General features: G+C 41.9%; 5 protein-coding genes and 1 non-coding gene across 7 annotated transcripts; 3 read left to right on the top strand and 3 right to left on the bottom strand.

The window, feature by feature from the left end:
* Window positions 1-6,505: 6,505 nt before the first annotated feature.
* LOC119658043 (mRNA-capping enzyme) lies at window positions 6,506-13,534 on the bottom strand. The gene is made up of 11 exons (XM_038065284.1): window positions 13,156-13,534; window positions 12,854-13,079; window positions 12,608-12,790; window positions 12,314-12,549; window positions 8,213-8,367; window positions 7,688-7,823; window positions 7,473-7,608; window positions 7,243-7,415; window positions 7,062-7,162; window positions 6,803-6,993; window positions 6,506-6,735 (listed from the first exon to the last, which is right to left on the bottom strand). The coding sequence occupies exons 1-11, from the start codon at window positions 13,339-13,341 to the stop codon at window positions 6,617-6,619; spliced, it is 1,842 nt and encodes a 613-aa protein (XP_037921212.1). The 5' UTR covers window positions 13,342-13,534; the 3' UTR covers window positions 6,506-6,616.
* Window positions 13,535-19,693: 6,159 nt separating this feature from the next.
* LOC119657286 lies at window positions 19,694-50,778 on the top strand. The gene is made up of 3 exons (XM_038064132.1): window positions 19,694-20,004; window positions 42,318-42,512; window positions 50,099-50,778. Exons 1-3 carry the CDS (start codon window positions 19,927-19,929, stop codon window positions 50,528-50,530), a joined length of 705 nt encoding a protein of 234 aa, XP_037920060.1. The 5' UTR covers window positions 19,694-19,926; the 3' UTR covers window positions 50,531-50,778.
* A 10,943-nt stretch (window positions 50,779-61,721) lies between these two features.
* LOC119656909 (39S ribosomal protein L3, mitochondrial) lies at window positions 61,722-63,521 on the top strand. The gene is made up of 5 exons (XM_038063599.1): window positions 61,722-61,879; window positions 61,937-62,024; window positions 62,297-62,551; window positions 62,684-62,973; window positions 63,035-63,521. Exons 1-5 carry the CDS (start codon window positions 61,815-61,817, stop codon window positions 63,462-63,464), a joined length of 1,128 nt encoding a protein of 375 aa, XP_037919527.1. The 5' UTR covers window positions 61,722-61,814; the 3' UTR covers window positions 63,465-63,521.
* A 4,015-nt stretch (window positions 63,522-67,536) lies between these two features.
* On the bottom strand, window positions 67,537-78,651 carry LOC119658044 (beta-lactamase-like protein 2 homolog). 2 transcript variants are annotated; one of them, XM_038065286.1, is made up of 6 exons: window positions 78,459-78,651; window positions 70,988-71,151; window positions 70,720-70,932; window positions 67,993-68,102; window positions 67,635-67,930; window positions 67,537-67,555 (listed from the first exon to the last, which is right to left on the bottom strand). In XM_038065286.1, exons 1-5 carry the CDS (start codon window positions 78,590-78,592, stop codon window positions 67,658-67,660), a joined length of 894 nt encoding a protein of 297 aa, XP_037921214.1. In that variant the 5' UTR covers window positions 78,593-78,651; the 3' UTR covers window positions 67,537-67,555; window positions 67,635-67,657. The 2 variants fall into 2 exon arrangements, with proteins under 2 accessions (XP_037921214.1, XP_037921213.1); XM_038065285.1 differs by lacking the exon at window positions 67,537-67,555 and having other exon boundaries at window positions 67,565-67,930.
* Window positions 74,227-74,329, top strand: LOC119658532. Its single transcript, XR_005250244.1, has one exon. It is a non-coding gene; the product is annotated as a U6 spliceosomal RNA (small nuclear RNA).
* Window positions 78,652-78,707: 56 nt separating the features above from the next.
* Window positions 78,708-79,235, bottom strand: LOC119658045. Its single transcript, XM_038065287.1, has one exon. The coding sequence runs from the start codon at window positions 79,166-79,168 to the stop codon at window positions 78,803-78,805; it is 366 nt and encodes a 121-aa protein (XP_037921215.1). The 5' UTR covers window positions 79,169-79,235; the 3' UTR covers window positions 78,708-78,802.
* Between the last annotated feature and the right edge of the window lie 47,536 nt (window positions 79,236-126,771).

Raw genomic sequence — 126,771 nt, 5'->3', positions numbered from 1 at the left:
ATTCCTATTCTGAACATATGCCCAGCTAGTGAATTATGGCCTGTCAGAATGACCACAATACACCTGCAAGTCCTTCTACTTTTCGACAGAATAAACTGTGCGGTACGCATGTTCGGTTCTGGCAGGAGAAGTTTGGTGTGTCGAGCAGCATTTAGGCTCTGCCACCTGTTATTATGGCAAGCTTTTTCCCAGTTTTCGAAAACAGACTTAGCCAATGCTACTGATACTCCTATTGCTGGCTCTGGTCCCGGCATAGGGGAGATTGACCCCTCATCCGAGATTTCGTTTCCCTCTACGCCACAGTGACCAGGTACCCAGAGTAGTTACACCGCATTGAATCTAGAGATAGAGTTTAGATCAAAGGACTACTCAATGCCCTCAATTCAGCTATAGATTGCGATGCGCCTGCCCTTCAACCGCTTGTCAATCACTCAGTTTGCCGCCCTTAGGATCGCATAAACCGTTGCATATTGTCCCAAAGGAAAAGTCCACTTCTCGTTTTTATTCGAGAGGTAGACTCCGGCTCCAGAACCCTCTTCTGTTTTTGAGCCTTCGGTGTAGAAGACTTCCGTATATCCCGCCACGCATTCCTCTGGGTCTTCCCAGTCCTCTCTACGCTTCAGGGTAACTTCATATCTTCTACCAAATAGATGTATGGAGACACGAGAATCGGAAGGCATTGTAAGAACTGGAGTCCTCCCAGTAGCTCTTCCAATTCCCACATGCGTTGTTTCCCCATAGGTCTAATCGAATTAGTCTATGAGCTGCTCTCATTTCAGTGCTTTGGATAAATATATCCAGGGGCTGCAAATTCAGAGCTGCGCCGGATGTTGTGCTCATGGCACCAGTGATACCCAGACACACAGTTGTTTGCAGTGCGGCTAGTTTACGGTGAAAACCTTTTTGTCTCACCTTAACCCACCACACTACGGATGCATATACGAACATCGACCTAATGATGGCAACATATATCCACATTACCACATGGGGCCTGAGTCCCCATGTCGAGGCAAAGGTCCGTCTGCACAGCCCATGAGTTGTGAGAGTTCGTTTCATCTTTACCTCTACATGTGTGTTCCAAAAAAGTTTTTTTATCTAGAGTGTCTCCCAGATATTTCACTTCTTCGGAGAGTTGAAGGGTAGTACCCCTCATTTCAGGGAGGCAAAGTCCATCCAGTTTTCTCCTTTTTGTGAATAAAACCATTGTGGTTTTATTTGGATTAACTGAGAGACCATATTCGTTTTGAGAAGCTCTGGCCAAGCTCTGGTCAATAAGGCGGATTTGCGCTCAATATAATTCGTAGGCATGTCGTGTTCTACGAATTATATAAAGTAGCACTTAACATCTATGAGCCGCTACGGTCACACTGCTCCCAGGGCAGAAGTGAGGCAGCGTCTGACGATTTGCCTCTGCCCTGGTAAGAAACCGTAAAGCCGTCATCGCTTGACTTTTTTGAGAGACCATGTCTGAGGCACCAGCTGTCTATCAAATCAACGGCACGTTGTATATTCCTACACACTGTTCCAAGATCCCGATCAACAGCAAGCACAGCCACGTAATCAGCATAAGCTTGAGCGTGTATTGGCAAATTTTGCAGTTCGCATAGCAGTGAGTCGATCAGCATACCCCACAGAACTGGCGAAAGCACACCTCCTTGGGGGCAGCCCTTCGTTGCTTCTGCAGTCAGGTAGCGATCGACACCCACCTCAGCGCACAGTAATCTCTGCGTTAGCACAGCATAGATCCACTTAATTAAAGCATCATCAACACCATGCGCTCTGGCGGCATCACAAAGTTTTTGAAAAGGCGCACAGTCAAAAGCCCCTTCAATATCCACGAACACCCCCATCACGTACTCACCATTCAGAGTTGCATCCTCTATCTTTGTGACCAGAGAATGAAGAGCAGACTCACAGGACTTTCCACGTTGGTAAGCATGTTGGTTTTCACTAAGTGGGTGCGACCTAAGTGCATTTCCACGAATGAATGAAGTCAAGCTGATCTGTCTGAAGTTCTTTGGATGAGAATAGTCACCTTTCAAAGATTTCGGTATGAAGACTACCTTAACGTGTTGCCAAGAGGAAGGCACGTAGCCCAAAGCAAGACATCCTCGGAAAATATTTCTTAGAGGTCGCTCTAAATGCTCCATACCCTCCTTTAGCATTGCCGGATAGATGCCATCCATGCCAGGTACTTTGAAATGCTCAAAGGACAGTATGGCAGCTCTTACCTTTTCATGGGTGACAACCGCTTTCGCAGTGTTCCCGTTCCCCTTGCAGCACTTGCGTGTTAAAGGAGTTGTAAGAACCGTCAACTCTCCTCCTGTCACTTCTCTCACGCGTTCTCCCGAGTGGTGTCCTTCCAAGAGGGTCTGTACTGAATCCAGTCTGGAGCTCGTGAAAGTACCGTCGGATTTTCTAAGAGAATCCAACTTGGCCGACTCATCCCTTTTGAGGACTCTGCACAGCTTTGAAGTCTCTCTTTCGCCTTCCAGTTCCTCACAGTACACTCTAAAGGAGTCTCGTTTCGAACACCTAACGAGCCTCTTATATTCACGCTGCGAGTTCCTGAAATTTAACCAGTCTCCTGGTTGATTTCCTGAGTTTTTGCAATTCTCGGTTCTACCAAGAAACCGCGTTTTACCGCTTTGACCTCGGGGAAATGGGACACGGCTTAATATAAATTAAAGAAATACTTCGAACAACCTGCACTGCGCCGAAGTTTTCTAGGTATGACTACTCCGACTGTTTAATTTATATGACTGCCTTTTGTAGAAAATAGCCCATCAACCACCAAATCGTTCCCGAGTACTGACCATGTATTTTAGTTCGCGAGAACCCAAATTATCGATGGGCTTTTCCTTTCTCTAGGCCGGCAGGAGTGGTATACAGAATGTCCTGTAGAAGATGATAGAAATTTTAATGGTGGCATCATTTGTTTGAGGAAATTCACCGTTATTTCGAAGATATAACTGTTCAAGCTTTAAGTAAATTTCAAAATTGATTTTTCATCTAAATTTCAAAACGTAATATTGCAACGATGCTCTAAACTTACAAACTTTCAAAGTTGACAGAGATCGACTCGTTATGTTAGATTTCAAATGACATGTAAAAATCATGGGCTTATCTATGTGAAATTTACCAATATAGCACATCAAATTGGAGAAAACGTCTTGATTTGGGGCAAATTGACTTACTGTAGATAGATATGGTAGTTTATATCAGTTCAATTGATTATCTCAAATAAAAAGCGTTTTTAAGTCCTAGCTTTAATTCGACGTTTATTCCAATATTCTAGTTATCGCAGTTTTTAGGTTATTATGATTTTAGCGGTGTAGAGGTAGCGCCTGGCGTCCAGCAGTTTTGAAACACCCTGTATATGGTTGCCGTTCACCCTTGGGGTATAGCGCGTCAACCACCACCTACGCCACATCGTTTGCGATTCACTGATATATACTTCACTTCCCCCTGGACTTCCTGACATGCCAGCACTCCTCTATTGTTCTGCGCCAAGTGGCTTTGGGGCGATTTTGTAGTGTGGATTGCACTACATGACGTAGCCAGCATCGCAATTGTCGCCCTTCCTTAATGTGTGACCTATCCACTGCCCCTTCCACCTTCCGATCACATCCCTTACGGTTTTCTGGCGCCGACCAAGTTCTTTGTTTGAAATAGTATGGGGCCTGTGTGCTCACAAAGGCTTAGGGCTTTCGAGTGACACTGATGGTCACATTCCATGTGCTACGCTCATATAGCACCACCGAAGAAACATTAACAGAGAACAGTCTCAACTTGATCTTGGGATAACTACATTTCCCGATTTTAGACAGGGCAGCGAAAGCGGATCTGGCACTGTTGTCGCGTCAGGCAACATTCATTTCGGTACCATCGTCGGCGGCACGCTTCCTAAATACACAAATTGATCGAAGCCTTAGATGTTCTGCCCATCAACGCAGATTGGGTGGGTGCGATGACCCGTTAGATTGAGCACCTTGGTTTTGTTGGTGATTATCTTCAGTCCATTTTTCTAGCCTCTCTTTCCGGTGAGAGAGCAAACAGATGTCCTCAGCGTAGTGGAGGTGTTTGAGAAAAGAAGTCTAGGTTCATTGAACTATTCCACATCCTACGGACAAGCCAGCAGGAAGAAGGCCACCGATAGCAAGAATAAATAATATCGGTGATACGATGCAACCCTGGCGGACTCCGCTTTGGTCCTCAAAATCCTCTGAGATTTTACGGTGTAGCATGTGACATTTTGCGTCATCCTATGTCGCCCTGATAATAGCAACTAGTTTCTCCGGAATGTCCCTCTTGCATAGAGCACTCGAAATAGACTCCCTGTTCACGCTATCGAAAGCCTTCTCGAAATTAATGAGGCGGAACGGAAATTTGAACTTCGCGTGCTGTTCCAAAGTGATCCGTAAAATGTTGATGCAGGAGGATCAAGCCTACTTGCAGTCGTTCAAACTTTCGAGGTGTTCTTTGATACGTTCCAGGATTGTTGTAGCTATTATTTTTTCAACAGCAAGGAGCATCCAGATACCCCTCCAATTGTTACACTCAAAACGGTTGCTCTTCGTTAGAATATCAACGATCATCCCCTCCTTCCACTCTCTGAGAGAGATCTCAGATTCCCAACATTTGGACGCAGCAGATCTGTAGTAACTCCAAGTGCAGTGATAAATGATAGTGCGGAGACACCGTCAAACCCAGCGGCTTTACTTCATTTTATTGCATCGATTTCCGAAATGATTTTTCTTCTGATTGGAAGAGCAGTCAGGTTAAAAGTTGGCATTTGCTTCCTTATATTAATTCAAAAACACGACATATGTATGAATTATAATGAAAACAAAAACCGCCTTGTAAAATTCCTAAGCCTAAGCCGGCCGATGCTAAACTAGAGTTTTTTTTTAGAATCGAGTGAATCCTAAGTCTGCCATCCGCTTAATGACAAATCGAAGGGAGCAAATGCCAACTTGTAATCAACCCGGCAGAGGTGAGGCAGCGCCTGATGAGTTGCATTTGCCCTGGACGAAACCGCAAGTCATATTGTATTCGGAAGCTACGGTAAACATATTGCCCACTCATGGTGTTTTCGCGAATTAATATAAGTGAATCAGTTCGGCTACGCGACAAAGGAGAGTCAGTGTCTGTTGAAACCGTAGTCGTCTGTATTTTTTTAAACTAACTAAAAATAAGAGCCCATGGTCCAGAAAAATGGGAGCAAGTCTTTCTCCAATTCGTCCGGTCTGCCATCAAGTGGATGACGGACTCAGGGCTTCCTTAATTCGCAACAATAGCCATGACTAACGCATTATTTGCAACCGAACTTGTAAATCTACACTTCTACTCATACTTGCAGTTTTTTCTTAACACCATTCGATATTTCTATTAGATAATCAACTCTCTCAGGTTTTTCAATACATGCTTTCCCATAAATGTACCCCTCCATTCAGTAGTAACACAGCTAAAAACGATAGGATTGATGCGAACATTAGAACACACATCTAATGACAAATTATTCTCCACAGTAGAGAAACCTTTCTCTTGTCTTCATTGTAATCATCAATAATGCGATCCTATATTGATCATGTTACACGTTTCCGACCTGATCTGACTCTATTCTCCAGCGTCCCATATATTTTTTTTTGTGTAATAATGTTATATACGATGTGCCGTGAGATTTCGTGTCCTTGTGCTAGCTCCTAAGGTGTAATCCCCATTTGGAACTTCGTTACAACCATAGAACTTATCTTGATGCTTAGTTCTCTGGGTTTCACAATTTTTAATTTACCTTACAAAAGAACTTTTTATAAAATGTGGCTCAATGATGATTATCAATTCACCAACTGCAAAACGTTTGCTGCCACTCACTACTCATTTGACAACACTATGTTCGAATAATTGTGGCCCATATTGAAATAATTTTGTCACCCATTCAAAACGCTAGAAAGACAAGCAGGGTAATTACTACTTTTACAGTTATTCAGTAATCGTTTCTAATATTCATCGTGATATGAAAAAAGCCCGCTTTCAAAAATTTAACTGGAACATCAAAACATCAGTTTCGAAGTTAAAATTTGTGAAAAAATCCCGATGTTGAAATAATCATGTCCGCCTGTGTAGTTATATAGTTGCGTAGACAAATTTACAATAAATATAAATAAATAAAAAAATCAAATACGCAAATTCAACTTATACGGGTATCGCTTGGACCCAGCTATCTTAGAAATCCGGGGTATTACTGTACTTTCAGTAAGAAGCGAAAATCCCTACAGGAAAACGAAACTAACATTGTGCTGCAGGTCAGCGAATCGAGAAGGACGGACATAAAACACGCAAGAGGACAAGGCCCAACCTAGATGTAACACCATTGAAGATAGGGAACGAAATTGTTGTTGAAATCCAGGTAGACGAAGAATTTACTGGTGACAAACAAATGATAAGTAGCTCTAGTTGGGAAGTTATGAATCCCTCTTAACGTCTACCCCTCAAATAAAACTGCTTTTTACATGCCACTTCATTCAACCTTTATTTTAAATTACGTCTATTAGGTTTTCATATCTTTTAAAAATTGATTTATATTGGCTCACATATACACACAACATGTTTGTTCTTATCGTCTTTGTGGCGGAGGTGGTGGCATCATTTCAGAATCATCTGGAAATCGATACCTATCTATATAGTCTAGGAGAATTTCCGTCGTAACGGGGTGCTTTATACTATTGCAAACAGCTGCGAGTAGAACAACAAAATGCGGTCACCAAAATGTGGGAGAAAACACATACAAGCTTATACTTACACACTGCCGTATTATAACTATTTGGGTACGATTTATCCGTACGCTGTCGCATGAACACCCATCGGTTATTTTCAAATTTACATTCTATGATTTGATTATTCAGGTCTTTCATGGCCTTAGTGTAAGGCATCAGGGCAAAGGGCAATTCCAGACCCCCAACGAACAATTGACAAATTTTTCTCTTTAATACTCTGTAATGGAGTTTGAGAGAACAACGGTCAAAGTTATAGATTCCTTGAAATGGAGTCAATCTACTTACCCCTGTCCACTTTCTTCTGCCAATCTTAGCTTAAAATCGACCGAGTTCAGAGTGAGTGGTTTCCATTTAAGTACATGTGGAGATTGGCCTGCCGTGTAGGGCTGGAAAAAGAGGAAATATATTGTGGATGAAGTTTAGACCAACATGTAAATGGAAGATCTTTGTTTTTAAAAATATTTACCTCAATTGCTGGTTGGAAAATTAATCCATCCGGTTCGTGACTCAAATTTTGTGCAAATTTAGGGCCCAGAAGCGCACGCGCCTGGGTTATATGCCAGAAATCTTTCAAACGCACTCCAAATGGTTCCAATTCTCGCCTTATCAATCCGCATTTTATTGCCTCATGTCTTGGAGCTACAATGAAATGTTAAATGGCTTTCTGAAGTTTTAAATAGGATTGTTCCCTCTTACCTATTATTCGATTCTTTATATAATCTAAACGTTTAGTGAAAGGCATTTTGCCGATATCCTCATTTTCATATTTGATTATGTCATAAATAAGGTAACGAGGAATGTTATGACCGTTGACTTTATCAATTACCATTTCCTGCAATTGATAACATTGTTGTATGTATTTGTGCTGGTAAATTAATGGAGCTAAGAGTTTTGTTCGAGATAACACTTACACCGTCCAGAAGAGTATTTTCCAAATGTTGATGAAGATTTTCTCGGCGAAGGAAGTGAATGCGATCGACTTTAAAGCAGGAGTTATCACGATCAAAGAAATAGACTTCGTTTTCTTTGTCGATTAACATCATATATCTAGAAAACGAGATTTGTATTGCTTACATCTACCCAAAACTATTTAATAATAATAATAATCGTTGGCGTAACAATTCATATTGGAACAGGGCCTTGAAGTGTGTTAGAGCACTTCATTCAAGACCACAACGGTGCACTACAGGATAACAGTACCCTGTAGGAGGCAATGTGGCCAGCATTGTACTCGTCCAAGATTATTACCCTGATTTCGCCCAGGTACTGATTCCCAGCTGAGTTGACTGGTATCCGACGCCAAATCACGATACAAATCCCATTGCCACCAGTGAGATTTGAACCGCGACCTTCCGTACGAACGCCTTGTGCTCTAACCATTCAGCTATCCGCACACTCTAAAACTATTTACAATCCCGAATATGTGCAATTATTACCTTGTGCCGTCCGCTTTCCAAGAGACGCGATATGGCTGATTGTGTAGATTTTCAATATTTTTCAAATCCATTGATACTGGCTGTGAACCTGGAAAACCTGAGGACTCCCATTCGCACATATCTTGCACTTTTTGTTGAAGTGTTCCAAGTCTGGGCTATTAAACAAAAATAGATGAATTAGTTATAAAAGTGATATACATTTGTATTTTTTACTTAATATATTACTATGATTAAGGAACAACTGAGCAGATCGAGCGGTTCGTTGATGATTATTTAGCGAATTATGTCAGAATGGTGCAGAAATCGAGGAACAGCTGTGGCAGAGCGATACTTGGCATGCGCTTCATATCCTTAACTGCCCCGAACAATGGGCGGACCCGGTCGACACGCCGCATGCAGCCTTAGTTGCATGGGCTCCTTGTTTTGGGCTTACACACAAACTTGAATTTTTTTTAAAAAGACGACTACAGGTTCGTTTGATGAGTTGCTTCTGCTGTGGACGAAACTGTAGTCGTCTTTTTGAAATTGTTAACTTTGGATGTTAGCCCAAAGCGAGGAGCTCATGGACCAGAAAAGTGAGAGGCATCAAGTGGATGCCGAATTCAGTGCTCCCTCCATTCCGAACCAGAAATATTTCAGTTTCGGATAACTTTTGGCCGGAAATACTAGGCGGTTTTTCCTCTGGACATAATTCTCAGTCGTGACGTGTTTGCGAATTAATAAAAGGGGGCGAACTAAATCGGTCGTGCTGCTCCCAGGGCAGAGGCACAAGCAGCGTCCAATAAGTTGCCTATGCCGTTTTTCCATTATTTTGTTGCTCTTCTCAAATTTGATATGTGTAAAATCATCATTACTTATAGATTGGTTCTGAAGCAAATGACTTAAATCTTGAAGCCACACTATTCCCATCATTATTCTCGCTTTCTTTCCATGTCGCTCCCAATGAATAGACAAGAGAGCTATCAACTAATTTAACTTCTAAATCGAATACTCCATCAATTAGCATGTGACCGGCATACGATCACTGTTACTTGATTTAGAGATAAACAAACTTACCATATGACGGTTCACAAGTGTTATATCAAACGCATATCATCATACAATATTTACTTGCCATTGCCGCTCTTTCTTAATGTGCGACCTATTCACTGCCCTTACTTCTTCTCAAAAACACGTTCACCGGCATCTAGCCCCTACGTCGGCGAGATTCTTCATTTGCTCTTGTCTCAGGGCAGAATACCCTGCAGATATGACAATATTGAAGATTTCTTTTCACATTCCATCTAACGCCAACCGACATCACTTTAAATTATTTCAAATTGAATTCTGCATCCCCTACTATTTCATATGAATCTAGAATTAGACCATTCTTGTCCAGATGCCCAAATACTTCTGGATTGATGAAAACAGTGCTAAGAATCTTCTCACAATACCCATCATCACTCATCACAAACATGTTCTTTCAAGACTCTTGGTTTTCTCATCTGACTAGACAGGATAAGGTAGCAGATTATTTCAACTCTTCATCTAAAATGTGAAGCATAAAAGTGCCTCCGAAGCAGCATCTGTATACACCCATATAGTTCACATGTGTTTGATGTTCTCTTCATTTCCGACGATGCTGAATTGTTTTGCAATTGCTTCTCAAGTTCATACTGGCATACGCCAAGGAACTTCGAAACAAGATGGTTGCGTATTTATGCGGGTTTTTTTTTTGCCAATTGCCTGCGGAGAACTTCATTTCATTAAACATTGTTTGGAGTTAAATTTAAACCTCAGTTACTTTTGTGTGTCGTGTAACCAATTAGATCATCGGCGAAAGTTACGATTCAGGTCGACAAGGATCATCGTATTGGGACGATACCACAGCCATGTTGGATTGAAGGTTACACATTTCTGCAATGATGACATCTTGTTCAGTATCGTATTTAACTTTTTTAAATGTGATATCATTTTTGAAGCGATAGCCACTCCTCCAAAACCATTTTTCCCCATTTTGTGTGGCAGGCAATAGCCTATTAGTAGTTTGGATACCGGATTGAAATGAATGGAAAATATTTCTTGGAGTGTTATAATGTCTATTTCCTTTGTATTGTAAAAATGAATAGCATCATCTTCAGGTCAGTTTCTTAGGGTACCTTGGAGGAGACACGTCCCTTAAGTCAAAACGATCCAGTCATACCTGCAGCCAACCAACGAGAAGCAACCTAGAGCATTCTTGAGTATATTTTTACAGAAGGTTCACACACAGAGGCGGCAGTACAGGCGTCACTCAGCGAGATTCTTTACGGCAAAGTTCAAGGAAATTCACCAATCAACTGGACCAGCGAACCTACCGCAGCTTTTAAAGCTTCCAAAACCGCACTGGAACAGGCAAACAAGACAAAAAAATGAGTGTTCACCACGTCAATTTTGCCATCTAGATTATATTGGACAGTTTACCACCGTTGTTCAGCACGTATCCTATTGCGATAACGTTGTGGGGGACGCATTATCGGGCATTGAGGAATTGAAATCAATTACGCAAAGCTTGCAGCGTGTCAGTCCGCGGACAAAGAACTCAAAATGCTACAACAAGGAAACACAGGGCTTCGACTAAAACAATTCCAGGTTTTGGGGTTCAGCTGCAAGCTTTGACGAATTTTTTGACTTACAGTCCAGCAACGAGCAAGTACCCACGTCTAATTTCGCCAACGGGTTGAGACCGCGTTTCCAAATGTACGTGCGTGATCAGTAAAACGGATAACGTCTTTAAAGCTGAAGTGGCCGGACGTATGATTACAGTATACATTGATCGGTTCAAGCCTGCTTACGCGATGACTGACGATATCGAATAGAACGCGAACTCGGACCAACAACAGGAAGCCTCCGTGGCAATACCCAGTTCCGAGACAGACATTCGAAAAATCGTTCAAGTTCCTGTGCAACAACCTAAAGTGGCAAACTCAACAAAATCTGGTTAAATTTCCTGACCCTTACCAGGCAGGCCTTCTATAATTTAACAATAACAAGACCACATATTCACAGCTGGCGTCACTATACGACTAGCTGAACCATGGCAATTTCCTTGCATTCAATCATTGGCAGGGGAGTACTGTGCCGGTGTCAATTACTTCTGGACACTTGTCTGGAATTAGAACTTTTTTTTCAGCAAATATTGTCATGTGGGGGTATCAAATGAAAGGTTTCGGTTGGTACTTTCCTAAGCTGGTGTTAGCTTTGACATATGTTAGAAAGGCGGGGAGTTCGGGGGGTCGAAAGTGATTACTTATTTAACGGGGGCCATTCTTAGAAACTGCCCAACCGAAAAATCTGAAAACAAAATCAAGAGGCTGCCACCATATGGTGCCGTGGTTCCGAAATACCTTCCACACCGATACCCCTTCAAATAAAGTTAATATAATTTATATATAATTTTCAGTAATTGGCTGCAGGGCCCCTCTTAAGATGAACTAGCATCACGAAATTGCAGCAATGTAGGCTATAATATAGAGCTTGATCTTACCAAGTTTGGTGGAAATCGCACAATGACTAACAAAGTTATAATAGGTCAAAGTTATCGCTTCTTTGAAATTCAAGATTTTGAATGTCAATACCACCCAAAAGTGAATATTTTCACATAATATATGCGTATATTACGTGTAGGTACTAATGGGAAAAATTCCCATTCAAATGTCTTTATAAAAATACACAAAACCTTTCATACCTGAAGCGTCTAGCTTCCGATTTTCAGACTGTTTTTTTAAAGGACCTTGCGGAATGTATGTTGCCCACAATGAATTCAATTCTTGCCGCGCCACTGATCGTAGGCACGCTGTACTATGAACATATATAATTCGCACTCAATAACACGATGATTATACAGATATTTTGAAAAATTCTTTTCGGCTTTTGAATCCTTACTTCACTTGAAGCTTGTATGATATGATGTTGTCATTTTATTGTACAGAATTAGTTTAGAAAGAGTAATGAATGGAATACGCGTGTATAAAAGTAACAAATAACAAGGAGCAAAGGTTTTGCACAATTAAAACAACATTAAAAGTCCTAAAAATTGCGTTAGCTGTCTTGGCAAACATTTCTGAATATTTTCGAACTTACCTGGTCAAGTATCAACTTAACACCAGAAACTCCAGGCATAAATGTTGCATCTTTCTTGACCAACTCACGTCGCTTTTTCTTTTTGGGGTTGCGTTCAGATTGTCCGGCATCATTTGGGTCTTTAATCACATCATTTTCATCGTCTTCGCCCTCATTGTCGTGATTGCTGGAAGTGGGAGTAGGACTCTCCAACTGACGTTTGGCCGGTACTGATGTGTCCACCCTATCATCGTACTCTGCGAACAGCAAGTGCTTAGTTTAACGATGGATTTATGAATTTCATTTTTAACTCACCAAAGCACCAATCTGGCATTTCAGGAGGTGGCGGAGCGTCTTCTTCGTCATCGTACCTGCGATATAGCTCCCTGATATAGTCCTCTTTGTAAATACCCGGAGGACGAGCTGCGGCAAACGCACTGAGCGCAGCCTCGACTGAGCAATCTAATTTCTCCACCATGTAGCTGACAATTAAGAACCCTGCAAGACGGGAATTTTAGCTTTATATTCCAGAAGACAAACTGAGAATTTCAAGCGACTCACCAGTTCTATTAAAGCCATGTGTGCAATGAACCCCAATCAAGTCGATCGGCCGTTCGTTTATAAAATCATCCACAATGTCTATGAACGATCGGGTTTGCTCTGGCGAGGGGGTCTCTCCGTGGCCCCGACACTGCAGCTTCACATAACGGCAATCCTTGCCCTCGATTTCTTCCCGATTGTAGAATCGTTTTGTGTTAGTTAAATCTATCCAAAGCCCCAATTTCACCTTAAAACGGAGACAAACAAAATTTAGGATTAGACCTGACAACCACAAGCCCCTGAAAACTGCTTTCGTGGCTCACCTTCAGCATCTTCATGTATGAAAATATCATTTCGGGTGGAAAAATACAATCGAGCGTCATTTGATCATTGTAACGTTCGTCCAGCGGAGTCTTGAAAGCCACGAATTTATCTGCAATAAGTGAATCGGACTTGCGAGGGCAATGAAGCCATCTGTTCGGAATAGGCCCGGGACCGCGATTCGCCATTTCGTAGACAAAATTTCACTGTTTTGGTCAAATTAATGGCACAGCCTACCGTGAACTTCGATTAGCTGCCCGTTCACGGTCTGCACGCGGAGAAGAGGTTCGTTATTTGACGTGATCAACACAACACGGCAAGCATATAATGGCAATCGCTACGCTGACAGCTGGCCATTGACCACGGTTGTCAGCTTTGACAGCAAATCGCATTTTTCCCAAAACGTAGTGGTTTGACGCGAAACTGTCCTTTTGTCGTTAGATGGCGCAGGGAGATACGGTTCGGTTTCCGAAATGTTCCATCATTTGAAATTAAACAAATTTAAATGAAGAAAAGGAAAATATTATTGTACAGATAATTTATAAATTTCACAAATTGGTAAGGAGTGCGCATTTCGTTTAGACGCATTGTAATATTTGTTCTCAAAATGTTCTGATTCCCAGAAATATAAACTGATATTACCGCCACTTTCACATGGTATTTTTATAGTATTACTGCATCCTGTTGTTTTCCGTAGCTGTTTCGCAGTATTGCAGTTTGCTTCAGTGTTTTTTTCAATTTTTGAATTGGTTACAGGACACTTTGAAAACCTCAGTACTATCCCGTGCGTTACTGTATCTTTGCGCGTATCTAACGTGGCCGCTGTTTTGTCTTTCCAATTTTTGTAATCATACAAGTTTTTATTTTAATTCATTAAAGAAGCATGTGCAATTTTAAATCGTCAGCTTTTATAGTTTCTTTCATTATAACGTTTTTAAAAAGGTACCCTGTTTTACTCGTTTAACACTACAGCGTCTCAAATAATTATACCTTAGTAAAATCGGTTGTCTATCTGTCTATCTGTCACACGGATTTTTCTTTTCTTAGAAACGGTGATACTGATTGACGTCAAGAATGGTAGGAAAATGGGAGCTGTGAACGTTCACGCATACATTATATCGTTCTACATGGAAATTAAGGGAGAGGAGTCTCTAAAAGTGGATTGTATCTTTCGCCAAATATAGTCATGTGGAGTATCAGATGAAAAATCTAGATGTTTTTTCTGGTCATTATCCTCTCATTGCTGCAATCAAAAAACGAATTGATAAGGAAACCGATAATTCTTGGTATAGTATTAACTATAAAAAACTAAGAAAAATTGCAAATAAAAGCGAATGGAATGAATTTCTGCTTTGCGATCCCAATATATCGATTGAATTATTAATAAATGAAATTAAATGTTGCATTTTCAATTCCAAATACAAAAAGGCTGATATTAAAAATAATTCTAAGAATACACATAGAAAATTATCATCATCATCATTAACGACGCGACAACCGGTATCCGGTCTAGTCCTGCCTTAATAAAGTGCTCCAGACATCCCGGTTTTGCGTCGATGTTCACCAATTCTATATCCCTAAAAGCTGTCTGGCATCCTGACCTACGCCATCGCTCAATCTCAGGCAGGGTCTGCCTCGTCTTCTTTTCCTACCATAGATATTGTTCTTATAGACTTTCCGGACTGAATCATCCTCCGGATTAAGTGATCCGCCACAGTAACCTATTGAGCCGGCTTTTATCCACAACCGGACGGTCATGGTATCGCTCATAGATTTCGTCGTTGTGTAGGCTACGGAATCGTCCATCCTCATGTAGGGGACCAAAAATTCTTCGGAGGATTCTTCTCTTAAACGTGGCCAAGAGTTCGCAATTTTTCTTGCTAAGAATCCAAGTTTCCGAGGAATACATGAGGACTGACAAGATCATTGTCTTGTACAGTAAGAGCTTTGAGCCTGTGGCAAGATGTTTCGAGCGGAACACTTTTTGTAAGCTGAAATAGGCTCTGTTGGCTGACAACAACCGTGCGCGGATTTCATAATCGTAACTGTTATCGGTTGTGATTTTCGACCCTAAATAGGAGAAATTATCAACAGTCTCAAAGTTGTAATCTCCGATCTTTATTCTTGTCGTTTGACCAGTGCGGTTTGCTGGTGTTGATCTGTTGCTGATTTGCCTGGAGTGAAGCCTCTTTGGTATGGACCAATAATGTTCTGGGCGTATGGGGCGATCCGGCCTAGCAAGATAGCGGAGAATATCTTATAGATGGTATTCAGCAATGTGATACATCTATAATTGCTGCACTGTGTGATATCTCCCTTTTTATGTATGAGAGAAATAATGCCTCGTTGCCAATCCTCCGGCATTGATTCACTGTCCCACACCTTGAGCACAAGTTGATGAACCACTTGGTGTAACTGGTCGCCTCCATATTTAATCAATTCGGCTGTAATTCCTTCGGTTCCTGGCGACTTATGATTTTTTAGCCGATGAGTTACACGGATTCTTTCTTCGATACTTGGTGGTGGCAGTATTTGTCCGTCGTCTTCAATTGGCGGGACCTCCAACTCGCCGATGTTCTGGTTGTTCAGTAATTCATCAAAGTACTCAACCCATCGCTCCAATATGCCCATTCTGTCGGAAATCAGGTGCAAGGTGTGTAAGGCTTCATCCTGCTGACTTGTTGGTAAAACTTGCGCCTGGTGCGGTTGCTCCTTGTACTTTTCTAGTTCATACACCTGTTTGTTCGCCCAGGCTTCCTTTTTTCGTCTGTGAAGTCGCCTCTCCGCTCGCTGGAGTCCGTGATAAGTCTCCGCGCGTGCCCGCGTTCTTTGAGAATGCGGCATTATTCAGTATGCAGCATTCTTCCGTTCGGTTGCTAGCTTATATTCATGGTCAAACCATCCGACTTTTTTTGCGACTGGGGCCAAGTATGTTTGTGGCCGTATTTATGATAACGCTCTTCAGGTGATTGTGAAGATCATTTTTTGATGCTTCATCTCCAGGATCTCTGTTGACTGCGGTTATTGCGGCACCCATTTCCCTCTTATAGGTGTTGCGGAGGGCTGTATTGTGGATGGCTTCAGTGTTAACTCTCACCTGATTGTCAGAGGGGATTCTGGGTGGTGTTGTTATTCGAGCTCGGAACACCATGCCAACGAGATAGTGATCCAAGTCTATTTGACATTCATCAAGACTGAGAGATGGCGCCGTTCAATCAACACGTGGTCAACTTCGTTGAAAGTGGTCCCATCTGGAGAGACCCACGATTGTTTCTGGATTGCTTTCCGCGCAAACCAGTACTTCCAGCAACCATTTCGTGTGATACTGCTAATTGAATAATCTGCAGTCAGTTATCATTTGTATTTTGATGTAAGCTATAGGAGCCAACGTATCGCCTGACTACGGGCTCCTTCCCTACTTGGCTGTTAAAATCTTCAAGTATGATTTTGATATCATATCTTGGACAGACTTCGAGGGTTCGTTCTACTGCCTCGTAGAAGGTATCCTTCTCCGACTCTGCAGTCTCCTCTGTAGGGGCGTGAACGTTATGAGGCTTATGTTTCTAAACTTGCCTCGCAAGTGCAGAGTGCATAGCCGTTCGCATATGCTTTCAAAACCGATAACAGCAGGTTTAATTTTTTGGCTGACAAAGAAACCTACTCCGAGCACATGGTTTACTGGATGGCCACTATATCATATGGTGTAGCAACTCTTCTCCAGGAAACCGGTCCCTGTCCAACGCATCTCCTGCAATGCTGCTACATCAGCCCTATATTGGGACAGGGTATCGGCTAGCTGCTCAGCAGCTTCATTTCTGTACAGGGAGCGCACGTTCCATGAGAAAATGCGCAAATCGTTTTCCCTTTGTCGTTGCCGGGTTCGTCGTTGTGTAATTCGTCCAGTCCAAGGCTACTGTTGTGGCTTCGTAACAAGTTGTTTTCCGTATAGGGTTGTCAGCTCTACCCAACCCCCAACCTGGAGGACCAGTTGGTACAGTTTATCCCGTTTTTAGGCGCGGGAGACTCCCCTTCATCCTTCTCCGTCTGTTAAGAAAGAGCTCTCAGCAGTCACCACGTGGGCCCTTCATGCGGAAAGTTGCAGTTTAAATCTCAGTGGTGGCAGTGGAATTTGTATTGTGATTTAACGTCGGATGGCAGTCGACTTAGCTGTGATGAGTACGTGAGTCATCAAATCAGGGTCATAATCTCGGACGAGCGCAATGCTGACCACATTGTCTCCTACAGGGAACTGTAATCCTGTAGTGTACCGTTACAGTCTTGACTGAAGTGCTCTAAAACACTCCAAGGCCCTGATCCAATTGGATTGTTGCGCCAACGATTATAAATATTAAAATATTTTTATATAAGAAATACACAAAACTGTCCACACCGGAGAGGTTTGGTTTCCCTATTTGTTTGTTATTTAATTAATTATTCCGTTGGTAATTGGTAAAATAGTAAAATCATTGAAATACAAATTAACTCGTCCAACTTTAAAAAAAATAACGGTGCTTAGGAACATGCAATCGCAGTGTTTTCGTGGTTCAGTGCGAAATAATTATACCGGACCGGAAGGGTAAATATTGAATAAAAAAATAATATTTTTAGTAGGAAATGCTAAAAAGATTTTTCTATGTTTCAAGAACTCCTACTATTAAACAACCTATTTTCGCAATAAAAAGCATTTTAGAAAAAAAAAAACACTTCCAATGCTGCGAAGTGCATTGCTAAGTGTGGATAAACAACCGAAATTTTTATTATTCAAGATTGAAATCATATTGTATTCGCCACATTGCAATAGCAGCTAAACGAATTAAGAGCATTCTTAGCATTTCTTAAAAAATTCGAAAGATTATGAAAAAAATCGACCAATGACAATAAGACGTATTCGTCAAATTTCGAGCAAGAAGGAATACATCAAATATCAGAAAAAGTGGCCCGAACTTCATCTTTTACTCCGTCAAAAAGTGGCCAGATTGAGCCTCACCCAATAATACGAATTTTGGGATACCAAGTCAGAATCCGTCGTGCTGCCAAGAAGTTGATTGAACGATGTTCATTCCGTTTTCGTAGGTTCCGTTCGCATTTAATAAGCAAATTGAATTCTAAGCATCGTTGGTCTGAATAAAACAGATTTTTTGACAAGCGTCCCCAATGAAATAGGCACTATTACTGTCAGTGGCAGCGACCTGCCAAGAACTGGGCGATTTACATATCTCAGATCAATGCTACCAGCTAATGGTGAACTGCATTATAAAATTATTTCACGCATCAGCGCCAATAAGAGAGCCTCGGGACTCCATCCAGATCAGATATATGACGGTGCAAAGTGGCGGTACTGATCAATACGAGTTGACTCCGCTTCTGAAAGGGGGAGAAAAGCTAAAGAAGAAGGAGACACAAATTGAATTACAATAGTTCGCCTTCGTTCGTACATGCAAAAGGGGGGTGTAAATTAGCATTCACCCGGGATATTTAAATCGCTTACTTCTGGGCAGTTACTGTCATTGACAGAACTGAGCGATTTAAATATCTCGAGTCAATGCTATCAGCCACTGGAGAACTGCGTTATGCGCCTCACATAGAGAAACACAAAACCTTTTATATCTGAAGCGCCAAGCTTCCGGACTCCCGACTTGTTTTATATATATTATAGAAATAGATCGAATAATTGAGACCAAATATAGGAATATAATAGTAAACATGCAACTCTTAGGATATCAATCGGAAAATATAATTTCAAACACATTGAACTTTCCTCATACATATTTGATTTTTGAAAAAATATGGAAACGACTTCAAAGACATTTTATTTACCTGGATCTGTTTTCATTTCAGTTGAGTCTTCAAAACACTCTGTCAGAAAGATATTTTTAACAGGTCTTGATGAATCCATCATATCTTTAAGAAAACAAATATGGATGGTAATCGCTTCTGAAAAATCATACTCTTCGCTTCTTCGATACCATATTGCTGAGAATCCAATGACCTGAAAGCAATTCTTAAAAATTCTGCCTCCATTCAGCCGATGCACTACGAGCATGGCGATCTCATTATTATGGGCTGTTCTGCTTTTCATCCTCTTGTTTAGAGGAAGTTCCTTCCAATTTATTATTTACTATTACTTAAATGTAGACCAAACAACATGTGTCTGTTCCTGGACTCAGATGGACGCCGATGTCGACGATGATGAAGCGATGATCTGTCTTGTCAATCAAGTCGATTCTCGTTATTTATGACCGAATATTCCGGGATGTGTTAATATTCTTTCACCATATAAACTGGACAATATATGGCGCAGAAGTAGTCGTAAATTCAGCAAATTTCCAAAACTATCCGAAATCAGAGTGCCTGTAAACGCGAGCTTGAGAATTCCCACTAGCCACCAAGTTGAGGTGGATGAAAGTCAGTGGAATTTATGTCTGCTCATATATTGACTAGATACCGAACTGTGTATGCCGCGAACTATAATTAAAATGTACAGATCCACATGCATAAAATTGATGTAAACACAAAGTTGTATATTCGAATTAGGAAATTAAACTTTCTATGATCAGTTGTACAGATTAATCGGTGCGTTACGGATGTATTTTGCGCATCCTTTCCACTTTTTGAGTTATTTGGTGTAACGGTTATTTTTTTAAATAAGCTTTTATCATACAATCGGATGGCTATCCTGACTTTGTATATACAATAACAAGTGCGGATCCAAGTTCTACAAGTGTCCTAGTTCCTCCAACAGTGTCGGGTCAAACCCTACCTCAGAATTTAATATGGCAAAAACAAATACGCCGTCGGAAATAATAACCATTGAAGATGAATTCTTAGCGGAGAGTCTGAAAAATTCTCGGGTATGAACATCTTTTTTACTGTAATTTCTAATTTTTAATTCTAGATAAAGTGCCAAAACAAGAATTCATTAAAACTTCTACATTTTTATCCGAAATTCGTTAGTCATATCGAGAGCTCTTCGGGACAACTTCTGTTGTTTTACTATTGCCTTCACTCCTTAAAAAACTGGGATATTGGTAAACGGGGCCTACACGATATGCAGGTATCCTGAAATCTTATACTGACGGAAGTATCCTAACCAATTTCACTATCGAAAAGGGCACTGAGTCTCGGATTTTTAAAATCATGTGAAATGCAATCGCTTGTTTTTGGAATATGTGTCGAATTGCACGTTTCAAACTGTGATGAAGCTGGTTTGATTTAAGAATAAATTAAGATTTAGTATTTTCTCTAGAGCATAATGTAATATGAAGATTCTTGAAAACACACAAAACATAATCTTAAAAGGCAAATGGAGGAATCTTTAGGAAGCTCTGATCACAATGTAAGGGGCAGAGATTTCTGTGAGCCAGTTTCTGCTTGGTACCTAAATTTAAATGAGATTAATGGCAGAATAAACCAAGATGACTTTGAGAGTTAATAATCGATGTCTTGAAAATTCTGTCGAGTTTATAGAAAGGAAGAAGAAAATCAAATTGGCGCATAATAGTAATTATAGGCTCTTTTGACAGATTTTGATATAGAAAACCTTTTCAAAGGTATCCTTCCTAAAAAATCTAATGGGATTAACCGGGCCTTCATCCCTTCCAGAAAAATTGAAATTGTCCGCATATGTGTCAGCAAAGCTGAGCTTAGCTGAGAGCAAGAGTAAAACCAAGTTCCTCAATTTCCCCCGTGTTAGTAGCTTACCATTGGCGCAGCGAAACTATCCCCCCCTGGTTTTTCTTCAACTATGCAAGCACCATCTCATCAAATATGAAAATATGAAGAAATGATTCCTGTATCTTCTTCCTTTTCTTTAGCCTTTTTTCTATTCACAAGCGAAGTCGGCTCTTCGTGATCGGTTGCTCCACTTTGTTCTATCAGAGGCTTAATCTGGATACCGTCACAGGGCTATCAAATCCCCGTTCAGCGTTGTTTTGGTAGGTCTCTTGGCCGCTTACTATCGACTTCGATGTTCTTATCAAGTGAATTCTGATTAGCGTGAATTACGTGACCATACCATGCAAGATGCCTTTCTCGTAAGTTTTCCACCATCGGCGCAACTCCATACCAATTGCGGATATCCTCATTTCCGATGTGATCAAAGTGTGTCACGCTGTTAGTCCAACGTAACATCTTCGTTTCCATTACCGCATGACGCCTGACATTCATTGTCTTTTATAGTCGGCCAAAACTCAGACCATACAACTAAACTATCACCTAGGGAAGCTAGGGATATCTACGGACACTGCCTGCAGGATTTGTGCGGATTGTGAGGAAACCTCTGTATACGTGCTGGGACAGTCCGGCACTTGTGCAAAGTAGGTCGAGGCATCTGGGAGAACACTTAATACCACATGCAAAGTTGAAAGCTCTGAAAGTAGGGAACATACTAAAGTTCCTGCTGGTTATAGGCTTGCTGGAGATACTATGAATAATAGGTACACTATAACCAATAAAAGGGGCACAATAGTTCTTTAAGGACGCGGTGCGACTTTACCTTAACAGAATAATAGGTTAGTCCGAAAACTGAGGCTTTTTGTTGCAAAATCGCAAGTACCGGTAAAGATGCGTCTCTGGGAGTCGTCTAGGAGCATGTCCCGATTATCGAGTGTCACAATTGAAAGGTTGCATCTGTATATTCAGTTTTCATCCCCCGTAATGATTCGATACAAAAACACTTTCTTCCATCCTGTAGAAACAGAATTTGAGAAGTAGTTTTTCGTTTTTTTCTATTTGTCTTTTCTTCAAATCATGTGCCACTCATTTTCCATCTTTTCGAATCCTTCCCATTGCTTTTAAACTGTCAGAAAAAGAAACTTTTGATATTTCTGCGTTTTTTAGTTTCTGAAGCATTTTCATTCAATAATGATTGCAATTAGGCATTTTCAAATTTGCTCTGTCCTCCTGAACATTGATTATCTTTCACATTGAAGTCAACACTTTTGAATTGTTTATTTCACGTTTGACATATTCTAATTGATAGAGTATCCTGACCATAGACTTTTACAAAAAATTGACTTTGGACTAATTTTTTCTTTTGATTATTCAAAAAAAAGGTAGGTATACCACATTTGCCATTTTGGAGAGATTCGAAAGCCAGTATTTCAAGTTACGAAATAAAAAGTAATTTACTGAACTAATACGGTATTCCGGGAATCAGTCTTCCTCTCCTTCAGTGCTCTTCTTCTAGTTTAGTTGATTATATATGGTAGGTAGGTAGGTATCAGTGGTCGCTCCGAGGAGCCCAGCTTTTGTGCGCCGTTTTGATGCCACAAACTCCTAAGACCGTGACTGTTGTTATGGAAGCAGGGAAGCAGAGTCCAGCCGGCTCGGATCTTCAGAGCCAGCCCGTAGCATTCACGAAGGAAACAAGCTCTCCGACCCTGCAGCTAGCAGTGTCCGCAGCCTGACTCTAACCAGAGCTGGGCAATCGCAGAGAAAGTGCATCAGGGTTTCCCTTCCTTCTCCGCAGCTTCGGCAATGCGAGTTGTAGGGTAAGCCGAGCCTGGCGGCATGGTCCCCTATGAGCCAGTGCCTCGTGCAGACCGCCGTAATCTTGAATCATCTCAATGGGACATAGTGCAACCAATACGCCCACAAGACTTCTTTGCCGTTTCGATTAAATGCGCTTTAGCTCTCTCCATGTTTTCCTAAGAACGCTACACTCTTCCTTTAATCTCCAGCGCAAATATGCTTTTAGGGCGACCTACTTTTCGGCCATTCTGTGATTGCGGATTCCATTTACTGACACCTGGCTCATACGACGACTCAGATCATCCTTCGAGATTTTCTTGGGCCAGAGTACACTTATGATATAGCGGAGACAGATGAACAACTTCAACTTGATACATTTTGCAATTTTAGACAAAACAGCGAAGGCACATCTAGTCCTGTTAATGCGCCGGATGACATTAAGATCGACGTTCTCAATATTTGAAAGAAAGCCTTGCTCTCGTTGGTGTTCATCTTCTTGCCTCTCTTTCCAAATCCATAGGCATTTGGCCATTTGTCCATAGCTCGGAGAGGGAGCAGGCATGGAAGTTCCCATCTCATCCGAACAAAGCAACACAGAGAACGTCACCGATAACAAGAAGGAATAGTATCGATGATGGAATGCAGCCTCATCGGACTCCACTATGAACTTAAAATTCCTCGGCAATTTTACCTAGGAGCAACATGTAACATTTGGCGCCATTATATGTTGCTCTGATAAAATTTCTCTGTAATGCCACCCCTGCATAGACCATACCAGACATACTTTCTGTTGACGTTGTCGAAAACCTCTCGAGATCGATGAAGAGCTGGTGAGGCACTGGAAGATAGAAGAAGCAGCTCTGCAAGAGCTGGGATGAACGCTTTCGCAGGGAAACCGTCATTCCAGAAGGCTTGCCCACTTGAGCGCATTAATTACTCAGATAATTGCGCTTCTGCTTGGGGGAGTAGTTTATATCCGCATGCCACGGTGACGAGACATTTCGCTCACAATAAATGAAATTTCACCACCTGTTATACGGTTGAGAACGGTAATGAAATTTTCCGTCCACCTTTTAAGCTGCTCGTCGTCGTGCATATGAATCCGTTAATGTCACTCACAGAATCGAGCGGAAGGGTTGCAGGAAGGGTACGTCCAGAAGGCGGAGGCGGGAGGGATGGTCCATACGAGGAAATTTTTTCTTAAAGACCTCTTCTTGGTGGTGAATGGGTGAATTTACGTTGCGCTTGTTCAAGGGTTTTTTTGAGTTACGGGATGGTGACCAGATCACAGAGCGGTACTCAAGGGTATTTCTCTCGAAACAGTTGAAGAGAGTTAGGGAAGGTTGGATGGAGTCAAAATCAGAGGAGAACTGAAATCCCGACTGCTCCGTTGGTCATGGGTGGACTTCTGATATGATAAGGAATCTCCGTAAGCGAGTAGTACGTAGAGGGACATTTTCTGTCATTGAGCGCTAAACCATTGGCAGTGCGTCAGTGACCCAGAGTGTCTAGGTTTGATTTAAGGGCGTGAGATGTTGTGAAATGAGGAGCCCAATCCTGATATACACTTCTTCCATGAGCAAAGGGAAAGAGTTATATATGAGTGAAATAACGGGGGCTGAAACATATTGCCAGAAATCTCAACGACGTGGTTGATGCGCGATGTACCCAGAGTAACGGTATATATACGAGTACATATGTGCATATATTTGGTGCTAAGCAGCAAGAAAGAAATGTCTGAAATTCCACACTATAGCAGATCTAGACCGGATAACAGTTGCTACGTCGTTGTTGATGATGATGATGTATAAGCTAGCCGACTCTGTATGTTGTTAAAAAAAATAGCTAGGAGCATTATCTACGCGTTGGTCGTTTGAAGCTCCGGGCGCTATGAACTCCTTATAGAGACCAATAGTGGAACTACGTCCTGCTGTTAAGAGAAAAATCTTCGCCTTTCTGGCTAAGTTGGTCACATACTAAGCCGGTTGATTCAACAACAAGAAAAACTAAAAGCGCGACTAACAGTTTCTCCGCTATTCAGGCGAAAATTATGGGGTATAAAAACCATTCCATTCCATTGAGGCCGTCGGTAAAACCAACTGTTTAACCGGGTAAAGAAGACATCTACCGAATTTTGTAGGCGCTGAGATATCGAGGAAGGATAGGTATTCCAATGATCCTGCGTAACTTTCATGTGAGCAAAAAAGGTAGTATCAAAGGAGGATGCTATCGCCGGGATCTTCAATCTTTCAATCTTTAGTGTCGCGTTTTTTTCATATCGATCCGCATTTTTTATATTACAATCGGGGGTTCTAAGCCCTATCCTTGGTATCTCGTTGTCTATCTAAGATGAAATACGCCTTTTACACGTGTCAGTTCTACTGTGAGTTAGAAATAGAAAAAAGGAGAGCAGATTTAGTTTAGTTCATTATACTTTTAATGCTTTAATAAAACTTCTCAATTGACCGGAAACTATTCATGTGAAATCGCACGACAGAGCTTACATTTTCTAGAACTTCTCTTCGCCGGTGCTTAATAAAAAAGCCATTGCTTTTCATTAGATGATTTAAGAATTTATGCAATAGAATATTCTAAATTAAATCTGAAAAATTAAGGGACTTAATCAAATCCTAATTTCATAGATAGATAGTTCGAATTGCATGTAATACTATCGAACTTTTCCAGTAGGACATCAATTTCTTGGGAAAGAGGTGGAAGATATTTTTCCTCGTCAACTGTGTTCTTCGTGTTTGCTGATTTTATCGATGCCCCTTACCTGATCTATAATAATATAGCCCGCATTTAATCCATTACAATTTTAGTAGCTTTGGGATACGTCATACTTTTAACACCCCGCAACAAACAAAAAAAACGAAAACAAAAAATGGCATCAATTTGAATCTCCATCTTCAGTTTCTCGCTTACCATACTGGTAAAGTTGCCTAAACTTACTTCAAAGAAGCTTACCTCAACGCAGCTGTATTGCTCGATATTTACACCACTAATGATTGCAGAGGACACCACTACTGTTTTCCAAATTGCAAATGACTAGCTGTCACTACTCATCATCATCATCATCAACGGCGCAACAACCGGTATCCGGTCTAGGCCTGCCTTAATAAGGAACTCCAGACATCCCGGTTTTGCGCGGAGGTCCACCAATTCGATATCCCTAAAAGCTGTCTGGCGTCCTGGCCCACGCCATCGCTCCATCTTAGGCAGGGTCTGCCTCGTCTTCTTTTCCTACCATAGATATTGCCCTTATAGACTTTCCGAGCTGAATCATCTTCATCCATACGGATTAAGTGACCCGCCCACCGTAACCTATTGAGCCGGATTTTATCCACAACCGGACGGTCATGGTATCGCTCATAGATTTCGTCATTGTGTAGGCTACGGAATCGTCCATCCTCATGTAGGGGGCTAAAAATTCTTCGGAGGATTCTTCTCTCGAACGCGGCCAAGAGTTCGCAATTTTTCTTGCTAAGAACCCAAGTTTCCGAGGAATACATGAGGACTGGCAAGATCATAGTCTTGTACAGTAAGAGCTTTGACCCTATGGTGAGACGTTTCGAGCGGAACAGTCTTTGTAAGCTGAAATAGCCTCTGTTGGCTGACAACAACCGTGCGCGGATTTCATCATCGTAGTTGTTATCGGTTGTGATTTTCGACCCTAGATAGGAGAAATTGTCAACGGTCTCAAAGTTGTATTACCCTATCCTTATTCTTGTTCGTGTTTGTGTTTGACCAGTGCGCCCACGTTTGATGTTGTTGGTTGATTCGTCTTCGATGCTGACGTTGCCACCATATATTTTGTCTTGCTTTCATTGATGTGCAGCCCAAGATCTCGCGCCGCCTGCTCGATCTGGATAAAGGCAGTTTGTACGTCTCGGGTGGTTCTTCCCATGATGTCGATATCGTCAGCATAGGCCACTAGTTGGGTGGACTTGAAGAGGAGCGTACCTCTTGCATTCACCTCAGCATCACGGATCACTTTCTCGCGGGCCAGGTTAAAGAGGACGCATGACAGCGCATCCCCTTGTCGTAGACCGTTGTTGATGTCGAATGGTCTTGAGAGTGATCCTGCTGCTTTTATCTGGCCTCGCACATTGGTCAGGGTCAGCCTAGTCAGTCTTATTAATTTCGTCGGGATACCGAATTCTCTCATGGCCGTGTACAGTTTTACCCTGGCCATGCTATCTGTCACTACTAAGCAACACAATTCGATACCCCTGAAAGCTGTCTAGCGTCGTGACCTATGCCATCGCTCCATCTTTTTTTCTACCATACATAACGCCCTTGTAAGAATACGTGACCCACCCACCGCAGCCTATTGAGCCGGATTTTGTCCACAACCAGACGATCCTGGTATCGCTCATAAATTTTCTCTCTATATATATAGGCTACAGAATCGTCTATCCTAATTTAGGGGGCCAAACATTCTTGGAAGGATCCTTCTCTCGAACGCGGCCAAGAGATGGCAATTTTTTTTGGAAGGACTTGAAGGATAATACCTCTAACATTAACACTGGCATCGCGGATCATTTTTTCCTGGGCCAGGTTAAAGAGGATGCATGATAGAGTCTCCCCTTGTCTTAGACTGTTATTGATGCTGAATGGTCTCGAGAGTGATCCTGCTGCGTTTATCTGCTCTCGCACATTGCTCAGGGTCAGCCTAGTCAGTCCTATCAATTTCGTTGGGATACCGAATTCTCTTATGGCCGTGTACAGTTTTACCCTGGCTATGCTGTTATAGGCGGCTTTAAAGTTTATGAAAAGATGGTGCAACTAACGTCCATATTCCAACAGTTTTTCCATCGCTTGTCGCACAGAGAAAATCTGATCTGTTGCTGATTTGCCAGGAGTGAAGCCTGAGTGAAGTATGGGCTAATGATGTTCTGATCCGGCCTAGCAAGATAGCGGAGAATATTTTGTAGATGGTACTCAGCAACGTGATACATCTATAATTGCTGCACTGTTTTATATCTTGCTTTTTATGTATGAGATAGATAACGCCTCTTTGCCAGTCGTCAGGCATTGATTCGCTGTCCCACACTTGAGCATCAGTTGATGAACAACTTGGTTTAATTGGTCGCCTCCATATATAACTAATTCGACTGTAATTCCATCGGCTCTTGGCGACTTATGATTTTTAAATCGATGAATTAAACGGAGAGTTTGTTCCATATTTGTTGCTGGCAGCATTCGTCCGACATCTTCAGTCGGAGGGACCTCCAAATCGCCGATATTTTGATTTTTGAGCAGTTCATCAAAGTACTCAACCTATCGCTTCAAAATGCCCATAGATTTTCCTCATTGTCTCGGCAGGATGAGTATCGACATGTATAAGACTTCATCTGTCTGACTTGTTATTAAATCTTCCGTGCCTGAGACGGCGAGTTCACAGATTTGTTGGTTCTTTACTCGATAGAATTCGTGATAGAGGTGTGTCCACGATCTTAAAGATTGTAACATTATATTCATCGTCGATCCAGTCGTTCCGACTTTTTTTGCGGATGGTGCAAAGTGTATCAATGATATAGATGATAACGTTGTTCAGATGGTTGCGAAGGTCATTTTTCGGTGCTTCATCTCCAGGAGCTCTATTAACTACGATTGCTGCCGCATCCATTTCCCCCTTTTAGGTGTTACGGAGGGATTTTTTGTGAATGGCTTCAGTTCTGATAATCATCGAGACTGGGAAGTGACGGCGTTCAATCATCACGTGGTCAATTTGGTCGAAAACGTCCCCCTCTGGAAAGGCCCTCGTTTGTTTAGAAACCGCTTTCCGCGGAAAACAATTACTTCCAACAACCATCGCTCTGACACTGCTAGCTGAATAATCTGTAGTCCGTTTTCAATAATGTTTTTATGTTAACTATAGGAGCTGACGTATCGCTTGAATACGGGCTTCGTCCCTACTTGGCTGGAAAAGTCTCAATTACGATTTTGATATCATACTTGGGGTAGGTTTCGAGGGTTCGCTCTACTGCCTCGTAGAAGGTATCCTGTGTACTCTCGTCTGTAAGGGCGTGAACGTTAATGAGGCTTACATTTCGAAATGTGTCTCGAAAACGCATAATGCATGGCTTATCGCTTATGTCGATAAGTGTAGTGGTTTTTGACCAGGAAAGTGATCCCTATCCAACGTATTCCTTGCAAACCTGTTACATGGTATCGGCTACCTGCTGAGCAGAATTGGGTTTGTACAGGGTGCGTACGTTTCATTAGAAAATGCACAAATCGTTCGTCCATTTTCGTTGCTAGGACTGTCGTAGTAAAATCCGTCCAGTTCGAGGCTCCTTTCGTAGTCCGATATTCTGTCTAGGGTGGTTCGCCTTACCCAGCCACTAACCTGGAGGACCATTGGATACAATTTGTCCCGTTTTCAGGTGCGAGAGACTCGACTTCATCCTTATCTGTCTCCAGTGTTTCATTCAAAAAGAAGAATTGAAAACGCAATATTATTCCATTACTGAAAGTAAAGAGAGAAGTTAACATATGTAGTTGTTTCTAACACATATAACGATCCTTGAGGGAATCACTTTACTCCAGAACGCAACAGTAATTTAATCATTCAGACACCCATTTTTACAGAACATATTGAACGCAGAAAATAAATCGGCAGTATTCTACAATCCAGAACGCACATCATTAGGTCAATAAAAACTTTTCACAAAAGCTAAACAAGATTACGCCAACAAGGATGATTCAAAGCACCTACCTTCAAAAGTGATCATCGAAGGACACCTGGGAGGAGCAAATAAATGACGATTCAAGAGAAATCGTTAATTAATCGAATTCATTTATACTTGTTGTTCCTGCTGGTATCGTAGGCGCTGCCAGCTTGTCTCACTTAGACACCGTGAACCGAGCTAAAAACCAAACGAAAAAAAGGAAAATTACAAGATACGACTAATTTTAAAGCCCCTAACTGAATGATGCTCCGCTGGAAATGCAGCAGTATAATTTTCCTATTTGGATATAACCACCTCCTACACAAGTCATACCTTCAAGCAGAAGCCTCCTATAAGTTTCTAGAAATCTTAGTTTCTTAGGATTTCAGATTTGTATACACATACATATGTATACGCGAATGTTGAAACTACTCAGTTCGAATATCTAGAAATAATGTTCTTAATATATGGGTTCCCGGTTCATTTCTTCGTGGAGTATAGCACATTCACCTATTTGTCCCTTTAATGATTTTGGAGCGTGTACGGCTAATTCATAAGATAACATTTCTATTTTATGTTCCGATTGAGATTAGGGTAATAGAGTAAGTAGTAAGGAAATAAGGCGTGCTCCTTATATGAAGTGACTTTGTTACCTCCATAGTGCCGCGCTTGCGGAACAAATGTGGTTATATTTGACTGAAAAGTTCAGCTAGGTACATTCCCATGGGGAGCAAATGACCATTGCCTTTAATAAAATTAACAAATTCCATTCGCCAAGAGTATTTTCCAAGGAAAAAAACACCTCCAGGCTCCATTAATATACAATACCTTCCGAATCGTGAATGGATTTGCATAAGTTCTTTCAACGCCAAGCTACTCCTTTAATTGAGCACTGATTAAATTTCAAACAAAACCCAGAAATAGCCATTAATTATTGATCATTTTTGACATACTAATCCGAAATTTGGGGAATTTTCCTTTTACTTCTTATTTCACATTTTCCAGTTGGCAGATGTGTATGCGAATTTATGGATATGTGCATGTAAATAAAATGTCTATAAAATAAACAGCCACGTCACAGTATTTGCTTACTTAAGCTGGAAAACAAATGATCCGACTCCGTTTTCTCGGTGGGATACCTTATTTCTAATAAATTGTCACGATGACTAATGTTCTCAGAATAGATGTTCAACAGAATATGAACACAGGTACAGTTAATGTTGAAGTTGTAAAATATGTGTATGCATCCATGATGCTATAATTATGTTCAATTTTTTATTGGCTCGCAGAAAGTTTCTAGCAAACAAATTTGCTATTTTTATTGTACACGTAACCACCGGATGATAGCGATAATACGATTAATTTCTGAGAAATTACGATGGAAAGTACGGTAGCAACCTGCTATATAGCCATGTCCAGTCATAGAAAGTAAGAGTTGCAATTTTTGTTGAGTCATTGAGAGGATTCTAAGTCCACATCTACTTGATAGACCAGACTAATTGGAGAGAAACATTATCCCAACATATTCTTTAGGGAAAATTTGCTAAAGTCAGCTTGATCATCATCAACGGCGCAACAAGCGGTATCCGGTCTAGGCCTGCCTTAATAAGGAACTCCAGACATCCCGGTTTTGCGCCGAGATCCACCAATTCGATATCTCTAAAAGCTGCCTGGCGTCGTGGGCTACGCCATCATTCCATCTCAGGTAGGATCTGCCTCGTCTTCTTTTTCTGCCATCGATATTGTCCTTATAGACTTTTCGGGCTGGATCATCCTCATCCATACGGATTAAGTGACCCGCCCAGCGTAATCTATTGAGCCGGATTTTATCCACAACCTAATGATGATAGATCATAGATTTCATTGTTATGTAGGCTACGGAATCGTCCATCCTCATGTAGAGGGCCAAAAATTCTTCGGAGGATTCTTCTCTCGAACGCGACGAAGAGTTTCCAATTTTTCTTGCTAAAAACCCAAGTCTCCGAGAAATACATGAGGACTGGCAAGATCATTGTCTTGTACAGTAAGAGCTTTGACCCTATGGTGAGACGTTTTGAGCAAAACAGTTTTGGCAAGCTGAAATAGGCTCTGTTGGCTGACAACAACCGTGCATCGATTTCATCGTCGTACTCTAGATAGGAGAAATTATCAATGGTCTTAAAATTGTAGTCTCCTATCTGTATTCTTCCCGTTTGACTAGTGTGGTTTGATGTTCTTGGTTGGTTGGTTTTTGGTGCTAACGTTGCCACCATATATTTTGTCTTGCCTTCATTGATGTGCAGCTCAAGATCTCGCGCCGCCTGCTCGATCTGGATGAAGGCAGTTTGTACGTCTCGGGTCGTTCTCCCCATGATGTCGGTATCATTAGTATAGGCCAGTAGTTGGGTGGACTTAAAGAGGATCGTACCCCTCGCATTTACCTCGGCCTCACGGAGCACTTTCTCCAGGGCCAGGTTCAGCATCCCCATGTCGTAGACCATTGTTGATGTCGAATGGTCTTGAGAGTTATCCTGCTGCTTTTATCTGGCTTCGCACATTGGTCAGGATCAGCCTAGTCAGTCTTATCAATTTTGTCGGGACACCGAATTCTCTCATGGCCGTGTACAGTTTTACCCTGGCTAGGCTATCAAAGGCGGCTTTAACGTCGATGAAAAGATGGTACAATGATGATGTGTGTGCCAATGATGTTCTGGGCGTATGGGGATATACGACCTAGCAAGATAGCGGAAAATATCTTATAGATGGTACTCAGCAACGTGATACCTCTATAATTGCTGCACTGTGTGATATCTCCCTTTTCATTTATGGGACAGATAATGCCTCGTTACCAGTCGTCAGCCATTGATTCGTTGTCCTACACCTTGAGCACAAGTTGAGGAACCACTTGGTGTAATTGGTCGCCTCCATATTTAACCAATTAGGCTGTAATTCCAGCAGCTCCTGGCGACTTATGATTTTTAAGTAGATGAATTGCACGGAATGTTTCTTCTATACTTGGTCGTGGCATTATTTGTCCGTCGTCTTTAGTTGGCCGGGACCTCCAATTCGCCGATGTTCTGGTTGTTCAGTAGTTCATCAAAGTACTCAACCCATCGTTCCAATATGCCCATTCTGTCGGAAATTAGATTTCCCTCTTTGTCTCGGCAGGATGAGCATGCCAGTGTGTAAGGCTTCATCCTGCTGACTTGTTAGTAAAACTTGCGCGCCTGGTGCGGTTGCTCCCTGTACTTTTCGAGTTCACAGACTTGTTGGTTCTCCCAGACTTACTTTTTCCGTCTGTGAAGTTGCCTCCGCTCGTCGGAGTTCGCGATAAGTTTCCGCGCGTGCCCGCGTCGTTTGAGAATGCAACATTACTCGGTATGCAGCATTCTTCCGTTCCGTTGCTAGCTTACATTCATCGTTAAACCAGCCGTTCCGACTTTTTTTGCGACTGGGGCCAAGTATGCTTGTGGCCGTACTTACTTACTTCAGGTGATTGTGAACATCATTTGTTGATGCTTCATCTCCAAGATCTCTGTTGACTGCAGTTATTGTGGCATCCATTTCCCTCTTATAGGTGTTGCTGAGGGCTGTGTTGTGGATGGCTTCAGTGGTAACTCTCACCTTATTGTCAGAGGGGATTCTGGGTGGTGTTGTTAATCAAGCTCGAGATAGTGATCAGGGTCTGTATTGGCCCCCCTATTTGTTCTGACATTCATTAAGGCTGAGAGGTGGTGGCGTTCGATCAGCACGTGGTCAATTTGGCTGAAAGTGGTCCCGCTTGGAGAGGCCCACATTTGTTTTTGGACTGCTTTCCGCACAAACCAGGTACTTCCAACAACCACTTCGTGTGACACTGCTAATTGAATAATCTGCAGTCCATTATCATTTGTATTTTGATGTAAGCTATGGGAGCCAACGTATCGCCTGAATACGGGCTCCTTCCCTACTTGGCTGTTAAAATCTTCAAGTATGATTTTGATATCATATCTTGGACAAGCTTCGAGGGTTCGTTCTATTGCCTCGTAGAAGGTATTCTTCTTCGACTCTGCAGCGTCCTCTGTAGGGGCGTGAACGTTATGAGGCTTATGTTTCTAAACTTGCCTCGCAAGCGCAGAGTGCATAACCGTTCGCTTATGTTTTCAAAGCCGATAATAGCAGGTTTCATTTTTTGGCTGACGAAAACCTTTACTCCGAGCACATGGTTTACTGGATGGCCGCTATAATATATGGTGTAGCGACTCTTCTCCAGGAAACCGGTCCCTGTCCAACGCATCTTCTGTAATGCTGTTACGTTTGCCTTATATTGGGACAGGGTATCGGCTACTGCTTGGCAGCTCCATCTCTGCACAGGGAGCGCATGTTCCACGAGAAAATCAAATGTTCTTCCATAAAAATTACAGAAGACCTTTCACATTTGAAGAGCCTAACTTTTGCTTTTGTTAGGTTCCATTCAAATATTGATGTGAATGCTTCGGACATCAATAAAATCATGGTTTAAAAATCATGATATTAGAATTCTTGAGTGACCCCGACAGTCTCCAGACTTCAGGTTGGAGGAACGAGAAGTAAGGAAGAGCCATGGCAAGACATTCTCGGAATGATAGTATGCCAGGAAGAGGTAAAGCCGCGCAAGACGCAAAATCTCATACAGAAGGAATTGATGTCACAAAACCGATCACGCTAGTTTTTGGCAATTTTATTTAATTTTTTATCTCTAGGTGATAATAAAAATGAAGTGGAGTTTATAATTATTTTTAAAGAAATAAATAAATAAAACTAATGTCCCAAAAACCTGTATGGAAAAAATAATTCCTGTCAATGTTGCATAAATAAAGCGTGGTTGGTATTACATCAAATTGTATGCCAGAGACGAGAATCAACTTCACCCTTTGCTGGACATTACCATCTAGTTCAACATGAAAACAATTGTTCGAGGAAAAACATTGTCAATGAGGGTTACAGTCAAAATAACATCCAAATTGAGGGCGTGTATTCAGACAACGTCTATGAATACCTTGGCATATTGGAAGTAGCAGCACCTACTGTGACAATATTTAAATCTAAGTTGCTGAGAGATTTTGAACGGCGACTGAATCTTGCCCTGAAAACAGAGCTGCTTGAGGAAATATAATTGTCAGTGCAGCGCTTTTTAACCACGCCTTAACAGCACTGATTGCTTTGCATGAGTTTAACTCAGCATCCTCAAGATGCTTTGCAACCATAGCTAATGTTGTGCTGTTGGCCTCCTCGGACAATGGAGGATTAAGTGCACATTGTATTCGATGGTCAGCAGCACTAAAACCAGTTAGCACCTGTGTGAGATATGTGGAGGGATGCCGTACTTGTTATCCAGAGTCTTTTTCTGCTAAGTAGCGGTTGGCAATGTAAATGAGTTAGCTGAGAATAGCGAATGTCGCAGAGATTTTCGTATTAGATTCTAGTTCAGGTTAGTGCCATTGCTAGAACTGAGCGATTTAAATATCTCGAGTCAAATCTATCAGCCAATGGAGAACAGTGTAATGAAATTGCTTCACCCATTAATGCAACCTGGATGAAGTGGCATTCCACAACTGGTATTCTTTGTGATCGACGTATCAGCGCACGTCTCAAATCTAAAATTTACTGCAATGTCGTCCGTCTGCCGCTCTCTATAGTTCTGAGTGTAGGCCGACTATAAAAGACAACCAACGGCATCTTGCGGTAATGGAGGCGAAGATGTTGCATTGCACTGATGGCGTGACACGTTTTGATAACGTCTAAGATGAGAATATCCGCGATCAATATGAGTTTGCACCAATCGTGGAAAAACTGCGAGTAAGGTCTTTTCGATGGTGAAGTCACGTGATTCACACTGACGGAAATTCACTTACCAATATTGGTGTGCACATCGAAGTCAGTAAGAAGAAGTAAGCAGCCAAAAAGCCGGCCGAAACAACGGTGGCTTGATACGCTTGATGGGGATTTAAAGGCCTCGCGATTACATCCTGAACAGGCATTTGATAAAATAAAATGGCGAAACCGATCACGACGAGTCGACCCCGCTTGTGAACGGGACAAAGGCTAAAGAAAAAGATGTGGGGAGCGACGAGTGCACGACAGCTCCGTGTCACATAGCTCAAAATTCCATTGCCCTCTATTTTTTGAGAAAGCGATTTGAATAAATCATTTGATGGAAAGCCCTGTATTGATAATAGTCAACCTCATACGCTTTACACTCTGAGTTTAATATTATTAGCAAATGCCAAGAATTTAACCAACATCACATATAAACAACTCGGGAAACCGAAAGCTGGGCGCTTCAGGTATGCAAGGTTTTGTTTGCTTCTTGTGTGAGTATATTTGAGTGTAGAACTATCCCATTTGTACGTAGCCCGTTAAGAATATGCATTTAGCATGTCAGATTTAGTACTTCGGGTTGTAAATTTACACGGTAAAAACAACTTTGAGCTACTGTAACTTTGTTACTAATAGTATGATTTTGATCAAACTTGGACTCATATTATGTTTCATACTACTACCAACTATTATAATTCTGCGGTAAACTTAAGGAGGGGTTTTACTCGAATTTTTCCAAAAATATGGTCATATACTATTATTAACTTAATTTGAACAGATATCGATATGGAGAGTATGTGGAGGCCTGGGCACCATATAGAGGCAGCTTCATGAATTTTTTCAGATTTTTCGGTTGAGTAGTTTCTGAGAATGGGTCCGCTAAAGAAATCATCACTTTCCACCCCTCCCACTCCCTGCCTTTTTAACAAATCTCAAAACTAAGGCCGACTTCGAAAAGTACTAATTAAGATCTTCCATTTGATACCCCACATGACTATATTTGGTGAAAAAAATTTTTACACTCCCCTTTTACATGTATGGGGACGCCCCTAAATCTCAACGTAGAAGGATATCAATCACTGCATGTCGGGGGGTCCACAGGTCCCACTTTCTCACTATATTTCGTGTCAATCGGTACAGCCGTTTCTGAGAAAAGTGCCTATGACAGACAGACGGACAGACAGACATTGAACCGATTTTGATAAGGTTTTGTTTTAGAAACAAAACATCAGCATCTTATTTGTATGTTGCTAATTCGCACGAAATTGATTAGTTTGAGCTGCTATAACTTTGACACTAATAGTTGGCATGTGTATGCACGAAGCTGTCCTCTATGCCGATGCAGTTAATTCGCGCGAAGTCGCTAAGTTTGAACTGCTATAACTTTGGCGTTAATGGCCAGATTTCAATGAGTGCTGATTTAGCACGTGTATACAAAATATTGTTCTCTATGCTGGTACAAAATTCGGAAGTCCTAGGATGAATTTAAAGGGGGTTTTTCAGTAAATTTCTAAAAGTTAGTAATATACTATTAGTAAGATTATTTGAGCAGATATCGGAATGGGACATAACTATACACAGGAGGTGAACCTCCAAATAAAAAGCAGGACAAAAAATGAATCATCCGATTTAAGGTCGAGTCAAGATTGTAGTGCACTCTGAGCATCTGTTAATGTATTGTATGTCGTGTTTCTGTAGAACTTCGGTGTGGGCGAATCCATGTAACCAAGCAACTAGTTACAGATAACCAATAGTTAGTGATATTGCGACATTATTCGGACGGCCGTCTTCTACGTTTGGTTTTGGCAGCGAGCTTTTCTATAAAAAATGCAGCGCGTGCACAAACCTGAAAATTCCCGATCAACGGACGCTATCTTTTTCATCCTGGAAAAATTCAAGTCTTACATAGGAAGTTTCACCTCCTGTGTACAATCTTCCTGAATAGGATCTTACTATATTTTGAACATTTACTGAGAATCTCAGCCCATTCTAGAAGTACTGAAATGCCATACCATCTATAATACGAAGCATGATATTGTAAAGTTTGGTGGAAAACCTACACCCTGCACTCTAATGTATCTTTAAAAAGGCCTTCCCAATAAAATCGGCAGAAGGTTTTCATTTTACTTACTTAATCCTAACTTCAGATACTTAAAATTACTATGTACAATCGCATATTACAGTAATTTGTTTTTATTCTCTATGTAACCCTACCAGGCCAGGAGTGTCAAAGAGCGAAAGAATGAGGGTTTTAGTTTATTAATCACAATTTTACAGGGCCCAAGAAAAATGGTCAAAGGGGATGTGCTGCCTTGTTGGTAGAGTTACTGAATTAGCGAATTTGAGTGGTGTTCCGTTTTCTCGAAAACCTTTCCAAAAAATTTAGAACGTATTCTCGAAGTGGTTTCACTTTTGCTCGCCTTCTAGTTATAAGATATGCCGGTGCAATATCTTGGTATTCGGCGTTCAAATGGTTCGCATTTAGTCATGGCAACGTTGGAGCAGGTGGTTCACATAGAATCAATTTGGCTTTGACACTAAAATCTAATTTCTTGTAATGAATATAGTAGATCTTACTAACTGCGCCACGTCCTTTATTGATGATATTATTATGACACTGATAGGATACTACTTTATTGAATAATGACCTTTAAATTGATGCATATAGTTATTAAAAATTTTCTATAAAAATCTAAGAACTCTTGCCAGAGTAGTAGCTAAGCACAGAAGAAGGGAGTAAGTAGCTCCCGAAGTTGATATATTTATTTGCTAAAATAAAATTTATTCCTAAAAAGGAGAATCTTTGCGTTTAAGTTTTAATGCTGGATAAGTTGCCCAGGCTCTCTCAAAAAGTTTTCACAAGTTCGAAAGCAGGGATATGGGTCTGAAATCCTTTGGTTTGAAGAAGATGCCTTTCTTTTGGATCGAAACGATTTTTGTTATTTTCCAAATTGATGAAAAATAGCCGTTAATAAAAGCTACTAGAAGACATTTTAGGGAGACTATGGGTAAATTCTTAATGACGAAATTGGTAATCTTGTTTTTTACCGGCTTATAAAATTAATCCATTGGTCGCGGTGTTCGTGGCCGAAAAGGAATCTTCGGAGAGGAAATTTCTGATTGGTGGAGCTCGGCGCAAAACCGGGATCTCTGGAGTTCCTTATTAAGGCAGGCCTAGACCGGTTCTTTAGTCCCTCTCATCTCACTGTGCTTAAGTCCAGAATGCGAACCGTTATCGCCGAAACTCTTTTGATTTTGGGGTTCTCAATGCCTTTGTCAAGAAGAGTCTGCGATTCGTTGTAAACCAGAAACTAATCGTTTTCGCGTTTTATGATAAGTAGGGAATACTATGAATCGATTCCAATCTCCAGCTCAAAGGAAAAAACCGCACAAGACGACTGTTAAATTGTCAATTACTCTGGTTGGTATACTATACCGAATAGTTCCGAAATCGTGTTAACATCTAATTCTTGTCACTTCTCTGTACATTAGAGATATCCTATATGTGGATTGAAGTAGGATTTTTTTGTAGACGAATATGGGAAGCGAAAGAACTGTAACTATGGTGTAGATGTAAGAATAAAAGTAATAAAGACTGCGGGAAGCAGCAGATGTCCGGTATATAGGAGGGAGCTGAACCGCACAGGAAAATGAGATTGATACAAATCAATCTCAATCATTGTGAGGCAGCTCAGGACCTGCTCTCGCAAACCATTCGAGAGTCGAATGTCGATGTCGCGGTTATTTGCGAGCCGTACAGAAACTACGGCGGTGCGACTTGGGCGGTGGATGCGTCTGGTAACGCGGCAATCTGGGCGTGCGGAAGACAGGCCATTCAGGAAGTCATGGCCCCCCCGGCAGCCGGTTTTATAAGGACGAAGGTCAACGGTGTCCATATTTACAGCTGCTACGCTCCTCCTAGTGCAACCTTAGCACAATATGAGGAGATGTTAGACAGTCTGGTGTTGGATGCTAGAGACCGCAGCCCTAAAATCATTGCGGGCGATTTCAACGCGTGGGCCCTGGAGTGGGGAAGCCGATCGACGAACACCAGAGGTCAAATTCTGTTGGAGTCATTTGCGGAGCTGGACATCGTGCTGGCCAACGTTGGATGCGTGCCCACCTTTCGAGGAAGAGGGTCGGGTTCGATCGTTGACTTGACATTTGTTAGCACTTCACTGGTAAGGGGGATGGCTTGGCAAGTGAGTGAGCACTACACCCACAGTGACCACCAGGCCATCTTCCTCCACATTGGGAACCGGGGAAGCAGTCAACGACGCTCTGGAGGTGGAAAGGCTAAGGCGGTTGGCTGGTCTATTGGAGCTTTCGACGAGGAGACATTCCTGGCCGCATTGGAGGGAGCCCATGATCCGGATGGAACAGCGGTGGAAAGGGCCACACAGCTGTCTCAGCGTGTAACCGAAGCATGCGACGCTACGATGCCACGACGACGTTTGCACCACGGCAAGAGGCCAAACTACTGGTGGAACACGGAGATCGCTGCCCTGAGATCCTCTTGTCTCCGAGCGAGGAGACTTTCCCACAGGACAAGAGGAAGGCCAGAGCACCAGGAGCGTGAGGAGGAATACAGGGATCTGCGAAGCAACCTTAAGAAGGCCATTCGGAGAAGCAAGCGGGAATGCTACCAGAAGCTCTGCGTGGAGGCTAATACGAATCCGTGGGGTACAGCCTACCAAGTTGTAATGAAGAAGATCCGCGGGCGAAAGTCACCTCAGGTGACATGCCCACGGCTCTTGTTGCAAATAATTGCAACTCTTTTCCCGCAGCAGGAGCAGGACGAAAGAGAACCCCAACTGGCAGCTCAGCAGGACGTCTTCTCGATCCCTGATGTTACCGAAGAGGAACTTTGGGAAATCTGCAGACGTATTGGGGACAGCAAGGCTCCGGGATTGGACGGAATTCCGAACAGGGCTCTGAAGGTGGCGGTCAAGGCCAGACCAAGGTGGTTCGCAAGCACATTCGAATCGTGCATGGCGGAAGGAGTGTTTCCCGCCCAGTGGAAGAGGCAGAAACTGGTCTTGCTACCGAAGCCTCGAAAACCACCCGGCGTGCCCTCTTCATATCGCCCTATTTGTCTCTTAGACACCATGGGGAAGATGTTGGAGAGGGTGATATACAACAGGCTGCTCCCGTTCATCGAGCTTGCGGGTGGTCTTTCAGAGCGGCAATATGGGTTTCGGCGAGCCCGTTCTACGGTCGATGCAGTAGCAAAGGTCGTGGAGTTGGCTCGAAATGCAATGGCCATGGGCAAATGCTGTGCTCTGGTGACGCTGGACGTCAAAAATGCTTTTAACTCAGCCAACTGGGGCTGGATTAAGGGCGTTTTGGCCAAACTGGGTGTTCCTAGCTACTTGGCTCGGCTCATCGAAAGTTACTTTTCGGATAGACTTCTCTGGTACGAGACGGACGACGGGCCGAAGGAGTACATTGTGACAGCAGGTGTGCCTCAAGGTTCTGTATTGGGACCGCTGCTGTGGAGCATAATGTACGACGGAGTGCTTGGCCTTCGCGTGCCGGAGGAGACAACGCTGATTGGTTTTGCGGACGACTTGGCGGTAGTTGCAATTGCAAAGCATCCCGAGGACGTGGAGCTTTATGCAAATGAAGCCATTCATACCATCAAGTCATGGTTACGAATGGTCAAGCTGGACCTGGCGGACGAAAAGACGGAGGCGGTCCTCATTACCAACCGTAGGAAGAACAACACGGTTACCATCCGGGTTGGTAATCGTGAGGTCGTCTCAAAATCGGTTGTCAAATACCTGGGGGTGATGATCGATGCCAAGCTGAGTTTCAAGAGACACTTGGATTATGCGCGAGAAAAGGCAGCAAATGCCAGCTCATCCCTTGCAAGGATGATGCCTAACGTGGGAGGGCCGAAGTATAGTCGCAGGCTACTCATCGCGGGAGTGGTGAGGTCGATCCTGCTATACGCGGCCCCTGTCTGGGCGGGAGCGTTGAACCACGCTGTCAACCGAAGGAAGATATGCTCGGCATACCGGCCAATTGCGCTAAGGGTGTGTAGCGCATTTAGGACGGCGTCGACGGAGGCAGTGTGTGTTATCGCAGGAATGATCCCTATAGATCTTCTAACGAGCGAGGCACACTGGCTCTACGAAAAACGGAAGGCAAATCCAGCAGAGGTGAATGCGGATTTCCGAAAAGCCATCAGGAGAGAGTTGTGTGGCAAGTGGCAACAACGATGGGATAACTCCGACAAGGGCAGGTGGACCCATACATTGATCCCGTGCATCGAGAAATGGGTCAACCGAAAGCACGGAGAATTGAATTACCACCTGACACAGTTCCTTACGGGACACGGTGGCTATAGGAAGTACTTGCATCGCTTCGAGTTGGACGAGTCTCCCAACTGTCCTGAATGCGGTGCTACACTCGAGGACCCGGAGCACGTTATGTTCTATTGTCCCAGATTTCTGCAGCAGAAAAGGAGGTTGAACAGCATCTTAGGGGCGGACATCGAGCCCTCCAACCTGGTGGAAGAGATGTTGAAGTCGGAGGAAAACTGGATGGCGGTAAATGAGGCAGTAGCCGTGGTGCAGACAAAACTCCTGGAGTTGGATCGAGCTCGGAAGGCGGCGCGACGGAGACGTGACATGGACGAGCTGGTATAGCGAACCAGAGCCTCCCCCGCGAAGTAATACTTCACGGTGGTCCCGCGGGGAGGGGCGGAAGAGTGGGGGTGGTTTTAGTGGGTGTGAATCCCACACACTGCTGCAACCTGGCGCAGCAGCGTCTTTCTAAGATTTCCACCTCCATCCATAAAAAAAAAAAAAAAAAAAAAAAAAAAAAAGTAATAAAGACTATAAGATAAGATAAGATGTTCTAGTTAGCATAGACTAGGCTAGATCGGATGATTTCGGTTGGCATCTCCGTCAACTCGACTAAATAGGAAGCACTAAATATGTATGTTGTTTTCGAAGAAGGCACATTGCTTCCACAGGAGAAAATAGGCAATATTATTGCACTGTTTTGGAGTAAAACCGTATGTTACTTTAAGTACTATATTATCTTGATGCTGAATCTCGTTACTGGCTAGACAGAATTTAATTTCCTTGGTTAAGTGGCATTTGATTTATCTCTTATATCGCATCTAAACATTGTTCAAGACAACTTATAACACTTGAAATAATATTCCAACACTCTATGTATCTTTGCAGGAAGAACGACGAGCTAACGGACGGATGGTGGCCTTGATTGTTGCAGTATCGTTGATATTTCTTGCAATATATCATGCATGGATTCGCAAGTCGCCCGTTTTAGCTGGTGCCCTCGTTCCAGCGCTGATCATGCTATTATACGGTGGTTGGGTGGTGTTTCTTGCAAAACGGGAAAAAAGGCGACGTCTCTTGCTGGTAAGTTAATCTTCCAATTGAACCGAAAAATATAATGTGCATTCTCACGTGCAAAGTAAATAATCAGCGTCGATACTATATTTAGACGATTTACATCAAAAGAATTTATAAACAAAGTCTTCTGGTTTTTCAAAGAGGGAGGCTGAATTCTTCACTTGCATTATTTTCTCTTAATTTCTTTATTTTGAACACTCCATAATTTGTTTTTTCAATTCATCTGATTGTTTTCACAAATCTTTCCGCACGGACTGTATTTATAGAATTTTATTTGGCTGAATAGATATTCTTAATGATTTGTTTATTTGCGTGAGGATCATGATCGTGAGAACTAATCGTTTTTAATGGTGGATTGGGAACTTTTTTTTTTGAAAATAGTAGATATTAACGCAGGTGAACGCAGTGCAACGAAGCATCATCGATAAAGATATCTTTTCTCACTAGAGAATAGTCTGTTTATTAGTCTTTGTAGTAATACATTTATTATCCTCATAAATCCATGACTGCTTCCGACAAATGTTTACACATTCCTTAGTCGTTTCCTACTCGTGAAGTCGTCCAGGTCCATAGACGCATGCATGTATCTTATATCATAAATTATATTTGTAATGGCATGAACGATTGCAGTTATTATTGGCAATTTACCATGGTGTTTATGTTTTTACAACGGAAGTAATGGCCCACGCGTACTAAACCAAATCTGTATCGAAATAATAGGTGGCCCAACAAATGAGCATTGGTGTTATACAGTTATTGGAATATTTTGGAATTCACCCAACTACCGTGCTTTTATAGTGGAACTAGTGCGACGAGCATCTTTTGTTCTCGTAAGATGAATCTAAGGTCAAGCAAGTTCCTTTAAAATATATATAGCAAAAATCACAACAATTTCTTTACTCGCTCAACTAGACGCAGTGGCAATCAACTCAGGTTGGTCCTATTCTTATATTAAGCAATTATTACAGCTTCCAAAATATAGTATACGCGAATATGAGGTAATCTATTATTTAATGGTTAATTTCCTGCTTAATGTCAATATAGGGATGACGGGTTTAGGCTGCTAGTAAGAGTAGAGGTTTTGCAGGCCTGTACGTAGATGAATGTATGTAATATCAACTTTTTGAATCTTTAGTATGACGCATGTCTATTTTCTAGTGTCAGAATTCCACTTCAATAAAACTCAACTGTTTGGAAAACAGAACTGAATCGACTCTATTATGATTAACAGACTTCCCGCCTTATCTTCACTGATGACGTAGATCACTTCTATGGTGCAATCTAATAAAACTCTCAAAGACCGTTTTTGAAAAAAAAAACTGTGTGTTTCAAATTATCAGCATTTTAAATTTCAACCAAATTCAAAGGCACTGAAAGGCCCACGCCACGTTGTTTGCTGTCACAACTCGAGCCAAGAAACTTCAGTAGACCGGCAACTGACAGTTACTCATAAGATTATAAAACTATCAAAATTAATTTCCCACGTGAAATGCCAATCAGGACAATAAAATATTGTTTCGTGCCTTGCTGGTCAAGTAACTCTACAAAACCCCCGTAGAAAGCTTTTCGGAGGAAGTGGATTGCCATCGTTTAGTTTCTTTGGGGTCAAGTTTAAATTGTGAGGACCATTTCAATGTGCATTAACATTTTTGATTGATAATACACGATTGCGTTAGAATTTTGTGTCACTATTATTCAAATCAAGTCACAAGAGAAAAAATACCGCCGAATAATCAACTGCCAAAGTTCGAATCCCGCTCAGTGCAAATCCTTTTTTTGCGGCCTGTGAATCTTTCAAAAAAGTACGATTTATCGCCGCCCAGGTAAAGATGTCAGAATTTGCTATATAATTGTAAAATTTAACACTTTCCTGTTAAAAACTGATTGATTACCTGAAAAGTAACAAGTAACAAATACTAAACCGGTTGCTTTCAGGTAGATAAGATTCAGTTCGCTCGATGACGTCACTTGAAGTGTCAGCCAATTATCGCGTTTTCTCTTCCGCCTTGTGAGAATTCAATTTTTAATCCATTATAATTAGAGTGAAATTATGCGGTGTTTCCAATGATTAATTAATTAAAATAATAAAAACTTGTTGTTTCTTTTTCGTTGGTGTGGATATTTATTCTTGCAAATACCGATATTTCGGGAACCACTTGTTCCCTTCATCAGTGCACACAACTTGTTGCTAACAAGTTGTTAGCACTGATGAAGGGAACAAGTGGTTCCCGAAATATTGGTTTTTGCAAGAATAAATATCCACACCAACGAAAAAGAAACAACAAGTTTTTATTATTTTAATTCATTATAATTAACAAACAAGCATTCCGAATTGGTTTTTTTCAACTGATATGGTTATTGGGAAGGTAAAACTAGTATTGCGGCGTGAAAAAACATACTCTTTTTTTTAACGCGGGGAGTCTATTGTGCATTTTAGGCGTCATCTCCCGAGCTTTGTAATAAGCGTGTTCTGTTGAGAACAGCAGAAGACCTTGTGGAGTTAACTATTGTTAACCATCAAAGAGGTATACTTCACACTAGATAAATGATAATTATGACCGTACATGTTCACCTGTACCTAATTGCTGGTGAGAACAAATGGACAGTGATGGGCGCGCACTGTGGTACTCTATTCAGTTCGGGAAATTGGATCGGGTTGTAGGCGCTTCTTGGAAGCTGTCATACTCGTATGCCCTATAAAAAGTTCATTTATGTGAAAGGTCTTTTTTTGGTCACTAAACTAAGGAAATAATCCACAACGTGCATCGGGTTGAACCCTTCCTCAGGGTTTGATATTCCCCAGGTAGATGGTTTTCACTGTCATAGTGCGTGGCAGTCCAATGCCATATATAACGTTGTTTATCCCTCTCCATTGCAGTCTGTATATTGGGTTTCCATTATAGTGCGTACGTACGGAGATGTTCCCATAGACGAAATGATCGGTTATTAGACCGATTCTTATTCTCAGTTTACTCAGATTCAGCTATTCTATAATAATTTGCCGACCATCCTGCAGTATTAATTTGCTATGCCTATGTACGATCGGTGTCACCGATTGACCAGCTGATTCTAGTCCCGTATGATTTTTACAGCTACGTCTTTGTTGATTCACAATGCAGTCTCTACTCATATAAATGGTTTTTGGAATACCTTTTTTGCAAGTTCATTCGCTTTCTCATCGCTTTCATGCCTCTATATACTCGTATATTCCAAGGTTATCGCGGTTTTTGACAACCAGGATTTTGTGGATATGCTGGTATTCGCTACCAATTTAGGTCTGGTGATAGGACGATTATTAGTGCCGCTTGACGGTAAGAGGGAATATATACATTTTAACATGTTCGTATTTTCTCTGTAGATTCTCCAATCTCAGTTGCGCCTTCTGTCTTAGTCCTATCTATGAATCACAGCATGTTGTTCCCCAGATCGTCATCATTCCAATTATTCCAGTCTTCCCTAATTATCGTCGTTCCCACTTTGGAATTGAAGTAGTAGCTAAGTAACCTGAAATCAGTGCCTATCCCCAGGATTAGGTTTGTGATTAAGTTGATGATTCTATCGCAGCCGGCTACATGCCGTTCAATGGATGCTGTATACTGCAAGTCTTATCTCTCCTTTTAATAAAAGGTCCAAGGGAGACAATTGTAGCAACATCTCTAAGTGGATGATGGGTGTGCCTTTTATGACGCCCATAATGTAGAGACAGACGAATTTTTGGTCCGGTGTCTCGCTTCTGCTCCTAGGTACATAAATATGGACTATACCACAACTTAGGATATCCGGAATATAATGCATGATTTCAATCCCTATTTCCTATTCATGGTCCTTTTTATAGCGAAAATGCCCAACTGCCTTTGTTAATATCAAATTCAAGATGTTTATCCCACCAAAATCGCTCCCAGATATTTTGCGCATTTGATAGTGGAAGTCCGTCACCAGAAAGGGATGCGAATTTTAATTCATCCTGCATTTTCTTTTTGATAACCACCAGGATACCTACTTTGCTGGGAATTTCTCCCGTTCACACCATCTTTCTATTAGATTTGGAGTTTGCTGTACCATCTCTGAGATTATTTGCATGAAATTTCCAGATATCAGTGCGTTGAACTTATCAGCAGACCCTTGGATATGACACGCCCCGTTCAGTAAGACTCTTCCCTGTGAAAAGCCCGTGTACGTGATGACGTATAGAGTCTCATCAAAGAAATTTGCTTGAGCCAGCTGGCCTTCCAACAGCGATTATATAATAGAAGTTTACATATAGTACCTTTTATACCATGCGTCTTGATGGAGGTGTTATCGAAGACGATAGTAGGCGTCTTCTATCAGGACTACGATAGGCATCTGTGTGTTATTTGTTGCGGTATAAATCTTCGATACGAGCTCATGTGTCGTCTGACAAGATTTTACCGATTAGAAAGCATACTGGTTTGATTCAGGTGGGATGATAACAGCCTCTCCCTCATGTGTCTCTTAACCAGTTTTTCAAATGTTTTGACAAGGAAGGAGTTGAAATTTTTTGGCCTAGAAGCTTCAGCCTGAATTTAATCTCGCCGGGACTTTGCTAAAAAGACTTCCCCAACCTTCCTCCAAGTTATTGGTATATAGCCCATTACAACAATGGTTCACTAGATTTTGATTAGTTGTTGTTCGCGCTTAAATCTGGACCATACGGTCTATACAGTTCAAATGAGTGTATTACGCATTTCATCTCATCTATTCTTCAGAACTAGATCCTGCCACTTATCCTTTTTCCAGAACCTGAAAAGTGGGTTCCTTGACAGAGTTCTGGCGTTACTTTTCCAGTATTTGTGGATTTTTTTCGCGTAATTTCCGTCGAACTGCTACTAACAAAGTTATAATAGGTCAATGTTGTCGCTCCTGTGAAAATTCAAGACTTTGAATGTCAATATCACAGGAAAGTGGATATTCTCACATAATATATGCATATATTACGTGATAGGCAATAATGGGACAAATGTTCACTCAAATGTTTTTATGAAAAAAATATACAAAACCTTTCATACCTGAAGCGTCCAGCTTCCGGTTTCCCGATTTGTTCGAATAGTATTTTTTTCATTGTTGTTATTAAACGTCTAGTGGAAAAGATGAGGATAAATTAAAGTAATGAAAGACTAGTCCTATAGATTAGTAGTTGAACAATGCTGGGAATCACAAGGGAAGGAATGGCAGAGTCTTTAGGAGTATTTTATTCATAGGGTCGCATCGTAGTGCTAACTGTGAATCCGATTAGAATCTCATAGACGCGAAACATTTTTCCGAATAATAGCAGCATATGTCTGAAAACGAGTGTTTAATTTAAAGATGCACTTCCCACTGACCTTTCACATGATATTCAGAGAAAATAAATTTACAATTCCAGTTTACATGCATGGAGAGCCCCAATCACTCAACGTAAAATGATGTCATTCAGTGCATGCATGTGGGTTCATAATTTCGAAAAAAGTGTTTGTGACAGACAGACAGACAAGCAGAGAGGTAGACGGATAGCTTCTGACGTAAAAGGATGCAAACCAAAAATTATTACCGGTAACTTTAATGAATGGGCCACCAGAACGAGGAAGCTCACTGACAGATGCAAGAAGGTGTTGACTTTTAGCAGCCTTCTCGCAGTTATACATTATATTGGCTAACGACGGTTAGGTTAATACTTACCGGAAAGGAAAGTCTGGTTCCACTATAAATTTGATTTCCCTTAGTCCTTCACTAGCTCGCGATGTGCCGTGGGAGGTTAGTGAATACTACATCCATACAAATTGCAAGTTAATAGCCGTCAGTCTAAAAAACAATCAGAGTGTAATCACGCGGTATTTTCTAGTGATTAAATTATCTGAAATAATTAGAACTTGCTTTTTCTATTCGCTGGTGTTATTTATTGGCCTTGCAAATACCGATATTTCGGGAACCATTTGTTCCCTTCATCAGTTCCAGCAAGTCCTTGGACCCTAGCGAATAAAAAAATCAAGTTTTAATTACTGAGCAGTTGGAGACTTGCACGCTTAAGAATGACGCCAGGCTGATCTGTGAAAGTAACTGACAATTGAACATTTATGGAAATGTAGTTGGGCCAGGACATCATACCAAGCACATCATCATCAAGCATATCCCGGCATGCATTGTTGCAGCATGTGACTCATCATCTATATTGAAACGTTGTATTTTCCGCCCAACTGTTATTGCAACACTGAATAGTCTCACCTTCGGTCGACGTGTCACTATACCAAACAGACGACCGAGAAAATAGTACATATGTAGGATTGACCAGCAGGTGAAAGTGCGTGCTTACAAAGAAACTCAAAGAAGCCTCAAGCTTGCTATACAGCGAAGAGGTATAAATAACTCTGCCCAGAAGTGGATATGGATTTGTGGCACAGCATCTCATCAGGCGTCATCATGAATCAACCTCCCCCTGAAAATTGTTTAGGTTTTATTTTATCAGAAAAGCAGATACCGTAGTAGCCTCCAGAAACCTTTCATACCCACAGCAACGGGGGAGGAAGTGCTGCAGATTTGTACGAGTACGTTGCCTCCCCGAAAGTTCCACAGGGCCTCCATTTGCAGTTGCACAACATCTCGAGGATATTGAGTTATATCCATCCGAATGAATCAATGCTAAAAAAAGATGGTGCATTAATCGTGGAGGACAAAAAGAAGCTAGCCACGAAGGGTCGTAAGGAAACAGTTGCTCGCATCAAATCCTTCGTTGTGATAATTGATGTTAGAATAGATTTGCATGCCATATGCTTGTATTAGAACGTTCAGTATCTGTATGACCTTGGCAAGGATGTCGCTAAATATCGTATATATGTACCGCGATGCAAACGTAGGCTGCTTATAGCTAACCAGAGGGGTAGGCTCTATACTGTTCTACATAACGCCTGTTAAAAGAACTGCATTATATACCACATAAGTGTGTGGTTTACAGAATGACCTCCTTAAGAGTCTATTTTGTCTTCAGGTTGCAATGATACCAATCGACATTCTGACCCACATATCTGATGGGTCCGGTTACTTCCCTTGTCGGTACATAAAAAACGTCGAAAGGGAGCAATCGTTGCACGAATGGCAACACAATGTGAATGGAAGAAAAGGAGTCGATGGATTCAGATTTTTGTGTTTAATATCAAGATCTGGATGCAGAGAAAGCATCTATCATACACAATTTTTTGCGGTGCATGGGTGTGGGTGACGTTGGGTAGGACAATACCATAGTACCGGGAACTCTAATTGAAGAAATGCTAGTATGCTAAGAAAACTGGAGTATAATTAACCATATGTTGGACAGATTCAATGTAGGCTGAGGGAGACAGAAGATTCGAGGAAGATGCAGTCACGGATGCAATCGATGGGCGAGGGGAAAGGTATCTCAAACTAATTTCTCTTTGAGGGGTGGTGCTTCGCAGTGATTTCGTGAGACAGAGGTGAAGAGTTAGTAAGAGGAGTTAGTAGATCAAAATGCCACGCGCTGGTAATGTATGCGCCCGTGTCTATTCGCTTCTAATTTTTTATTTCTTTTTCTTTTTACAAATGTTCATGCATTTATCATATCTTTCTATTTCTTTCTACAACAGGAGCAAAGAATGGGTGAAAAATTATCTGAAAAAGGATCAGAGTATGGAACACAGGAAAACCTTATAGTACAACCTATCAAATCCGAACCGGCCCCCAAAACAAGCACAAAACCTCCTAAAACGCCAAATACGACCCAATCGAATAATGACCCAGCAATAACTCCAAAGAAAAAGCAACGGCGAGAAGGCGAAGTAAGTTTCTCTGTAGCACCAGTACCTGTACCGATTCACAAATATAATGGCGGACCGAGCCATGAACCGCCTGGAGTAAATTCAAAAAAATTAGTAGGCACGAATCCTTCGTCAGGAATAAAGCGACCACCTACAGACAGAAGGGCGCAGAATCACTTAACCGGCAAAGGTCTTCCAATGCAGACGAAGCTTCCACCTATGGAATGGAACATTCAGAATTCCTCCAGGCTAACGAGCTAAATACCTCAACCGGAAGCAGGACCCGCTGGGTTGTACGTGTTCAGTTCTATAAACAAATTCCAATAAAATTGTAATTATTTGTCTATTTAGCTTTTGTATTTCCTACGTATTTTTATTTATATTTCAAGAATACGTTTTATTTCTTTTACGGATGCCTTCGCCATTTTAAAAATGTTTCTGTTGTTTGTTTTACATTTAGATAATAAATTTTCTGCTAAGCGAAAAGAAATGAAAAAATGTAGCGATTCTTTGATTTTCCGTGATTTTTCCTGGATTTACAGATTTCTTTGAGGAAAGGTGAATGAAAAATTTGAAGGTTATTAGTGACGGTCAAGAGTATCTTTGGCTGGCGTCACTATGATCTACCTTTACGCGAAACAGACGCCGGGAATGTGAATTTCGAATAGGAAAATTTCAAAACTACCTCGTAAAATCAGTGATTTCCACAAAATCAAAGTGGATTACCGCAAGAGATTTTGCCAGTCATCATTGATTGAGATAAAGAGAATGCCTGCACTAAATACGTTTGCAAATTAAATTCTAATTAAATTAATCTCTAAAGTTTCGTTTCTATAAACAAATAAGGGACATGTGGATGAGGAGCATACTGTTCCGACCAGTAAGGAACTAATCAGAAATTATGTATATAAGTAAGAATGATCTTTCTTACAATAAATTGTTCACTTGTTTACGAGAAGATTCCTTGCTTGCTTACAAATCAAATTATTTCGACGAAAGCTTATAAATTTTCGGCTCTGAGTATACGATGGTGTGGGTGTGAGGAAATGTTTATATAAGGCATGTATACAGAGAAGGCATACCACCCACTCCACTCAAAGGTAGAAATTAATTATTATGCGAAGGGCACTAAAAATAATAAATTGAAGACAAAGAATAGAAGAAAAATCATTCGAAAGAATAAACAAATGCGCTATAGCAATGTTTTTTAAATTGAAGGAAGTTGGTACTTATCCCCGATCCTGGCTGGGTATAAAAGTTGGGGCAAACTCTCAACAAGTCTACAGTTTCTACAATGCTTCAGATCAGAACTAAATCAAAGAGTGTAGTGCGCCACGAAACGTATTTGTATGCTTAAAGATATGGTGCGATGTCGCCCGGGGTAACATTGTAACTGGGACAATCAGGCGCAGAGGTACTCGTAGCCCCTTCCATGCCCATAAGAAACTAGGTCAGAATATATTTGATCTACCTACGCTCCCATATGCAATAAAGTGCAGAACATCAAGGATATCGATCAGTTTGTTTATCTTAATAATGTTGTTCCTGTCGTGTCATCGGTATACTCTGGCCTAAGAAAATCTGGAGCAAATAGCTAGGTCGGGAAGTAGCCCACGTATCGGCAGATGTGTTAATTAGAAGGCAGAAGTAGCAACAGATGAGACACATTTTAAAAAAGGGCGACAATTGCATTGCTGAGAGTCAACTATTCCAGGACGATCGAAAATTGGATCACCCTAAAATACATTGCGTACAACAATAGAGGAGGGGTGTAGGCTTCTCGGCAAGGCCTTGAGAGAACTGAAACACATTTCAGCAAACAGACGTGGTGGACGCACTATGCCCTATTGAGTGGACATTGGCCATCATATTCCCATAATTTCCCTAGGACCACCTCTGGCAGGGGTCAACATGTAGACCCTTCATCGGAGATGTTGATCGTTTCATATACCAACATGTCGTTCAAGCATTACTTTCGCTATGACAAATGGTCTGCATCCATCATCCGAGATAATCCTGAAAGCACAATGCCCTTATCATGTTCAAATGTGCAATAGCTTTCGATAAACCGTTTTTTGCGCTACTTCCCAATCTAAAGACCACGCGTTGAAATTACGATAATCAATTAAAATAATAAAACTTGTTGTTTCTTTTTCGTTGGTGTGGGTATTTATTCTTGCAAATACCGATATTTCGGGAACCACTTGTTCCCTTCATCAGTGCAACTTGTTTGCACTGATGAAATACCCACACCAACGAAAAAGAAACAACAAGTTTTATTATTTTAATTAATTAATCGTTGGAAACACCGCATAATTTCACTTTGATACGATAATCATTTTTTGGGTATTACTTTTGCTCTAAACACCAGGCTGTTAAGAATGCCTTCAAGGTTTGACAATGTGAAACTTACATGAAACGTAACAATTATACACCTTCGTATACACAAACCCAATTGTAAACTGTCTAATTCATCCCTGCATGACTTGGAACGCTCATAACGCTACTCAGGCTGCCGAGTCTTTGAACCATACATTATAGTTAAGGTTATTATATGATTCACTTATAATAACATCTTCCACTCCAGATACGTAAGTAATTTGCAAGAGTAAATCCCGATAGCCCGGGTAGTGGTTCTTCAAATCCTGGATCTAGAGAAAGCGTTTGACCGTGTACCACACGAACTCATCTGGTATGCTTTACGACAACACTTCGTGCCAGAAGAACTCGTGCGCTAGGTTCAATTGCTCTACCACGATCCGAAAAGTAAAGTTCGAAGTATGGCGGGTGTATCAAAACCGCTTCGTGTCTCTGTTGGAGTTCATCAAGGAAGCGCCCTCTCACCACTCCTCTTTGTCCTTGTTATGGAGACCGTCACACGAGATATCCAACGTCCAGCGCCCTACACACTGCTTTATGCAGATGATGTTTTCCTAGCATCTGATAGCAAAAATGATTTCGAGCAACTTGTTCAAAAATGGAATGATCGCCTCATGCAACATGGTCTCAGATTGAATTTAAACAAAACTGAATTTTTGACGACCGATCCCCATGAAACAGGCACAATCACTGTCAGCGGCAGTGATCTGCCCAGAACTGAGTGATTTAAATACCTCGGGTCAAAGCTATCAGCCAATGGAGAGCTGCGTTATGAAATTGCTTCACGCATTAACGCAACCTGGATGAAGTGGCGTTCCACAACTGGTGTCCTTTGTGATCGACGTATCAACGTCGTATCTAAAATTTTCCGCAATGTCGTCCGTCCAGGCACTCTCTATGGTTTTGAGTGCTGGCCGATCATAAAAGACAATGAACGGCGTCTTGCGGTAATGGAGACGAAGATGCTACGTTGGACTAGTGGCGTCACACGTTTAGATCACATCCGAAATGAGGATATCCGCGATCGTTATGGGGTTGCACCGATCGTGGAAAAGTTGCGAGAGAAGCGTCTTCGATGGTATGGTCACGCAATTCGTGCAAACGAGAATTCACTTGCAAAGATGGGTCTGAACATCGAAGTCGATGGTAAACGACCAAAAGGCAGACCTAAGCAACGGTGGCTTGATACGCTGGATGGGGATTTGAAAGCCTCGAGATTGCACCCAGATCAGGCATTCGATAGAGCCAAATGGCGAAGCCGATCACGACGAGCCGACCCCGCTTGTGAACGGGACAAAGGCTGAAGAAAAAGAAGAGTACGAATAGAAAAACGTGCATATAAGATATACTTTTATACCCGAAGCATCTAGCTTCCGGCATCCCAAATTGTTTTCATTTCAAATACAGCCTTGTGAAGTATTAAATAAACCGTCTAGATTGCATGCTACAAAACAGGTCCTTGCTGGGTTCGCAAAAGTTGAGAGACAGATAATGCAGACCTAAACTAAGGTACGAGTTATTCTCAAAAATTTCAAAATCGATAATATAAAAAAAAAATAATGATGTTTCCTCTATACAGAATTTACACCTCAAAATCCATCCCATTCGGATATGCCCTTAAATAAAGTTAATAGTACAGAATGTGGCACTAAAAAAAGAACTAGGTTGCCTCCGTAAATCGAGTCAGACGGCAAACATGAATACGCGGGTATGAAAAAGTCCTTCCTACCAAATAATACTTTTTTATAAGCCCTATACGTAAAATTTATAAAGTAGTCTTCAGAACCCAAAAGAGAAAAATAAAAGGAAACAAACTGTGGAGAAGGCCTCCAAGCATGAATGTCCGGAAGTAACCAATACCCAGATAGATATCACTTCTAAGAATTCTAGAAGCCAAAAATTCGCTGTGATGGAAGTCGGCGAGTAACACGCGAGGAAAATTTTTAACAACGGGAAAATCAAAATTGGATGCTCGAAGTGGCTGGCGTTATTTGTCGGCGTGTGCCAACCTGGCGCTCCAATTATGCGTGGAACGTCGCGAGAGCGAAAATCGGGAGATTCGTCGAAACTCTTAGAATAACAAAGGCGCGCTAGAGGGCACTTCGGGGGGTAGTGGCGTTTCAGCTGACACTGTCATAAATTTGGTGATGAGTCTGATAAAGAAGGCCCGTGAAGCTTCCATGCACCGGGGGCCAGCCGTAATAAGCCTTGTATGAAATGGTAGACGGCGGAAATTGCCGTCCTATGGAAAGAGTGTCAAAAACTTCGCCGTTTGGCACAACGTTTACACATCCGGGGATGGCAGAGTAGATATTAGCTAAAAGGACAACGCGACAAACAAAAGCAAAAGCTCATGGCTGACAGGGCCTAGTCAATGAATTGAATGGAAATCCGCGGGAAATTTGTTATCCGGCAAATCGGAGCTCTGTGAAGACCTTGCATACTTAGTACCAAATGAACTGCATTGTACAGGCATTTTTCCCCAGACAGCCCGTATGGGTTGATGACAACAGCGTGGAAGTCTTCGAAGAGGCAGTTCTCACTATGAAAAATGAAAAGGTGGCAGGTCCTGATGGAATCCCGGCAGAAGTACACAAACTGGTGGCCCTCAAACGGTCAAACTTGCAGCTCGGCGTGTTCAGCACTTGCCTGAAAGATGCTGTTCTTGCTTGTCGCTGGAAGGTGGCAATGCTCGCGCTGATAAGCAAAGGTAAAGGAGACCCACTATGCATCTGTTATGGAGGTCGTGGATGCGGTTCATCGAGCTGGGGCAAGCAGGCGTTGATCTCGATGGAGAGTGTTCCTCGTAACTCTTGATGTCATAAATGCCTTCAATTCCGTAAAATAGAAAGACATGCTAAGCACGTGCCGAACCATTTCTTGCGGATATTGAGGGACTACTTGATGTATGAGACACTAGAGAGCCAGAGGAGGATGAAAATGACGTCGGGGGTAACAAATCCATCCTAGGACCGCACCTCTCGAGCAGTTCCTACGATAATCTTCTAAGTCGCGCGTGCTCGCTTATGCAGATGACGTTGCGACAGTTGTTGTCCGGTGGACGTTAAAAGCAGACTTGGCATATTGATGGGACGGGTAATTGGATAGATGACTGCTCTTGTTATCAGCCTTGCACTGGGAAAAAAACCGAAGTAGTCATCTTGACTAAAAAGAGAATCCCGACGCTTCGTCCTATATCGATCGGCGAGTTAAATACCTTAGTTTAAAGCTCGGCTTGAAGATGGGCTTTTTCGAACAAATCACAAGTCGGCTAATTGCGAATGTAAGGGGCCCTATATCTACCAGGAGAAGTCTTAGTACAGCAGCAACGCGCTGTGTGGTGCGGATTTATGGACTGATACCCTTGGCAAGGAGCTGAATCATAAGTACTTTGCCCAAGTGCGGAGAGGGCAAGCTTTGCGAGTGGTATTTGCCCAGTGCACTGTTTCAGAATTGGATGTGATTGTAATCGTGGGAGTGATTCCCGTTGCCCTCCCTGCTACTTACCTACTTAAGATAGCTGAACCCACACTCACCGAGTAGCAACTCTCTTAGCAAATTTAATCTCTCATCGATTCATGGTTCAATTGAAAGTATGGTGAGATTGAGGTTAATGACTATTTCCTTAACCAGCTTCTAAATAGGTTTTCAGTCCTACCCGTACAAGATTAAGGAGGCAGGATCTCCTTATTGTGTGTTCTTTGATGGAGTGTCGGACGACGGCGAGCACACCTTTTTCTCTTGTGAAAGAAGAGACAAGTTTCGTCGGCAATTTTATGCAGGCACTCTCCAAACAACGTTTTCAGAGATGAAGAGCGCCGGTAGGTGGAGTCGTGCATTACATCTGGGTTCTTCCTGTTGCGTAGAACGTTGAGCTCGACAGGTAAAGGGACCGATGACGGAATGCTAACGGATTCCTTGGGCTAAGGACTCTCTTCCTCCTCTCCCCTCCTGTTGGTAAAAGGAATTCCTTGACTTGAAGGCTCCATAAGCTGGCTAGTCAGAAGTAATGAGTCAAACAGTTCCAGATTTGTATCTGATGACGAAGAGGTGTTTAGCTGGTAGTCTGATGGCGTACCGTTGCGGGACTTCTCTACTTTGTACCTAAACGCATTCACCTACCCTACCCAAAAAGTATATTGAGATAAAATCTCCACGAAATTCAAACTCCGAAAGTGGAGCCAGTCCGAGCCGTGCTTTTATCGAAAATTATTACTAAATGGTAATCGACTTCATAGTGTTTTACCTGGTCGATATGGAAGAGTTCAATGGGCAATAACAAAATTGGTGGTTCGATTTTGAATACCCAGCAACATTGGCTCCATGCAATGCTATTGTATAAAAATACTATATAATTTTTGGATAGCATATAACATTACTTTTTTGTTTAAGGACCTCTTTCTCCAAATAACCACAGAAATCGATTAAATGGGCAATTTTCGTGCAGGTAGTAGTTTTCGAGTTATTCGTGTTCAAACATGTCGGTTTTTCTCAAATAATTCGAAAACCATGTGTTCTATGTAGAAATGAAGCAGAAACAAAGAAACAAAAAGAATGATTTTGTTCATTTTTTTGTAGATGCAATAGGGACTGAGTTATAGCTCTTCAAACATAAATTCATAATGTCTAAAAAAAGTAACACTTTTAAGGTCAAATAACACAAAACCCGTGAGTTTTAGTGGACAATAATTTCCACTAAAACTTACTGGTTTTGTGTTATTTGACCTTAAAAATATTAATTTTTTTAGACATTACGAATTGACGTTTGAAAAGCTATAACTCAGTTCCTATTGCTGCTTACAAAAAATAAAAAGATTCATTCTTTTTATTATTTTATATGCTTTGTTTCTTCTTCATATCATTTCTACATGAAATACATGGTTTTCGAGTTATTTGTGAAAAACCGTTGAAAAACATGCATTTTTTCGATGAAAAATTGACATGTTTGAGCATGAATAATTCGAAAACTATTACTTGTACGAAAGATTTTCACTAAACATCTTTTGCTTAGAATTTGCCATTTAATCGATTTCTGGGAATATTTGGAAAACAATTTGCGGGGAAGAGGCACACGTACTTCGCTGCTATGTAACTTTTGTTTCTTATGTCATCCACTATCTCAACCCCTCAAATTTTATGCTAATCGGTCTTGACTGAACGAATTCGGCGATTGCAACCGACTTTCAGCTTTAATGACTGGACTATACCTTTCACTATACTTGCTTAAGGGGGTTATCCCGTGTGAAAACCTTTCTTTCTGTTGAAATTTTTTATGAAAAACTGGATAAAAATACAAATACGAATTTTTCACCACAGGTTTATTAATATCTTCAGCGCGCATAGTAATTTTTCCAGCCCGATCGCATAGTTAGTTATTGAAATACGGAGCAATGTATACACCCATCTCCAAAAAAAGTGTCCGCGCTAGAGGGCGCTGCAATTATCTTAAAGAAAAAAACTAAACTGCATTTTAACGTACAGACTTAACTACAGTCCGCAAACTAGGATTATTAAAAAATATTAAAAGCTACATTTTTGGTGCCGTGTTAAACTTTTTTTTTTGTGAATTTTGGTGTTTTTTCACGGCTTCTTCAATGAATAAAAACAAAACTACTGAATGAATCGCTATTATCCTAGTTTACGGACCGTAGAAATATGTTCTGAATAAGTCGTAAAAATATCAAAGAATTTCGTTGATTTCGTTGGATAGATTTTGGGCTATGGTGGCAGCCGATTTTCCATATGCAGTTTCGAGAAAAACGCATTTAAAAAGTAGAATGTGATTTTTGCTGATTGCTATACCTAGTTCATAAACCTTCGGTTTCTTGAAGAAACACATGTAAGGCCTTGGCTTCAATGCATGTCCTTTTAGTGAAGTCATTCGAACCGATAAATCATCATCATCATCAACGGCGCAACAACCGGTATCCGGTCTAGGCCTGCCTTAATAAGGTACTCCAGACACCCCGGTTTTGCGCCGAGGTCCACCAATTCGATATCCCTAAAAGCTGTCTGGCGTGCTGGCCTACGCTATCGCTCCATCTTAGGCAGGGTCTGCCTCGTTTTCTTTTTCTACCATAGACTTTCCGGGTGGGATCATCCTCACCCATACGGATGTAACCTATTGAGCTGGATTTTATTCACAACCTGACGGTCATGGCATCGCTCACAGATTTCGTCGTTATGTGGGCTACGGAATAGTCCATCCTCATGTAGGGGGCCAAAAATTCTTCACAGGATTCTTCTCTTGAACGCGACCAAGAGTTCGCAATTCTTTTTGCTAAGAACCCAAGTCTCCGAGGAATACATGAGGACTGGTAAGGACTGTCTTGTACAGTAAGAGCTTTGATTCTATGGTGAGACGTTTCGAGCGGAACAGTTTTTGTAAGCTGAAATAGGCTCTATTGGCTGACAACGACCGTGCGCGGATTTCATTGTCATAGTTGTTATCGGTTGTAATTTTCGACCCTGGATAAGAGAAATTATCAACTGTCTCAAAATTGTATTCTCCGATCTTAATTCTTCCCGTTTGACCAGTGCGGTTTGATGTTGTTGGTTGGTTGATTTTCGGTGCTGACGTTGCCACCATATATTTTGTCTTGCCTTCATTGATGTGCAGCCCAAGATCTCGCCCCAATGGCCACCTGCTCGATCTGGATGAAGGCAGTTTGTACGTCTCGGGTGGTTTTTCTCATGATGTCGATATCGTCAGCATAGGCCAGTAGTTGGGTGGACTCAAAGAGGATCGTACCTCTTGTATTTACATCAGCATCACGGATCACTTTCTCGAGAGCCAGGTTAAATAGGACGCATGATAGGGCATCCCCTTGTCGTAGACCGTTGTTGATGTCGAATGGTCTTGAGAGTGATCCTGCTGCTTTTATCTGGCCTCGCACATTGGTCACGGTCAGCCTTGTCACTCTTATCAATTTCGTCGGGATACCGAATTCTTTCATGGCCATGTACAATTTTACCCTGGCTATGCTATCATAGGGGGCTTTAAAGTCGATGAATAGATGGTGCAACTGTTGTCCATATTCCAACAGTTTTTCCATCGGTTGCCGCAGAGAGAAAATCTGATTTATTGCTGATTTGCCTAGATTGAAGCCTCTTTGGTATGGGCTAATGATGTTCTGGGTCTATGGGGCTATCCGGCTTAGCAGGATGGCGGAGAATATCTTATAGATGGTACTCAGCAACGTGATATCTCTATAATTGCTGCACTGTGTGATATCTCCCTTTTTATGAATGAGACAGATAATGCCTTATTGCCAATCGTCAGGCATTGATTTGCTGTCCCAAACCTGAGCACAAGTTGATGAACCACTTGGTGTAACTGGTCGCCTCCATATTTAACCAATTCGGCTGTAATTCCATCGGCTCCTGTTTCTCCTAAACTTTGTGGTGGCAGTATTTGTCCTTCGTCTTCAGTTGGCTGGACCTCCAACTCGCCGGTGTTCTGGTCGTTCAGTAGCTCATCAAAGTACTCATCCCATCGCTGCAATATGCCCATTCTGTCGGAAATCAGATTTCCCTCTTTGTCTCGGCAGGATGAACATCGAGGTGTATAAGGCTTCATCCTGCTGACTTGTTGGTAAAACTTCTGCGCCTGGTGCGGTTGCAGCCTGTACTTTTTTAGTTCACAGACTTGTTGATTCTCCCAGGCTTCCTTTTTCCGTCTGTGAAATCGCTTCTCCGCTCGACGGAATTCGTGATAAGTCTCTGCGCGTGCTCGCGTTCTTTGAGAATGTAACATTACTCGGTATGCGGCATTCTTCCGTTCCGTTGCTAGCTTACATTCATCGTCAAACCAGCCGTTCTGACTTTTTTACGGCTGGGGCCAAGTATCTTTGTGGCCGTGTCAATGATAACGTTCTTCAGGTGGTTGTGAAGATCATTTGTTGATGCTTCATCTCCAGGATTTCTGTTGGCTACGGTTATTGCGGTATCAATTTCCCTCTTATAGGTGTTGCTGAGGGCTGTGTTGTGGATGGCTTCAGTGGTAACTCTCACCTTATTGTCAGGGGGGATTCTGGGTGGTGTTGTTATTCGAGCTCGGAGCACCATGCCAACGAGATAGTGATCAGGGTCTATATTGGCCCCCCTATTTGTTCTGATATTCATTAAGGCTGAGAGGTGGTGGCGTTCGATCAACACGAGGTCAATTTGGTTGAAAGTGGTTCCGCCTGGAGAGGCCCACATTTGTTTTTGGACTGCTTTCCGCGCAAACCAGGTACTTCCAACAACCATTTCGTGTGACACTGCTAATTGAATAATCTGCAGTCCATTATCATTTGTATTTTGATGTAAGCTATGGGAGCGAACGTATCGTCTGAATACGGGCTCCGTCCCTACTTGGCTGTTAAAATCCCCAAGTATGATTTTGATATCATATCTGGGACAGGCTTCGAGGGTTCGTTCTACTGCTTCGTAGAAGGTATCCTTGTCCGACTCTTCAGTCTCCTCTGTAGGAGCGTAAACGTTAATAAACCGATAAATACGCGCTTTATTACGAGCAAAAAGAATTCTAGTCCGCGGATCGGACACACGGGATGACCCCCTTAAGATACAATCACTTTTGCGACCTACCGTATATCTAGGTATTGTGTATTTTTTGACTTACTGCGAATTGCTGTGTTATTGCCGTACGTGAAATGTATCAAATCGATTTCGTTTCCCTGCGAATTCACTGATCGCGATTGAGTTCCTTTCTCGTAATCATAAATAACAATTTGTCATTTTCACTGCATGAAATCAAATGTTCACCATTTCACGGAAAGTCGATCTTGAAAAAGCTTTGTTTTATTTCATAATTTAAAATATAATACTAACAAAAACTTCACCACTTTTTAATCCTTTTCATATTTAATTCACAAATCAATTGTCGCTCTATTCATTTTTTTAGCTCAGTTATATTTTACTAAATCACGACCTGCTCCGCCACAGAGAACACCGGTGGTCGCCGCTGCGTTACATATTATTGAATGTTTTCTGCTACATGTTTTCCAACGGACTTCGTAACGTTTCCTCACTAATCATACACTTGGTCATCACGTTATCATCTCCGGTTGGAAGCTATGAAGAAGAATGCCATCAGCTGGTGGAGCTGTCAGACGGACGTTGTAGGTTATGGTGTCTACGATTTGAGGTGCGGAATCTGCTTGCAATGTCTATAGCCGGAAGGAATTCGATTCTTCTCAGAACACTATTGGTGGACTTCTCTAACCTTCGGTAAAGTATTTGATTCTATGTTCTCGCATGGTTCATTTATGGGAATTATCATTTTAGACTCTCACCAGCAACACAACAGATCCGCGAATACTATCATCGGCCCAAATTACGAAACCCTTATTGGTTTGTTAGGAAAACACGGGCGGTAAGTGGTTAATGGCAAACTAGATTTAGTCCTGTTTGAGAAAAATCTGGTCTCGTAAGCGAGTATGGAAACAATAGTGTCCGAATTAGAAGTGGTAACCTGTCTTGTTTTTGCTAGGATGTTCCTTGTAGTCATAATTAACCTATGATTTACGATATATTTAATAAGAAAGAAACATTACGTAGATTGGAATGGGTCGCAGTAGAAGATATTGACTCGATTTTAGAAATGAGGTCGGGAAATAGTGCCGAATAATCCCGTTTACATTACAGGCCAATGAAGACAACCTTACAGCGGAAAATCAAGACTTTATAAAAGAGCGTGTACACGACAAATTTGGCCCGCCGGCCATAATTAAGGGCGTTTCGACGTACCAAAATGCTGTACAGTCATTAGTAAAAGCAGAAGAACGAGAGAAAGTAGAATGGTCACCAAAACTGCGCCGCACCGGAGTCCTGGCCAGAAAAATTGGAAACTATCCCCTTTGGCTGAAGAACGGAAAGAAAATTCACACAACTTTGCTTCACGTAAGTCAACCGATTTCCACGGAAGTAGCTGTTTAAATTGAATTTCTTTATCTTTACCTGATTTTATTCTGGCAAGCACTACATTGTAGATTTATGTGACTAATAAAGTATCATTTTGATGGTTTCTTACAGGTAGTGGACAATCATGTCGTAAGATATATTCCCCCTGAGGAGTACAAACCGACTCAGAAGCCTACAGTTCACGACGTTAGTAAATATGGATGTCTTCTAGTTGGTGCGGAAAGCACTGATCCTAGTCTTCTTACAAAAGAATATTGTGGTCTCTTCAAAGATTCCGGTGTAATGCCCAAGAAGCATCTTGCGCGTTTTCTCGTTTCACCTGAAGCAGCCCTCTCGCCGGGAACTCCATTGAATGTTACTCATTTCCGCATCGGAGACTTCGTAGACGTTCGCGGCAAAACGTAGGAATAATGAATCTAACCTTCAGAAATACCGAATTAACTTTCTAAAATATTTTTTTAGCATCGATCGTGGCTTCCAAGGAGTGATGAAACGCCACGGTTTCAAAGGAATGCCGGCTTCTCATGGTGTGACGAAAACCCATCGTCGCGGTGGCAATATTGGTGCAGGTGGAGAAAAAGGTCGCGTTTGGCCTGGAACTAAAATGCCTGGACATATGGGTAATCGCTACAGAATACTGAAAGGTTTGAGGATTTGGCGGATAAATACCAAATATAATGTGATGTGGGTGCAAGGTAATTGCATTGCTGGAGACACCAATAGTATGGTGTATATTTATGACACGATATTACCACTGCGAAAACCACAAATATCACCCCCATTTCCGACGTATTTCGAGGATGAATCAGAGGAAGCTTTGCCAGAAGAAATTTGGTATGAGACAGTGCATGATTTTAAGGATCCATCAATTACTTTTGCTCCAGAGTCGTAAGTGTTGAATAATTTGTGTATTGAATGCGGTTAAAATAGAAAACCTATTATTAAAATGCGTACAATGTGTTTTTATTTGTAAGGAAGAAACCATCGATTGTGATGTCGGCAGGATGCCGCAAAAGATAGTTTAAGTTTGTCATTTTTCATGTGATCTTTTATTTCCGTAACAAATCAATTGAATATTATTGAAGCTAGCTTAAATTCATGCCTGGAAGTATTCCACTCAAGGCTTTTTACTGCTTTGAATTACAACTGATTAATTTTTCGGTACATATGAAACCAGCACTTGCAGATCTTTCTCGGGTAGCTCCCTTTAGATCCGTGTTTTAGTTGTTGTTTCTTTATATAATGGTAATATACTATCATCAACTTTATTTGTATAGATATCAGAACGGGATTTATTTTGAGGCCTATATTTCATATAGATGCATTACTGTGGTTTTTTTGCAGATTTTTCCGTCGGACAGGTTCCGAGAACGAGACCTGTTTCACTTTTTGGGGTGCACATTTTGAGCCCTATCTCCCCTATATTTTACCAAATATCAAAAATAAAACCAAAATGCTAATCGATCTCTTTCATTTCCTTATTCTGTGGAAAAAAAATTCCCTCTCTTTCGCATGTATGGGGAGCCCACTTCAAACATAACACAAAATGGCGCTACTCGCTGCATGTAAAGGAGCACACTGATCGCATCCCCTGCTTTGATTCTCCTCAGGTGGTTCGTGGGTTCCACGTTATAGCTTGTGAGGACAAATTCTCTAGGTACTTTCTCGGTTCGTGCGTCGCTAAGATCAGCGATGCCTGGGAGGGCGTAAGGCTCAAGGCCATCCCAGGAGACCGGTCGCTCGTATCTCGTTGCCGAATATTCGTATGGATAAGGACAAGCTCGTCCAATTCCTGTGCCTTCAAAACCCCAAGATTCCCATGGACGACTGGGTTTTCTTATCAAGGAGGAGAAATATCAGACAAACAGCCAAACTCTTCTACTCCGTATAAACAAAGAGTGCCTGGAGGCACTGGAACAGGTCGACTATAAAATGCGGTTCGGAGTCAGGAACGCAAAGGTAAAAGTGTTCCGCTTTGCAAAACCGGACGACGACTTAGATCCAATCGACGCCGCCAATGAGTTGTTGGAGGAGATGACAATCGACGGTCCGACAGGGGCTGACGAACCCCCCACGCAAGCAGATCATGCTGAGGGTAACGCGAGATAAATCTGCAGCAGTCGAAGTGCGCCTCGGCTAATCTGCTTGTTTTCCTCCTAGAGGAAGATATCGACATCGCCCTAATATAGGAGCCCTGGGTCGGAGGCGAGCGAACCATCAAAGGGTTCCAAAGCAAATATTTTTATTGCACAGCATAGGAGACGCTGATCATGACAGACCTAGAGCATGTATTCTCGCGAGGAAGAGTCTGCACGCTTTTCTGTGTCCGGACCTGAGTTCCAACGACCTAGTCGTGGTCAAGCTGGAGCAGGCGGGGACAGAGAGCGTGCATATTTCATCGCCTTACATGGCTCACGACCGATAACTCCAGCAGAATTACAACATCTCACGAACATCAACAAAGAAAGCCAACCTATTTATAGGTTGCGACGCCAATGCAAGGCATACGCTTTGGGGTAGCTCGGAAATCAGTGAAATAGGTGAGTCATTCTTTGATTTTACTATTACTTCAAACCTATCGGTATGTAACAGGGGCAGTACACCAACCTTACATTTCGCCTGCTCGGAGAACTGTGACTGTTGGGGGGAGGTCCTTGATATCACCCTAATAACTGACAATGGCATTGTTAGGGTGAAGGGCTGGAGAGTGTCTGACCAGAGATTCTTCTGTTCTCACAGTTGAATACTTTTCAGTCTAAATCTCGCCGCAGAGGTTTCCAAACCCTTCAGAGACCCTAGGAGGATCGACTGGAGAAATTTTAACCAAGTAATTAATAACAAACTCTCCGGTGCGCAAATTGGTAGGATTGGCACGCCAGACGAACTGGAGTCAAAGGTCGGAGCTCTGGAAAAGGCAGTCGATACGACCTTTAAAGTCTCGTGCCCTACTAAGTACAGCAAATAGACACTGCCACCACGGTGGAATGAAGATCTCTCTAGCCTCAGGAAGCTGACCAGAGAAATCTTCAACATCTGCTACAAGCATAAATATTCGCAGCCATACAATTACTGCCTGAAGAAGTACAAGTTGGCCATTAGGACCGCCAAGAGGCGATCTTGGTTGGACTATTGCCAGAATATCGAAAGCACCAGTAAATTCGCGAGGCTTAGTAAGATTCTGTCCAAGCAACAAACAGCCCATCCTTTCTTAAAAAGTCGGAAGACTCCTGGACGGAATCTGAAACATTGGAGCTGCTGGTTCAAACGGACTTTCCCGCCAGCGAGGAGGACTTTGACAGCTTCTCCGCATGTAAATATCCAGGCCCAGATGGCATAATGCCAGTCATGTTATAGAAGCAGAAGCAGGAAAGGGTTGCGCCCTGGCTTGTTGAGATTTATCAGAGCTGCATCTCTTTAGGATACGCACCACACTCCTGGAGATGCGCACGAGTGGTTTTCATACTGAAAGCGGGCAGGCGCGATCATGTGTCCGCAAAGGATTTTCGACTAATCAAGCGTAATATAGCCATCCTGACCGACACTCAAGGGGCCATCAAGGCCTTGTACTCAGCGTCGACATCTTCCAGGCTGGTGGGGCACTGCAGAGACGCGTTGAACCGTCTGGGCGGCGCGCTCAAAGTCACCCTCATCTGGGAACATAGAGGGGGCTGAGCGGGCTGACGGATTGGCCAGACGACGCTCTACTCTTGGCAGCCCTTCGGCAAACAGAGTCGGTGTTTCGCTGGCGGCTGTCCGGGGCCGAGTCTACTCGCACTACCTAGCTGTGCCAAGTCAAGGAGAATTTGACCCGCTTATAACATAGCCCGGTTACGAGAGCTCCTGTGGCAGACGAGTGCAAATGCATTCAAGATTACAGCGGTCTACATTGCACACTGGCCCATAGGGGACCATGCCGCCGGGCTCGGCATACCCTACAATTCGCATTGCTGAAACTGCGGAGAAGCAAGAAAAACCATCATGCACTTTCTCTGCGATTGCCAAGCTCTACCTAGAGTTAGGCCACGGACACTGGGTAAACCGTTTTTTGGGGACCTCAGGTAGATTTTTAGCTGTAGGGTGGGAGAGCTACTTTCCTTCGTGAATGCTACGGGTTGGCTCCACTAGAATCAATTAATCGGCACCGTATAATTTATGAACTCGAAATGAATGCTCGACAGCGTAATAAATTTTTCAACGGACCGTCATATTTTAAAATGTGTTTCACAAAGAGCATTTTTAGTTGCTGTTCCTCCTTCTGTTACTTTCCTATTACAATACTGCATTTGGTTGAGCAAATGGAGCAATGTTTCCATTGCTTGCAACGATGCCACGGCACTGGTTGCGACAGGAGTAGCACGCGGAAAGGGGTGGTCGAGCGAATGCATATAATGGTTACCTATGAAAATTTTATCCAAATTCACTAGATCCTCTTAACTGATCCACCATTCCATTAATAATATGGAGCTAAGAAACACCAAGTTAACTTTTAAAATTATCTCTGTTAGAATGATAAGTTTTTCGGAGCGAATGCAGTGTCAGAGGGCCGTATGGAAAAATGATGAGAGGTAACCGAGAGAAACAGGAGTTCGGCTGCAGTCCACTGCGGACTCTATCGAAAAATGAGAACGCGCAATTCAGTATTCAGTATATTCGGTATTTGGATCCCGTTCGCTCTGAAGCCCTTCAAAGAATAAATAAGTACCTAACGTATTTTGATATATAAAATAAGCATGTTATGTATTTTTGTTTTATAATAAACCTATGAATTAAGTATTAAATCCGGGCTGTCTTTGTCTGCACTTTGTCCACAACGGAACATAATTCTTTAATAGAGTGAATAGCATCCAGCTATTGCTTTTCGTTTAATTGTTTTATAATTTAATTTTTTTTTTAAACTTTTTTAAACGGTATAAAAATGTACGCATGATTGAATCAGGTCAGGAAGTACATTGTAATCTGTGGAAATCACACGTTGCAATAATTCTAAGAATATACATATGAAAACATATTTATTTCAACAAAATTTGGCAAATACACTTTATGGTTTAGTCAATTCATTTACACTGATTTGAGTTACTGCAATCGTTACAAAGAAGACTTTTCTTGTGCATAAGACCAGACCGATGCATTATCCCTTTGTGATTCGACAATGTGTCCATCCTTCACCAGCTTCTTCAAGTGATGGTTTACATTATACGCGGCAGCTTTCCATAAATTGCTTGGTGTGTCTTTATATATGACCTCAACTAGATCCATTTCTGTAAAATTTTTACCTTTGTTTTGTATGAGGACATCTAAAATTTGCTTTTCTCGTTGATTTCGATGGTTAATGTAGAACTGTATTTTGGGTACAGGATCCTGAGAATAAGTGAGAAAATAAATGATAATGGAGAGAGGGGGTAAATGGGGAATAGATTTACCTCAATAATATTGCCATGGCCAGGATATATAACTTTCGGTTTAATACCCAAAATTACATTTAAGCTGCGCATGTAATCATGGAGGTCTTCAAATACTGCTGTTCCTTCACCTGGAATGGGAATTTATTGAAAGGTGACGTCAATGTGTTCCAACAGTTCCAAAGACAAACTAAAGGAGAAAAAAGTAATGCGCGGGCTACAAAGTTGAAGCACTGTCTAAATTATAGTACAACAATAATATTTGTTTAAGGAAATCTACAGTACAAGCATATGTTATTTATATTGCTTGTACCATAGTTCTAAGATAAGATATCTTTGTACTTTGACCTGCGCGTCAAACAATGTAACATCTGTGTAACACATGATTACAAGATGCACTCTGACCCAATCAGTGTAACATTTGTATACCACGTGATGGGAATGTACGAGTATTAGATATTATGACATCTGCACCGCAGATGGTTGAATAAGAGTTTGACCTGCGTGTCAAAAATAGAAATCAATTTTATGACTTGTTCTTCATAAGAAAAGAACAATATTTGGCCTGCGTAGATATAGTATAAATAGTTAAGATCCTACATGTTAGTAGAAAGTTCTGATTCGGAAATAAAGAAGATCGTATGATCTTAGGAACGGAAACTCTGTTTTTTATAACGAAGTGCAAAACATAATTTCTACACTTAAATATGATCCCAATATTTGCTCCTTAGCATTGAAATCCATGTTTCACCCTCGACATTGACGTTACCTAGGTTATTAGGCTATTTGAGTGATATTCACTGCTTCTGTTATGTTGCTTTTTAGATAATCCTAAAAACATTTCCCGAACATATAAAAACATTATCAATTGAACTTCTCCGCAAATGCTTGGGTTTTAAATTTCTTTACGAGGGGTAAATGGTACTTCTTCGTGCTTTGTGTCTTCAATTACGGTTTGAAATGATAAGCTTAACTTTCATTGTATGCCTGCTGCCCATTCCCTTGTGGAGTATAAGAAATACACATCTCTTCGTTATTATTATTATTTTTCTCCCATATTGTTTCCAATGAGACTGTTTCAGTTTCATTATGATCAAACTCAAATGATAAGTTTATGGCAAGGAGATAGACACAGAAGAATCACAAGCATTCATGACGATCGGGATTCGAATCCCGGCCACGAAATTTGGAGTTCCTTCTCACTCGCTAGTATCAGGAGATGCCCTTTTAGGGTTTAGCATTCCCTACGTGATTTATCTCCATTGCGCAAGTCTTGGGCAGTCCAACATGATATGAAAGGGAGCCTCGTCCTTCTCATTACAAAGTCTCTCCCCGGTATAAACGTCCATGATATGCAGAGGCTTCCGTAGAAGACAGCGATTAGTTATTAGGCCTATCAGTTTTAGGATGTCGGCCGTTTTTATTTGCCGTCCATTCTGTACCATGAATTTGCTGTGCTTATTGCCCACTGGAGACCATTAATTGAATAAGTTCTTAATTACTCAGCTCCTTAAAGGGAGAAAGCACATAAGGAGGTTTTGAGAATCGACTTTTCTATATTGCATAGCTAATGCTTTAGTTATCCCTGAATGCGCTGCAGAAAAGTGAAATTCGTGCTCCTTTAGATATTATGGGCGATTATTGAATAAGTTCAGGGTCTATCGCCCAGGAGGTAGTCCCTTTATGTCCTTACGAATCTTGTAGCTTTATTTTATAAATACTTGGCGTCAGTCCCTTGTACGAGTGCATTTATATTTGTTGTAACTGTATTTTTTTCGTAATTGACAATGATACATGTCTTCATATCCGAAGGGCGACTTTTCAAACGCGTTTTTCTTAAAATGACGTTTTCACATTTGCGGGAATTTTAGCTCAAAAAATAATAAATTGATCATTATGAAATTTGCATATATGATTCGTTACAAAATTACGAAGAATATGAACCTACATTTGGGATGGAATCGTTTTTTAAGGGTGTCTTTTTTGCATAATTAGTGAAAAAATTAGCGAAAATTCAAATATTTTTTTTTTGACGCCTGCGTTGCAGGTTCATATTCTTATAAAATCAGTTAGTGAAGTAAAACTAAGAAAAGATAAAAATTGGAGTCGATGCACGTTCGATGCGCGTTCCCCGTGGGGTTTTGCTGGATCACACCAATTCACATCTGGCTAGAGATGCAATAGCTTTTAAGGCGAGAGAAGATAAATTACTGAGCTAGTCCCGGTAGACCTTTGATAACATGAAATCACTTGTTTAGTGTATCGCCATTCTTGGTAGAACTGTATAAAGAAGGAATGCAGAAATATATCCTCGATGTTTTTCGCATAAAGTGCAATGAATTTCAGCGGTCAACAATACTGACCATTGGGGTGGGTAATCGAAAGTCAATCGTCCAAAATATTCTCATTACGACGTGTGATAATTTCCGACTGCTTTGGGTGTTGGTGACACTTTTTTATTTCAGGAGGCACTGATGATAATTTTACGTCCTCGACTCTGAGTGGGTAAACGCAATCAAGAAGCAAGAAGCTTCCATAATATTGTATACGTGCAAATTAGTATAATAAATAGGAAAAAAATTAAAATATATTATAAGGGATGCAGTAATGAATTGTAGGCGGACAACAGATAGAAAATGATATATAAATAATACCCCCTCTCCCCCTGCCCCCCAGAGTAAGCAAAAAGGTTACCCACTTTTGCGTTTATAGAGATTCGGTTGCTCGAAATAAAAAAAAATTTTTTACCTAAAATGCAATCCCCGCTAAACAAGACGCCATCCTCTTCCATCGTGAGCACAACGTGATCAGTTGTATGGCCTGGTGTGTGTACAATCTTCACAGAAGCACCTTCAACATCGAAAATTTGACTATTTTCCAGTTTAGAAATTTTTATATTGTCTGGAACTTCAGGGCATACATCAGGAGCATCTGTGCGGGGATATTTCCAGACTTTGCACTCTAAAAAAAGTTTCATTTGAAATAAAAAAGATTCAATGCAATTGGTCCCATATACCTTTATCGACCAGATCAAGCACGTCCTTCACACCACCGACATGATCGTGATGCCAATGTGTAATCAAAATATGATTAATTGTTGATTTTTCTTTAGTCAAAAGATCTTTCAAGCTTTCTTTATATTCGGCTATGTCTGGATCTCCAGTATCTATCAGAATTCGTCTGAAATTAGGTAAGAATACATTATGTAGACAAAATATTTCAGAAAATTTCTAGTGAAAAATTTAAATTATATTATTATCACAATTATATTGTGATCACAATTGTAGGATACGTAAGCTAACTTATGCAGACGGATTACATTGTTCATACCGTATTTGTCGGTATTCTGGACATGAATCAAAGGATTGCCTAAAAAAATTCAAAAGAACAAACGCAATAAGTTTTGTGACAAAAGTGCACAATATTATTAATTAATCAAATACTGTGAATATAGTAAAAAGGGCATTGAAAAATGAGATGAGAGTCAAGGGTGTGATTCACTTTCGTGGGACTCGTTGTCGCTGGCGCAGAAATAACACTCATTAAGCTCTGTTCGTACTTACCAGCAGTAACCGTGTCCAACATAGAGCGTGTCAGACCACACATATATATTCACTACACGAGTATTCACACTTACCAGCAGTTAATGTTAGGTATTGCAAGATTTGCGGACAGGCAAACAATTCTATATTCCATAGTGGAAATAAGTATATTTGAAGAGAATTTAAGTATTGATTCTAAATGGATATTAGACACGACTATTGAAGGTGAAGTACGATCAGCGATGCGCAGTTACAAGCGCAGTTAAACAAAATCATAATCATGAATACGAATTTCAGGAGATGATTGAAATATTAAAGACACCATCCAAATGGCAATGTCATCCAATGAAAACCTCCAAGTCCTCCAGCTAAGGAGCATGAAGAATGCCATCAACTTTGAATTCGATTTCAACTTGATATTTTATCTCGATGCAACGCATAATATTTTGCGCCGCCAATTGCCAGTTTGATAATAGTTATTGGTTTCTCCGGAAAGTGTCTCCTGGGTAGAGCATTTCAGATACACACTGCCGCGTGATCTAAACTCCGCATAATATTCCACAATGATCCGACGGGTATCTTTATTGTTAATGAGTTCCAGGATGATGTCAGTAAATATTTTCGCGACAATCCCAATTGTGGCACTTTTTGGAATCTTAATAATTATCTTTTTCTTTCATTCATCATGCAAAATTTCAGAAGCTTAGAATTTACGGATGGATGGACGTAGCGATTCTGTAGAGACTGCATGGAAATATTTCCGGAGGGAGTTCGCGAGCTCGCTCGCGGTCTGCCGCTCGAAAAGGGCGATCGGGAGCAGGTCGTCAGGACAACCTACTTACCGAAGTATTTGTTGGTACCATCGTAGATTCGGCGAGAAAGCCACCAAATGTACGATCCCGTGTAAATTCGCGCCTACCTCAAAAAACTAGGTCCGCGGGGGGTCCACCCAGAACGCAGCGCCACGTCCTAACAATTTACGACCCTCTCAGCAGGCGCAGCTATCTTGTAGATACTGGTGCGGAGGTTTCGGTTCTTCCCGTGCCCTGGCATCATCGGCTTTTTCCGCAACCATTGAAATTGGCGGCAGAAAATTCCTCCCGAATTAACACATACGGGTATAGGCAAGTGGACGTTAGTCTTGGCGTGCGTAGGACGTTTTCGTATCGATTCATCCTGGCGGATGTCGGCTTCCCCATACTAGGCGCAGACTTCTTGTGTCACTATGGGTTGCTGGTGGACTTGCAAAAGAAGTCTCTTATAGATCAAACGACCAACCTTAATTCGTCGGGCCAAATGGCATCTCACCCTAGTAACAATCTTTCCGTACTTTTAGAAGACATTACCGACACTCATGTTCGGACATTTCTCCAAAAGTTCAGCCAGATTACTACCGAGTGTAGTCTTTATAAACCAGTGAAGCACAATGTGCAGCACCACATTAATACCACTGGTTCCCCGATCTTCTCGAAGGTGCGTCTTCTACCACCCCAGAAGCTGGCTATTGCACGGAAAGAGTTTGAGCAACTTATGCAATAGAGTTTCTGCAGACCTTCGGACAGTTGTTGGACTTCCCCACTCCATATGGTCCCCAAGCCAATTGGCGAATGGCGCCCTTGTGGGGATTACAGAAGACTAAATGCACAGACTGTTCCGGACCGATATCCAATTCCACTCATCCACGACTTTCCGCATCACCTCGCGAATTGCAGCATCTTTTCAACCTTGGACTTAACCAAGGCTTATCATCAAATCCCTGTAGCTCCAGAAGACATATCAAAGACAGCAATATGCACACCCTTTGGGCTCTTCAAGTTCACCCGGATGACTTTCGGATTGTGCAATGCGGCGCAAACCTTTCAAAGGTTCATTCACTCAGTCCTGCGAAACATCAATTTCTGTTTCGTACACTTGGATGATGTTTTGGTCGCTTCTTCCACTGAGTCTGAGCACTTTACCCATCTCGAGTGCATTTTTCAACGTCTCCTTGAGGCCGGGTTAGTCCTAAACGTTGAGAAGGGTTAACAACATTCGAAATTTATTAATATTCATAATTTTCAATTCAAAAATTAATTAATCATGGCCTGGTCCGCCACGGAGAACACCGATGGTGGCCACTGTCAACGAATTAACCCCACTGTGTCACAAGCCTACCATGTTTTTTTCAGCTTCACTCCCCATATAACATTCGAGCCAGTCAAATCTGGTACTATTAATTACATGATCTCGAAGAAATAGAAAAATGGTTTCAGTACGACATTCCACGCGTTCTTATTAACCTTTTTCTTTCTTTTGGCAGGAAATACATGCTTGGATCAGCGGCCTGATTGCCTTGGCCAGAGACTGTTCGAGGAGACATTCGATGCGGAATTTACCTTGCTGGGGAGCTTGTATGGACGATATATTGACCATATATCTAGAGAGAAACCTCATCATTATCAGAAGCAATTATGGGTTTATATGGTCCCCAATGCTACGTATTCTCTAGATGTTCAACAAGGCTTCATTAGCCACCCAGAAGAAGCTACAAGAAAAACGAATTCGCTCCCGAAATGGAATGATCCAGTCGCAAAGAAAGGGATTTGAGGAAGAACATTAAATGCCACAGCGAACCTGCGCTTGGAAGTCAATTAGTATCTCCGAAAATGCTATCGGTCTGAATAATTTTATTTATTTACGAAATTAATAACTATTGCGAGCTTCTCGCTTTGTCCTTCTTTTAGCAGAGCATATACTACCTTGGAACGATACAAAATAGGTTAGTATGGTCCCCGCGCAAGAATAACACCCAAAATTGTGAAGTGTTCCACAATTTTCCATCAATGTTATAACGTTATTACTTGAAATGAAACTGAACACAAAAACAAATATTGCTAATATGCTAACAAAATGTCATAGACGCGTTAGATAATTACGGTTTTATGACTTTCAGTTCTCCAGTTTGAATAGCACAATAGCGATGGACAATTTGAGTTGTTGTCTACACTATTGTATTGTGGTAAGTTTTTCAGAAGCAAAGTTGAGTCCGATTTTAGTGCCGAATATTAACTCCTTAAAAGAGATATGTGACCGAAATAAGAGATAAAAACGCCTAGTTCGTATTTTGCTAGTCCAAGCACACAATATAATGTCGTTGTAGACATTTCTGGGATTTTCCATGCGCCATTAAAGAAATCGAGCGATTTGATGACTGGTTGATGAAGCCAAGTATTATTTTAGCTGGCCGCTTACGTACCACAGATGCCAGCAACTACTCGGCACAATCACCTGTAGTACGTCTATCGATGATTACGCTGTCATCGCAGGAGATCTTAATGGTTATGTCGGCAAAAAAGTAGACCGCAAATGCGGTGCCATGGGGATGAAATGAGGCGATTTTCTAGACCTTGGTCATGATCTTGTATTGTCAACACATAATAACCGTCTAGTTTCCTTCATTTTATAGTGGGAACAGTAAGACGTAAATCGACTATATTTTCACAAGACTTCGCCATTTTCTCACCGTCACTAACAGCTAAACGTTCCCTACGTGACCGTTGCATTTCAAAATTTTACATTGATTGCTTTCCTGTAAATCAAGTCATCGTTGAAAAAACATGAAGACTGTATCCCGGTGTTTATTAAATTCGCGAGAACGATGGCACATAGGTGTGGTTGACGCACTATACCCACCAAGGGGTGAATGGCAACGATAGGTATATATAATTTTGCAAGAAAAGGGGGGAAACGATCTCACTAGTGCGGCTGCTGATCATTGCAAGTGTCGAAGAAATGTGGAAGTAAACTAAACATATGATTTAAGAAGCGGCCTATGCTACTCCCGGGGTCACCAGACTTGCTAAACCATTCATTGACCGAGACACTTGGTCTTGGAATGACGATGTTCAAATGAAGGTTTATTAGAAGAAACGCCTCTCTCATAAGTCTCTCGCCGATAAAACACTGGCTAATTGGCAAATTTATAGAAATACTAATCACGAAAAAGCAAGTAATTGCTGTTACCCGGCCAGCACATTATAAAGATCTTTACGATAAACTGGAGACTCGGGACGACGAGAGAGATCCATTTTGACTTGTCAAAAACCGACAACAAAACAGACAGAATATGACACTCCTGCTATATTAGTGAAAAGGACGATACGTTGATTACCGACCAACGAGCGGTAACGGACACAAGGCGGGGACACCTCAAGCAGGTTTCAGGGAGGAATTTGCTCATTTGATTGGCAAGAAAGCATAACGACGATTGTTGTGCGCATTCTTAACTGCAGCATTTGCGGCGTCGTTCAAATGACCGCGAACCAAGCTGGGGTTCTCAACCAGTGCGAAACTACAGACGCGTTGCAATACAAACTGCGCGATTACTTATGGAGAAACACCATGAGCCCTTTCTACATTGCATTCCTCAATCTAGAGAAAGCATTTCACTGTATCCCACACAAACTCATCTAGTATGCATTATGACAACACCAAGTGCTAGAGGAAGTCATAAGTTGCACTAAATCGTCTTACTGTGATCCGAACAGTAAAGTTCGAAGGGTGACAGGCATATCATGCTTCATGTTGTTGTCGGTGTTCATTAAGGGGGTCATCCCGTGTGCCGGATCCGCGGAATCGATTTTTTTTGGCATCAACTGTATCTAGATATAGTGTAGAATATATGGGCAAAGTGATTTTTTGTAATTCGGGGTCGTTCGGAAATTATAGTGTTAAACACGTGATAAGTCACATGCCGGATTTATGTCGATCGCCGTAATAAAGCTCGTATTTATCGGTCCGAAAGACGTTCGAATGACTTCGCAACAAGGACAGGAATTGAAGCCAAGGCCGTACATGTGTTTCAAGAAACCTAAAGTTTATGGACTAGGTATAGCAGATAATTGGTTAGTTAGCGTTTTATGGCTAAAAATCGCATTCTACTTTTTAAATTCTCGAAACCTCATGTTGAAAATCGGCTGTCACCATAGCCCAAAATCTATCAAGCGAAATTCTTTGAAATTTTTACGACTTATTCAGAACATATTTCTACGGTCTGCAAACTAGGATAATTGCGATTCATTCAGTAGTTTTTTTTTATTCATTGAAGAAGCCGTAAAAAAACATCAAAATTCAAAAAAAAAAAGTTTAACAAGGCACCACAAATTTAGTTTTCAATATTTTTTAATAATCCTAGTTTGCGGACTGTAAAGATGATCGCAGCGCCCTCTAGCGTGGCAGCAGAAAACCAGCTTTTTTTGGAGATGGGTGTATAAATTGTTCTGTATTTCAATAACGAACTATGTGATCGGGCTATGCACGCTCAAGATATTAATAAATCTATGGTGAAAAATTCGTATTTGTATCTTTCTTCAGTTCTTCACAAAAAATTTCTAAAAAAGTCAAAAAAACGACCTTCACACGAGATGACCCCCTTAAAGAAGCGCCCTCTCGCCTACCTCTCCTCCTTGCCCTTGTCATCGACACTGTCGGGCAGGACATCCAACGTTCATATACACTGCTTTATGCAGTGATGTTTTCCTAGCTCCTCACAACGAAGCTGATCTAGAACAACTTATCCAAATGTGCAACAATCACCACACGCAGCATGATCTGCGACTGAAATTGAATAAAACAGAGTTTTTGACGATCGACCTTAATGACACAAACACTTTCACTGTCAGTGAGAGCCAAGAGCTCAGTGATTTAATTATTTCGGTTTAAGGCTATCAGCCAACGGTGAGTTTCGCTACGAAAATGCTTTACACATCAGGGCAACTTGAACGAAGTGACCATTCCTCAACTGGCATTTTATGCGATTGACGGATCAATGTACGTTTTAAATCTAAAATCTAATGCAATGTGCCTTCAATGGTTCTGAGTGGTGGCCAACAACCAAAGACAATTAACGCCGTCTCGCGGTTTTTTATTTTGCGTTGACGTGAATCCAACCGTTAATATTGGTCTGATCATGCAAGACGATAGGAAAACGCCTAAAGGCTGGATGAAACATTCAGATGATTTGAGAGACTCGCAACTCCATTCGGACCAAGTCGACCTGGAGGAACCCACCCCGCTATGGAACGAGACGAAGGTAAAGAGGCGATTGCGAGGAATGGAAGATGTTTTACCTCTGGCGCAAACCGAATTGGCGGTTCGTTCGCAAGTAAACTAAAGATAATTAGTTCCATTCACCGCTGTCTTGAAACTCAGAAATCATAACAATATAGAACTTATAAACCACGGAGTGTAATTTGCGTAATAATAAAAAGAAATTGATTTTTTGAGGTGTTCAAGGAAGCTGACAATTATAAGATTGTGTCGACGTCCTGATTGAGGATGATGCAAAAAAAATCGCAATTTGAAGGTTTATCGTACTTTTCTCATCAGCATTGAGGAATTCCTATATCTGGATAGTGTCGTTTCGGCGGATAGTGGTATAATTTTCTGTGATGCTGAACGTATAAACCGCAATGCTATTTCGCTTGATATTTTGAGGTTTTGTTATCTCAGCACTAATATCAAGCTCATACTGGCCCATGCGAACGTTTTCTATGTGCTCAGTTACTGGAGCAGCCGTTCGGAAGTGACAGACATTTTTAGTGAAAAGCTTCAATTCTTTAACCATTGAGAAAAAGCACGATTGCAATAGAGACAACTTCAGTGTCCAAACTAGGCTAAATAGCAGCAAGATTAACTAATCGTTAGGTAATTATAGCTTGTTTGCTAAGCAAACGCGAATCAACGCTTCAAGTTAGAAAAAATCTGAGAAGTCTAAAGTCTATAGAAAGCAATGGGACACACTTCTTAATGCATTCGGCAAAAAAGTATAGTGAACTGGGTGGTGTTAATTTCGGGATTGTCTGTTCTCAGAATCAATACGATACTGTACTATCCTATCAAAAGCCACAATCCATATTCTAGAAATTTTGGTTGCCCAATTGATTCTTAATTAATTACACTACTCACTTCGTGCCCGTCCCCAAAAGGTATGTGTTTGTCCCCTGTAACGTCATGGGACCTGGGTTGCACCCCAGTATCCGGATGACCTTAGACGAAAGCCTGGTAATAATTGGGATTTTCGGCCCTGCAGCAAACGCCATTTCAACGGCGAAACGTACTTTACCCAGCGATAGAGGAACAGCCAATGACAAGTAAAATATTGAACAGCTGATAAGCGGACATTGTCAAGCTCGAGAGTTAACGGAAAAACAAACATTAAAAAATCAATTTAAATGTTATTATCAAATATAAATATACAAAATAAATTTACAAATTCGATCGAAGTCATAAAATATTCTCTAAATTTGCTTTCAGTCGGCGTTCCTGTTTTCTTTTTCCTGTTCGTTCTCTTTGTTTACATCTTCAGATTCATCCTTTGCTAAAAATCCACTTATGTCGATATCATGCTTCTTGGCGATGCTTTTTATCTGCTCCTCGTAGAAGCGTGTCCTTTCTTTTGCCGTTTCCAGTAGTTTAGTGAGAGTTTCTGTGTTTTCTTTCAAATCCGTGCACCATCCCTCGACGTCGTTGAGTATACACTTTTTCTGAGCTATAATCGTCTTTTCGTTATTTTCATGGTGATAGTCGTAGTCGTTTAAGACATAATGGAATGATTGTTGTAACTTTTTCACTTCCAGATTGACTTTATTTACGTCTTCTTTAAGTTTTTCTAGCATTTTGGAGTTGAGTGACAATTACGAATATTTTGAATTATGTAGATTTGTCAGATTTGAAATATGACAGTTTGAGGGGAGTTGTGTAAGCGGATATGTATGGCAATGCTGACCTAAAATACCCTGCAGATGGCATTTGAAAATTCGGTAGAAAAAGTACTCATTTCTGCATAAGTCTAATTGAAAATTAAGAATTACGCGCTTATTCTGCGCTTGAAGTCATATATTAGATATAGGGTAAATGCAGGTTCTAGTAATTCATATGCATAAGAGGTACGTTTGAAAAAATTACATTGATACAGATTTTTGTTAGGAATTGAGGGAACCCTAATCCGCCATCCACTTGGTGGCGGACCTATTAGAGAGAAACTGCCCCTCATTTTTCCAGTCCATGGGCTTCTCTTTTTGGTTTCTACAGACCACTATAGTTTCGTTCAGGGCAGAAGCAACTCATCGGACGTTGCCCCTGCCTTAGAAGCATTGTGACTGAAGTGGTTAGCAGATGTAGTTCCCTCCATTTTATTATTAGCATCCATGACGTGTTTGCGGATTAATAAAAAGAAGTGGACAACATCCTCTAACCACTTTGGTCACGTTGCACCCAGGGCATAAGCAAGGGCAGTGTCTGATGAGTTGCCTCTGGCCTGAATGAAACCGTAAGTAGTCTGTATAAAAAAAAAAATCAGATTGCCAACGCGTGTCTGAGTATAACATTTTGATGAAAATGTTGATAGGTATACCTAATATATTTCAATAACATGAAACAGTTGAAATAATTAAAACTTGCTTTTTCTATTCGCTCCCTTCGTTCCCTTTGCGGCGCAGCAGGGTTAACAATATTCGACATTTATTTTGAATGTTGTTAATTCGACTGACGGATGCCACCACCGGTGTTCTCCGTGGCGGAGTAGGCCTTGATTTTTGAAATGTAAAAAAATAATTGAAGTTAAAAAGTGAGTTGACATAAACATTTCAATCAAGCAAAATGAAAAGCAGATCTTCGTTAAGACCTTGACGGGCAAAACTATCACTTTGGAGGTTGAGCCATCTGATACCATTGAGAATGTTAAGGCTAAGATTCAGGGCAAGGAAGGAATTCCTCCAGATCAGCAGCGATTAATCTTTGTCGGTAAATAGTTGGACGACGGACACACCTTGTCTGATTCAGAATATCCAGAAGGAATCAACTCTTCATTTGGTCCTACGTCTACGAGGTGGTATGCAAATTTTCGTTAAGACTCGAACCGGAAAGATCTTTACATTGGAAGTGGACCCCTTCGATACTATTGAAAACGTCAAGGCTAAAATCCAAGACAAGGAAGGAATTCCTCCAAATCAGCAACGTCTTATTTTCGCCGGTAAGCTATTGGAAGATGGACGCACTCTTTCCGATTATAACATTCAAAAGGAATCAACCCTCCACTTGGTACTTCGACTCCGTGGTGGTATGCAAATCTTTGTGAAGACTCTACAGGAAAGACAATTACTTTGGAAGTCGCGCCATCTGACACTATTGAGAACGTCAGGCCGAATCTCATTTCTTCCCAACAACTTTTGGAGGACATTAATAACTCTCGTGTTCGGGCACTCCTCCAAAAATCCAGCCAGATTGCTACCGAATGTAGTCTCTCTAGACCAGTGAAGCACAATGGGCAGCACCACATTAACACTACTGGTTCCCCTATCTTCTCGAAGGTGTGTTCCTTACCACCCCAGAAGCTATGCAACAGGGTATCTGCAGACCTTCGGAGAGCTGTTGCTCTTCCCCATTGTATATGGTCCCTGAGGCACATCAGTCCGTCCCCAGATGGAACCTAGGGGTTTCAGCGACTGAACTCGCTCTGCTTTCGCCATCATTCTGCGAAGCGAACGCGACGTTGATTTGGGGCGCACACGGGCTTCAGCCTGGATAAGGAGACAGCCTTTTGGTGTCCTCCGATCTCGAGCTGGAAGAAATGGTCTCCCCGTTTGAGAATACGGTACGGGCCTTCGTATGGAGGCTGCAGCGGCTTCCGGACAGCATCCGTTCAGAGAGGAAATATTGTTAGGTTATAAGCACTAAACTTCCCAATATTCTTTCTGGTAGTGTTCCCATAATATACGAACTAAAATCAAAGGTTGAAACTTTAAAAAAAAGTCCTCGAACTCGCCGTCCACAGTAAAACGCAGTGAAAACACCTTATCACCATTATGAAATGATCAGTCTAATTGCAAGGTGAGGGCTAGAGAGGCCTTCATTATTTGCTATAAGCATAAGTGTTGTCGGTTATAAAAGGACTTGATGAAGCTGTAGAAGAGTGCCATCAGTGTCCTTATTGGAGAGTGGGCTGCAAGGTCATGCAGGTCAGGTACCACACAACAGAAAACGAGTATGGGTAGTTTTGGTGCTGGACACAGGCAAAAGGGTTATGAGTTCTTGAAAGATTTTAGACCAATCATTATATCCTCCTTTGTATTGAAAATACTAGAGTGTATAGCGGACATCCACTTGTAGACGATTATGTAAAGATCACTTTTTTTCAACTCTCAACATGCCTTCCTCAAAGCAAAATCTACGGACATTGCTCTTACCGAGGCAATTAATTTAATTGAACGGACATCATACCACAATTCACACACCTTAGCTGCCTTGCTGGACATAGAAGGAGCGTGCAATATAGTACCAAAACCACCCAGGAGGCATCAGCTAGAATAGAATATAGGTGCTAAGATTCATGCTAATTGAATCAGATGTGGGAAGCAGTCATTTAACCAGGGCCATTATCCCTTCGGTGCCAGTGCTAACAGTCATGGAAGAAACCGTAAAACTCGAGGCGGAATGAAGATGGTAATGTATGGCGTGTGTTAGCCAGTGGACCCGTCGATACGAAGTTAGTATAAATTCAACCAGTTGGCATAAATTCAATCATTCATAATCCATCAACAATGTTGCTGAACTAGGCTGACCCTGACCAAGGCAGCAGTATCACTCTCGACACCATTCAACATCAACAACGGTCTAAGACAGGGGGATGCCCTATCGTGCGTCTTGCGCCCTGAAGAAATCCTCTTCAAGTTCACACAACTCGCTGACGATATTAACATCATGGGAAGAATAACCCGAGATGTACAGTCTACCTTCATTCAGATCGAGCAGGCGGCGGGAGATCTTTGGCTGCACATTAATGAAGGAAAGACGAAGTATATGGTGGCAACGTCAGCACCAAAAATCAAAGAACGAACAACATCGACCCACACTGGTCAAACGAAAACAATGAAGATAGGAGACTACAACTTTGAGACCGTTGATAATTTTTTCTATCTAGGGTCGAAAATCACAACCGATAACAGCTATGACGATGAAATCCGCGCACGGTTGCTGGCTGCCAACAGAGTCTATTTCAGCTTACGTTTCGCTCGAAATGTCTCACCACAGGGCCAAAGCTTTTACTGTACAAGATAATGATCTCGCCAGTCCTCATGCATTCCTCGGAGACTTGGGTTTTTAGCAAGAAGAATTGGGAACTCTTGGCCGCGTTCGAGAGAAGAATCCCTACATGTGAATGGACAATTCCGTAGCCTACATAACGACGAACTCTATGAGCGATACCATGACCGTCTGGTTGTGGATAAAATTCGGTTCAACAGGTTGCGGTGAACGGATCATTTAATCCGTATGGATGAGAATGATCAACCCCGGAAAGTGTATAAGGGTATTGCCTATGGTAGAAGACGAGGCAGACCCTGCCTGAGATGGAACGATGGCGTAGGCCCGTACGCCAGAGGTGGACCTCGGCGCAAGATCGGGATGTTTGGAGTTCCTTATTAAGGCAGGCCTAGACCGGATACCGGTTGTTGCGCCATTGATGATGATGATGAATGTTGCTGAACGGGCAAATACTGTCACTTTGTTTTAATGCAAATTATATTCGTGATGAGTTGCGATTCTTGATGAGTTGCGACTAAAGGAATTCTATTATTACGTTTGTCACGGAACAAGCAACTGCCGCAAATAGCAACGATTTCGCTACCGTATACCGCATCACCAAAGAATTTACAGGTGGTCGTAACCCTTCCGATAGTTCCGTGAAGAATGTCAGCGGTAGACTCCCCAATTACGAGGGTGAGCAGCTAAAAAGATGAAAGAGGCACTTCATCACGATTTTTAATTGTATAACATCCAGTGAAGTTCCACTTCATGTGGATGGCAAGTTGCTGTAACATGCAGATAAGGTTTGCTCCTTCAAATAGAAGTGAAATTGCCTTTGGCAGAAACGTGTTCAAGCGCAGTTAAACCGCAGGTTTTAACCGTCTCTCTGCGAATCTTTTCCGTGCAGCCCCTGTAGTCTCTACAATGATCGATTAATTAATTTCGATAAGGCATTTAGTACCATCAACAGGGAGTGTATCTGGGAAAACACATATCAGGGAGAAATTAATAAAATAGTTACTATCAGGGCGACACAAGATGGTGCAAGATGTCATGTGCTGCATTTAGGTAAACTCGCAGAAGAATTTCAAGTCCAAAGTATGAAGGCCCTTAGTCCGACAGGCCATCGCGCTTTTCCTATTTGCTTTTATGGGCAGAACATCGAGAACGTCGAACTTGTATATTTTGGTAGTGTTCTTTCTACCGACGGCAGTGCCGAATTTGACGTTACTCGATGTATCAACAGCGTTGAAACTGTTACGTCGCAATGTCCTGTGTACGCGACTATATGAGAGTAGTCAGCCACTGCTTCGCGAAAGCTTCATGTGGAGTACTCTGGCTTACGACAATTAGAAATAAAGCCCTTCGCCGGTGTACGGGTCAGATATCTGCGGATGTGTTGATAAGAAGACGGAAGTGGCAGCGGATAGGTCACACATTGAGAAAGGGTGCTCTCTCCATTGCGGATAAAGACATGCAATAGAACTCATTATCCCAGGATAGTTGATGAGTAACTCCGTGGTATAAACAGTGGAGGAAATTCGAGGGATGACTTGAAGTACATTGATAAGGAACGGCAACGGAGGAGAGTTTATCGTAACCATACGTGGTGGTAACTTGGTTTTACGTTGTGGGTGCGTCGGTGTTGTTACTATCTTCGACATAATTCCTTCAGTTCGTATACGCTTGTTACAGTAACCCTATTCCATCTACCCTATTTCATCTACAATTGTAGCACCCCCACCGGTTATGATATGGTTAAGAACAATGATGAAGTGTTTTTTCCACCTCCAGTTGCTCCTCAACATGAATGACAACGTTAACGTTCTTCACAGGACCATCGAAAAATTTGCAACCACAATTTTTTCGTGATGCTGTATATACTTTTGAAATCATTAGGTTCTGCAAAACTTCTGTTTCACTGACCAGCGCAATAACAAATTGTCTTTTGTCAGGGCGCACACTATGTTCAACTTCTTGAAATTTACCTCGATATCGGAGTTCGAGCACGCCATGCCCGCCATCACTCTGAATGGTCAACAGAGCCTTTAACTCCTTCTGTTCATCGATCTGCTTCCACCATTCCGCTACCTGCCACATTTTATGATGCCTATACAGGATGTGATTGACTACTTCCGTATCATCTGGGAAAAGAGCTATTTTGATGGCCGCTCAGTTACTCAGTGCATCTGCCGCCCAATCAGCAACATAGCTCCCCTTCTGTCGAACGGCAGCTGGACCATACAAACGGACGATGTTGAACTTAGGGGGGCGCAGGTCTGCAACTCTGAGAGAAGTGGTGGATGCAACACGCAAGCCAAGACCGTGCTCCCCACCACATGTCTGGGCAAGGTGTTATCGCATCCCACCTTGGCATTCAGATCACTCATCACGACCACAATAGCCCCAAATATGTTATACTTAAGACAGTTGCGAATTTGTCTTAAGATGGTTAAATTTGCTGTCTTTTTTCAGTTTCCCCACTTCACCCACTACTTCCAACAAGATGGCAACATTCCTAAATATTCCATTATTAATAACGAGTAACACCCGAGCTCATTTCAAAATTTAAAATCGATATAATCGCACTTTCATTTAGATTCTACCATCCGGAGGCGAGAGCTAAAAATTGAGCGAAAGTCGAACAAAGTTTAACATAGTTCACTTGATACCTTCCCATATAGTGGGAGAAACTATGGGGCCATTTAAGTCCAACATAGTTAGGGCTAATGTCGCCTTTAGTAAGCCTTTCCTGAACTCCGTGTAATTGTTCGTAAAAGGAATACTTCTCCGTTGGTGCATAGCAGTTTACAATTGTGATTCTCCTTATCCTGGAGCGGAATGTTGCAGTCAGAAGTCTGTCAGAAACCGGCTGCCAGGTCAAAAGAGAGAAACAATCTGACACCGGATTCACGTCGGGTACCACCTGGCATTCCAAAGTACAAAAACACATTTCCGTAAGAGTGAGAGGAGTACTCTCCAGACCCCTATCTTACTTCTTTTAGACTCAGAATGTCCAGCTTATATTACTGGAATTTCCGCTTGAGGCGGAGAAAGCGAGCATTCTGTGGATCTTCGCTATCGTTGTCGAGGAGCGTGCACACATTTCAGAAAGGTCACGGAGGTCAGTCCCTATCCGAGGCGTTGTTGACATTTCGGTAGCAATACAGTTCCAAAATTCCAATGTTGCTAGCCCACAAATTTCTATCCCTTTTAGTTGCTTTTGACGACAAGCAGGGAAAACTTTAGGTGTATTCTTAAGTCGAAACTGATAGGGCTGAAAACGCTAACGAAATTTTAACCTCGTCTCGGATAAGAACGGACATCCATTATTAAGTCTCTTCTGTAAGTTGAAATTGCAAGATAAGTAACAAATTATATGATGCCCATAGCTGATATTTTTTCGTTGCAGGGTTGAAAAATATTTTGGTGATAATAATAGTCAATAAGCGAATCTTTAAAACAAAGGGATGACTTCATTATTTCAATGTGAATACACTTTCCAAATCCTTCCTCTATGCTGAGAGTGTAGTAATGAAGCAACAAGGTTACATTTGAGAATTGTCCTAGACTGAAGAACGACTGTCCATTTTATTTCGATCAGCAACTTGGTTCTGACAACAATAACGAAATTGACTCAGTCCCCAGGCTATTCCGTCTCTAGAAATTAGTATCCTATTGGAATTTTCCTCCTTTATTCATTGTTGAGCTAAACTTGTATATTCTCCGAACAAGCGGATCGATATGAATTTCAACCAAATGTGGTTACAACTGAATCTGTAGTGTGGGGGCATTGATTGTTAATACTTGAGATATTTGTCTTCTCTCAAACAAATCACTCTGCACGAATAATCAAGGGTCACCTTCCAGATCCTTCCCGAAATTCTAGAAACAATTCAATTTTGTTCATTGAATAACTCCTGAAATGCCTCCATTTCGTTTCGGTAACAACAGGACTATGTACCCCTACGTCCAAACCACTGGAGGCAGGCCGTCTTGAGTTCAAACAATTGAGTGTTAATTGTCAAGGATATCTATTTGGGATTTTGCAAATTAGATCCATTGCAGCATAGACAGATCTATTAGAATCCTGTCCAGGTAGGGACGATGTAAAATTTTGAAAGGTCTTCGTCCGTGTTAACTTCACAGCAACGTCTATGGACTGATGCATGGATCTGTACGTTTGGAAGAGTAAGTGCCGTTAGACTCAATTTATTGCCGGTAATTGAATTAATTTGTGGATTCTGCTATTTTGCAAACTGTGCATGGGCCATGTGCTTCTTCGACCCAGCAGTCCTGCAACCATAAATATACTTTCTATAAAATATATTTCCCTAAGTGCAATTAGTTTTGTGAATAGGGAACTGAAGTCGTCCTTGTTAGGTTGCATTTCACGCATGCAAATTTCGGTGTACTGTTCGCAAATGGATGCGCTTCGGGTTGGGAATTTCAGGGGAATAGGGATTATGGTATACGGTGCACTTCATCATACATTTCAGGTCAAGGGGGATGTGATGCATCCTCTCTATGGTCTACGTAATTTTTTCTGCAACTTTTAATTTTGAAAATAAGTTTGTGACAGTCCTAATGGCTTTTCTTAGTAACACATGATGCTGCTTCACGGAAAGTCCCTCAATCCTAGACGCAGCTAAATTAGGGAGCCTACAAGTTTTTCGACAACTTATTCCTCTCCGTAAACTACTCAGCATTCATTACAACTTCTGTTCGATTTGGACTGCAGAGGTGGAGGATAGTACTAATCGAAGTTTGGAGGATTTCGAATGGGATTTGTGACCACTTTTGTTCGAGCTATTTAGAAAGGATTAAGACGACAGTATATTACATGAAATCGTGATAGCTTAAATGGGCAGAGATTACCAGAGGAAAAGCGCTTTGAGAACATTAATTCTGGGTAAACTATCTACTGGTGCTTGTATAATTGGAACAATTGGTTAGGGATATGTCGATTTAAAATAGTATATCAGATTGTTTTTTCCTCTTTGGAATTTTATAAGCGGGGATAACATGGGTCGAGTAAGCTCGGTTTTAATGGAAAAAGTGTCTGAATTTAAGGTGAAATTCTTGAACTAACCATGGTATTTACTTTTGGGATCCTAAGTTATTTTCCATTTAATTTAAATTGTAAATTAATTGAAATGTTTGGTTGAAATTCATTAAATCGCATCTGTTCACCTTTCAATCTGTCATAACAAACAGTATCTTATCTGACTGTTACATGCGATTCCCAGTTAGATATGTAACCCAATTTCATCGATTGTTGATAATTACGTGGCATTTACGATGGACATTTTCGTCTATTTCTCTGAACACCCTGATGTGAATGATCATCGTATCTTTTTCAGAAGAAGATTGAGCAGGTTTGCTGTTTTTTAAATTTTTCCAAGTATCTAGAGGCTCATTAAAGCACAACAAATTTCCATTGGGTTGATATCTGATAAATGCGCTTCAGATAGCCAAAAAGTTAACTCATTTGCAAAAATTATTTTTACTCGGCCGGAATTATTATTTTTTTGGAGCCAGTGGAGCATCTTTTTGAGTAGGGGTTTTTCTAAGAGGGTTCCTCGATTACTTGTGTCAGTGCAATAATATAATAGGATTTTCATAAAATTTGCCAATATTGTGCCACATATCATGTTCTATATTGGAGAAAAATTTTGTAGATAAACTTAAGTAGTTTCGAAGGAATTTCTAAAATATATATATTGTTGCCATTAACCCATATATGGGGCACGTCAACCATATACCTACGTACCATTGCTGTAGGTTTCTGCCCTTCAATTCAATCGCGATTTTCCGAGAAGTTTGCACTCCTTCTCTGTTATCCTGCCCCATGTTGTTCTAAGACGACCTAATTGTCGGTCATTTTAGAATAGTAGGTTCCATCGCAAGGCATAACCCGAAATAGAGTTGTTAGCCCTTCTTAATATGTGATTTATCCATTATCAACCTTCGGCTTCTCAACAACACGTCCCGGGTAATCTAGCTCGTCCGCCGGGGAAAATCTTCGGCTTACATTGTCTCGGGACGAAGTAATCCGACGACACAACACCGTCTGTGCAATATACAAGTCCAGAGTTATTTGGACAAGGTCAATGAAACGTTGTTAACGCAGATGCCATCATCGTAGTCGAGTTGTTTGAGGAAAGATGACATCGTCCATGGAACTCATCCACATTATCCATAATAGCGGGTAGAAAAAGTATCGGTGACAAGATGTCACCTCTGGAGGAATTCCCTTAGAATTTTAAATTTCTCTGAGATTTTTAATCGCGGTATTTCTAGCGAAAAATTTACCGGATTAAAACTCAACACTATTTCCGTCCTTAGTAGTGATTCTCTATTAGACATATATCGATAATTCGGGAGAAACTTATTCTTTTTTTAGTGTCAACAGGATGGAGACGGTGTTGCGTTTTAATCTGAGATTTTTTCTGGAATATGGATATGTTAATATTAGTTATTAGTTTTATAGGAATGTCCATCTGTCTAAAGTATTCGAGATACGAGAGGCAGTCGATAAGTTCGTAGCCTAGGGTATTTAGCGATCATTCATCATCTCTTTACTGATGACACTAACTGGGTGACTTATTGGTAGTATAAATTGTATTTCCTTGTTTTATTTGGTTCATTAAGAGCTTTTGCTTTTGTACCATGTCAAAGGAAGGTGGAAATTTGAAAAAATTGGAGCACCGCTTTGTGGCTAAATTTCTTGTTAAAAAGGAAATAATAATAATGATAACTCCGCCGTAGCCGGTCCCAAGCTCGGTTGTGAAAAGAAGAGGGATGGATAGCTTCAGTCTGAATGGCTGTACGCCACCGCGGCGTCTCAGGGGGTAGGTGCGGAAAGTGTAGGAGCTTTGCCATCCTGCAGATTACTCCCTGAGGAAGCTATTCCCACACCTGGTAGTTAGGTATAAAATGCAAATCCATCTAATGAGAAGAAGGGGAAATTTGAGGTGCGGTACGGATAACCGGCGGGAGTCGTTTGACTTGGTGACTGGGTCGGGCTTTCGTAATGGACAGTACGGCGTCAAAACCGCTAGTCGTGGGGCGGTTCGGCGTCTAGGCGCCACAACGACCAGGAGCATAGCTCGCCTGCTGCAGCTGTTTCGCCACAATCTGTGGCGACCACTTCAGCAGGTGCTCGTAGGAGCGGATGAAATGGACTGAAGAAGTGAACCTCTTCATCATCCGCTCCTACTACGAAATAAAGGCGGGGGCGGGTACAACATCTTACCGCTCCTTGTTGCACCAGAGATTCGTCGAGCGTTTCCCGCAATTCGCGCACGTGACTGTGCAGCGAGTCGCAGACCAGTACCGCTTTATTACTCGCAGCGACACAATCCCGGCCACCATCAGGGAGCGTGTTCGACTTGAGGTCATCGGGGAAACTGGTGACCGAGGGTCGATGGGGGCAGAGGCAGTAACATCAACAACACCACGCCGCACTGTAGGCAACAGTATCAGTACTCGCCAAAGCACTCTTTTCCACCATCCAGCTGAGGTTTCCGCTGAGGTTCGGGACGAATTCCAAAGAGCGTGTATGGAATTCTCGGATATGGATCCTATGCGTAGACCAGGTATTCCCAGGCTCTATGCATCTCCAGAAACTCAGGGAATTCTATCTCAAATCAATGATGAGATTGCGTTTCGGCTGTGTGCTGATATGTCGCTGCTGCAACTACAATCACTTGTGTATTGTGGTGCAGTTGGGGCTATCAGATTGCATGGTCAGAAGATCCGCTTTCGTGTTATTGGTTTGAGTGACCAAAGAGATCCACCATGGAAAATTTGTCAGGAACGTCGGCGGTACTCACTAAGGCAGAACATTGCTAGACTAATTCAGATCAGCACTGGCTGTGCCAGCAGACGGGTGAGAAATAAAGTGCAGAGGGTTTACCGGAACTATGCCATCCCCAGTGAGACACCCGGAGTTGAAATTCTGGACACACTAAAACAGAAACTTTCTGTCATATGCAGTCGGTTACGACGGTATGGCGAAAGTCATTCCAGACGTGTCCAGAATGCAACATATGCGAGGAAACAGCGGAGCTTTTTCAGATCTTTCAACGAATCCCAACAGAGCATCCAGACAGTGCAGTTTTCGGTAACGGAAGCGAAAGAATATTGGGGTGGACTTTGGGGATTACCCGCCCAGCATGCTGAGCGCGAACTGACACACTTGATGTAATTAGATGACATCACGCTGTATGCTGGTAGGTAGGTAGGTAGGTATCAGTGGCCGCTCCGAGGAGCCCAATTAGCGCTTTGGTGCGCCGTTTTGATGCCACAAACTCCCAAGACCGTGACTGTTGTTATACGAACAGGGAAGCGGAGTCCAGCTGGCTCGGATCCTCAGAGCCAGCCCGTAGCATTCACGAAGGAAAGCAGCTCTCCGACCCTGTAACTAGAAATCTCACTGAGGTCCCCAAAGAATGGTTTACCCAGTGTCCGCAGCCTGACTCGAGCTAGAGCCGGGCAATCGCAGAGAAAGTGCATGAGGGTTTCCCTTCCTTCTCCGCAGCTTCGGCAATGCGAGTTGTAGGGTAAGCCGAGCCTAGCGGCATGGTCCCCTATGGGCCAGTGCCCCGTGCAGACCGCCGTAATCTTGAATGCATTTGCACGCGTCTGGCACAGGAGCTCTCGTGATCGGGCTATGTTATAAGCGGGCCAAATTCTCCTTGATTTGGCACAGCTTGTAAGCCTTCGCCATCTCAGGCCCGCGGCTGCTAGGTAGTGCGAGTAGACTCGGCCCCCGACAGCCGCCAGCGGAACACCGACTGTGTTCCCCGAGGGACTGCCAAGAGCAGAGCCTTGCCTGGCCAATCCGTCAGCCCGCTCATTCCCTTCTATGTTCCTATGCCCGGGAACCCAGAGGAGAGTGATCTTGAGCGTGCCGCCCAGATGGTTGAGCGTGTCTCTGCACTGCCCCACCAACCGGGAAGATGTCGTCGTTGAGTACAAGGCCTTGATGGCCGCTTGGCTGTCGGTCAGAATGGCTATGTTACGCTTGGGACTCGAATCACGCTCCAGCCATCGACAGACTTCCAATATCGCCAGTACTTCCGCCTGGAATACACTGGTGAAACCTGGGAGACCATACGACTTGGATACACCGTGTGTATTCGAGAAAACCCCCGCGCCGACTCCATAGGCCATCTTTGATCCGTCCGTAAAGAATACCGTGTCATAGTCTTGCAACACGCCGCCGGTCTTCCACTTTGCCCTGGTTGGAAGGTCCACAGCAAAGTTTCTCGTGAAGTTCAGCTTGCGTGTGACATAGTCCGTGGGGGATGCCCAGATTTCTCGAGGTATTTCATCTAGAATGTTGCTGTGGCCATAGGACTTCGCTGCCCAGCATCCGGACTCACGCAGTCTTACGGCACTGCACGCTGCAACATATTTGATGTGGAGGTCAAGGGGGAGGAGATGCAGGAGTACATTGAGAGCATCTGCCGGGCAAGACTGCAGAGCCCCCGTAGCACCTGCACACGCGGTTCTTTGAATCCTATTAAGCTTCGTTCTATTGTATTTCTTCTTCAAAGTCTGCCACCATACAATAGATCCGTACGTCAGGATCGGACGCAGTACAGCGGTGTACATCCAGAGAACCATCCTCGGCTGGAGACCCCATTTCCTGGCAAAGGTTCTCTTACAGGCATAGAAGGCTATACAGGCCTTCTTAACCCTCAGTTCTATGTTCAACCTCCAATTTAGCTTAGGATCCAGGATTACACCCAAATACTTCACATTAGAGGAAAGAACCAATCTTTATTCATTCAGCCGTGGTAGATGGAATTCAGGTATCCTTGTCTTGGTGGTGAATAGCATCAGTTGCGTTTTGGTTGGGTTTATGCTGAGTCCGCATCTTGCGGCCCACAGGCACACCTTTCGCAACGCTCCTTCCATAATGTCGCTCATAATGGACAGAAACATCCCAGATACTAGTATCACCAAGTCGTCGGCATACGCCACCACCTTCACCCCGCTGCTGTCTAAAGTACGTAAAATTTTGTCCATTACTATTAACCAGAGCACCGGTGAGATAGCACCACCCTGGGGCGTGCCTCTGTTCACAGCTCTGGTCAAGTGGTTGCCTCCCAGATCGGATTGGATTATCCTGGTACTCAGCATGGATATAATCCAATGCGTGAGATACCCCTCCAATCCAATACCGGTCAAGGCTTCCTTGATGGCGTTGGTACTGACGTTGTTGAAGGCTCCTTCTATATCCAAGAAGGCAGCAAGGGTATACTGCTTGTACTGCAGCGACCGCTCAACCGTGCCAATTACCTCGTGGAGGGCGGTTTCTGTGGATTTTCCTTTGAGGTAGGCATGCTGGGACTTAGAGAAAGGCGTTCTCTCCATAATCGTCCTTAAGTGAATGTCCAGGACGCGTTCTAGGGTCTTCAGCACGAAAGAGGTCAGGCTGATTGGTCGAAAGTCCTTCGCTGACTCATGACCGCGCCTGCCCGCTTTCGGTATGAAAACCACCCGTGCGCGCCTCCAGGACTGCGGTACGTATCCTAAAGTGATACAGCTCCGGTAAATCTCAACAAGCCACGGCACAACCCTTTCCTGCTGCTTCTGTAGCATGACTGGCATTATGCCATCTGGGCCCGGAGATTTGTATGCGGAGAAGCTGTTTATAGCCCAGCCGATCCTATCCCCGGTAATTACCGATTTGATAGTCTCGCACAGCTGGGGTTGCCGCAAACCCTCCAAGCGAGGTTCTGACTCACAGTCCTCCTCGCTGGAGGGAAAGTGCGTTTGCACCAGCAGCTCCAAGGTTTCACTAGAAGATTCCGTCCAGGAGCCTTCCGACTTTTTAAGGAAGGATGGACTCTTATGTTCCTTGGACAGAATCTTATTGAGCCTCGCGTGTATGCTGGTATTGACGACCATCTCAGAAGTCTGTTGCGAATAATATACATGTTCAGCCATGATATTCCGCATGCCGGACATAGCATTGGTAACCTCCACATCGAAGCTATGATCGAGACAGACTTTTACAAGTATCTAGGAATTTTGCAAGGAACCCATGCTCGGGTTGGTGATCTGAAGGATGCTCTGCTGTCCGAATCCCTGCGACGTGTAAAGCTGGTGCTGAAATAGCATCCCTCGGGGAAGAATAAAATAAGCGCGTTGAATGTATTCGCTATCCCTTCACTGGCTTATATATTCGGAATATTGCCGTGGACGAAGACCGATCTGGAAAACGTCCACCGGCGGATACGAACTACTATGTCCAAATTCCGAATGCATCATCCAAAGTCCGCCGTGGAGCGGATGAAACTGCCTCGTGACATCGGAGGTAGGGGCGTGGTTGACGTGACGGCTCAACATTATCGTCAACTCGACGACGAAAGGCGAGTTCCTTGCATGCGGCTGTCTTTAAGGCAGACTGTGGGCTGACCCCACTTAACTTGAAGGATCGATATTTCAATCCTCTGAGTAGAGTGAAGTCAGACCAAGGGCGAATCGATGAATGGAAGTCGAAGGTAATGCATAGTAAACACGTGAATTGTCTTTGACAGCCATTTGTCGGTTTGCATTTGTCGAACAGATGGCTATGTGCTGGGGAGCTCTTTGCTGACAGGGAGGGGTTCATGTGTGCCATTCAGGGCGACGTGGTCGCCATCCGAGCTTATAACTAGCTCATCATGAAAGAATGGGTGGAGAACGACCAATGCAAAATGTGTGGTTCGTCGTTAAAGATGTTGGACCATATCATTTCTGGGTGTATTGTTATGGCAGCGGTGCAATACATGACTAGGCATAATGCTGTATGTAAGGTTAAACTTTGCATACAAGCATGGGTTGATCACGGGAACATGTCCAGTTTACCGATATGAGCCGCAAGCAGTACTTGATAGTTAATAAATAAATAAACAGTCGTAATATCGTTCATTGATTTTTTTTTTGTTGTGGGTGCAACGAGGTCGTTCATCCTTCCATAAGTGACTAAAAATTATTTGGTGTCCGAGACTCGAAACTGAGCCTGTTTCTTTTTTTCCTTTGGTGGTTTGCCGGTATCATACGCACTCGTTAATTTCTTCGTGTCTCAAGAGTACCCAAAAACATGGTCAGCTTTCACGATATAATTTTAATGCTAATGTCATAGCTTTAATAGATTTATATGAAAATGCAGAAGTACAACACCATCAGTAAGAATTGTAACTTCAATTAACTTCCAAATTATAAAAACATGTATAACGGAATTTCTCGGTATTACTCTTCATTTGTTTCCAGAAGCTTTATCAGGAGATTCTGCTTCCTGCAGGGAAGGAATGCCCCCTGGTACACATCGCCCTACCTCACTAAACTAACACTGTGGAATCTATTAAAAGCAGCTTACGTACATACCTTTTCTCCCCATTCACTTATGTAAGATTTATTGAATCTGATGCACACTCTCGTATCAGATTTCATATCCCATTTGTAGGCTACACTGCTGGCTCACTATACATAAAATATCTAGAGAAAATTTCGCCTGACTTACCCGTTAACATTAATATGCGTAAAGCGCCAGAGGGTAGCATGCATAGTACATAGATCAAAGGAACTGACATTAACGCTTGAATAAGATCTTATAATCCTGGCCGTGTGCGTTTTTTTTTCTCCCGCTAGCACACAGAAATAAAAATTCAGAAAACGACTAGAAATGAGTGCAAAGATACCAAGTTCACCAGAATGATACAGAATTCAAGAAGGCTTCCTTGAAGGAAGATATCGTGACGAGTACGAATGCCGAACTTGCCTGCTGCTCGGAATGGGCTTTTTTATCGTGCGTAGATAATGAACTCTTTAAGATAAAATGTAGTGATGTCTGCATTGCTTCATCATGCCCAGATTTCTGCCTTGTCATGGCGGAACATATCCTTTCCTTTGGTTCAATGTTTCGAAGTGCTGTTCGTTTCGTGTCACGTTTTCATGCCATAAATGAACAGAAATCTTGATACTCGCGTATCGTGAATCTTTTATGCGATAGCAGCGTGTACCGAGTTGGTTCAGGACGGGCTGGAATCTGTTTGTTCCTTGGGTTAAAGGGATATCTTTTGGAAATGTTATAGAAGGTACCGCGATGTCTTCCTTTATAAATTTGTGGGTGCTTTTGAGTGCCGAAATTTAAGATGAGCTTTTATAATAGCGTTCAATTGATTGTAATGAACAACTGAAATGATTAGGTCTAATACTGTTATTAGTTTTGTATGAATGAGATTGCTAAGGCGCCGTGGATGCTTTTCCATTAACGATTATCTAAGTACAAACCAAAGTTCGGGGAAGGATGATACATGGTGTGTGCATATGTTTTTTTCCAAAAAGTTACGTGATCTTTACATATTACGAACGGTATGATACCAACAACTAGGATGAGAAGATATCTGTAATCCGTGTTTTAATGTGTCTTTGTTAAAAAATTCCTTTCTTTTCAAATGATTGTCTATGGAGTGGAACAAGTAAAACTCTTAAGGGGTGAAGTTAGGCGTAGTTAAGTAACAACACTTAGTGTGTATTTGTTACACATTTGTTTCTTTTAGTACTTCCGTATTGCGATATAGAAACAAGACTATTGTAATATCGAAACAAGACTGAGGTTCCTTCTCGGTCACATCGTATTTATATTTCCTTAAAATTATTTACATAATATACATATGTTCCTTATCTTCTATGACACTATCTAATACATAACACATATTAACATATGGTTCTTATCTACGTAAAATCCTTCTTATCTACGTAAAACCCTATCCTTTTATTAGGGTCATTCTGAGCAGCGAAGATGCGCAAATGCATCTTCGTTTATTATTATTTAGAACCAGGATTTATGCTGGTCGTTAAAAGATGCCGACGGTGCGACGCGAACCTGAAATCTCCATTTTTCTCTGAAAGCGGGTAGCATCGTGAAGCCTCGCGTTGTCACGGTGAAATATGAGATTACCTCTCTGGTATTTTAGTAACAGTTAATTTATACTACTCCTCCGACGCGACTAATAATTCGTTCCTTTCAAGCCTATTTGGTATTCCAGAACGCGGCTGATCTTAAACCCGCCTTTCTCCTTTACGAAAACATCGGAACCACTGCAGACACACATGCTGAGTTAGAATGTTGACACTGTAAATTGCACACAAACTCCGACAAGCATTTGGCGCTCTGTGATCGAATTCGAACTCAAACAGTAAACAATATACATGGTAGCCATTTACCTCTTGATGGGACTCGCGATTGCCTGAAATGCGCCTCAGCTCCCCCAGGACTTGCCGAAATTTTGGTGTTGCGATAGGTGCATTTGAGACAAGGTATCGAACGTGGATCTAGCGCTGGTAATGCGGCCGTCAATATCTAATTCGGTGCGACAATCGGCAGAAACCACGCTTCCTAGATATAGACATTGATCGACACTTTAATGCAGATAAGAAAATAACAGCAACCCTTTAGAGGAGAACTTAGGTTTTGTTAGTGTTTATTTGCAGTCCAACTCTCCTCCCCTCTCTTTTCAAATCTAGTGCCTCTTGGCCATGTTCATAACTTGGTGTAAGAGAAAACAGATGTAATCAGTGTAGCCCATATGGTTGTGGAACGATTTCTTAGTCCATTGAACTCCTCCACGTCCTCCAGACAAGGCCACATAAGAACGTGGCCGATAATAAGAAGAAATAATATCGTTGCCAAGATGTAACCCTGGCGGATTTCACTTTGGACCTCAAATTTAAAAGCTTTCGATGCATTTCAAGATTATTTTAGCTGTTAGCTATGCGACGGCAGGGAGCATGCAGATTCCCCTTCGGTTTTCGCATGCAAAACAGGTGCCCTTTTATGGAATCATACCGATCATCCCCTTCTTACATTTTCTGGGAAAGGTATCGGGATTTCCATACAAGTGGTTAAGAACAGTGGTAAAGTGTTCTTTACACCTCTTCAGCTGCTTGGCATCGCGGATGACCATTGTAAGATTTGCGACCGCATGCATGATGCATCGTTCATCGATCCGCTTCTATGATTTCGCAATCAGCCAGATTTTATGCCGCTCTTTTGTGACGTGGCCGACGATCTGCATAACACCCGAGAAAAGAGCATTTTTGACGGCAGCCAAATGCTCCCCCATTGGGGGCTCGCAGCTCTCCAACCCCTGCGAGAAGTGGTGGACGCAATACATAAGCCAAGGTAAGCGACCATCACATGGTGATGTCTTTCGAGGTCGACGTAATAGCTTCTGTTATTGCACACATCCAGAAGACAACTCCTAAATCGATTGCTGATGGGAAGGTGGTCAATCTGAGTGCTCGTACGGTCGGTTAGTCGAAACCCAACTGAACTCCACAAACTTCCCACCGTTATCGTTACAGCCCGTGCTTCCCCATCACATGTCTGAGTAAAGTGTTGTCAGAGGCAACTTTGACATTCAGATCTCTAACACAATGTCCCTTTTAGGAAGCTTTACCTGAACTGCCCGTAATTGCTCATAGAAAGCATCCTTCTGCACCATGCGTTATAAATATAAAAGCACATTGCCCCAAAAGGATAGCGCTCTCCAGAGTCCTACCATCTTACTTCGCTTAGGCCCGGAATATCGGGCTTGTATCATTGGGACTCTTACTCGATTTGTAGAATGCGAGCATTCGGAGTCAGTACCGCTATCCAGAAGTGTCCGTATATTCCAGAACACAATCATAGTTCGTTTTCGATAGCGAAGGGTCTTTGGTGTGAGGTGACTCCCTATCCGAGTCTTTGTTGACGTTTCGGCAGCAAAAAAGTTTCCCTTTTAGTCGCTTTTTACGAGAAGCACGGAAAACTTTGCGTGTATTCTTAAGTGCTAACTCACCGAGCGTGAAGAGTAAGGAATGTCCTAAATAAATTTGATTCACTCGCATGTTGAAGGCGTTGCAGTTCATTCAAGACTGAGACTAAGGATCAATTACCCCTAGTGATCCCTATCAATTGGACTTTTCTGATCCTAGATTCGACGAGGCTAACAGGATCGCTTTTACTTATTATCTTGTAGACTTACTTACTTAATTTGTCTTACGAATAAATCACTACTGACTATGTAACGCAGGATATTTCAAATTTTTTTTGGCTTATTGTATATATTATTATTGATATCTTGAATTATTGATACAAAATTTTTAATTAGCAAATTTGGTAATTGTTTGTATTTGACAATAAAGAAGGTGCAGGTTACGTATACCGATTTCATCATCATCATCAACGGCGCAACAACCGGTATCTAGGCCTGCCTTAATAAGGCCAAAGTTTCACCAAAGTCTTTGATATCGTTGACAACAATATTTCTCTCTCCAAACTCTCTCTAATTCACTTCTTCCCGCGATCATCTCTTTATTTTCCTCTTGCAGAGTTTCTTTTCATGGATATTGATCCCGTTCTTTCTCTTCCTCCTCCAGTTTTGGCTCTATACTTGGCCCACTACTATTCCTATTTTCTATGATATTAATGACTACCCCTTTATCCTCACCTACTCGTGCTTGTTTGACCACCTTAAATTATTTGCTTGTTTTGTTTCCGCTAGAAAGTGCTCTCTTGCAGTTCAACCTCGACACCTTGCATGTCAAGAAATGCCACTGGATGTGCTATTCACTTAAACCCTCCTGAACATTCCCCTTTCCGTCTTCAAGACCTAGGTGTGATCTTTGATGACGAACTTGGTTTTAGTTCTCATTTAATCATCATCATCAATTGAGCTTCCAAAATATCTTTCATCCTACGTTCTTCCTTTGACTTTAGTTCAATGTAGCCCTCCTTAACACTTTTCAACTACCTTGTCCTTGAATATTGCTGTGTAGTCTGGTCTCCTTTTCGTAGCCGTCACTGCCACGCTCTTCGAGCTGTACAACGTAGATTCACCTGGACTCTCTTTTTAAAAAAGAACCTTTCCCGTCTGTATTATCCGACAGGACTCCACACCCTCAATCGCCTTCCCTACAGCAACGCCACGTCGATATGTGTACCCTTTTACCCTCTCTGCCAACTCGGATGTAATTTTGCTGATCGCTTCTCGTAGTACGCGTAATGCGGACATTTTTGGAGTCCACTCGAGATATTTAAATCGCTCAGTGACCTGCCCAGAACTGAACGATTTAAATATCTTGGGTCAATGCAATCAGCCAATGGAGAACTGCGTAATGAAATTGCTTCACGCATTAACGCAACCTGGTTGAAGTCACATTTCACAACTAGTGTTCATTGTGATCGACGTATCAACGACTTAGGATTCCTCATAAATGCTATTTTAATATTTCACGCGAATGTCAATTATTCTCGTTAATAATGACCTCAGCATCTTATTTGTATGGTTTTAGAAGCAGTAAATTCGCGCGAAATTGCTAAGTTTGAACTACTATAACTTTGGGTTAATGGCACGATTTCCATGAAATTTGGCATGTGTATACAAGACATTGTCGTCTATGCTACTGCACTTACTCGTATTCATAGAATGAACCTAAGGAGGAGGGGTTTCAGTCAGTTTATCTTTTAATTTACAATTCATGTCAAAACTAATATCAGTTTCGGAAAGTACGCAATCTTTTTTAAACCAGCCCCCCCCCCCCCCCCCCCCGATTTGTCAAAAGCTGACATCAACGCACACAGGATATCGAACACTTTGGTTGCATTAATGACAAGAACATGGCGGGAATATTTCAAGTAGATTTCAATGGGACAGCGAAATAGAATAGCTCTAGCTCTCTTCCCGCCCAACCGGACCGAGGGGCGACCAACCTAAGGATGGGTTGAAAGCAACATCCAAAGGCCCGCATCACAGCGATGATGCGTTTTAACGCAAAGTGTGTGCGACCATGCCAAAATGTATTCCTACATCCCGATCGTCGCAAACACTTCAAGCAATGACGCGGTGGTTCTACACTACAGAGACATGGATCATAAATCGAAGACAGTACGAATCAAGACTGAAACCCACTAGGTCAGATTGTTACCGGACAGGACTCTTCGGATTATAGCACAGATTGCAAGGATAACAGCTTTTTGCATATTCATGTATAGTCTAGCCCTAAGATCGAGCACTTTACGTAAGTTCTGCGGGACTAATCCTGTCGCTGAAATTACCACTGGGACTACTTCGATCTATGTAGTCTCCAAGTCTGTTTCATATCGTCCGCTAAAGGGCCGTAGTTCCGGATTTTTTCGTGCTGTTCTTCAACAGTGTTCCGGTCCAACGGTACGGCTACATCGGTTATGAAGCATGCTCGTTCTTCCTTCAGAAGCAGAACTAGATCAGGTCTATTGTGATTAAGACTGTGGTCGGTGGCAAAAGTGTGATCCCACAGTAGTTTGACCCGATCATTTTCCAAGATTCTCTGCGGAGTATATTTATAATAAGGATGGTAGGTTGCCACTAAGTTATACATCAACGCAACGTTTTGATGGAGAATCTTGCAGACGGAGCTATGACGGATGGTATACTCGGTACTGCTCAACATCCTACACGTAGATGTTATGTGCTGGATGGTCTCCTCTTCACAGTTGCATAACCTACAACTGGAGTTGGTGATCGAGGAGTCGTGGAGAATGTACCGTTCATAATTTTTTGTTGGGAGCGAAGCGTCCTGAATTGAAGTTAGGAATTCTTCGGTCTCATAGAAAAGTACACCATTAGTTAACCATTTGTTGGAGGCTTCGATGTCAATGCCTGACAACAACAAATTTCTTATATGACCTCCGTGAATGGGTTTCTCTTTCCACATTCGACAGGGGATCCCATTTTCTTCTTCTCAAGTTCAAAGGAGATAATTTATTATCTGCCATGACGGTAGCCTGATGTATTTGGCTAGAGGATTGTTTCTCATAGAAAAACTCACGAAGATTATGCACTTGATTATAGTGCAACGTTTTTAAATCAAGTACCCCCCTTCCTCCCTGATGACGTGGGATAGTGATCAGTTTTAAGGACAAGATCCAGACGCCGTTAAAATTCCCCCAGCAACTTAGATTTCATTTTTGCCACCGCAGGAGTTGCCGCTTGCAATATGCCGAGGTATTTCTAGACGTCGTCCGAATCCATACCCTCAATTCGGCTGTTATTATGGCTGTATCCTTCGTTGTCGGTGTGTTTTCCCCGAACAATTGTTTTGATGCGACATTTCTCCAAACCCAACTGCATGCCGATATCCCTGCTGAACTAGATGGTGATGCCCAGCAAGGAGCGAAGTTGGTTCTCGTCTTTGGCATACAATTTGATGTCGTCAAGGTACATTAAATGGCTTAATGTACATTTCGACAATATGCCATGTTTGACTTGGAACCTATATTTGCATTCATGCAAAAGATCTGATAGTGGATTCAAAGCCAAACAAAGTCGCCTTGGAAAATGCCACGCCTGATTGGTATCTCCCCTGATGTTCGTGAGGATACCGATAGCTTTGTGCACCAATTCTTCAAGACTGTTCTGAGGAGAAGAACCACATTCAGGTTGATTTTGTACAAGTGTAATACTTGCAGTAACCACGAGTGCGATATGGAGTCAAAGTCTGATTTATAATCGATTTAGGCTGTTGAGATATTTTGTTTTTGACGGACAGCCTGCTTTACACCGACCGTATCGATTATGAGCTGTTCCTTACAGCCTCGGGAGCCTTTTGCGCATCCTTTTTGCTCATCAGCTATCAATTTATGAATATCAAGATGTTTTGAGATGTTCGCGCACAGAACTGAAGTGAAGACCTTGTAGATGGTAGGAAGACAAGTAATTGGTCGACATTTTGAAGGGCAAGAGGCACCCTCTTCCTTGGGAATGAGAAGAGTTATCCCTTCGGTGAAAAATTCTGGAACTAAATCAGGATCGGCAATCATCTGATTAAATTGATTTGCCAATATCCTGTGAGTGCTCTTGAAGCGCTTCAGCCAGAAGTTGTTAATCTTGTCAACTCCTGGCACCTTCCAGTTACCTGCCTTGTCAAGGGCTGTTTCTACGTCGACTTCAGTTACGTCAGGCATGGTCATTTCGGGGAGGGCCTTGCATGAACGCATAAGGTGTGGGAGCCACGCTGTTTCTAAATTGCAACGGCTGGATTCGCTCCAGACACTTTTCCAGAAGTTTTCTGCCTGATCCAGATTGAGGTTACTTTCCCTAACTGAGTTGGTGAGATTTTTATAGAATCCCCGTTGGTTTTCGAAGAACAAGGTGTTATCTGTCCTTCGCTGAAAGCTTTTTTGATACCTATGGATGCGATTGGAACATTCTGCAAGTTTCTGCTTCAGCACATCGAGGATTTCTTCAATTGGCATATCATTGGACAAATGGTAGTTTCCAATGATGTTCGTAACGCATCTGTGTACTCTTGGCGATGTATTTCCAAGGAGTGCTTGCGTGACATGACCAATCACCTTTCTCAACTTTTCAATTCTTTTGTTGAGTCGAAACACCCTAAACGGTAAAGTACTTCTGCGCATACCTCTGTTATTCGCTCTAAAATGTTGATTATGGAGGCGAATAACCGTGGCAGCTGCAACCTAGATCACGCTGTGAACCTCTGCAGCAGGAATATCGCTAGCCAAACGATCAACCAAAATTCTGTCAACGGCAGCAATGATGTTAGTAGTTGACGAAGTAAACTTCAGTTTTGGGATCTTTGGCCTAGCTTCTGGGAGAATCTCTGCATACTCTGTGAATGCTACCTGGAATGCGGTCAAAACCTGATTACTGGGTTCATCGAGTGCCTTATAAGTGGAGTATTCGAGTTGCTCCTTTGTTCAGTCCGGTAAGTTGGTGACTCCAGGCCGAGCTCAAGTGAAACTTCTTGGAAAATTTGTTGCCTAGTTGGTAGGGAAACTTGATTATTTTTCACTATCACCCGGCGTTGATTGAAAACGCTCTACTCCGGAACATGACTTAGTTCTGGGAAGCGGCTTATGAAGACGTCATTGAGTCAATGTCTGTACCCTAATGGATTCCGTTCCAAATCCGTGACACGGTAATAGGCGCGGACGATAAATTCGTTAAGTTGGTTCGTCCAAACCATACGACGCCTAGGTCTCCCGTCCCTGGTGGTTGACGGCATAACCGCCAAAACATCCAAGGGCGAAGAGCCGCTCTGGTGTTGTTGAACGACCCTTAACCGTGTTGGGTACTGTCTTCGTGTCCCTGGGGTCCCATCAAAAGAATTTGAAATATTATTCCCAATTTTGTTCCCACGAGTGTTGGGGAGGCAGTCAACCCTGCAACAGAGCCCCAATGTTGCAATGTCCCATGGTTACCTCCAAAGGTAGGGAAGGCATTTGGAGGGGAGCCGCTGAAATACAGTGTAAGGTCACTGCAATTCATCCGATAGGCGCGTCGATTCTTTCACCCCGGGTTGCAGCTTTGCGTTTGCAACTCAGGTGAGGGTAAATTTGGTACGCCAGGTATATATATAGAGCTGCTGTTATGTTATTGTGGATTAAAATATCAGGATAAATTGGCCCTAACACTGTTTAAAACGCACTGGGTCATGATATCTGGAAAATTTCTGTAGATGTCATCGGGTACTACCTCATAAATTATGCTGATACAGTCAAAAGTAAAGTTTGTAATAGTAACCCAGAAAACTTTGGTTCTTGGACAATGCAGGTAACATGCTGATCGGCTTCACCAATTTAAGGATGTTGTTTATCGACCGAGAATGGAGCAAGATGATTTTGGCAAGACGATTGCGTACTGTGCGTCATAAGATGAAATCATGCAAGAAGTTATCCTGCATTGGATAATTACAAATAATTACAAATAACTGTTTGAGATGCCACTTTTCGTAACCATTTTTCCTAGGGAGTAGATATGTTATATGCCTACTTGTGAATAAATATTTCAGATGAAAAATTTCATTAATGACTGATAATTCCAGAGTCACATCTCAGAAATGCACTTCACCTGATTATTTCAGCCGAAACATTTTTTAAATTAATTATAATTTCCCGGATTCCTGACGTAGGCGAGGAGGAGCGAGTGTTGCATAACGGGAAAACGTTACTTTGACATACTATCATATTCGTATTCAGAGAATTTTCCACATCCAACGAAGGACCTGTTGTAGGAGCATCATGTGGAGAGGTATCCACACATTACAAGGACACACACTGGAGATGTTGATCTATATTTACGTGACAGTGTTTCACTTTGTCCATGAGTAGAGTGCGAACCGTGCGGATTTGGCCGTGTACGTGTCGTCGCATTGCTGGCGCATGGAAAAGGAGAAACACCGACAGAATATGATTTATTACTCGATTACATAAGATCTGGTATGCCAGAACATTAACTAAATTGCTTGAATTTAATCTTTTTAAAATTCATGAGTCCTGGGCTTAATATCATTTTCGTCGTTGACGGTTACAAACAAAACCAAGGATTTTCGAGGATATACAACGTTGTCGCTGGAAATCTGATAGGAAAATGTTCGCATAGTCGAGTGCTACCTTCATTTTTGTCCCCGCATATCTACAGTTGCAGTCTATTTGTGTTGTCGGCCAGGCTCAGCCTGGACTCTGTGCCTGGATAAATCATAATAAAGCGATTATATTAGAGTATCTAAAGAGCCTGTAGTGGGCTTTATCTACTTTGCATGGTTTCAGATGAATTTGGTGGAATTTGAAACAATGAGCCACACAATTCATGTTGATGTGAATTGTGGCTCATGGCTGACAGCAGCCTGTATTAATACTATAATTTTGGCATATACATATAATATATCAACCTTGACAGGAAAATAATGTTTTTCATGTTCTTGAGGTCTTTTTAACAAAGTCTAATGAAACTTTTTTTATGAAGGATGCGGTGAGTGAAGATGTCAGTACTTACGAGTATGCATTTCTACCATTACTATCGAATCCTGCACTCATATTGGATAGATTCATGATCCTTCTGTCGATTGTTAGATTGTAAGTTTTACTTTTTACAAATTTTAGGGTGCCCGCGACAACAATGGTATTAAGGAAAGTTGCACTCTGTCCTAAAAGAACTATTGTGCTCGCTTGATGGGTATAGTGTACCAATTAACTGTAGTATACCGATGAAAGCTATAACCGACAGGAATTTTAGGACATTTCCTACTTCTAGGTATTTCTGCATAGCATCTGGTATTAAGTAATCTCCCAGGTATGAACGCTGCATAATTCCACATGCGACACAGAATTTTATTCCAGTTAGGCAGAGAATTATTCTCTTTGGGTACATATATACCATAGTGTTGATTATGCCCACTCTTTTAGACAGCTGTCGTATATTACAGCCTGGATCCCTCATAGGCCTTACTATGTAGTATATTTTCAAAGTAATATTTTCAGGGTATATCCCCATTTTTTTCCTGCTACAGCCCTGTAGTAATCAGAGCCTTTATAGTGTTTTGACAGGTAGCGTCTCCCAGAGTTATTTTTGGTCTAGTGAAATTCTCAAATATTTGATCCCTGTTTCTCGCTTCATATCTATGAATGGTACTATGGTGGCTTTGACTGGATAATGCCAGCCTCGCTTTCCTGCACGAGGCACTAGTAATTCTTAGTCCCGGTTATGATCTATCACATAAGGTATTCTCAAACTTGCCTCTACAGATTAAAACAATATCGTTAGTATAGCCCTGGACTTGTATTTCAGTATTTGTTACCTCTTCTAGGAGTTCATCCATTACCATACTTCATACAAGTGACCTGCGCGGTAAGTGTGCTGATACTGATGTAGGGGATTACGCATTAGAATGTTAATTGCAATATCTTGCTTCTTCAGATAGACAGAAGATGCCCGGATGCTTTTGTGGTTTGTTCGATATTCGCACAGGATTCCCTGAAGCTGTTCCGCTTTGCTGGCATTTGTGTTTCTCGGCCAGTTTCTGGTTAATTTTGCCGGTTGAAGAGTTTTCGAGCCTCCGTTCTCATTTTGGCTAGGTTCCTGTTCCACTAGGATACATCCCTTGATGATTTAACTGCCCCAGCCGGAAAGCTGGCATCATATGTTTCAATCATGATTTTGTTGAGGTTTTCCACTACCGTTTCTAGTTCCAGTTCGTTTCTGATATCTGGGCTCCTTTGTAGTGTTTTTCGCCTTGCATTCCTTACTATACTTTTTCCTTTGGAGTTGCCCTAAATGTTAAATTTGATTATCTCTGATCCGGGGGGGACAAGCCCGCTCATCTGAGTATTCCCTAGAGTTATGTCTGATACTTCTTGTCCCCTTCCCGCTGGTCATGTATGTCGGGATGTTCGCTATTGCTAAGAATAAATTCAAGAAGGTATTCACCTCTTCTATTAGTTACGCTGTTTTCCCAGACTTTGTGATACACGTTGGCATTGCAGTCGAAATGAAGTTGTCGCGCCTCCTTCTCACGGTACTTCACCAGTCTAGCGTTTAGTTCTGGCTATATGCGGATGTTATCTCCGACTGCCTCCCAAGTTTCTCCAGTCAAGAACTCAGAAAAATATATATATAAATTATGTTTAAGAATGATACAAGTTCTTGGTTTTTCACCTTTCTTGCATGTCGCTGTTCACCTTGAGCTATAGTCTAGATCTAGGTCGTCTTTTCCTCACTAGGCAGCAGGTCTACTTCCCTGCTTGGTCCTCTCCTTTCAGCTTCTATGGCCTTCGAGATTCCTTCGTCGTTAGGTTTCTTGCCCGAAGTTTCTTCAGGATTATCTTTCTTCGACTTCTTTTTGTGCACATGCAGAGATATGTTGTCAGATATATAGTTGATATTTGTATCGTTTGGTTGCTTCCAGGGATCGCTTATCTACTCGCCCTCCACCTTGTTTCTGAAATCTCCAAAATCGCGTATGGAGACCATCAGTTTACGCAATTAGGAGCTACCCTTTTGGGCGCAGTTCGCATAACGTCCTGGATTCGAGGAGGTGGTTTTCGACCTCCCAGCGTAGATTCATAGCGTTTTTTTAATAGTAAGTACCTCGTACAGGGTGCGGCTATCACGACCAATTGACGGTCCTGATAGATGACATCCTTGGCTCCTGGAGATTCACATATCACCCTCGAAGAGAGATAGGTTGCCTCCTAGCCACACATCGACCGCAAATAGAGATAGGTTGGCTCTTGCATCGGTCTATCCTGCAGTTGTGGTGTCCTGCTGAACACCTGCTACTAAAATCGAGTATTTCCTTTTAGTACTTTCCTTGTGTAAATTGGTGTTCAGTATTCTAGTGGAGTACTCGGACCGAGTGCTCATCCCAGCCGAGTGAATAGAAAGAAATCCTATTTGCTGGAACGAGTTCTTCTTCTCAATTACAATACTCAGCTGTATACCGCAATATCGCTGTAGGAGGTTCGATTACACGATCCGTGTTATTAGTGGAATGCTATTGCATAGCATAGCGAAATTCACGAGTTCTACAGCAAAATAGACTGTCATTGCGTGTATATATGAAGGTGACAGGAGTTAAGCCATTAAAATTTTCAATTTAAAGTTTGTAATTTTTTTACTACACTAATCCTTAAATATATAGTGTACTTTTGAGAGGCTTTTGGATTTTTGCATTTCTTTGAGCATAGAATTTGTCATAAGATCAGTTGGGTTTCAATTGACCGACACCGTATAGGCAATCAGATGGACCACTTTGCGGTCATCAGAATATTTAGGAGTTATCTCCTGGACATGTGTAACAAGACAGGGATTGACATCGGCCTCAAAAGGGATCACCATCCGCCACTTCTCAAAGGGTTGAAGAGCTGAGACCCTTCAGGTTCAACATCGACCGCTTGTATTATCCAGTTGGTGTGAGAGAGCTATCTTGCTGATCAGACATAAGATATACTGAGTCCGTCTGAGAATGTCGGTGAGCATAGGGATCCGCTGCGAATGATGGTGAGCGTGACGCGCTCGAACTCCGTTACTATGTAAAATTCTGGGAAGTTCAACGTAATGTGTGTCAAGACAAAAAACAATTTGTTATTGCGTTAGTCAGGGGAACAGGAGATGCCGTAAAACACAATGACTCTAGAATAGTATACCGGGCCTCGAAAGAACTTGCATGCAAATTTTTTGATGGTCCTGTAAGGGACGTTAACGGTCGACTCCTCATCGACGATGAAGAGCAGTTGAAAAGATGGAATAAACACTTCATCACGGTTCTTAATCGTATTGCATCCGGTTCCGCATCTTGTGGATAAAATGGGTTGTCACCGTAACACGTGGACGACTGTTCTTTCAAACAGAAGAGAAATCATCTAGTCCATCAATCTACTCAAACGGAGCAAATCCGCGCTTGACAGTCTTCCCGTGCAGCTATTTACTGTTACACATGCGTAATTTCCTTAGGTCTGCTCTGTTCTATTCCTACGGAAATCCTGGAAAAACGAAACCTTCCCCAGAAAGTATAAGAAGATCTTAAAGAAAGGTACCCGTTATGAGTGTCACAACTGGAGGGGTATCTATGAGCTCCCTGCAGTCGCAAAGATAATAGTTACAATAACTCTGGAGCGTATCAAAGGAGATCTCGGAAGTTTGATTGACAGAGAGCAGGGTGGTTTCCGCTTCCATCTTCCTGCTTTGACCATATCAACGCTCTACGGATCATTTTGGAACAGTGCGTGGAGTTTACATCTTCGCTGCACCTGCTCTTCATCGATTGTGAGCAAGCTTTCGATTGTGTGAATAGGGAATGTATCTGGCGCACATCTCGCAGGAGGGGAATTCTGGAGAAATTAACAGCTGTTATCAGAACGTTATATGGTGGTGCAAAATTTCACGTGATGCATAGGGGCAAAATCTCAGAGGAATTTTAGGTTCAAAGTGGAGTCTCCCAGGGTTGCACTTTGCGCCGATATTATATCTTTTTGTTATTGGTGACGTTTTTCATGCTGTCCAGTTCGGAGGACATGGAAATGCTTAATGGACTATGGTATCTTTCGATTGCCCTGATGACCTCTGCTCGTTCTTTTACCGGCTCATGGACATCGGCCAAATGGCAAATAGAGTCGGACTGCAGCACATGGAAAGTGATCAACACTTTCATTGGAAGTTCCAAACCTTCATCAACACTTGCCTGCATCGGAGGTTGCTGGCCTGATCCTGTTTCAAATAAAGAACTTGGCCTGCGTTCAGGCTTGATAACCTCCCAATCCACTCTGCCAAGAAGACCGACGAGTGGATCGCTCCAAGAGTAATTGGCGCAGTGAAGAAGATGTGCGGACATCTCGGGAAACACGGGGGGAGCTATAGTGCATTTCAATGAACCATGAACGATGGCGGGTAGGTGTGGTTGACATTCTATACCCTACCAAGGGGTGGTTGGTAATCATATATGTGCATATATATTCCTTCTATAGTGCCAGCCCAGTTGTCTCAACCCACATCCATACATTAATATGCTCACATGAGTGGAATTCTGTATTCTCGGAATAGCTTGCACCCATTACCAATGCTATATATCAGCGTTGCTCACTACCGTAGCCTCATTCGGAAAGAGAGTCCTGTGGAGGCAGTGACACAGTTGGTAACACCAATCGTCGCTAAGAATTTCAACAATTCACCGAATTGAATGCATTTCTGACATCTAGGTTAACTATCACGCAATATTTGGTCGTATTATCTTCTCCATGGGATGCATTTTTAGTTACCAGGTCCATGGTCTGTAAAGGGCATATGGCCGTATAGGAGGATGACTAGCTTGATAACTGCAGAGTTCAGCGGTCTGGTGATAATGGGCTAAAAAATGTGTGAAAAGCTACATGAAGTTCCAAGAATTGTCCATAAGGGAATGCGTAGATAACGTTTTCAACACTGTTGATATAGAGACTGAACGACGAAGGTTAAACCTCAATCAGAACATGTATTCAAGTCAATTTTAATTAATTCAAAATTTCGGCTGCGTTCTTTGTTTGATTTATTTAACAATGACTTTTCGGCCCTAACTAGGGCTAGTCAACTATGCTGCTAATATTTGACCAGGAAGAGAACATAAAATGGCACAAATATTTTGAGACCAACTTCGACCTAAGGTTCATGCTATTATTCTTTAGTGGTGTAATCCAATTCTTTCCTTGACATAAATGTGCACTCCTACCGGCTTTAACCGCCGAAAAGCCTGATAAGGCTTTGTACTAACATTGATTATTTATTATGCAGTATGCAATTTTTCACGATAGTCAAAATTGTTTTTCCAGTCCTTGTATTGTATGTAAATGCTACCTGTCACCTTGAGGGCTAAATTGCTTCATTTCTTTGTAACGAACGGAACTGTGCATTGGACGAAAACTGTTTACCCTTCCCTAAGATACATTTCATTTCTCCTCCTATTGCTTCCACTACCCTGACCCTCATTTAATGGCCTAGTAGAAAGCTGAAAAGGTAAAGGATAAAACGCCCATTAATATACAAACGACATTCGGGTCATTCCTTGTTAATAATTCACGCCGAACCGTTCTTATTCCTTCGATTTTCACTGGTATTTTCGATTAACAGTAAATCTTAATGCCATTTCTATGCAAAAGGACCTAGAACCATATTGGTACCGAGCCTGCACATCAATTCGCATCCATATATCAACAATAAATGTGTATAGGATCATAATCGTTTTAGTTACGTTGATATTTTCAATAAACAAACACTTTGCATAGGACAACTAATCCCTTCATGGATGTGCAAATTGTTTTCGTTAGATGACTACAAATTAGAAACTAGGATCCATACAATATGCGAAGATTCCAAAGTACTTTGATATACAACATACAACATACAACAGAGAAGATGTTGTACGCCATCCAGAGAGAATAGCAAAAGGATAAAGGACGAATGTAGTGTATAGGGGTGTGCTTTAATATGTAGACGTTGGTTCTTCTCCATCTTCCTATTTGGTCCCGAATATTTCTAATAGGAACCCTTGAAATTGCTTTTAGTCAGACACTTATGTAGCATTCATGTCGACAATTCTAACTACATGGGTGTTACTGTAAAAACTGATACTCAGCAATTCTACACAATATTAGATATTATATTTCCAAGTCCCTTTTAGTAAGATAAACATGTATTAGAGTGGAGTGAACGAGGCTATCTGCATGGGTTACATGATGTAGTTTTCCATGCTAGGCTGGATTAATGGTTGTAGTTTGCAACTGTTCTTCTGGAATGATTACCAAAAGAAACACACAAATGACTTTTTAATTAATTTTTAATATGGTAGAGTTATTTCTGACGCTTTTAGTGTTAAAAGGAATGCTGTTGACAAATCTATTGTTTAGTTTCCCCCTGAGGAAGTTTTACTGGAACAAACGATTTTATCATGGCTAAAATATGGCGACTATCCGATATTAGTTTACATCAAAAGCGATTCTGTGGTTGCACTTTAACTTGCTCCTAGAATTTCAGGCCATCGATGAGAAGTATCCTAAGATAAAGTTTCAAAACAGGATGTTGATTTGAAATTAAATTTTTGGAACAGTTTATAATCACGGATCGAAAAGATTTCTGATAACGGAATGAAGAAAGCGAGAGAATTCTTAACAGAACTAAAGTTTTTTTTGGATTCAAGGAGTCCTGATTCCGCTTTCCACTTGAGAGTTTCTCTCCAATAGGCCCGACTCGCATTCAAATGGATGCCGAACTTATAACTCCTTTAATTCCAAAAGACAAAATTTAGTTCAGGTTCGGTCACTTTAGGCCTGATCTAACAAGGTTTTTTTAAACGGAGTACAATTCATGCCCACACACAAAATCAGTATTTTCAATTCTATTCTAATTCAAGTCAGGAGAAGATCAGCAAACAACATTTCCTACAGTAGGTCCTCCCGTTTCTAAAAATTAGCGCAGATAAACTATTTTGCCCAGTAATGCCTTCATATATTTTGGTTTTCGCACCACTTGCTCTGGATTATGCAGACTCAGGAGACCCTAACCCAGCCTGCCAAGCATGCAGTTTTCATTGTTCGTTTTCGATGTCCATCGTATCGATATACAGGACAGTTGATGTCACAAATTCAAAATGTGTACGTTGGCTCTGTGAGGGATAGAAATCTTTCAAGGGCCTTACTCATAATTCCGAGTCTAGCAAGCGAAGAGGTTGATGATAGTCAACCCGGATGTTTACTTGGAGCTTCCTCACTCATTACAGCATTATTTTCTTCCCCTTCTCGATGGACCTTGAACGTTGGAACTTATATGTTCCTGGTCATCGGGTGTAGCAATGTGTGCGTTTACGACCGTCCGACCCAAATAGAGCTGCGGCAGGTATTAATTCACTTTTCTGTGACATCGTTTCGTCTATTTTATCTTCCCTTTTTTTTCTTGTCTTCTTTTCCTGCACGGGTCCAGCAACCCTTCCTAAATTTGTCTCATTGTCTCCAGCGGGTTTTTGGAAATCTGCAGTGCAATTCTAGGACGTCTCACTAACTTTGTTGATGTTTGTTGGTATTGTTTGGACAAGGCTGCATGAAGAACGACAGGATGCAACAATGGCGGAGTCTGTTTTGGACCTTAAATTCTTCTGCGATTTTACCTCGATGCAGAACTTGACATTTTGCGCCATCATATGTCGGTCTGATAATAGCTATCAGTTTCTTCGGAATGTCTCTCGCACGTAGAGCACACCAGATAAATTTCCTGTTCATGCAGTCGAAAGCTTTCTCGAAATCGATTCATAGGGAATTGATGTGGTGAATGCAAGAGGAACTAGAGTGGAAACCAGCTTCACTCTATTTTTGTAGCTATTATATTCGCAATGGCAGAGGGCACGAGGAAACTGCAGTTGCAGCGGTAAATTACTCTGCGGGGAGACCGTCAAGTCTAGCGGATTTATTTCGTTTGCGGGCACTGATGGCCGAAATGATTTCTCTTCTGTTTAGAGGAACAGTCCGTACCCGCTTGTTACAGTGACTAGCCATTTCATCTACAAGATGCGGAACTTCACCGGATGTGATACGGTTAAGTACCGTGGTGATCTCGCATTTCGCACGTTCCGTTTATTGATTCGCTCTATCGATTCTACAGTCAGCCAGATCGTCTGGCAAGTGCAGCACCCGATAAAAGAGCATTTGTGATGGGGGCGCAACCATCATCAACGGCGCAACAATCGGTATTCAGCCTAGGCCTGCCTTAATAAGGAACCCCAAATATTTCGTTTTTGCGCCGAAGTCCACTAATTCGATATCCCTAAAAGCTGTCTGGCGTCCTGACGTACGCCATCGCTCCATCTCAGGCAGGGCCTGCCTCGTCTTCTTTTTCTACCATAGATATGGTCCTTATAGACTTTCCGGGCTGTATCATCGTCCATACGGATTAGATGACCCGCACACCGTAACCTGTTGAGCCGGATTTTATCCACAACCTGACGGTTATAGTATCGCTCATAGATTTCGTCGTTATGTAGGCTACAGAATCGTCCATCCTCACGGCCAAGCATGTTTGTGCCCATGTTTATGATAACATTCTTCAGGTGATTGTGAAGCTCATTTGTTGATGTTTCATCTCCAGAATCTCTGTTGGCTGCGATTATTGCGGCATCCATTTCCCTCTTATAGGTGTTGCGGAGGGCTGTGTTGTGGATGGCTTCAGTGTTAACTCTCACCTGATTGTCAAAGGGGATTCTGGGCGGTGTTATTATTCGAGCTCGGAGCACCAATTCAACGAGATAGTGATCTGAGTCTATATGTTCTTACATTCATCAAGGCTGAGAGGTGGCGGCATTCGATCAACACGTGGTCAATTTAGTTGAAAATGGTCCCATCTGGAGAGGTCCATGCATGTTTGTGGACTGCTTTCCGCGCAAACCAGGTACTTTCAACAACCATTTCGTGTGATACTTCTAATTGAATAATCCGCAGTCCGTTGCCATTTGTACCTTGATATAAGCTATGGGAGCCAAGGTATCCCCTGAATACGGACTAGTGCACGTTCAATGAGAAAATGCGCAAAACGTGATTCCGCTGTCGTTGTGCTATCAGTCCAGTCCGAGGCTCCTGTTGTGGCTTCGTAACAAGTTATTTTCCGTATAGAGTTGTCAGCCCTATCCAATCCCCAACCTGGAGGACCAGTTGGTCGATCACCACGTGGCCGTGGATATAGGGTTTGGTAGTAGAGCTGTTGGCGTTAGTTCAGCAGGTGTTTCCAGGTTTTATGCTCCATCGTGGGTACCAATCCACGGGACCTATACTACCCTTTGACCACCTTTGATGGCGCCCCAATGTTAATCGATATTCTTAGACAGGTTAATCATTGTATCACCCGTCCGATCAGCAGGATACTTCTCCCACTGTCGGGCGACAACTGGATCATATAAACGGTCAATGATGGCTTTGAGTGCTGCAGCTCTTCTACGCTGCGAGAAGTTACGGCAAACGAAAGTAGTTGACGCTTCTCTTGTTACACACATCTATAAGACATCCCCTAAATCTACTGCTGATAGTGAAGTAGAGCAGCGGATTGTTGCTCTATACTCTGTGCAATGTGCTACCAATGACGAGGCGGTGGAAGCTGTAGAAATCCACATTATTGCTACGGTCGTCAAGACCGTGTTTCTCCATCGTTTTACCGAACAAGGTGTTGTCAGAGCTCACACTGGCATTCAGATGACTCATCCCGATCACAATGTCTCCTTTAGGAAGCCGTTCCTGAACTGCGTGTAATTGCTCATACAAAGCATCCTTCTCTATTATGTGGAATACTTTCATTGATTTTTAGCACTGTTTAATTATGATATTCCTTAACCTGGACCGGAATCTTGCAATCAGAATCCTGCGATGAGCGTGAGAGACAATCCGATACCAGATTCACGTCAACTACCACTTGGCCTTGCTGAATACAAATGCACATTGTTACAAGAGGGAGAAGAATACTCTCCAGAGTCTCACCAGTTTACTTCGCTTAGACCCAGAATGTTCAGCTTGTTGGAATTCTCGCTCGAATTTTGGGGACCCTCGTAATTGTTTTTAAGGAGATTTCAGACTGCTTTCGATAGCAAACAGTTTTCGACGGTCAGATCTTATTTGAGAGTCTGTTCGTCCGCAGCAAACTAAATTCCAAGAAACAGTGGTCTGACATCAAGACTTCAACATTTGCCAGTCTCTAATTAGTTGCAACATTTTGAAAGTGTAAAATGTTAGGCCAATTACTTCACTTATTCTTGGCCGGATGAATGTAGTAAAGAAACCGGATGAAGTGATGAAATCAAATGGCTTCTCTCCTCTTTGAGTTGAATTGGCTACTTTCCCAACAAGCATGTTGTTCGCATCAGAACCTATTAAGAGTTAAAAACTACGTTAATAAATCCTTTAGTTTTTCCGTCGACGCAGGACACAAAGGATCTTAGGGTAAGTGCATAGAGGTAACTATGATGTTCCTCTTCTCGTCGTCAACGTGGTATTGTTAGCTAAACGCTACTAAGTCTTGGTTACAGAACCATTTTAGCATGGTTGTTTTAAAAAAAAATGATGTCAGGACATAGCCCCTCAGTGTTTCATTGTGAATGCTAGCCTCTTTAACTGATCCTACACCACAGATTTTGTTAAACCGAACTATGACTCTTGTACCGGAGGGATATAAGGGCCGGTGAGCTTTGTGGAAAATAGAAGTGACGATGCTTTGAAGTAGTGCAGGTTGATTTTCTATGTGATGAAAAACAGTTAGCAGCGTATAACACGGTCAGTTTGGATCCTGCTGGCGGCACCAGCTTCCCTTCATATTCTATCGTCAGAGATTCGGTTCCTTCAGGATCGATTTCTTTGAGAATTGCTACATTTGGCTTTGTGCTCTAAAGCTTTATGACTTTATTTCATATCCTCACGTGAAGGTTTAGAGCCTTCTCTGGTTCGCAGTTCAACACAGGACTGATTCTACACACTAGTATCGAGTTCCTTTTACGCCACTTCCGTAGAAGGTTTAGGAGAAGGTTCTAGGTAGCACTTAGCCCGTGATTTTTTTACCAGTTTGAACCTCCATACAGGGTTTCTGTTAATGCATGTTTTATCCTCGGCTTGTAGATGTATTGTGAAGAAGCGCACTGAAGCTGTTACTGAGCCAAAAACCTTGTAACATATTATCGTGTTTCACTCTCCAAACGAAAATGATCCGGTGCATTGTTCTGATATGATTGAATTTCAATATTTCCAGGGAGGACTGGGGGCATCATATGGTGACTCTCCGTGAATACCTTCAAACTTATGTGGTCCACTTCAAACATCAAGTTGGCATTCATGAATTTTTCCCTCTATCGTCCGAGATCCACAGCCACACTAGTGCACTCCAAACAGGGGAGTCCTTCGCGGTTATTAAAAATTGGCTTCGATTTAGGCTTCACCATTTTTTTTCTGCAGGCATCCCCGCAGAACGGCATGTTAAGTCATTCCTCAGCATATCACTATCCTTAGAGGAAACATGATGTGGTGCTAGTGACAGCAGTCAGAAACGAGGTTGCTGCTTATGAATCCTTCCGGGAACGGAGCCTTCGTGTGTGATGCGCTAGGACACATTTTCTTTGTCCTGAATAACATAGAATGCTGAAAAGGGATGCACGAGCGGAAACTCGGAATTCTCGCAATTTAGAGCATCGCGCTGTGATCAAATTCTTTGTTAAAAAATGAAATACGCCGAAACAAATTTTCGAAGAAACGTCATCGATACTTGGGGATTCTGCACCTTCATATACAGAGGTTTGTGAAGACGACCCCCGCCCGGGTGGCCTAGTGACAATAGCGACCGAAGAAAATATTTAAAAAGTCAAAAAATTAGTACTGCCCGGTCGAAGAATTATATTGTGGCAGATAGTGGAAGAACTGCGAATTAAAATAAAACGAGTTGGAGAGATTTTGCGTGAAAATTTGCACATAAGAAAATACGCTTTAGGTACCGCGAATGTTCACAGCGCTCGACAAGCAACGGTGATTGGAGGGTTGTAAAGATTTTTTGGAGTTATGTCAGAGTAGCTTGGATGAAATTTGCAACCTTATTGTGTCCGTTGATGAAACTGGGATTCGTCAATATGATCCGTAGTTCAAACAAGAGTCGATGCGGTGAATGAAAAAGGGAGAAAGGCGCTCCAAAAAATCAAAAGGGAGGAGTCAGCATCGAAGATTATGGCTACCATTTTCTGGGAAAGCGAGGGATTTTTTCTAATTTTTAACTTTCTTAAAGGGACTAAAATCAACACATCACATCACATTACATCGCTCAGGTTGCGAGGGCTGCTCTAAAACTACGAGATTCACCTATCCTGTACTGGACCTGAACTGTAGTCCGGGCTTGCTCCAAGCTATTTTTTTTCTTTTTTCGAATTTAAAGGAGTTGCGACGACGAAAAATTTTCGGACAAAAGCGAAATGAAGGCGGGCGTAGAACAGCATTTTGAAGAGAAGTCTAGGAAATTGTTTTTTCAGTGGCATTATATTCACGGTGTGCAATACACTTTGCACTTAGGGGATTACATTGAAAAATGAAAAATGTAACACCATCCTTCCCCTTCATTAAGTACCTTAGGCCGCGAACTTATCAGCCGGCGCCCGTACTTTTCCAGGCTTCATTCTGTAAATGCATCGAACAGTTTTTTCTAGATTTATCCAGTTGTTTCCAGCCACCTTTACACCTACGCTATTTGTCGGGTATAAGACATGTTATGTATATTGTCTGTGAAGAACTGTATAACGCACTTAAGCCAAGCAAGAAAGCTAACGCTCGTGAGTTCCATTTTTAGATGGATCTATGTAACTTTAATGGAATTATTTCTTGCGTGAAACCATTGTTGTGATACGGTTCGAAACCACTCCTATGACCATGAGTTAAGTAATGTGTGTAGAAGGCGGGTACCCACCATACGTATAAAAAGCATTTATCCAACGCTTACAATATTACCGTTCCTATTGTGTGAGATTGCACTGACTCGTAAAAATCCTTGTTATTGAATAAAGTACTTGTTTCTGACATCAACTCAACATTTCGGGTCCTTTTTCAAGATATCCGAAAGGATAACAAAGCTCAACAACATTGTTGCCTCTTGGCCTCTAATTTCATGCTATCATAGAGAATTGTATCACATTCAGGGCCGTCCCAGCAATCATAACGACAACAACAACAACCCAACAGAACAGTACGATCTACATCCGTCCACATCCTTTACACTCTTCAACCGGAAAATAAAAAGAACAAGAGTGGATGAATGTAGCCATGCCATTATCTGTATCCTTTTTGGACCTAACCTTCCCGTATAAATATGTGCACACAATACCTTCGTTTCATGCGATGGATAAAAGAACGCAAGCAACACGAAAGCTAAATCAGGATCCGAACTGAAAATCTTGAATTCAACATCAGACGAAATCTAGGAGTTGGCTCTTTGAGTGCAAAAAATAGCGGCAGTGGACATGATAATGTAGAATATAAAAGTGAAGTGAGGGCTATCCGAGAAACTGGTCCTGACTAACAACATCCTCAAATCATTTACGCATAATAACGAAATAAATTGCTCGTTAGGAAGCTCATCCTATTATCCTTTTTGCCCAAGCATAAGGATACGCATACGTATGGAAGTAACACATAGGGTGTTGCTGAATGGATGGCGAACAGCAAGAAGTTATTACGGGGAAAGACCCAACGGGCTATGAAAGTACTATTTATTGGGGAGAATCGATGTTGGGGTTGTAGTTGTAGTTAAAGCGGTAAAGGATTTAATGTAACAAACTTGTTAGCAGTCAAACTAGAAAGTTTCCAATGGAAGTTTAAGCCGCATTGGATTCTTCCAAGAAATATTCGGAAAGGGCACTGCTTATGATGATATGAAAGTCGCTGTTTCTAATCAATAAAGGTTCGCGAAATCCTCCAGGAAAGTGGAATGCAAAGGAGCTTCAGTGATGACGAACGATTAATTAAAATGAAATTCATTACGAAGCTACTTTTCATAGCTCTTTCCCAAATGATGTAAACATTATGAAAAGCAGGTACGATTCGATTTCTGGTAGTTTTTCCAACGGTAACTCCATTTGAATTGCTTAATATAAGAACTGGCACGTTACATATAGGCTAGAAGCAATAAATAGATGATAACTGCCAAGAGCAATGGTTGTAAAGATTCATAACATTTCAGTCTAGTGCTGATCACGTAGCATATTTTCGCTGGAAAAATTGCTGGCTATGCTCTCCTTTTATGGAGATAAGAAAAAAATTCATTATTTCGGTCAATGGATTTTCAAGGAAAAATGTGCAGTGCTTTTGTGTGTTTAAATTTTAATAGAATAAAATACTTGTTCCGGTAATGGAGTCAGAGCTTCCAACCATTTTTCATGGAAAGGTTACTTCAGATACCTAGTAGCTAGTGGATATAGTCTTCCTGTTTTGCTAGTAAAATGGTTGTTTGGCGATGTTTAATTTCCAGGCAGCTGGGAACTCTCCAACGCATCCTGAGAAGAAAGATAAGTACTAACAAGGTCAGCTATTCGAAAAATTCGAACATTATTAAAACTTACAGCAGTTGCAAAACTTCCTGAAAAATATTAAAGATTTAAAGCAGCATTATCATCACAAATCATTGCCATTGCTAGCCTAGGTACCAATTCTGGGAAAAAATAACATATTAACTTTATAATTAAATAGAAATAGAGGAAACTAACGCAATAGTTTGGGCAATTCACGCTGGTAGAGGAAAAGTACATTTAAAAGTGTCCTCTTCAAATAGAGATGAGCCTATGTAATGGTAAAGCATTTGTCTTTGACTGTAGAAAATGATCACGCGTCGTAAAATTGCGGGGCCACTTGATATTTTCGGTTTATCCTATCAATAGAGCCAAACGACTTGTGTCCTTTTACTTTGACTATTTTCAGGATTCGGCTGAGTGAGTAATAAAAATGAACTATTGAGCAACTCAAGAGAAACAGCAAACTCTCCTATCAAGATTCTGCAAGGAATTTAGGATAGCATTCGAAACACTTATTATTGACCCATTTGAGACCAGCCGTAGAGACCGAAAAAACTAAACATAATATCGTTCTTTGGTAAAAAGAAGTAATGGGGAGTGCTTGTAAATTTCACCAGAGCTGTTTGAGACAAAGGAAAAGAGTACATCCCTGTGTCAACACTGCGAAACCATGGCGGTTTAATGTACTCTTTTTGTTGTCATAACTGCGGCCGGATCCATAATTATATAATAATAATAATCGTTGGCGCAACAATCCGTATTGGATCAGGGCCTTGAAGTGTGTTAGAGCACTTCATTCAAGACCATAACGGTACACTACAGTATATTGTAGGAGACAATGTGGTCAGCATTGCGCTCGCCCGAGATTATTACCCTGATTTGACTCAGGTACTCATTCACAGCTGAGTCGACTGGTATCCACTGTCACCAGCGAGATTTAAACCGCGACCTTCCGTATGACAACCCAGTGCTCTAACCAATTAGCTATTGGGATAGGGATTGCTCAATTTTAAAGCAATCAATTAATCAAAATTGCTCAATTTTAAAGATAGAGTTCTAAAACAAAATGAAATCAATTAGGTATGTTAGGATACTAGCTACATTTTAGAGAAAATGGTCGATGTGCAGCTTTGAAAAGAGACGCAACAGGATCAAACAATTTTACAAGTAATATGGGGACGCTGGGAGAAGTGAGTTTGCACAAAAATATCTTTTGATTTACAGTGTGGAAGGCATTAGAAAAGGCAGTGTAGTATACACTTTACCGAGAATTTAGACATCTGGCCATAAAGCTTGTAAAGTCGAGCAAATTGGAGGTCCTTGATTCATATTGGCTTAGATGCCCTCTTCTTCTTAGGAGTTACTCTAAGGAAACTACTTTTAAAAATATTGCTCAATTTATACAAGAGCGTTATTAATTATGAATCTCGGGTAGCGTATTTTAAACTAAAAAAAATTCCAAACAGGTATAACCCCTAAAACACTGCATTCCACTCTTATAATTGGAAGACCCCAAAATGCGGTTAGAATAAAGTACATGGCCGAACAAACTACTTAGAGATTCACCCGTCAATACCAAATTCTCTCTCTCTTTGACACTCCTTCCTGGTGGAAGTACATAAAGGATACATGAAATGTAATGTACTAATTGTAGATAATAGTCATGTGAGGTCAAGTTAGATTAGGTTAGCGTAAGTCAATAATTTTAAACCTTCTTGCGACATTGATGCGGGCGCAGTTTTTTATGTAAATAAGTTTATTTAAATAGAAAAACAAGTTGATATTGATGTAATAAATACACAAAAAAATAAGATAAATTACAGGGAAGGTTGGGTACAACAAATGTAATAGCCACTTGAAATAAGTTAAAATACCTTCTTAAGTTAATCATAAACTTTAGATTAATCATGTCTAGGTGTAAGTCGCCATGAGAAAACAAAAACCTAAAACATGTACAGTTTAATAACTTGCTCACCATTATATCCGTAAAGGCCCTTCACTAATTGGACTGATCAGCAGCAATGTAGCTTGACTTTCTGGGGAATACCGGCCCTCTTCTTGTTTGGAGTTAATGACTATCTTCGGTCATATTTGATGATGATTTTACGTCAAGTTTTCTAGTGATGCGGAATTCAGTTAGGATAGTTTGGCAGGGGAGCCACAGCACTCAGGCCTCCCGTACTGTCCCCGCAGTCTTCCAGAGGCAGAAACTGCGCAAATTTTTCTTTTCGAGGAATCTACTTCTAAGGTCTGAGAGGGCCGAACAGCTGCATATTAGAGGCAGACTCATTTTCTTTTCTTCCTCACATTGACTAGAGGGTTAACCACTACCCTATTTTTTTCTATGTGGTAATTGAAAATTGTTAAAATTTCCATCGGGGTTTTCATGTCGCACCTTTTAAGGGACAGTAAAAATACCGCTCTAGAGTAGGTGCTTTTACAAAAATAAAAATGTTTTCGTTTGGTTACGTAAATATTTGAAACTTCACTCTTCAGGCAGACTTGACCGTGGACGGCCTGATGGCAAACGTGGTTCTTGTCTCACTATTTTAGAACTACACTCTTGGCTAGTCAGTCTCTAAGCTTCCTGACTGCCAGCGATGTTCGAGCGCTCTAGCACCTACATCAAAAACGTTTCATTTAATCGGCCCAGTTTCAGCAACTGGCCCGATTTAATTTTGGTAACGGTGGCTGATTGTCGGAGGAGATTCGAATGGTGCGACCCCGACTTTCTTCTGCTGTCAATAAAATGGGCGTATATGTTTTTTCTAACAGTCTGAGTTAATTTCATAATCGAGGACGTCCTTAAGCCCTATCCGTTTCACATAATTGACCAAAAGGCTTGTGTCCAATTGTCCGTTTCTTTTAGAGCATATCTTCTTAAAGACCAATTTGGAAACAATATGATTAGCAGGAATTAGAGGCATCCGGTCATTCACCATCATCAACGGCACAGGTTTGCTTAATAAGGAACTCCACACATTCCGTCAGTTCTATGATCAGTTAATCTAACATAGCGTCCCGCAACGATATCGTCAGAGAGTTACCCTAGAACCGTTTGTCACATAACTTCGAGTTAGCCGCATTGGGGAGCCTTCAAATCAGGGAACTCTTTTCATAAACGTAAGGGGAGGGTAGGCAGGGAAAACTATTAGTTCAAAGAACCTCTTGCCATCCGTTCCCTCAATCGGTCGGGCTCTATCTTCTTTGCAACGGGAAGAACCCGAACGCAATACACAACACGGCTTCACCTGACATGGAAATGGCGGGAGTTCTTTGAAAAATGTTACTGTACGTTGTTTAGTATCCTTTGGTAGCCATCAATAAAGAACGTTTTCAGTTAATTTGTGAAAATGGAGAAAATTGCTCATCGTTATATGATACAATACTTTTATTTGAAAGTCCTCAGCGCAACTAGTATAAAAGCCCAAATAGATTTAATCGGATCGGGTCGAGTAACAGTCCTCGAAAAATGGTAGCGGTCCACCTTAGTCCACGCGGCATGAAGAGCTTCGGTCCTGTCGAGAAATGAGCAAGGGTTCTTGACGCATGAATGGCGTCAGGACGTAAGTTAGTCCGGCCTTGCAAGAGTCCTTCGAAAAAGACGCATTGACATTTGCGCAAGAAACCCGATGGTCTGGTACCAAAAATTGCGATTTAGAACACGAACGCGGTAAAAATGGTTATAAACTTCTCTATTTTGTAGCCCAAACACTCAATATGGTGTTGGCATTGTCATCTCAGAGGGTTTCCGTGATGCCATTAAAGGAATCGAACGATTTCGGTGACCGGTGATGAAGCTTACCATTATATCAGCTAAATGCACTATTCACATCTTCGTCGCGCACGCACCACAGGCAGGTCGACCTGATGCAGAGAAAGATGAGCTCTGGCAATTTCTCGATGCAAAGACTTGAAATTTGCCTGTTGATGACTATATCATCACTGCCGACGACCTTATGTGGTTATGTGGGGGAAAAGGCGGTAACAGGTACCATGGGGTAAAGGGGTTTGGAGCACGCGATGAGGGTGGTGAGCGCATAGTTGATTTTGCGGACACTCATCACCTTCTACTTATGAATACATAGTTTATCAATCGTTATAGTGGGAATAGTAAAACAAAAGTTGACTATATTTTCATAAGACGCAGACATTTTACCACCGTCACTGATTGCAAAGTCGTTCCCTATGAGACCATGGCCGTTGATTGCCGTCTTGCGAATCAAGCCACCGATAAGACAGCATGACGAACGCACTGACCCGCCGTGCATTACATAGTGGCGGTTTTGTGAGAAGAAACATGAAATGATCTCATTTGCGCACTTACCAACCATTAAGAATGTAGACGAATCGCGGAAAAAGTAAAACACACGATCCACAAAACGACCTCTGCTACCAAGCCTGGTGAGCGGTACATCAACTGAGATACTTGGCTTTGGAATGACGATGTTGAAATGAAGGAAAAGAAACGCCTCTACCACCAGTTTCTTGACGATAAAAAGCTCGCCAATTGGCAAATTTATAACAAGTCGGGAATCCGGAAGCTGGACGCTTCAGGTACGAAAGGTTTTGTATATTTCTTAGTACGTAGCACGTAATATAAGCATATGTCCACTTTCGGGTGATATTGACATTGATAGTCTTCAATTTTCAAAGAAGCAACAATTTCGATGTATTATAAATTTGTTAGTAATAGTGCGATTTCCATCAAACTTGGTATGATCATGCTCTACATTATAGCCTACATCACTGCAGAATTTCGTGCTGCTAGGATGAATTTAAGAGGGGTTTCCAGCCAATTGCAAAAAATTATAGTAATATACTATTATTAACTTTCTTTGAACAGATATCGGTGTGAAAGGTATTTCGGAGCCAAGGCACCATATAGTGGCAGCCTCCTGATTTTTTTCGGATTTTTCAGTTCGGTAGTTTCTGAGAATGGCCCCCTTAAAGAAATGATCACTTTCAATTTCGTGCTGCTAGGATGAATTTAAGAGGGGTTTCCAGCCAATTGCAAAAAATTATAGTAATATACTATTATTAACTTTCTTTGAACAGATATCGGTATGAAAGGTATTTCGGAGCCAAGGCACCATATAGTGGCAGCCTCCTGATTTTTTTCGGATTTTTCAGTTCGGTAGTTTCTGAGAATGGCCCCCTTAAAGAAATGATCACTTTCAACCCCCCGCACTCCCCACATTTCCAAGAAATGTCAAAACTAAGACCGGCTTCGAAAAGTACTAATCGAGACCTTTAATTTGATACCCCACATGACTATATTTGATGAAAAAAAATTGTACACCCCCCTTTTGCATGTATGGGGACCCCCCTTAAATTCAACGTAAAAGGATGTAACTCACTGTATGTGTGAGCGTTCACAGTTTCCACCTTTCTACCAAATTTGGTGTCAATTGCTATAACCGTCTCCGAGAAAAATGCGTGTGACGGACAGACAGACAGACAGACAGACAGACAGACAGACGGACAGACAGACAGACAGACAGACGGTAAACCGACTTTAATAAGGTTTTGTGTTTACACAAAACCTTAAAAATGCCAATGGGGAAGCAAAGAAAGCTACCGCTGCCCATTACAAAAATCTTTACGGTAAACTGAACACTCAGTATGGCGGGAGAGATCTGTATCGACTTGCCAAAAGTCGACACGAACGTTCACGGGATTTTGAACACTTCTATTGCCGACCGTCGTGCCACGACGGGTAGATGGCGAGAGTCTTTCGAGCAGGTTTCAGCTGGAGAATTTGCTTGCTCATTTCTGGATCTAGAGAAAGCTTTTGATCGTGTGCCATACGAACTTATTTAGTAAGCTCTACAAGAACACTTAGTGCCAGAAGTGCGCTGGGTTGAATTGCTCTAATACGATCCGAAAAGTAAAGTTCGATGTGTGGCGACTGTACCAAAACCATCTCGTGTCTCTGTTGGTGTTCATCAACGAAGCGCCCTCTCACCACTCTTATTTGTTCTTGTTATGGACGCTGTCACACGGGACATCCAGCGCCCATAGCTTCATACAGATGATGTTTTTCTAGCGTCTAATAGCAGAAATGATCTCGAGCAACTTATCTAAAATGGAATGATCGCCTCATGCAACACGGTGTCAGATTGAATCTAAATAAAACTGAGTTTTTCACGACCGACACAGAACTGCATTATGAAATTATTTCATGCATTAGCGGTTGAAGTGTCGTTCTACAACTGGCGTGTTTCGTGATCGACGTATCAATGCACGTCTCATATCAATCGCGCTCTCACTCGATCCGTCGCTCTCTATGGTTTTGAGCGTTGGTTGACTATAAAAGACAATGAACGGCGTCTTGCGGTAATGGAGGCGAAGATGAAATGAGGATATCCGTGATCGTAATGGGGTTGCACTGATCGTGGAGAAACTTCGATGGTATGGTCATGTAATGAGAATTCATTGCCCAAGATTGGCCTAAACATCGAAATTGATGGTAAACGACCAAAAGGTCAATCGCGACAACGGTGACTTGATGCGCTGGATAGGAATTTAAAAGCCTCGCGGTTGCATCCAAGTCAGGCTTTTGATAGAACCAAACGGTGAAACTGATCACGACGAATCGAACACGCTTGTGAACGGAGCAAAGGCTTAAGAAAAAGAAGAAGATCCGTAAGAGATAACTCTGCATGTGGAAAGTATTATCCAAAGTACCTAGAATATCTTTCCATCTTACGGAATTAAAGGCATTTCTGCCATCAAGCGTTACAAGGAACGTTGTGGATCTTCATGCTCTAAAGCTGAACCGCCGTGGAGATAAGTCTCTGGCAGCACGTATTGCTCAGCGAGTCTTCTTCAGATAGCTTTTCAA

Source organism: Hermetia illucens, chromosome 5 (genome assembly GCF_905115235.1).
Source record: "Hermetia illucens chromosome 5, iHerIll2.2.curated.20191125, whole genome shotgun sequence".
NCBI classification, from domain to species: domain Eukaryota; kingdom Metazoa; phylum Arthropoda; class Insecta; order Diptera; family Stratiomyidae; genus Hermetia; species Hermetia illucens.
Note: the sequence above shows the minus strand (reverse complement) of the source record. Positions and strands in the feature narration are given on the sequence as shown.

Bases quoted from the DNA above. Each gene is read 5' to 3' on its own strand.
- LOC119658045 (XM_038065287.1), bottom strand. From the start codon at position 79,168: ATGCTAGAAAAACTTAAAGAAGACGTAAATAAAGTCAATCTGGAAGTG.
- LOC119656909 (XM_038063599.1), top strand. From the start codon at position 61,815: ATGTCTATAGCCGGAAGGAATTCGATTCTTCTCAGAACACTATTGGTG. The intron at 61,880-61,936 runs GTAAAGTATTTG...TTATCATTTTAG, and splicing joins GTGGACTTCTCTAACCTTCG to ACTCTCACCAGCAACACAAC. The intron at 62,552-62,683 runs GTAAGTCAACCG...GGTTTCTTACAG, and splicing joins TTCACACAACTTTGCTTCAC to GTAGTGGACAATCATGTCGT.
- LOC119658043 (XM_038065284.1), bottom strand. From the start codon at position 13,341: ATGGCGAATCGCGGTCCCGGGCCTATTCCGAACAGATGGCTTCATTGC. The intron at 8,368-12,313 runs GTAAGTTCGAAA...TTTGTTTAATAG, and splicing joins TTAAGTTGATACTTGACCAG to CCCAGACTTGGAACACTTCA. The intron at 7,609-7,687 runs GTAAGTGTTATC...TATCAATTGCAG, and splicing joins AAAATACTCTTCTGGACGGT to GAAATGGTAATTGATAAAGT.
- LOC119657286 (XM_038064132.1), top strand. From the start codon at position 19,927: ATGGCAAAAACAAATACGCCGTCGGAAATAATAACCATTGAAGATGAA. The intron at 20,005-42,317 runs GTATGAACATCT...GTATCTTTGCAG, and splicing joins AGAGTCTGAAAAATTCTCGG to GAAGAACGACGAGCTAACGG. The intron at 42,513-50,098 runs GTAAGTTAATCT...TTTCTACAACAG, and splicing joins AAAGGCGACGTCTCTTGCTG to GAGCAAAGAATGGGTGAAAA.
- LOC119658044 (XM_038065286.1), bottom strand. From the start codon at position 78,592: ATGGCGTTTGCTGCAGGGCCGAAAATCCCAATTATTACCAGGCTTTCG. The intron at 71,152-78,458 runs GTGAGTAGTGTA...ACCTAATTTCAG, and splicing joins CTTTTGGGGACGGGCACGAA to ACGAATTCTGATAGATACTG. The intron at 68,103-70,719 runs GTAAAAAATTTT...TTCCCATTCCAG, and splicing joins TAGCGGGGATTGCATTTTAG to GTGAAGGAACAGCAGTATTT.